Source organism: Misgurnus anguillicaudatus, chromosome 6 (assembly GCF_027580225.2).
Source record: "Misgurnus anguillicaudatus chromosome 6, ASM2758022v2, whole genome shotgun sequence".
NCBI lineage: Eukaryota > Metazoa > Chordata > Actinopteri > Cypriniformes > Cobitidae > Misgurnus > Misgurnus anguillicaudatus.
In genome coordinates this window covers 2438659-2582837 of record NC_073342.2, presented here as the reverse complement: position 1 = coordinate 2582837, position 144179 = coordinate 2438659, and the positions used below count along the sequence as shown (strand labels likewise).

General features: G+C 39.5%; 2 protein-coding genes and 3 long non-coding RNA genes across 6 annotated transcripts; 2 read left to right on the top strand and 3 right to left on the bottom strand.

Moving 5' to 3' along the window:
- The first annotated feature begins 43007 nt into the window (after nt 1-43007).
- On the top strand, nt 43008-45804 carry LOC141364123 (E3 SUMO-protein ligase ZBED1-like). The gene is made up of 2 exons (XM_073868218.1): nt 43008-44090; nt 44756-45804. The coding sequence occupies exons 1-2, from the start codon at nt 43018-43020 to the stop codon at nt 45414-45416; spliced, it is 1734 nt and encodes a 577-aa protein (XP_073724319.1). The 5' UTR covers nt 43008-43017; the 3' UTR covers nt 45417-45804.
- Nucleotides 45805-46471: 667 nt separating this feature from the next.
- On the bottom strand, nt 46472-50908 carry LOC129437860 (uncharacterized). Of its 2 annotated transcripts, XR_012369890.1 has the most exons (7): nt 50780-50908; nt 50595-50663; nt 49858-49912; nt 49516-49584; nt 49338-49375; nt 47262-47315; nt 46472-46944 (listed from the first exon to the last, which is right to left on the bottom strand). It is a non-coding gene; the product is annotated as an uncharacterized lncRNA (long non-coding RNA). The 2 variants fall into 2 exon arrangements; XR_012369891.1 differs by lacking the exon at nt 50595-50663.
- Nucleotides 50909-56180: 5272 nt separating this feature from the next.
- Nucleotides 56181-57627, top strand: LOC141364122 (uncharacterized). The gene is made up of 3 exons (XR_012369800.1): nt 56181-56222; nt 56367-56537; nt 57512-57627. It is a non-coding gene; the product is annotated as an uncharacterized lncRNA (long non-coding RNA).
- A 1964-nt stretch (nt 57628-59591) lies between these two features.
- LOC141364121 (uncharacterized) lies at nt 59592-60940 on the bottom strand. The gene is made up of 2 exons (XR_012369799.1): nt 60416-60940; nt 59592-59899 (listed from the first exon to the last, which is right to left on the bottom strand). It is a non-coding gene; the product is annotated as an uncharacterized lncRNA (long non-coding RNA).
- A 14640-nt stretch (nt 60941-75580) lies between these two features.
- On the bottom strand, nt 75581-110253 carry LOC129433917 (SE-cephalotoxin). Its single transcript, XM_055192639.2, has 5 exons — nt 110148-110253; nt 90681-93311; nt 77646-77782; nt 76505-76620; nt 75581-75940 (listed from the first exon to the last, which is right to left on the bottom strand). Exons 2-5 carry the CDS (start codon nt 93298-93300, stop codon nt 75814-75816), a joined length of 3000 nt encoding a protein of 999 aa, XP_055048614.2. The 5' UTR covers nt 93301-93311; nt 110148-110253; the 3' UTR covers nt 75581-75813.
- Nucleotides 110254-144179: the final 33926 nt, after the last annotated feature.

The window sequence follows — 144179 nt, the reverse complement described above, 5'->3', positions numbered from 1 at the left end:
GTGGTCAACATGATGCTGAGTCATTGTAGATGATAAATTGCGAAGGGATTTTTGATATCTCGAATGTTGTTCCTATGGCAACGCAACAAATTTTACTTTCATTTTAAAGGCATATTTAAGCCTTAAAGTTGCATGCAGTGAACTTTGAAATACTCCTCCAAGGATTTTCATGCGATTGGCACCAAAAGTGGTCAACATGATGCTGAGACATTGTAGATGCTAAATTGCGAAGGGATTTTTGATACCTCGAACGCTGTTCCCATGGCAACGCCCCAAACTTTACTTTTATTTCAGGCATATTTAGGGCTCTTGGCATGCTTAGATTAACCTAAAAGTTGGCACACACATCAGAGTTGTCGGCTGTTAAGTGTTGACAAAAAGGTCAGATAAAGGCGTGTCTCTTAAGTGGCTCACTAGCGCCCCGTTTGTCTAAAATGTGGGGTTTCTTTTACCTACAGTCCCCAAATGGGTCAGTGACAACATAAAATAGTCCACTGATATTTACCCAATTGATGCACTTGCCCACCGTGCATCGTTTTCTCGGACGCACCGTGTAGCGGTAAATAAACGTGCGAGGGCCCGCCATTGCTGCTTGCAGCTATATTTAGGGCCCGAGCACCGAGGAGCAGGCCAGAATGGCCTGCACCGAAAGGTGCGAAGCCCTATTGTTTTTGCTCGGATTATTCTTTTTATTTTATTAGGGCCCGAGCACCGAGGAGCAGGCCAGAATGGCCTGCACCGAAAGGTGCGAAGCCCTATTGTTTTTGCTCGAATTTATTATTTTTTTTTTTATTTTTATTTTTTTTTTATTTTTATTTTTTTTAACACTTTTGGGCATTTTGGGTGCCTTAACATACTCGAAAACTCTTGAAATTTGGCACAGACGTTAGAGTCATCCGTCATTGCGAACAGACAAAGGCTGGAACACGGGCGTGGCACGGGGGCTCTGTAGCGCCCCCTGTAATGAAAAAAAAAAACATTGATGCACAGATCGTGCAAACATGTACGCACATATACGAGAGTTGGTACGCATATAGATCTCATCGACCCGAACAACTTTCGCCCTCTAACATTTTAGCTCCGCCCAACAGGAAGTCGGCTATTTTGGATTGTTTAAAAAATGCATACGGTGAACTTTTAAATACTCCTCCCAGGGGATTCATGGGATTGACACCAAACGTGGTGATCATGATGTCGAGACATTGGACTTGCTAAATTGCGAAGGGATTTTTGATATCTCGAACGGTTCTGCCATGGCGAGGCGACAAAGTTGTGGCGAAATCAGAGAAACAGGAAGTGTCTAATATCTAAGGCAAAAAATGTCTTATTGTAATGACACGCGGGGTGTTTGTTCGTCTGAAGATTCCGATCGCATCGATGTGCCTATTGTGACTCCCGGGTATAGCGCCACCACCAGGCGCCAGGAAGTGTGTCAGTCACAAAGCTGGATTTTTTTTAAAGTTCCATGCAATGTTCTTTTAAATACTCCTTCTAGGATTTTCATGCGATTGACACCAAAAGTGGTCAACATGATGCCGAGACATTGTAGATGATAAATTGCGAAGGGATTTTTGATATCTCAAACGCTGTTCCCATGGCAACCTGTCAAACTTTACTTTCATTTTAAAGGCATATTTAAGCCTTTCAGTTTCATGCAGTTAACTTTTAAAGACTCCTTCTAGGATTTTCATGCAATTGACATGAGAAGTGGTCAACATGATGCCGAGACATTGTAGATGATAAATTGCGAAGGTTTTTGATATCTCAAACGTTGTTCCCATGACAACGCGTCAAACTTTACTTTCATTTTAAAGGCATATTTAAGCCCATGCAGTGAACTTTTCAATGCTCCTTCTAGGATATTCATGCGATTGACACCAAACGTGGTCAACATGATGCCGAGACATTGGAGATGATAAATAGTGAAGGGATTTTTGATATCTCAAACGCTGTTCCCATGGCAACGCGTTAAACTTTTTACTTTCATTTTAAAGGCTTATTTAAGCCTGACAGTCGCATGCAATGTTCTTTTTAATACTCCTTCTAGGGAAATAATGCAATTCACACCAGAAGTTGTCAACATGATGCTGAGACATTGTAGACGCTAAATTGCGAAGGAATTTTTGACATCTCTAACGCTGTTCCCATGGCAACGTGTCAAACTTTACTTTTATGTCAGGCATATTTAAGGCTCTTGGTGTGCTTAGATTAACTTTAAATTTGGCACACACATCAGATTTGTCGGCTGTTAAGTGTTGACAAAAACGTCAGATAAAGGCGTGTCTATTTAGTGGCTCACTAGCGCCCCCGTTTGTCTAAAATGTGGGGTTTCTTTTACCTACAGTACCTAAATGGGTCAGTAGCAGCATGATATTTACCCACTTGATGCACTTGCCCACCGTGCATCGTTTTCTCGGAGGCACCGTGTAGCGGTAAACAAACGTGCGAGGGCCCGCCATCGCTGCTTGCAGCTATATTTTTTTTTATTTTTTATTTTTTTCAACACTTTTGGACATTTTGGGGGCCTTAACATACTCGAAAACTCTTGAAATTTGGCACAGACATCAGAGTCGTCCGTGATCGCCGAAAGCCAAAGGCTGGAACACGGGCGTGGCACGGGGGCTCTGTAGCGCCCCCTGTAATGCAAAAACAAACAGGAGTGCACAGATCGGGCAAACATGTACGCATATTTACGAAAGTTGGTACGCATATAGATCTCATCGACCCGAACAACTTTCGCCCTCTAACATTTTAGCTCCGCCCAACAGGAAGTCCGCCAATTTGGATTGTTTAAAAAATGCATGCGGTGAACTTTTGAATACTCCTCCTAGGGGATTCATGCAAATGACACCAAATGTGGTGATCATGATGTCAAGACATTGGACTTGCTAAATTGCGAAGGGATTTTTGATATCTCGAACGGTGTTGCCATGGCGAAGCGGCAAAGTCATGGTGAAATCAGAGAAACAGGAAGTGTCTAATATCTAAGGCAAAAAATGTCTTATAGTGATGACACGCGGGGTGTTTGTTCGTCTGAAGATTCCGATCGCATCGATGTGCCTATTGTAAGTCTCGGGTATAGCGCCACCACCAGGCGCCAGGAAGTGTTGCAGTCACAAAGGTTGATTTTTTTGACAGTTCCATGTGATGTTCTTTTAAATACTCGTCCTAGAATGTTTATGCGATTGACACCAAAAGTGGTCAACATGATGCCGAGACATAGTAGATGATAAATTGCGAAGGGATTTTTGATATCTCAAACGTTGTTCCCATGACAACGCGTCAAACTTTACTTTCATTTTAAAGGCATATTTAAGCCCATGCAGTGAACTTTTCAATACTCCTTCTAGGATATTCATGCGATTGACACCAAACGTGGTCAACATGATGCCGAGACATTGGAGATGATAAAAAAGTGAAGGGATTTTTGATATCTCAAACGCTGTTCCCATGGCAACGCGTCAAACTTTTTACTTTCATTTTAAAGGCTTATTTAAGCCTGACAGTCGCATGCAATGTTCTTTTTAATACTCCTTCTAGGGAAATAATGCAATTCACACCAGAAGTTGTCAACATGATGCTGAGACATTGTAGACGCTAAATTGCGAAGGAATTTTTGACATCTCTAACGCTGTTCCCATGGCAACGTGTCAAACTTTACTTTTATTTCAGGCATATTTAAGGCTCTTGGTGTGCTTAGATTAACTTTAAATTTGGCACACACATCAGATTTGTCGGCTGTTAAGTGTTGACAAAAACGTCAGATAAAGGCGTGTCTATTTAGTGGCTCACTAGCGCCCCCGTTTGTCTAAAATGTGGGGTTTCTTTTACCTACAGTACCTAAATGGGTCAGTAGCAGCATGATATTTACCCACTTGATGCACTTGCCCACCGTGCATCGTTTTCTCGGAGGCACCGTGTAGCGGTAAACAAACGTGCGAGGGCCCGCCATCGCTGCTTGCAGCTATATTTAGGGCCCGAGCACCGAGGAGCAGGCCAGAATGGCCTGCACCGAAAGGTGCGAAGCCCTATTGTTTTTGCTCGGATTTATTCTTTTTTTTTTTTTTTTTTTTTTATTATTTTTATTTTTTTTAACACTTTTGGGCATTTTGGGTGCCTTAACATACTCGAAAACTCTTGAAATTTGGCACAGACGTCAGAGTCGTCCGTCATTGCGAACGGGCAAAGGCTGGAATACGGGCGTGGCACGGGGGCTCTGTAGCGCCCCCTGTAATGCAAAAACAAACAGGAGTGCGCAGATCGGGCAAACATGTACGCACATTTACGAAAGTTGGTACACATATAGATCTCATCGACCCGAACAACTTTCGCCCTCTAACATTTTAGCTCCGCCCAACAGGAAGTCCGCCATTTTGGATTGTTTAAAAAATGCATGCCGTGAACTTTTGAATACTCCTCCTAGAGGATTCATGCAAATGACACCAAACGTGGTGATCATGATGTCAAGACATTGGACTTGCTAAATTGCGAAGGGATTTTTGATATCTCGAACCGTGTTGCCATGGCGAAGCGGCAAAGTCATGGTGAAATCAGAGAAACAGGAAGTGTCTAATATCTATGGCAAAAAATATCTTATTGTGATGACACATGGGGTGTTTGTTCGTCTGAAGATTCCGATCGCATCGATGCGCCTATTGTGACTCCCGGGTATAGCGCCACCACCAGGCGGCAGGAAGTGTGTCATTTACAAAGCTGGATTTTTTTGACAGTTCCAGGCAATGTTCTTTTAAGTACTCCTTCTAGAAAAATCATGCAATTGACACCAAAAGTGGTCAACATGATGCTGAGGCATAGTAGATGATAAATTGCGAAGGGATTTTTGATATCTCGAACGCTGTTCCCATGGCAACCTGTCAAACTTTACTTTCATTTTAAAGGCATATTTAAGCCTTACAGTTTCATGCAGTGAACTTTTAAATACTCCTTCTAGGATATTCATGCGATTGACACCAAAAGTGGTCAACATGATGCTGAGACATTGTAGATGATAAATTGCGAAGGGATTTTTGATATCTCGAATGTTGTTCCTATGGCAACGCGACAAATTTTACTTTCATTTTAAATGCTTATTTAAGCATTACAGTTGCATGCGATGTTTTTTTAAATACTCTTTCTAGGTAAATAATGTTATTGACACCAGAAGTGGTCAACATGATGCTGAGACATTGTAGATGCTAAATTGCGAAGGATTTTTGACATCTCGAACGCTGTTCCCATGGCAACACGTCAAACTTTACTTTTATTTCAGGCATATTTAAGGCTCTTGGCGTGCTTAGATTTAATTTAAATTTGGCACACACATCAGAGTTGTCGGCTGTTAAGTGTTGACAAAAAGGTCAGATAAAGGTGTATCTATTTAGTGTCTCACTAGCGCCCCTGTTTGTCTAAAATGTGGGGTTTCTTTTACCTACAGTACCTAAATGGATCAGTAGCAACATGAAATAGTCCACTGATATTAACCCACTTGATGCCCTTGCCCACCGTGCATCGTTTTTTCGGAGGCACCGTGTAGCGGTAAAAAAACGTGCGAGGGCCCGCCATCGCTGCTTGCAGCTATATTTAGGGCCCGAGCACCGAGGAGCAGGCCAGAATGGCCTGCACCGAAAGGTGCGAAGCCCTATTGTTTTTGCTCGGATTATTCTTTTTATTTTTATTTTTTTTTTTTTTTTTTCAACACTTTTGGACATTTTGGGGGCCTTAACATACTCGAAAACTCTTGAAATTTGGCACAGACATCAGAGTCGTCCGTGATCGCCGAAAGCCAAAGGCTGGAACACGGGCGTGGCACGGGGGCTCTGTAGCGCCCCCTGTAATGCAAAAACAAACAGGAGTGCACAGATCGGGCAAACATGTACGCATATTTACGAAAGTTGGTACGCATATAGATCTCATCGACCCGAACAACTTTCGCCCTCTAACATTTTAGCTCCGCCCAACAGGAAGTCTGCCATTTTGGATTGTTTAAAAAATGCATGCGGTGAACTTTTGAATACTCCTCCTAAGGGATTTTATGCAAATGACACCAAATGTGGTGATCATGATGTCAAGACATTGGACTTGCTAAATTGCGAAGGGATTTTTGATATCTCGAACGGTGTTGCCATGGCGAAGCGGCAAAGTCATGGTGAAATCAGAGAAACAGGAAGTGTCTAATATCTAAGGCAAAAAATGTCTTATAGTGATGACACGCGGGGTGTTTGTTCGTCTGAAGATTCCGATCGCATCGATGTGCCTATTGTAAGTCTCGGGTATAGCGCCACCACCAGGCGCCAGGAAGTGTTGCAGTCACAAAGGTTGATTTTTTTGACAGTTCCATGTGATGTTCTTTTAAATACTCGTCCTAGAATGTTTATGCGATTGACACCAAAAGTGGTCAACATGATGCCAAGACATAGTAGATGATAAATTGCGAAGGGATTTTTGATATCTCAAACGTTGTTCCCATGACAACGCGTCAAACTTTACTTTCATTTTAAAGGCATATTTAAGCCCATGCAGTGAACTTTTCAATACTCCTTCTAGGATATTCATGCGATTGACACCAAACGTGGTCAACATGATGCCGAGACATTGGAGATGATAAAAAAGTGAAGGGATTTTTGATATCTCAAACGCTGTTCCCATGGCAACGCGTCAAACTTTTTACTTTCATTTTAAAGGCTTATTTAAGCCTGACAGTCGCATGCAATGTTCTTTTTAATACTCCTTCTAGGGAAATAATGCAATTCACACCAGAAGTTGTCAACATGATGCTGAGACATTGTAGACGCTAAATTGCGAAGGAATTTTTGACATCTCTAACGCTGTTCCCATGGCAACGTGTCAAACTTTACTTTTATGTCAGGCATATTTAAGGCTCTTGGTGTGCTTAGATTAACTTTAAATTTGGCACACACATCAGATTTGTCGGCTGTTAAGTGTTGACAAAAACGTCAGATAAAGGCGTGTCTATTTAGTGGCTCACTAGTGCCCCCGTTTGTCTAAAATGTGGGGTTTCTTTTACCTACAGTACCTAAATGGGTCAGTAGCAGCATGATATTTACCCACTTGATGCACTTGCCCACCGTGCATCGTTTTCTCGGAGGCACCGTGTAGCGGTAAACAAACGTGCGAGGGCCCGCCATCGCTGCTTGCAGCTATATTTTTTATTATTATTATTATTTTTTTAACACTTTTGGGCACTTTGGGTGCCTAAACATACTCGAAAAGTCTTGAAATTTGGCACAGACGTCAGAGTCGTCGGCCATCAGGTCCGGGCAAAGGCTGGACCACGGGCGTGGCAAGGGAGCTCTGTAGCGCCCCCTGTAATGCAAAAACAAACATTGGGGCACAGATCGGGCAAAAATGTACGCACATGTACGAGAGTTGGTACGCATATAGATCTCATCGACCCGAACAACTTTCGCCCTCTAACATTTAAGCTCCGCCCAACAGGAAGTCAGCTATTTTGGATTGTTTAAAAAATGCATGCATTGAACTTTTGAATACTCCTCCTAGAGGATGCATGCGATTGACACCAAAAGTGGTGATCATGATGTCGAGACATTGGACTTGCTAAATTGCGAAGGGATTTTTGATATCTCAAACGGTTCTGCCATGGCGAAGCGACAAATTTATGGCGAAATCAGGGAAACAGGAAGTGTCTAATATCTAAGGCAAAAAATGTCTTATTGTGATGCCATGCGGGGTGTTTGTTCGTCTGAAGATTCTGATCGCATCGATGTGCCTATTGTGACTCCCGGGTATAGCGCCACCACCAGGCGCCAGGAAGTGTGTCAGTCACAAAGCTGGATTTTTTTTAGGGTTCCATCCAATGTTCTTTTAAATACTCCTTCTAGAATATTCATGCAAGTGACACCAAAAGTGGTCAACATGATGCTGAGACATTGTAGATGATAAATTGCGAAGGGATTTTTGATATCTCGAACGCTGTTCCCATGGCAACACGTCAAACTTTACTTTCATTTTAAAGGCATATTTAAGCCTTTCAGTTGCATGCAGTGAACTTTTAAATACTCCTTCTAGGGAAATAATGTGATTGACACCAGAAGTGGTCAACATGATGCTGAGATATTGTAGATGCTAAATTGCGAAGGGATTTTTGATATCTCAAACTGTGTTGCCATGGCAACGTGTCAAACTTTACTTTCATTTTTACACATATTTAAGACTGACATTTACATGCTGTGAACCTTTAAATACTCCTCGTATAGGATCCATGCGATTGACACCAGAAGTGGTCAACATGATGCTGAGACATTGTGGACGCTAAATTGCGAAGGAATTTTTGACATCTCGAACGCTATTCCCATGGCAACGCGTCAAACTTTACTTTTATTTCTGGCATAAGGCTCTTGGCGTGGGTAGATTAACTTTAAATTTGTCACTCACATCAGAGTTGTCGGCTGTTAAGTGTTGACAAAAACGTCAGATAAAGGCGTGTCTATTTAGTGGCTCACTAGCGCCCGCGTTTGTCTAAAATGTGGGGTTTCTTTTACGTACAGTACCTAAATGGGTCAGTAACAACATGAAATAGTCCACTGATATTTACCCACTGGATACACATGCCCACCGTGCATCGTTTTCTCGGAGCCACTGTGTAGCGGTAAAAAAACGTGCGAGGGCCCGCCATCGCTGCTTGCAGCTATATTTATTATTATTATTATTATTTATTCTTCTTCTTCTCCAAAGTGAATCGCATTTTTGAGGGGTGAAACATGCTCGAAAACTCATGAAATTTTGCGAACATGTCAGAAGTGGCGAAAATTTACATGTGGCATAGGCGCCAGAAGTGGGCGTGTAGAAATGGCTCGATAGCGCCACCTGCAAAATTTCAAGAGAACAGCCCCCCCACTACAAAAAACGTACAGATAAGAAATTTGGTAGGATCATCTATCAACCCAAGACCTACAAAAAAGTCTTTTGGAGCGAAGCTCTAAACCCCACAGGAAGTCGGCCATTTTGAATTTTCACTGTGATTTCTGAGCAAATTTTGCCATTTCCAGGCTTCGTACTTTAACGAACTCCCCCTACAGATTTAATCCGATCATCATCATATTTGGTCAGTCTTATCTAAAGGCCTTTGCAATGTTAAATTGCGGAGATCTTGACTTTTCGTTGGAGGGTGTGTCCGTGGCAGCCTGCCAAATTTCGTCGTTTTCGCCATGAAACAGGAAGTGGCTCTAACTCAGTCATACAATGTCCAATCTGCCCCACACTTCACATGTTTGATAAGGGTCTTGACCTGAACACATTTCAATGCCAATATTCACCTTCAGTCATAGCGCCACCTAGAGGTAGCAGGAATTGCCATGTTTTACGCTGTGAATTACTGCTCTTAGAGATTTAATCAAATCATCATCATATTTGGTCAGACTGATGTTAAGCCCTTTGCGGTGATAAATTACGAAGATCTTGACTTTTCGTTGAAGGGCGTGTCCGTGGCGGCCTGACAAAGTGTGATGTTTTGACATGAAACAGGAAGCTGTTGTCATTCAGGCATACATTGTTCGATCTGCCCCAGACTTCACACCTTTGTTAAGGGTCCCGGGCTGAACACGTCAATATAACAATAATCAGGTACAGTCATAGCGCCACCTACTGCACACAGGCGTTGTGGCACATCAATTTTCCTTTGAATATCCACCTATATTTACCCACTTTAATTCATATCCCCCTGGTTCACTGCTTTTCTAATGCCATAGGGTAGCGGTGCACATGCGTGCGAGGGCCCTTCCATCGCTGCTTGCAGCTTTAATTAGGGCCCGAGCACCAAGGAGCAGGCCAGAATGGCCTGCACCGAAAGGTGCGAAGCCCTATTGTTTTTGCTCGAATTTATTATTATTAGGGCCCGAGCACCGAGGAGCAGGCCAGAATGGCCTGCACCGTAGGTGCGAAGCCCTATTGTTTTTGCTCGGATTTTTTTTTTTTTTTTTTTTTTTTTTTTTTTTTACGTTTCAGGGCAATTTGGGGGCCTTAACATACTCAAAAACTCTTGAAAATTGGCAGAGATGTCAGAGTCGTCGGCCATTAGGACCCGGCAAAGGCTGGAACTCGGGCGTGGCAAGGGAGCTCTGTAGCGCCCCCTGTAATGCAAAAACAAACATTGGGGCACAGATCGGGCAAAAATGTACGCACATGTACGAGAGTTGGTATGCATATAGATCTCATCGACCCGAACAACTTTCACCCTCTAACATTTTAGCTCCGCCCAACAGGAAGTCGGCTATTTTGGATTGTTTAAAAAATGCATATGGTGAACTTTTAAATACTCCTCCCAGGGGATTCATGGGATTGACACCAAACGTGGTGATCATGATGTCGAGACATTGGACTTGCTAAATTGCGAAGGGATTTTTGATATCTCGAACGGTTCTGCCATGGCGAGGCGACAAAGTTGTGGCGAAATCAGAGAAACAGGAAGTGTCTAATATCTAAGGCAAAAAATGTCTTATTGTAATGACACGCGGGGTGTTTGTTCGTCTGAAGATTCCGATCGCATCGATGTGCCTATTGTGACTCCCGGGTATAGCGCCACCACCAGGCGCCAGGAAGTGTGTCAGTCACAAAGCTGGATTTTTTTTAAAGTTCCATGCAATGTTCTTTTAAATACTCCTCCTAGGATTTTCATGTGATTGACACCAAAAGTGGTCAACATGATGCCGAGACATTGTAGATGATAAATTGCGAAGGGATTTTTGATATCTCAAACGCTGTTCCCATGGCAACGCGTCAAACTTTACTTTCATTTTAAAGGCATATTTAAGCCTTTCAGTTTCATGCAGTTAACTTTTAAATACTCCTTCTAGGATTTCATGCGATTGACACGAGAAGTGGTCAACATGATACCGAGACATTGTAGATGATAAATTGCGAAGGGATTTTTGATATCTCAAACGCTGTTCCCATGGCAACCTGTCAAACTTTACTTTCATTTTTACGGCATATTTAAACCTTACTGCTGCATGCGGTAAACTTTTAAATACTCCTCCTGAGGAAATAATATGATTGACACCAGAAGTGGTCAACATGATGCCGAGACATTGTAGATGATAAATTGCGGAGGAATTTTTGACATCTCGAACGCTGTTCCCATGGCAACAAGTCAAACTTTACTTTAATTTCAGGCATGTTTAAGGCTCTTGGCGTGCTTAGTTGAACTTTAAATTTGGCACACACATCAGAGATTTCGGCTGTAAAGTGTTGACAAAAACTACAGTGTAGCGGTAAAAAAACGTGCGAGGGCCCACCATCGCTGCTTGCAGCTATATTTATTAGGGCCCGAGCACCGAGGAGCAGGCCAGAATGGCCTGCACTGAAAGGTGCGAAGCCCTATTGTTTTTGCTCGGATTATTATTAGGGCCCGAGCACCGAGGAGCAGGCCAGAATGGCCTGCACCGAAAGGTGCGAAGCCCTATTGTTTTTGCTCGGATTATTATTAGGGCCCGAGCACCGAGGAGCAGGCCAGAATGGCCTGCACCGAAAGGTGCGAAGCCCTATTGTTTTTCTTAGGATTTATTATTAGGGCCCGAGCACCGAGGAGCAGGCCAGAATGGCCTGCACCGAAAGGTGCGAAGCCCTATTGTTTTTGCTCGAATTTATTATTTTTTTTTATTTATTTTTTTTTATTTTTTAGGGCCCGAGCACCGAGGAGCAGGCCAGAATGGCCTGCACCGAAAGGTGCGAAGCCCTATTGTTTTTGCTCGAATTTATTATTATTTTTTTTTTTATTATTATTTTTATTTTTTTTAACACTTTTGGGCATTTTGGGTGCCTAAACATACTCGAAAACTCTTGAAATTTGGCACAGACGTCAAAGTCGTCCGTCATTGCGAACGGGCAAAGGCTGGAACACGGGCGTGGCACGGGGGCTCTGTAGCGCCCCCTGTAATGCAAAAAAAACCATTGGTGCACAGATCGGGCAAACATGTACGCACATGTACGAGAGTTGGTACGCATATAGATCTCATCGACCCGAACAACTGTCGCCCTCTAACATTTTAGCTCCGCCCAACAGGAAGTCGGCCATTTTGGATTGTTCAAAAAATGCATGCGGTGAACTTTTAAATACTCCTTCTAGGGGATTCATGGGATTGACACCAAACGTGGTGATCATGATGTCAAGACATTGTACTTGCTAAATTGCGAAGGGATTTTTGATATCTCGAACGGTTCTGCCATGGCGAGGCGACAAAGTCATGGCGAATTTAGAGAAACAGGAAGTGTCTAATATCTAAGCCAAAAAATGTCTTATTGTGATGCCACGCGGGGTGTTTGTTCGTCTGAAGATTCCGATCGCATCGATGTGCCTATTGTGACTCCCGGGTTTAGCGCCACCACCAGGGGCCAGGAAGTGTGTTTGTCATGAACTTTTAAATACTTCTCCTAGGGAATTCATACGATTGACACCAAACGTGGTGAAGATGATGCTGAGACATTGGATTTGCTAATTTGCGAACAGAATTTTTGATATCTCAAACGCTGTTTCCATGGTGAGGCGAAAATTTATGGCGAAATCAGAGAAACAGGAAGTGTCTAATATCTAAAGCAAAAAATGTCTTATTGGGATGAAACGCAGTGTGTATGTTCGGCCAACGATTCCGATCGCATCGATGTGCCTATTGTGAGTTTCGGGTATAGCGCCACCAACAGGCAACAGGAAGTGTGGCAGTCACAAAAGGTGGATTTTTTGACAGTTGCATGCGGTAAACTTTTAAATACTCCTCCTAGGATTTTCATGCGATTGACACCAAAAGTGGTCAACATGATGCTGAGGCATTGTAGATGATAAATTGCGAAGGGATTTTTGATATCTCGAATGCTGCTCCCATGGCAACACGTCAAACTTTACTTTCATTTTCAGGCATATTTAAGCACTTGGCATGCACTTTGGGTGCCTTTACATGCTCGAAAACACCGGGAATTTGGCACAGACCTCAAAGTCGTCGGCCATTAGGAGTGGGCAAACACTGGAACACGGGCGTGGCAGTAGGGCTCTGTAGCGCCCCCTGTAATGCAAAAAAAATATTGGTGCACAAATCGGGCAAACATGTACGCACATGTACGAGAGTTCGTACGTATATAGATCTCATCGACCCGAACAACTTTCACAATCAAACCTATTAACTCCGCCCAACAGGAAGTCGGCCATTTTGGATGGTTTCAAAAATGCATACGATGAACTTTTGAATACTCCTTCTAGGGGATTCATGCAAATGACACCAAACGTGGTGATCATGATGTCAAGACAGTGGACTTGCTAAATTGCGAAGGGATTTTTGATATCTCGAACGGTTCTGCCATGGCGAAGCGACAAATTCATGGCAAAATCAAAGAAACAGGAAGTGTGTAATATCTTAGCCAAAGAATGTCTTATTGTGATGACATGTGGGTTGTTTGTTCGTCTGAAGATTCCGATCGCATCGATGTGCCTATTGTGAGTCTCGGGTATAGCGCCACCACCAGGCACCAGGAAGTGTGTCAGTCACAAAGGTGGATTTTTTTGACAGTTCCATGCGATGTTCTTTTAAATACTCCTCCTAGGATTTTCATGCGATTGACACCAAAAGTGGTCAACATGATGCTGAGGCATGGTAGATGATAAATTGCGAAGGAATTTTTGACATCTCGAACGCTGTTGCCATGGCAACGCTTCAAACTTTACTTTAATTTCAGGCATGTTTAAGGCTCTTTGCATGCTTAGATTAACTTTAAATTTGGCACACACATGAGAGTTGTCGGCTGTTAAGTGTTGACAAAAAGGTCAGATAAAGGCGTGTCTATTTAGTGGCTCACTAGCGCCCCCGTTTGTCTAAAATGTGGGGTTTCTTTTACCTACAGTACCCAAATTGGTCAGTAGCAACATGAAATAGTCCACTGATATTAACCCACTTGATGCACGTGCCCACTTTGCATCGTTTTCTCGGAGGCACCGTGTAGCGGTAAAAAAAAACGTGCGAGGGCCCGCCATTGCTGCTTGCAGCTATATTTAGGGCCCGAGCACCGAGGAGCAGGCCAGAATGGCCTGCACCGAAAGGTGCGAAGCCCTATTGTTTTTGCTCGGATTATTCTTTTTATTTTTATTTATTTTTTTTATTTTTTTTTCAACACTTTTGGACATTTTGGGGGCCTTAACATACTCGAAAACTCTTGAAATTTGGCACAGACATCAGAGTCGTCCGTGATCGCCGAAAGCCAAAGGCTGGAACACGGGCGTGGCACGGGGGCTCTGTAGCGCCCCCTGTAATGCAAAAACAAACAGGAGTGCACAGATCGGGCAAACAGTTGGTACGCATATAGATCTCATCGACCCGAACAACTTTCGCCCTCTAACATTTTAGCTCCGCCCAACAGGAAGTCCGCCATTTTGGATTGTTTAAAAAATGCATGCGGTGAACTTTTGAATACTCCTCCTAGGGGATTCATGCAAATGACACCAAATGTGGTGATCATGATGTCAAGACATTGGACTTGCTAAATTGCGAAGGGATTTTTGATATCTCGAACGGTGTTGCCATGGCGAAGCGGCAAAGTCATGGTGAAATCAGAGAAACAGGAAGTGTCTAATATCTAAGGCAAAAAATGTCTTATAGTGATGACACGCGGGGTGTTTGTTCGTCTGAAGATTCCGATCGCATCGATGTGCCTATTGTAAGTCTCGGGTAGAGCGCCACCACCAGGCGCCAGGAAGTGTTGCAGTCACAAAGGTTGATTTTTTTGACAGTTCCATGTGATGTTCTTTTAAATACTCGTCCTAGAATGTTTATGCGATTGACACCAAAAGTGGTCAACATGATGCCAAGACATAGTAGATGATAAATTGCGAAGGGATTTTTGATATCTCAAACGTTGTTCCCCCGACAACGCGTCAAACTTTACTTTCATTTTAAAGGCATATTTAAGCCCATGCAGTGAACTTTTCAATACTCCTTCTAGGATATTCATGCGATTGACACCAAACGTGGTCAACATGATGCCGAGACATTGGAGATGATAAAAAAGTGAAGGGATTTTTGATATCTCAAATGCTGTTCCCATGGCAACGCGTCAAACTTTTTACTTTCATTTTAAAGGCTTATTTAAGCCTGACAGTCGCATGCAATGTTCTTTTTAATACTCCTTCTAGGGAAATAATGCAATTCACACCAGAAGTTGTCAACATGATGCTGAGACATTGTAGACGCTAAATTGCGAAGGAATTTTTGACATCTCTAACGCTGTTCCCATGGCAACGTGTCAAACTTTACTTTTATGTCAGGCATATTTAAGGCTCTTGGTGTGCTTAGATTAACTTTAAATTTGGCACACACATCAGATTTGTCGGCTGTTAAGTGTTGACAAAAACGTCAGATAAAGGCGTGTCTATTTAGTGGCTCACTAGCGCCCCCGTTTGTCTAAAATGTGGGGTTTCTTTTACCTACAGTACCTAAATGGTTCAGTAGCAGCATGATATTTACCCACTTGATGCACTTGCCCACCGTGCATCGTTTTCTCGGAGACACCGTGTAGCGGTAAACAAACGTGCGAGGGCCCGCCATCGCTGCTTGCAGCTATATTTTTTTATTATTTTTATTTTTTTTAACACTTTTGGGCATTTTGGGTGCCTTAACATACTCGAAAACTCTTGAAATTTGGCACAGACGTTAGAGTCGTCCGTCATTGCGAACAGACAAAGGCTGGAACACGGGCGTGGCACGGGGGCTCTGTAGCGCCCCCTGTAATGCAAAAACAAACAGTAGTGCACAGATCGGGCAAACATGTACGCACATTTACGAAAGTCGGAACCAATATAGATCTCATCGACCCGAACAACTTTCGCCCTCTAACATTTTAGCTCCGCCCAACAGGAAGTCCACCATTTTGGATTGTTTAAAAAATGCATGCGGTGAACTTTTGAATACTCCTCCTAGGGGATTCAAGCAAATGACACCAAACGTGGGGATCATGATGTCAAGACCTTGGACTTGCTAAATTGCGAAGGGATTTTTGATATCTCGAACGGTTTTGCCATGGCGAGCCGACAAAGTTGTGGCGAAATCAGAGAAACAGGAAGTGTCTAATATCTAAGGCAAAAAATGTCTTATTGTAATGACACGCGGGGTGTTGGTTCGTCTGAAGATTCCGATCGCATCGATGTGCCTATTGTGACTCCCGGGTATAGCGCCACCAGCAGGCGCCAGGAAGTGTGTCAGTCACAAAGCTGGATTTTTTTGAAAGTTCCATGCAATGTTCTTTTAAATACTCCTCCTAGGATTTTCATGCGATTGACACCAAAAGTGGTCACGATGATGCCGAGACATTGTAGATGATAAATTGCGAAGGGATTTTTGATATCTCAAACGCTGTTCCCATGGCAACGCGTCAAACTTTACTTTCATTTTAAAGGCATATTTAAGCCTTTCAGTTCCATACAGTTAACTTTTAAATACTCCTTCTAGGATTTTCATGCGATTTACACGAGAAGTGGTCAACATGATGCCGAGACATTGTAGATGATAAATTGCGAAGGGATTTTTGATATCTCGAACCCTGTTGCCATGGCAATGCATCAAAATTTACTTTCATTTTTACACATATTTAAGGCTGACAGTTACATGCTGTGAACCTTTAAATACTCCTCGTATGGGATTCATGCGATTTGACACCAGAAGTGGTCAACATGATGCCGTGACATTGTAGATGATAAATTGCGAAGAAATTTTTGACATCTCGAACGCCGTTCCCATGGCAACGCATCAAACTTTACTTTAATTTCAGGCATGTTTAAGGCTCTTGGCGTGCTTAGTTGAACTTTAAATTTGGCACACACATCAGAGTTTTCAGCTGTTAAGTGTTGAAAAAAAAGGTCAGATATAGGTGGTCTCTTAAGTGGATCACTAGTGCCCCTGTTTGTCTAAAATGTGGGGTTTCTTTTGCCTACAGTCCCCAAATGGCTCAGAAACAACATTAAATAGCCCACTGATATTTACCCACTTGATGCACTTGCCCACCGTGCATCGTTTTCTCGGAGGCACCGTGTAGCGGTAAATAAACGTGCGAGGGCCCGCCATCGCTGCTTGCAGCTATATTTATTTTTTTTTTTTTATTATTATTTTTATTTTTTTTAACACTTTTGGCCATTTTGGGTGCCTAAACATACTCGAAAACTCTTGAAATTTGGCACAGACGTCAAAGTCGTCCGTCATTGCGAACGGGCAAAGGCTGGAACACGGGCGTGGCACAGGGGCTCTGTAGCGCCCCCTGTAATGCAAAAAAAAACATTGGTGCACAGATCGGGAAAACATGTACGCACATGTACGAGAGTTGGTAAGCATATAGATCTCATGAACCCGAACAACTTTCGCCCTCTAACATTTTTGCTCCGCCCAACAGGAAGTCTGCCATTTTGGATTGTTTAAAAAATGCATGCGGTGAACTTTTAAATACTCATTCTAGGGGATTCATGGGATTGACACCAAACGTGGTGATCATGATGTCAAGACATTGTACTTGCTAAATTGCGAAGGGATTTTTGATATCTCGAACGGTTCTGCCATGGCGAGGTGACAAAGTCATGGCGAATTTAGAGAAACAGGAAGTGTCTAATATCTAAGCCAAAAAATGTCTTATTGTGATGCCATGCGGGGTGTTTGTTCGTCTGATGATTCCGATCGCATCGATGTGCCTATTGTGACTCCCGGGTATAGCGCCACCACCAGGCGCCAGGAAGTGTGTCAGTCATGAACTTTTAAATACTTCTCCTAGGGAATTCATACGATTGACACCAAACGTGGTGAAGATGATGCTGAGACATTGGACTTGTTAAATTGCGAAGGGATTTTTGATATCTCGAACGGTGTTGCCATGGGGAGGCGACAAATTTATGGCGAATTCAGAGAAACAGGAAGTGTCTAATATCTAAAGCAAAAAATGTCTTATTGGGATGAAACGCAGTGTGTATGTTCGGCCAAGGATTCCGATCGCATCGATGTGCCTATTGTAAGTCTCGGGTATAGCGCCACCACCAGGCGCCAGGAAGTGTGACAGTCACAAAAGGTGGATTTTTTGACAGTTGCATGCGGTGAACTTTTAAATACTCCTCCTAGGATTTTCATGCGATTGACACCAAAAGTGGTCAACATAATGCTGAGACATTGTAGATGATAAATTGCGAAGGGATTTTTGATATCTCGAATGCTGCTCCATTGGCAACACGTCAAATTTTACTTTCATTTTCAGGCATATTAAAGCACTTGGCATGCACTTTGGGTGCCTTAACATGCTCAAAAACACCGGGAATTTGGCAAAGACCTCAAAGTCGTCGGCCATTAGGACCGGGCAAACGCTGGAACACGGGCGTGGCAGTAGGGCTCTGTAGCGCCCCCTATAATGCAAAAAAATTATTGGTGCACAAATCGGGCAAACATGTACGCACATGTACGAGAGTTGGTACGTATATAGATCCCATCGACACGAACAACTTTCACAATCAAACCTATTAGCTCTGCCCAACAGGAAGTCGGACATTTTGGATGGTTTCAAAAATGCATACGGTGAACTTTTGAATACTCCTTCTAGGGGATTCATGGGATTGACACCAAACGTGGTGAACATGATGTCGAAACATTGTTCTTGCTAAATTGTGAAGGGATTTTTAATATCTCGAACGGTTCTGTCATGGCGAGGCGACAAATTCATGGCGAAATCAGAGAAACAGGAAGTGTCTAATATCTAAGGTAAAAAATATTTTATTGTGATTCCATGCGGGGTGTTTGTTCGTCTGAAGATTCTGATCGCATCGATGTGCCTATTGTGAGTCTCGGGTATAGCGCCACCACCAGGCGCCAGGAAGTGTTGCAGTCACAAAGGTTGATTTTTTTGACAGTTCCATGTGATATTCTTTTAAATACTCCTCCTAGAATGTTTATGCGATTGACACTAAAAGTGGTCAACATGATGCAGAGACATTGTAGATGCTAAATTGCGAAGGAATTTTTGACATCTCAAACGCTGTTGCCATGGCAACGCTTCAAACTTTACTCTAATTTCAGGCATATTTAAGGCTCTTGGCGTGCTTAGATTAACTTTAAATTTGGCAAACACATGAGAGTTGTCGGCTGTTAAGTGTGGACAAAAGGTCAGACATAGGCGTGTCTCTTAAGTGGCTCACTAGCGCCCCCGTTTGTTTAAAATGTGGGGTTTCTTTAACCTACAGTCCCCAAATGGGTCAGTAACAACATAAAATAGTCCACTAATATTTACCCACTTGATGCACTTGCCCACCGTGCATCGTTTTCTCTGAGGCACTGTGTAGCGGTAAATTAAAGTGCGATGGCCCGCCATCGCTGCTTGCAGCTATATATTTTTTTTTTTAATTTTTTTTTTTTTTTCAACACTTTTGGACATTTTGGGGGCCTTAACATACTCGAAAACTCTTGAAATTTGGCACAGACATCAGAGTCGTCCGTGATCGCCGAAAGCCAAAGGCTGGAACACGGGCGTGGCACGGGGGCTCTGTAGCGCCCCCTGTAATGCAAAAACCTATAGATGTGCCTATTGTAAGTCTCGGGTATAGCGCCACCACCAGGCGCCAGGAAGTGTTGCAGTCACAAAGGTTGATTTTTTTCACAGTTCCATGTGATGTTCTTTTAAATACTCGTCCTAGAATGTTTATGCGATTGACACCAAAAGTGGTCAACATGATGCCAAGACATAGTAGACGATAAATTGCGAAGGGATTTTTGATATTTCAAACGTTGTTCCCATGACAACGCGTCAAACTTTACTTTCATTTTAAAGGCATATTTAAGCCCTTCAGTTGCATGCAGTGAACTTTTCAATACTCCTTCTAGGATATTCATGCGATTGACACCAAACGTGGTCAACATGATGCTGAGACATTGGAGATGATAAATTGCGAAGGGATTTTTGACATCTCGAACGCTGTTGCCATGGCAACGCATCAAAATTTACTATTATTTCAGGAATATTTAAGCCTCTTGGCATGCTTAGATTAACTTCAAATTTGGCACACACATCAGCGTTGTCAACTGTTAAGTGTTGACAAACAGGTCAGACATAGGTGTGCCTCTTAAGTCGCTCACTAGCGCCCCCCGTTTGTCCAAAATGTGGGGTTTCTTTTACCTACAGTCCCCAATTGGGTCAGTAACAACATAAATAGTCCACCGATATTTACCCACTTGATGCACTTGCCCACCGTGCATCGTTTTCTCTGAGGCACCGTGTAGCGGTAAAATTACGTGCGAGGGCCCGCCATTGCTGCTTGCAGCTATATATATATATTTTTTTTTTTTTTACGTTTCGGGGCAATTTGGGGGCCTTAACATACTCAAAAACTCTTGAAATTTTGCACAGACGTCAGAGTCATCGGCCATCAGGTCCGGGCAAAGGCCGGACCACGGGTGTGGCAAGGGAGCTCTGTAGCGCCCCCTGTAATTCAAAAACAAACATTGGGGCACAGATCGGGCAAAAATGTATCCACATGTACGAGAGTTGGTACACATATAGAACTCATCGACCCGAACAACTTTCGCACTTAAACCTATTAGCTCCGCCCAACAGGAAGTCGGCCATTTTTGATTGTTTCAAAAACGCATGTGATGAACTTTTAAATACTCCTCCTAGGGGATTTATGCGATTGACACCAAACACGGTGAACATGATGTCGAGACATTGTACTTGCTAAATTGTGAAGGGATTTTTGATATCTCGAACGGTTCTGCCATGGCGAAGCGACAAATTCATGGCGAAATCAGAGAAACAGGAAGTGTCTAATATCTAAGGCAAAAAATGTCTTATTGTAATGATACGCAGGACTTTTGTTCGTCTGAAGATTCCTAACGCATCGATGTGCCTATTGTGAGTCTCAGGTATAGCGCCACCACCAGGCGCCAGGAAGTGTGTCAGTCACAAAGGTAGATTTTTTTGACAGTTCCATGCAAAGTTCTTTTAAATACTCCTCCTAGGATTTTCATGCGATTGACACCAAAAGTGGTCAACATGATGTTGAGGCATTGTAGATGATAAATTGCGAAGGGATTTTTGATATCTCAAATGCTGCTCCCATGGTAACACGTCAAACTTTACATTCATTGTCAGGCATATTTAAGCACTTGGCATGCACTTTGGGTGCCTTAACAGGCTCGAAAACACCGGGAATTTGGCACAGACCTCAAAATCGTCGGCCATTAGGACCGGGCAAATGCTGGAACACGGGCGTGGCAGTAGGGCTCTGTAGCGCCCCCTGTAATGCAAAATTTTTTATTGGTGCACAAATCAGGCAAACATGTACGCACATGTACGAGAGTTGGTACGTATATAGATCCCATCGACCCGAACAACTTTCACAATCAAACCTATTAGCTCCGCCCAACAGGAAGTCGGCCATTTTGGATTGTTTAAAAAATGCATGCAGTGAACTTTTAAATACTCCTCCTAGTGGATTAATGGGATTGACACCAAACGTGGTGATCATGATGTCGAGACATTGTACTTCCTAAATATTGAAGGGATTTTGTGATATCTTTAACTGTTATGCCATGGCAAGTCGACAAATTCATGGCGAATTCAGATAAACAGGAAGTGTCTAATATCTAATGTAAAAAATGTCTTATTGTGATGACACACCGGGTGTTTGTTCGTCTGAAGATTCTGAATGCATCGATGTGCCTATTGTGAGTCTCGGGTATAGCGCCACCACCAGGCGCCAGGAAGTGTTGCAGTCACAAAGGTTGATTTTTTTGACAGTTCCATGTGATGTTCTTTTAAATACTCCTCCTAGAATGTTAATGCGATTGACACCAGAAGTGGTCAAGATGATGCCGAGACATTGTAGATGATAAATTGCGAAGGAATTTTTGACATCTCGAACGCTGTTCCCATGGCAATGCGTCAAACTTTACTTTAATTTCAGGCATGTTTAAGGCTCTTGGCGTGGTTAGTTGAACTTTAAATTTGGCACACACATCAGAGTTTTCGGCTGTTAAGTGTTGACAAAAAGGTCAGACATAGGCGTGTCTCTTAAGTGGCTCACTAGTGCCCCTGTTTGTCTAAAATGTGGGGTTTCTTTTACCTACAGTCCCCAAATGGCTCAGAAACAACATTAAATAGCCCACTGATATTTTACCCACTTGATGCCCTTGCACGCCGTGCATCGTTTTCTCGGACGCACCGTGTAGCGGTAAAAAAACGTGCGAGGGCCCGCCATTGCTGCTTGCAGCTATATTTTATAATTTTTTAACACTTTTGGGCATTTTGGGTGCCTAAACATACTCGAAAACTCTTGAAATTTGGCACAGACGTCAAAGTCGTCCGTCATTGCAAACCGGTAAAGGCTGGAACATGGGGGGTGCCAGGGAGCTCTGCAGCGCCCCCTGTAATGCAAAATAAAACATTGGTGCACAGATCGGGCAAACATGTAGGCTCATGTACGAAAGTTGGTACACATATAGATCTTATCGACCCGAACAACTTTCGCGCTCTAAACTATTAGCTCCGCCCAACAGGAAGTCGGCCATTTTGGATTGTTTAAAAAATGCATGCGGAGAACTTTTAAATACTCCTCCTAGGGGATTCATGCGATTGACACCAAACGTGGTGATCATGATGCCGAGACATTGGACTTGCTAAATTGCGAAGGGATTTCTGATATCTCGAACGGTTCTGCCATGGCGAGGCGACAAATTCATGGCCAATTCAGAAAAACAGGAAGTGTCTAATATCTAAAGCAAAAAATGTCATATTGGGATGAAACGCAGTGTGTATGTTCGCCCAAGGATTCTGATCGCATAGATGTGCCTATTGTAAGTCTCGGGTATTGCGCCACCAACAGGCACCAGGAAGTGTGGCAGTCACAAAAGGTGGATTTTTTGACAGTTCCATCCAATGTTCTTTTAAATACTCCTTCTAGAATATTCATGCAAGTGACACCAAAAGTGCGCAACATGATGCTGAGGCATTGTAGATGATAAATTGCGAAGGGATTTTTGATATCTCGATTGCTGCTCCCATGGCAACACGTCAAACTTTACTTTCATTTTCAGACATATTTAAGCACTTTGCATGCACTTTGGGTGCCTTAACATGCTCGAAAACACCGGGAATTTTGCACAGACCTCAAAGTTGTCGGCCATTAGGCCCGTGAAAATGCTGGAACACGGGCGTGGCAGTAGGGCTCTGTAGCGCCCCCTGTAATGCAAAAAAAATATTGGTGCACAAATCGGGCAAACATGTACGCACATGTATGAGAGTTGGTACGTATATAGATCCCATCGACCCGAACAACTTTCACAATCAAACCTATTAGCTCCGCCCAACAGGAAGTTGGCCATTTTGGATGGTTTCAAAAATGCATACATGGAACTTTTGAATACTCCTTCTAGGGGATTCATGCGATTGACACCAAAAGTGGTCAGCATGATGCTGAGACATTGTTGATGCTAAATTGCGAAGGAATTTTTGATATCTCGAATGCTTGTTGCCATGGCAACACTTCAAACTTTACTTTAATTTCAGGCATATTTAAAGCTCTTTGCGTGCTTAGATTGACTTTAAATTTGGCACACACATCAGAGTTGTTGGTTGTTAAGTGTTGATAAAAAGGTCAGATAAAGGCGTGTCTATTAAGTGGCTCACTAGCGCCCCGTTTGTCTAAAATATGGGGTTTCTTTTATCTACAGTACCCAAATTGGTCAGTAGCAACATGAAATAGTCCACTGATGTTAACCAACTTGATGCACGTGCCCACTTTGCATCATTTTCTCGGACGCACCGTGTAGCGGTAAAATAACGTGCGAGGGCCCGCCATTGCTGCTTGCAGCTATATTATTAGGGCCCGAGCACCGAGGAGCAGGCCAGAATGGCCTGCACCGAAAGGTGCGAAGCCCTATTGTTTTTGCTCGAATTTATTATTTTTTTTTATTTTATTTTTTTCAACACTTGTGCTAATTTGGGAGCCTTAACATACTCAAAAAGTCTTGAAATTTGGCACACACGTCAGAGTCGCGTGCCACTAGGCTCATGCAAAGGCTGGAATACGGGCGTGGCAAGGGAGCTCTGTAGCGCCCCCTGTAATTCAAAAACAAACATTGGGGCACAGATCGGGCAAAAATGTACGCACATGTACGAGAGTTGGTACACATATAGATCTCATCGACCCGAACAACTTTCGCCCTCTAACATTTAAGCTCCGCCCAACAGGAAGTCGGCTATTTCGGATTGTTTAAAAAATGCATGCGGTGAACTTTTGAATACTCCTTCTAGGGGATTCATGGGATTGACACCAAACGTGGTGATCATGATGTCGAGACATTGTACTTGCTAAATTGCGAAGGGATTTTTGATATCTCGAACGGTTCTGCCATGGCGAAGCGACAAAGTCATGGCGAAATCAGAGAAACAGGAAGTGTCTAATATCTAAGGCAAAAAATGTCTTATTGTGATGACACGTGGGGCGTTTGTTCGTCTGAAGATTCCGATCGCATTGATGTGCCTATTGTGAGTCTCGGGTATAGCGCCACCACCAGGCGCCAGGAAGTGTGTCAGTCACAAAGGTGGATTTTTTTGACAGTTCCATCCGATGTTCTTTTAAATACTCCTTCTAGGATATTCATTCGATTGACACCAAAAGTGGTCAACATGATGCTGAGACATTGTAGATGATAAATTGCGAAGGGATTTTTGATATCTCGAATGCTGTTCCCATGGCAACGTGTCAAACTTTACTTTTATTTAAGACTTTTTTAAGGCTCTTGGCGTGTTTGGATTAACTTTAAATTTGGCACACACATCAGAGTTGTTGGCAGTTAAGTGTTGACAAAAAGGTCAGATAAAGGCGTGTCTATTTAGTGGCTGACTAGCCCCCCCCCCCCCGTTTGTCTAAAATGTGGGGTTTCTTTTACCTACAGTCCCCAAATGGGTCAGTAACAACATTAAATAGCCCACTGATATTTACCCACTTGAGGCCCTTGCCCACCGTGCATCGTTTTCTCGGACGCACCGTGTAGCGGAAAAATAACGTGCGAGGGCCCGCCATCGCTGCTTGCAGCTATATTTATTATTATTATTTTTCTTTTTCTTCTCCGACTTCAGCAGGACTTTAGAGGGCCTAAACAAACTCGAAAACTCATAAAATTTTGCACAGATGTCAAGAGTGATGAAAATTTACATGTGGTGTAGGCTTTAGAATTAGGCGTGGGAAAATGGCTCTATAGCGCCACCTACAAATTTTCAACAAAGCAGCCCTCGGACTGTGTTTGACGTACAATTATGAAATTCGGTACACTTCTGTAGTATGACAAGACCTACAAAAAAGTCTCTTGGAGCGAAGCCGTAAACCAAACAGGAAGTCAGCTATTCTGAGTTATTTTTGTGATTTGGGCGCAGTTTTTGTCATTTCCAGGCGTCATACTTTAACTAACTCCTCCTACAGTTTTCGTCGGATCATCTTCATATTTGGTAAGTGTCATCTTAAGGCCTTTGTGATGCTAAATTGCGAAGGACTTGACTCTACGTAAAAATTTGTGTCGGTTCTGGCCCGACAAAGTTTGATGTTTTCCAATGAAACAGGAAGTTGCTGGAACTCATGCACACAATGTCCGATCTGTCCCAAATTTCACATGATTGCTAAGAGTCCTGACCTGAACACATCTACATAACAATTTTCATTTATAGCCATAGCACCACCAGCTGGCAACCTGAAGGAACATGTTTTAGCGCCACTTTCAAATATTGAATGAAGCAGCCCTTGGACTGTGTTTAACTTACATGTACGGATTTCGGTATGCTCATGTATTATTACAAGCCCTACAAAAAAGTCTCTTGGAGCAACGCCCTACACCAAACAGGAAGTCAGCTATTTTGAATTATTTCTCAGATTTTGGTTCAGTTTTTCTCATTTCCAGCAGTCATACTTTAACTAACTCCTCCTACAGTTTTCGTCGGATCATCATCATATTTGGCGAGTCTCATCTTAAGGCCTTTGTACGGAGCCCTTCTGGTCACCCCCTGGAAAAAAGAAAACAATCCGTGATCACGGTTTTGTAATTCGTCCCCTCAGTTTATAAACCGTACTCACGGATTATTAAACTGTTCCCTCAGTTTTACAAACCGTGCACTCGGATTAATAAACCGTACGCACGAGTTAACAATCCGTGCTCTTAGATTTGTAAACCGTACCATCAGTTTTTGCAATCCGTACCCACGAATTTATAAACCGTGCGCACGCTTGTGCAATCTGTTCTCACAGTTTTGCTAACTGGATTTGTAGCCCCTCCCTCATTTTAGAAATCGCTATTCATTCTTATTCATTCTTTCCAAGTTTCCTATTAATGTTTGATATTTTCAGAAATTAATAAAGTTTAAACCGTGTTAAGCTGTTTTATATGTTCCTAACTGGAAACGTGCTTTAATATTTACGAAATATTTTAATCGGATGCTACAGTAAACAGATATCTTTGTGTAAAATTAACATGTTATTTAGATTTATTCATCAAATAAAATAAGTATTTAACTAACAAATGATTTCTACATATCCTATATATTTTAATCAATATACTTAGGCTTGCTATATATTTTTATTTTTAATTGCTCATTTCAAATTCATATTTTATGTATTTAACATCAACTTATTAGGTAAGATTAAAAGATTATTAAGAGCTGCACAATTATAAACATATAAGTTTTATATACCTATAATTCTTAATTATTGTAAATCAATATTATTTGCATTTAACATCAATTTCATGCCAAACTTTTATTATGATTTACTTAATTTTTGGTGAAACATTTTTACATTATGTTTATTATCTGAGCTAATGTAAGCAAAAAAGTAGTTAGAAATTAAGTAGATCACATGTTAATTTAAGGATCAATGAGAAAATAATCATCAAAGGAAACTTCTGGGATGACAAACATCTGAGAAACTCTTTAAAAAATCCAGATAAATTTGGAGTTTATTAATATTTAAACTTAAAATTTGTACTTTGTTAATTAAATATTGTCTTTGTCCTTGCGTAAAGTTTTTTATCTGAATACTTGAAGTTATACTGTTATATTAACTGGGTAACAGCTTTCTGTGCAAATACTGCTAGAATAATCGTGACTATTTGTATTGTACGTATTTATTTAGGTCACCAAAGTGTTAAAATAGCTGTGCTCTTTGAAATGTGTGTAAAAGAATCAATTTCTGGTCATATTTTTAATGCACAATGAGCGGGTATATGAGCCACACTCTGTAAAACATTTACTATGATTTATTCAAGTTTTGGTAAAACATTTTATACTTACAAATACTGAGTAAATTTGAAAGCTTTAAATCTGGTATTAACAATAATTAAATTGATTTCCTATTAAAAATAAAATTGAGTAAAAATGAGTAATTGCAAATGTTAAGTAGATGTAGCTGTTTTTTATTAATTTTATTTAAATAAAAAATGAGTTGAATTTACTTAATGTAAAGTGAATTTATTTCATACCATCCTTTATGAACGATGAACAAAGCAATTGTACACAATTATTTTATTGAACATTTATTTACACATGACATAACTCTACAGTCATCATGAAACTCCAAAAATGCCAAACAGTACATGTTACAAATACAATGAGCTGAATAAACTCTGAGAGGTTGCAGAATCATTTCTTAATTCCAGACAGGTGGATCAGCAGAATCCTGCACCTATATTGTAAATGTAATTACTCATACTCCACACTTACCAGGATTTTTGAGGAGATTCGGAGATGTTCATTGTCTGCAAAAGACGCAATTTCATCTGCTGCTGAATAAAACCCGTTTGCTTTGTTGATTTTTAAATTAACACGTGATCTACTTTGTTTGCCTATATTTACTCAAATAATAGGCTACAATGTAAAAATGTTTGATTGTCGATGTTATGTTGATGTTAAATACATAAAATATGAATTTTAAATGAGCAATTATTATTATAAGTTTTAAAACGTGTAAATATTTAAGTTTGAAATTCTCAAATATATTGATAATCAGATATAATAATATTGATTTACAATAATTAAGAATTAAATTTATATAAAATGTATATGTATATAATTGTGCAGCTCTTAATAATTTTTTAATCTTACCTAATAAGCTGATGTTAAATACATAAAATATGAATTTGAAATGAGCAATTAAAAACGAAAATATATAGCAAGCCTAAGTGTGGCATTCTCAAATATATTGATTAAAATATTAAGGATATGTAGAAATCATTTGTTAGTTAAATATTTATTTTATTTGATGAATAAATCTAAATAACATATGTTAATTTTACACAAAGATATCTGTTTACTGTAGCATCCGATTAAAATATTTCGTAAATATTAAAGCACGTTTCCAGTTAGGAATGTATAAAACAGCTTAACACGGTTTAAACTTTATTAATTTCCGAAAATATCAAACATTAATAGCAAACTTGGAAAGAATGAATAAGAATGAATAACGATTTCTAAAATGAGGGAGGGGCTACAAATCCAGTTAGCAAAACTGTGAGAACAGATTGCAAAAGCGTGCGCACGGTTTATAAATTCGTGGGTACGGATTGCAAAAACTGAGGGTACGGATTACAAATCTAAGAGCACGGATTGTTAACTCGTGCGTACGGTTTATTAATCCGAGCGCACGGTTTGTAAAACTGAGGGAACAGTTTAATAATCCGTGAGTACGGTTTATAAACTGAGGGGACGAATTACAAAACCGTGATCACGGATTGTTTTCTTTTATCCAGGGGGTGACCAGAGGGGCTCCGTACCTTTGTGATGCTAAGTTGCGAAGAATTTGATTCTATATTAAAATTTGTGTCTGTTTCGGCCAGCCAAAGTTTGATGTTTCACTATGAAACAAGTTGCTGGAACTCAGGCATACAGTGTCCGATCTGTCCCAAACTTCACATGATTGCTAAGAGTCCTGACCTGAACACATCTACATGTCAATAGTCACTTATGGTTATAGCGCCACCAGCTGGCAACAGGAAGTGACATGTTTACAATGATTATGCAATGTCTGATCTGTCCCAAACTTCACATGATTAATAAGAGTCCTGAACTGAACACATCTACATGTCAATAGTCACTTATGGTTATAGCGCCACCAGCTGGCAACAGGAAGTGACATGTTTACACTGATTATGCAATGTCCGATCTTTCCCTATCTTCACATGATTAATAAGAGTCCTGGACAGAACACATCTACATGTCAATAGTCACTTATGGTTATAGCGCCACCAGCTCGCAACAGGAAGTGACATGTTTACAATGATTTTGCAATGTCTGATCTTTCCCAAACTTCACATGATTAATAAGAGTCCTGGACTGAACACATCTACATGTCAATAGTCACTTATGGTCATAGCGCCACCAGCTGGCAACAGGAAGTGACATGTTTACAATGATTATGTTATGTCTGATCTGTCCCTAACTTCACATGATTAATACGAGTCCTGGACTGAACACATCTACATGTCAAAAGTCACCAGTGTTGGGCAAGTTACTGAAAATTAGTTATTAGTTACAGTTACTAGTTACTTCTTTTAAAAGTAACTGAATTACTCTACCAGTTACTGTATATCAAAAGTAATTAGTTACTTATAAAAGTAACTTTTAAGTTACTTTTATGTCTGCTTTATAAATGTAAATATGAACAGTACTGAACAGTCAAACAGTAAAATGATATGGATGGGCTATTTTACACGTAAGACTCTAATATATCACATACTGTAGGAGCCTATTTTGCTTTAGATTCAACCTTTGAATATTTTTGTTAGAAATTATCTTAATATGTAAACTTAGTTTATTTATGCATATCATTTAGACCATTTAGACAAATGTTCTGCATGTTTTCAAAAATATATAATGTGTTAAAATTGTGTAGTGTCTCTTTAAAAATTTGGAGACAATTGTGTCAACATGTCATATTTTCTAAATTAAATTATACTTTTTCTGATTTCATATTTATTTTAATAAGTTACAAACGTCTCCGCTGTGTCCTGCTGACAGGCGCGATGCGCGTGCAGCAGTTGAGGGAAATTATGGGTCTTCCGAAGGTTAGACCGTCTCATTTCAGTTCTCTTCGCGAACTTCTGAGCGCCTCGAAAGGCCGAGTGCTCACCTTTTATCGCATGCTTAGTAGGGTGCAGCCCTTGAATTGGAACACAGCTTGTGAAGCTTGCCGCAGGGACTGCACTTTTTGGTCATATATTGTTTGTTTTCTGTTGGATTTAAATGATACACAGGATTAAAGGAAGATATTTAATCAGAAAACGGAGTAGGCTCCGTGGATTGTTTTGTCGGACGGACACAGAGCGCGTGGATTGTTTTGTCAGACGGACACAGAGCGAGTGGATTGTTTGTTCGGATACGGAGAGACTGAAACTAAAACTAAAAGCGAGCTCATACATACTATGGAGTTTTAACACGGGTGTACAGCGCAGTGTGAATATTTTATTGGAAACAACAATCGCGGATCGTTCTCTTCCATGAAGCTGATGTAAACATCTAAGAATATATGAACATTTCTTAGATTTATTACCTTTGTGGACTACAAATGCAAGTTGATGTCATACTGCGATTGCTTGGTGAAGATAATTTACAAACATGAGACCGGATGGATTATGACTTGCGCACAATTTTTAAACAAAGGTATGCTGTCCCGTTTAGATTTTTCATGTTCATTCTATATGCACTGTCAGCTATGATGAAGTGTAATGAATCATTGCGCCGCCAACTACAGTCCTGCGACGTCAGATATGTCTTGTCTATTTTTTACAAAATAGAGTAACGCGAGTAAAGAACTCATTTAAATTTCAGTAATTGTAATTGCGTTACTTGATTAACAAAATACTTCGTTACATGCTCGCTACTGCTAAAAGTAGTGGAGTTACAGTAACGCGTTACTGATAGTCACTGATGGTCATAGCGCCACCAGCTGGTAACAGGAAGTAACATGTTTACAATGATAATGCAATGTCGGATTTGTCCCAAACTTCAAATGATTGATAAGAGTCCTGGACTGAACACATCTACGTGCCAATATTTACATGTAGTCACTCATACTCACACACACTCGCTCTCTCACTCTCTCTCTCTCTCTCTCTCTCTCTCTCTCTCTCTCTCTCTCTCTCTCTCTCTCTCTCATGCTATCTTACACGATGCTACCAATGGTTCACCTATGTTTACATGCTTAAATGCCTATTTACTACTGTTCCCTTTAATTCTTATGCCACGGCGTGGCGGTGTCATGTGTGCGAGGGCCCTTCCATCACTGCTTGCAGTTTTAATTGATAAAATATTGCGTTTGAGACGTTACCTTGCGGGCTCCGTCTGTAAACCGTTGAGCAATAGTTCCCAAAGTCTGCTGAGGACAGCTTCCGAAATCTTCACGGGGAAGAGAACGAGAATGACGAAATGGCAGGTAGTTGCGGTTTATATTCAGGGAGGCGGGACTCCCTGATCGCTGCAGCGGTTGGTCTGCTACGTTTGGCAGACGTGGTGTTATTGGTGCTTCCGCGATCGGCCACGCCTGAGGCAGTCCCATAGTGAGATACCGAACAAAATGTTTGAAAGAGAACCATATTAAAGTTGAAATAATTGTATCTCAAAACATATGCCATCTCGATCAAAAATTCTGTCAGGGGAATAATGTCACCCCGTGTGGAGAGAAAATGTTTCAAGGCATTGAGTCCTCCCTCATGTGAAATGTTCGTATACAAACTGGTAATGTCTAAAGTTAATAATAAAGACATGTGCGGTAGATCATGTATCTCAGAGATCTTATTGATGAAATCAGTAGAGTCCCTAATGTAAGCAGGTAAAGCCTGTACATAGGGTTTAATGAAAAAATCAACATATTGAGATAAAGGTGCTAATAAGGAATTTGTCTGGGGGATCTACTAGTCTTTTATGGATCTTCGGCAGAGTATAAAACACAGGTCTAATATTTGTACTTAAAACAAGAGAAAAATACTAATATGAAAGTCATTTTTGCAGTGTTTCTTATTCAATTAATTGAACAATTTCTGTAGCCTAAATCTAATTTTCAAAAAAAAAAATTTATACAATGCACAGAGACATACCTCAACAAAAATGACTTCTAAGGTACTACTTCAGCTGATTTCATAGCATTGCAAACATGAAGAACAGAAGGAATAATGCAATGGTAAACATATTTAGCCTACACAAAACAAATGCTCAGTACCATACTGTGATCAGTTCACTTCTTTGGTTTATTACTTTAGTTTAACATAAGTAGTAAGTACCTTAACCCAGTGGTTTTCAAACTGGGGGCCGGGGCCCCCAGGGGGGCCGCAAGATGGTGCCAGGGGGGCCCCAGTTTTATGACATTTTATACAATACATTCATTTATCATGAATTCTGTGTAATTAAACCTAAAAAAATAAGGCTACTAACCAAAAGCACTACTTTTTTGTATAATTTAATTGTTTTTTTATTAAAATGTTGAGTTTAAGAACAGTTTTTTGTCACAAATTTTCTTTGGGGGGATGCGAAGGAATGCACCGTACTCAAGGGGGGCCGCACGCTGAAAAAGTTTGGGAACCACTGCCTTAACCCACGATAGCTTTAACTGTTTTCATATCTTATGATAACTTGATTGATGATAATGACGCTTTCTCATGTGTCTCATAGTAAATTCTTCATTGCTAAATCAGTGGCGCGCACAAGTAATCAGTAGCTCGCGGCCCCCTCTGCTGGTGAAAATAATCATTACATGATTGCTCCGGTCTGGTACTACAAACGCTATGTTGATCGGATTTTTCAGTGTATTTGCTGGTTGTTTTGGACGTGCTGTAAAACGGGGACATTTCCGGGGACAGCTCCAGTCGGGGACAGAACACCAAAAACGGGACTCTCCCCGGAAAACGGGGACGTCTGGTCACCTTATTGTATTAATCACAGCATCTGGTGTCAGTGGTGTTAGGATATGTTGCTGCTCTTAGGGCAGGAAAACTGTGCTGTATTATTCTCAACGTCTGGTGTCGTTGGTGTTAGGTTATTTTGTTGCTCTTAGGGCAGGAAAACTGTGCTGTATTAATCTGAATGTCTGGTGTCAGTGGCGTTAGGTTATGTTGCTGCTCTTAGGGCAGGAAAACTGTGCTGTATTAATTTGAATGTCTGGTGTCGGTGGCGTTAGGTTATGTTGCTGCTCTTAGGGCAGGAAAACTGTGCTGTATTAATCTGAATGTCTGGTGTTGGTGGCGTTAGGTTATGTTTCTGCTCTTAGGGCAGGGAAACTGTGCTGTATTAATCTGAATGTCTGGTGTCAGTGGCGTTAGGTTATATTGCTGCTCTTAGGGCAGAAAAACTGTGCTGTATTAATCTCAACATCTGGTGTCGGTGGTGTTAGGTTATGTTGCTGCTCTTAGGGCAGGAAAACTGTGCTGTATTAATCTCAAGGTCTGGTGTCAGTGGCGTTAGATTATGTTGCTGCTCTTAGGGCAGGAAACATCTGGTGTTGGTGGTGTTAGGTTATGTTGCTGCTCTTAGGGCAGGAAATGTCTGGTGTCGGTGGCGTTAGATTATGTTGCTGCTCTTAGGGCAGGAAACGTCTGGTGTCGGTGGCGTTAGGTTATGTTGCTGCTCTTATGGCAGGAAACATCTGGTGTCAGTGGTGTTTGGTTATGTTGCTGCTCTTAGGGCAGGAAACGTCTCGGTTACCGACGAATTGGGAACCCGCTTAGAGAGACCAATCTGCTTTGTTTACTACTAAAATGCCCATGAACTTGGCATTGAGGTATTTGCATAATGCCGGTGCCGCCCCGCCAGGTGCGTATATAAGCCGCACGTGCAAATAGGGAAATTAGCTTCATTTCGCTGAGAAAGCCGGAAAGTGTGACCGGCCGTAAACAGCAGGGAGCAGCACCTGTGGCGACGGGACGTCTCCGTTCCCTTCCTTCAGGGAACGAGGGTTACATCCGTAACCGTGACGTTCCTTTCAGTCGAAAGTGAAAGCCGACAATATCTGCTACTGAGAAGCTACTCTCTGCTCTTCTGGGAATGGTTGCTGAAGTTGGTTTGACAAGCAGTACCACAGCGGACGCCGCAGCTCCACTGCTCTTCTTTATTATTTTGAGTTTCAATGTGTGCGCTGCCTCTCCCTGTGCGCATCATCAGCTGAGCACCTATAGAGTGATTTCCCTGAAAGATACCTCAATGCCAAGTTCATTGGCGTTTTAGTAGTAAACGAAGCAGATTGGTCTCTGTAAGCGAGTTCCCAATTCGTCGGTCACGACCAGTGTTGGGTGTAACTAGTTACTAAGTAATTAGTTACTGTAATGTAATTACTTTTCTCTTGAAAAAGTAAAGTAAGGGATAATTACTTTTTCTTGTAATCTCAGTGTTTCCCACAGATCTGAAATTTACTTGTGGTGGTAGCTCACGAAAAGGGCAATCATTATATCCACCGACAAAAAAAGGTCTACTATACATGTGACAAAGAACTAATAATGTGTGACACAACACAATAATTTGATTTATTAAACATTAATATTAATTTCACATTATAGTTCATTAATCTAACCACCCCAAACTTTCTTTGCCATAAACAAAGCTGACACTGTTTGTTAAAGCACCACGAAAACACTTTATGTTTTTGCACTGATATATGAAGCAATTTGATGACCCCTTTTATCAAACTCAATTATATACAATACTATGTACAGTATATTAATAGTGTCACGGTCTTGTCAGACATCTGTGCTACATGTAGGTCTGAGTGCATCTGACAGGACCGTGGCAGTATCATGTTCTGTGTGGGGACAGGTGGGATCACATTCTGTGTGTGGCTTCCACATGTTCCCGGTGTCTTGTTGTTGTCATGGTCTTGCCTGACCTTGGTTATTATCCAGAGGGCAAGACCAGGGCAGCATTGTGTTTACGTGGGAATACGTGTGGGTTTCACATCACGTATGTGTGACACGTGTTCCCAGTGTCTTGTCACTTTTACCCTTCTCCCTTATGTACTCGTGTCTTACGTGATTAATTATGTTCACCTGTTCCCCATTGATGTGCTGTCTATATAATGCCCTCTCGTCCTCTGTTGTGTGCGCGATCGTTGTTGTATATTCCATGTTCCTGTGCTTCATTTTGAGACTTGTTCCTGTTGTTCCTGTTTTAGTTTGTGTTTGATCACAGTGTTTTGTTATCCTCCGTTTTACCCCCACGTGGGTGTTTTTGTTCAGTTTAAATAAATTCAGAGTTTATTTTTGTATTTCTAGTCTGCGTTTGGGTTCTTATTTCGTTTTCCATTTTCGGTGTATATGCACCGTGACAGAACGATCGCGCCAAACAGAACCCAGCGGACTTGAAATATGAAGTGTGCATCCGACCCAGAGTGGTGGTCATCGATTGCCGACCAGACGCTCTCAGGAAGTGGTCCGTTCCCACCGCAGAGGGGTCTTCCCCTCAGGGAGTATGCCCGGGCGGTGGAAAAGAGTAGGGGGTGTTACCCGGAGGTTCTCGCCAGCGCTTACCTGGTGGCTGGGATGGACGAGCCTCCGCCGTTTCAGGAGCGAGAGAAATTAATCCAGCTGCCCTATTGGGACTTGGTGGACTGTCTCGGCCACCGACAGCAGTCCCAGCGGCCAACCGAGACGGCCGAACCCCGTTCACCCGCCTCCAAGCTGGAGGGCTTTCTCTCGGGAGCAATCAAGCTGGGTAAGCCGGCTCCCGTTTCCCCTGCGCTGGAGACTACTTCCACGGCCAGTCTCCGTCCGGCACTCCCTGCCTCTAGTCGAAGGAAGAAGAGGACAAAGAGGGCTTCGGAACCGGTGCAGCCGGAGACTCGTCACCCGCCGGTGCAGCCGGAGACACGTCACCCGCCGGTGCAACCAGGGACACGTCAGCCGCCGGCGCAGCCACCTGCGCAGTCGCATGCGCAGCCCGATCCCGGACCGCGTCATCCCTCAGTAGTTCAGCAGAACTTTGGGACTCATTTTCCTTATCTTGGACATTTTGTTTCCCCTATTATTGCCCCACCACCCCTTCATCATGTTTTATTTTTGTTAAACCATCCTAACCCGTTTATTACTTATGTTTGTCTCCCATTAATGTTTGTTGTTGTGATTTCGTGGTTGTCTTCTGTTGTGCAGTCTTTCGTTCCTCGTGTTTAATGTTTTTGTTTGTTGTTGTTTGTGACGTCTTGTATCCGTCTTTTAAGAGGGGGGTACTGTCACGGTCTTGTCAGACATCTGTGCTAGATGTAGGTCTGAGTGCATCTGACAGGACCGTGGCAGTATCATGTTCTGTGTGGGGACAGGTGGGATCACATTCTGTGTGTGGCTTCCACATGTTCCCGGTGTCTTGTTGTTGTCATGGTCTTGCCTGACCTTGGTTATTATCCAGAGGGCAAGACCAGGGCAGCATTGTGTTTACGTGGGAATACGTGTGGGTTTCACATCACGTATGTGTGACACGTGTTCCCAGTGTCTTGTCACTTTTACCCTACTCCCTTATGTACTCGTGTCTTACGTGATTAATTATGTTAACCTGTTCCCCATTGATGTGCTGTCTATATAATGCCCTCTCGTCCTCTGTTGTGTGCGCGATCGTTGTTGTATATTCCATGTTCCTGTGCTTCATGTTGAGACTTGTTCCTGTTGTTCCTGTTTTAGTTTGTGTTTGATCACAGTGTTTTGTTATCCTCCGTTTTACCCCCACGTGGGTGTTTTTGTTCAGTTTAAATAAATTCAGAGTTTATTTTTGTATTTCTAGTCTGCGTTTGGGTTCTTATTTAGTTTTCCATTTTCGGTGTATATGCACCGTGACAAATAGACAGTGCAGGTCTATAGATTATAAATGTGACTGATGTTATAATGTTAATAATTTCTATTAGTTAGGCACTTTTACTGCTTCTGCTTTCTATTTCTCTTTTGCCGATTAAAAAAGCTTAATCCACTCATTATTTCAGATTTAAAAGTCTACTTGCTGTCCCGATGACAGACTTTACATTACAGCTTTGCGTTTTTTATATCCTGAGTCAGCTAGAGCTTTGCTCATTCAGTATTAGCACTGCTTTTTGCTACAATCTCTGTGCAAACTGTTTAGATTTTAGTAAAGATATGGTCTATTAATTGTAAGATTATAAAAAAATGGGATAAAAAAAAAATGAAGCGGCGCGTGGTCGTGACAAGAGCCAGCTGTTATCGCCAAAGAAACCGGAGGCACGCTGAAACAGCACTCGAGCTTTGCGCTAGCGGCCGTTCTCCGATCGACTCTGGTTTTACACACAATATTAATCAGACTTGGGACCCGAAGTAATGAACTAGGACCGACCCGGACCCGACTGACCATTTAAAATATAAACCCGGAACCGTACGGGTCCCGCGTCCTCAGTGAAGAAAGACCTCTAATGGTAAAACTCTGCTCAAGTTCAGAAACATGAAAGGATACAATGTGACACTGAGGTTGCTTCGCGTCGCACCCAATTCATTGAGAAACGGAGAGCACGTGAACGGACACTCAATGGGAGAGACACAACGTGCTTGCACGCAAAATGAAGCCAACTTGGATGCTATAAACACATATGCACATAAGCATATGCGACCATTTTGGTCGCAGTGTAGTTCCCTGGCTGCTCAGTTACCTCAGTATGTGCTGCAGTTGTTCCAGTTTGCCGCACTGGATGATGAGTTTAAGACGCGTGCATCATCTTCACGGTCACCCGGCCCCCACCTTTCTATCTCTCTCTCTCTCTCTCTCTCTCTCTCTCTCTCCAAAACACGGGTCATCCAGTCGAGTTCAGAAAATACGGAAATTCATAAAGTGATTTTTTTTTACCTGGGTGGGTCGCAATTTACCTGGGCGCACCACCCAAGTAGAGCCTATGTATGGGAAACACTGAATCTAATTACAGTTACTTCTGATGTAACTAAATACTATAATACAATAGTGGATTTAACATGGTTTTAGTTCTCATTATAAACTGGTTGATTATTAGCATTGATATTAATGAGATGTTGGCTGTTTATTAATACTTAATATCACATATTAATGCCTAACCTTATTCTACATCCTTAACCCTCCCCATTTCTACCAGTTCTTAAAATTAACAACTTCTTTATTTATAATAAGCAGTAGTTGGAGTATACTGAGGCAAAAGTAGTTAAAAGTTAGTTAACAGAGAGAATTGGACCCTAAAGTGGGACCAGAATAATTGATGTACTTTTATATATAATTTTTTCGAGCCATTTCAATTCTTGTATCATGTACTAATAGGATTTAGAAAGTAATTAGTAAGTAATTAAATACTTTTTGGAGAGAGTAATTTGTAAAGTAATCTAATTACATGATTGAAGATGTAATTAGTAACTAGTAATTAATTACTTTTTTTGAGTAACTTACCCAACACTGGTCACGACGTGACGTCGTAGTGACCGACTGAAAGGGAACGTCTGGTGTCGGTGGTGTTAGATTATGTTGCTGCTCTTAGGGCAGGAAAACTGTGCTGTATTAATCTCAGTGTGTGGTGTCGGTGGCGTTAGGTTATGTTGCTGCTCTTAGGGCAGGAAAACTGTGTTGTATAAATCTAGCAGTAGCAAAGTACATGAAGCACTCAGGGTTCATCGGAGTTGGAGTGAACCCTGAACAAAGTCAGTCTAAACATTTTATACAGTTTGAAATCTGTTTCCCCACCCCTAATGCTAATGCTGTACCCTTTGAGATGTAAAGCAAGAATACCCATGTAAATGGCCACCCTCACTCTTTGTACTCATTTCCAAATGCTGCACCCTATGACATATGAATACAGATGCAAATGGCTCAATTCCTTACAGTTACCATGGAGTACTTGATCAAATGGTCAAATTGATCTGATTAGGTTACAGTGCTCACCCAAGGGATTGAATGATGTGTAAACAGATGTTTCTAATTATCATAGATCCACCTTTGACCTGTGTTGGTTCTCGAAGTCTCACTTTTGCTCCCATACTATAATTAACCCTTAAGAGTTCCTAGGGACATTTTGTGGCATTTTGATTTTTAAACCATCTTGACTGTGATGATTGAATATTGCCCACACTTGCTAAAGGATAATCATTTTTGATACATTTTAGAATTTTGGTTTCAGTTTTTTAAATAAGCTTAAAATGGCTAAGCTACGCAAAAACCGACTAATGTGTTCCTAATGACAAAAAAAATGCCCCATTGAAAACCATTATAACTACCATTTTTGACCCCCCATTTATCTTAAACTAATACATACCTTTATGTCAATACATCATTTTGAACAACTGGCCTTGAAGTTTTAATTTTTATACTTGTCCACCAGGTGGCGCTACTTTTTACCATTTCATGCATTCATCAAAATGTAACAATTTTTGCTGTTTTCTGCGGACCGCATAGCTGCTGAAAAAATAAACCTTTAATGTTGAAAATTGGTGTGTGTAAAAAAGTGTGTCTGAGTGGTAAGGGGGTGGGGGTGATGTCGGGGTGGAGTCGGTGTTGAGTGGGGCAGGGGGGCATATTCAACATATCCAAATTCTTCTCTCTTTGAAGGGCACATTCTGCGTTATAAACTAATTCAGTAATAAAAACGATGAGAGGCCAGAACCGAAACAAAATCAATGTTCATTTTGTTTCTCGCTCATGTTGTTTATGCAAGTACACTGCTATAAGTATGAACAGTATAGCAGAAGTAGTAAAAATGGCAAGGCATTACAGCACACATAAGGCTCCTGAAATAATCATGCACTTCAATAGCGAGGATGGCTCCTCATCTTCCTTCGAGGATTCTGAGGTCGACACGGAGGCCTCAGAGGTAGAGGTAGACCAGCTGGAGTCTAATTCATTAGAGGGATCTTCAGAAGACTTTTCAGAAGGTGAGAGCGGAGAGGAGATGGATGAAGTGGCGGCAGGATGGACGTCAAATATTGAAAAATCTTCTGGTCTCCCACAAACATGGAGACGCTCCGCTACTTCCCAGCAGTCAGAGATTTGATCCCACACACTATGCCACTGCCCGAATCATTGCCCTGCACTTCAAGCTTTTCACTGATGCTGATGCATGAAATCCTGCAGCATATTGGGGCCATGACAAACCTACATGGAAGACAGTCACAGACTGGAGAAATTTTGAGACAGAGAAACTGCAGGCTTATGTGGGGCTGCTCATTCTGACCGTTGTTTACAGATAAAAAATGAATCAGCCCTCAGTCTCTGGAGTGAGAAATCAGGACAGGTCACTATCCGGGATATGATGTCCCACAAAAGGTTTCACGACATCATCAGAACACTGTGGTTCGATTAATGTTAACATATTGGCATTTAAAGGGTTAAAATTAGTTGACATGTATGTTTCAGTAAGAAGTAGTAAAAGTAAAAGACTGAATCGTTCAAAGTGTAAAAAAATATTGACATATGATATTTTTAGAGCAATTTTAAGTAAGGTGTCATTTTGTGGCCTTAGGAACACTTAAGTTTTTTATAAAATCTGACCTTGTTCAAAAAATAACAATGCATGAAAATCAATGTTGCTAGCAATCTTTGACCCATCTCAGGGTATAATAATAATAATAATCACATGGTGGTTCAAATGTGTTTTTTAGAAAATATTTAGTTGTTAATGTAAACAAACATGCATATAAAGGGTTAAAATTTCCACAAATTATATTAATATTTAGTATGTATGTTTCAGGCAGAAGTAGTTCTAAAAGACTGTATTGTTTAAAATGAAAAAAAAAAAATACATTGACGTATGATATTTTTAGAGCAGTTTTTGGGAAGGTGTCATTTTGTGGCCTTAGGAACACTTAAGGAAGTTTTTTAAAGGAACTCTTGAGGGTTAAGATAATATACATTTAGGTTATATTATCAGTGTATTGCTTGGACTGAGATACCTCTATAATAATCAAGCCTTTGAGGAGGATGAGCTTGTTTTAGCACCAAAGCTAGAGTGGAATCTGTTTAGAGGCAGTCTGTAATTCTTACAGTGGCACTAGGTTATGTTGCTGCTCTTAGGGCAGAAAAACTGTGCTGTATTAATCTCAACGTCTGATGTGGTGTTATGTTATTGCTCTTAGCTGCCAAAGACAAACTTCTGTAATTGTTAATTAGCAATGTACAAATTATAGTACAAACTTTTAACACCTGTGTTACAGTTTTTTACGATTGCTTAAGCACAATTTTGTAAACAGGGCCCGGTTTGTCAAAACACTACACACAATTAACACAACCCTACACCAAAGTAGCACAACATTTCAGATCATTTGCAAAATGGAACACTTTTGTCAAAACTATACACGACTTTCTAAAAACAATATTTTGTTACCATAAGAAACACACACATTTCATAAGACTTCAATCTTTTTGAGCCAGTTACACACTGCTGTTGCTAACCTAAAACACTTTTAGCAAGTCTATGTTTGGTAGTCAGCAAACCAGTTTTGGAGTGGAGCTACACAATGAAAGCTCACGTTGTGCCATACTACAACATACCGGTTTCTTTGGTCTACATCATTCATACACTCTGATGGTATGAGAATGTTGTGGAGTCTTTCTAGAAATGTGAGAATATGGGCTGTGTTGTATCAAGGTTGGCATGACGGTGGAGGACACCATCCATATTGGAGATGGCAGCACACATTGTGATCTTCCCACCACGTTAGCCAGGAACATCTATAATGGCTCTGTGGCCAATGACGTTCTTGTGGTCTTTTCTAGTGCTTACATCCTGATTGAAGTGTTAACAATTTACCATTCAGGTGTTTGGGCAGGTTGCACATATATTGGCCATTTAGCTCGTGTAGTGTCATTTTGAATGGTAGTGTTTTGAAAAGGCAAACATGTGACTTTATGTCAGATTGTTGTGTCTTGTGCAGAGAACCGTGTTCAGTGCATTTAAAAAGTGCCATTGTGAATTGCAAAATGTGTGTAAAGCAGGAAATGTGTTTAGACTTTTGGAGACTTGAGAAGAGGTGTTGCTCTCTGTTTCAGTTTAAATAGTTGTGCTTTTCATGTCATTTTAGTGTGTTAACAATTGGAAAAAACTGTAATGTCCCAGGGCAAAGTGAAAGTATTTCACAGCATGCGGTTCTCCTCCATCATGCCAAAATGGGCCCTTAGAACACACCTCACATTCTCTCATTTTTGGACCCATTGCAATATGGGAATGCTGGTGGTCAGCACCAAAACCCAATTTGCTGGTATGCTGGTTTTCCAGCAGGGATGACCGTAGTATTTTCTTTACAATATTGTCAGTTTTTTAGATTATGTTTGTTGTTGTTGTTATTTACTGTAATTGTAACATGTACTCTATACAGTATTTTATATTTGTCTGTTGTTTGCTGAGCTAACAGTGTTATGCACACTACTGTAGTAGCATGAAAACTGGGACATGTTTTGTTGTGATTCTCCATGTTGACTGATTTGGGTATGGAGAGAAATCAATTATATTTATAGTTGCACTTTGTCTTTGTACTTCATTTGTAGTACTCTAATCAATAAGAATTAGACTTGCTAAAAGTGTTTTAGGTTAGCAGCAGCAGTGTGTAACTGGTTCAAAAAAAATTAATTCTTGTGAAATGTGTGTGTTTCTTATGGTAACAAAATATTGTTTTTATAAAGTTGTGTATAGTTTTGACAAAAGTGTTCCATTTTGCAAATGATCTGAAATGTTGTGCTACTTTGGTGAAGGGTTGTGTTAATTGTGTGTAGTGTTTTGACAAACCGGGTCCTGTTTTCAAAATTGTGCTTAAGCAATCGTAAAAAACTGTAAGTAATTAAAACACCGTTTTCAATTGATCTTAAAACAGGCAGTTGTTGATTTTATAAACACATTTATTCAAATTAAACAATGAAAACTTTCATTTATTTATCTTTAAATATATTTTTACTAGGGCTGTCAAAAATAGCGCGTTAACGACGTTAATTAGTTGTTTGTTGTTAATTACGTCAATTTTTTTAACGCATTTCACGCATGCGCAGTGTGACAAATTATTCAGGTCAGGAAAGTCATGGAAGTAGTTGGGAGCTAGAGGCGAGATGGAGCAAGGTGAGCAAAGTGGGCCTATTGACGGATTCAAATATAAAAAGAATGATGATGGTACAGTTAACAAGTACAAGGTTATTTGCAAGATTTGTAACAAGGAGTTTCAATTTCACCGGAGCTGTTCAAGCTTGAAGTACCATGTCAACGCCAAACATGCATTTGCTGGGCCGTCAGGTTCAGCAAGTGGTTTGCGCCAGACCACGCTGAATGTTCGCAGGCCATTAACAAAATCAACCTCAGTTAATTTGACCAACACAATAGCAAAATGGATTGCAAAGGATTGTAGACCCATTAGCATTGTAGAAGACGCAGGTTTCCTTGAGGTTTTGCAAGTGGCGTCTCAAGACTCATACTATAAGCCACCGTCAAGAGCCACAGTTATGACGAAAATCCACGAGCTCTATGAAAATGAGAAAGAAAAAAGGAAAGCGGTCTTGGCTCAAGTAAATCATATCGCCCTGACAGGAGACCATTGGACATCAGTAAGTAACAACAACTACCTCGGAGTAACTGCACATTTCATCAGTGACACGTGGGAACTGAAGTCTTTTGCGCTGACTATATTAAAAACTGAGGAGCGTTATTTTGCGGAGGCTTGTAAAGAACAGTTCCTGTCTGTTGCACGTAAGTGGGACATCGAGGGCAAGACGACAACCATTGGGACTGACAGTGCACGTAACATGGTTGCCGCAATTCGACTTACACGCTATGAACACATGAGCTGTGTCGCTCACATGGTGCAGAGAAGTGTCACAGTGAGTCTTGCTGACAGCGGCTTTGTAAATGCTTTGGCCAAGGCTCGCAAAGTTGTCGGTCATTTTAAGCAAAGCCCAGCAAATGCTACGGAGCTTCAAGCACAACAAGTCAGCCTGGGAAAGAAGCAAGAGCCATTGATCCAGGACGTTCCAACACGTTGGAATTCGACGCTGGAAATGGTCAAGCGCTTGAGCAGAAATAAAGAGGCTGTCATCGCAGCCCTGGACAATCAGGAGCATAAACTCGTTTTGCCGACCGCAGCAGAGTGGGATAAACTGCAGAGGCTGGAGGCACTTCTAGAGCCATGCAGGTAAATCAGTCACTTATCAAATAACACTGCTGTGATTATTTTCTGGAATGAATTAAACCAAGTCAAATATCAATAACATGTATGCATGTATGTAGTGTTCATTTCGTCAGAAATATGTTCGAAAAAGACGAGACGAAAATGTTTTGCATAAAATAAAAACTAAGATAAAATCTCTCTTAATTTTCGTCTACAATCGTCTCTGCTTTTTCATCAGCTGTTGCACTTTTAAAATATTCAGAACGAGTTCGGATCCCGCTTATTACATTGCTACCTACCAAATAAATCAATAATTTGACACAAAATTATGATTTAAAAAGGAGTTTATTGATTTAAAACGATTGTATTGCTTCCGCTTAAGAAAATAGTGCGCTCCGTCTCTACGGTTAGAATTCTGTGTGTTCATGGCAACGCTCTGTTTTTCATGGCGACGGTGTGTTATAGTTAGCAGCGGTCTGTTATCAAGAAACTAACAAAAAAAGATATGTAAATGACTAAATATGACTAAAACTAACAAGGACATTTGGCACAAGACTAAGACTTAATTAAAAATAGGTGGTGAAATTAACACTATGTGGGTAAAAATAATAATAATAATAATAATAATGATGATATGTTGATAACCACTGTTCTAATAATACACTGTCTCTGTGTGCATGTGTGTGTAGGTATGTAACTGAGCTCCTGGGTGGAGAGGCCTATGTCTCCTGTTCTGTGGTACTACCTTCTCTCTGCCACTTGCGTCTCAAGATGGAAGCCTGTGAGGAGGACCCTGCATATGTGGTGAGATTCAAGACCAAGTTCAAGGAGGACCTAGCATCCCGCCAAGAACAGCTCAACAATGCATGGCTCCAGATTGCTACAGTTTTGGATCCTCGTTTCAAAGACTTGAAATGCCTGCCCAAGACAGACAGGGAAGCGGTGTGGACCACACTTGAAGGGATGCTGCAACAAGAATCACCCAGAAAGTCTTCACAGACACATGATGATGGGCCACCCAGGAAGAAAATCAGCCTTCTGCAAATGTGCTCAGATTCAGAATCAGAAGATGAAGAGGTCCAACCTGCCATACAGAGGTACAGAGCAGAGCCCACCATTACATTGGAGGGCTGCCCCTTGAAGTGGTGGGCATCTCATTCAGGAGCCCATGAGAAGCTGGCCTCACTAGCTCACAAATATCTAGCCACTCCTGCAACCACCGTTCCCTGTGAACGACTTTTCTCAGTTGCAGGTCACATTGTGAACAAGAAAAGGTCAGCTTTACTTTCAGAAAATGTGAAAAAGTTAGTTTGCCTCAGCAACTGGCTGAAAGATGATAAAGCTCAGTAGATTTGAAAGGTGATGTTCAAACAAGAAGACCAGTTTCAGTGTAACATGTTATAGTAGTTAGCAACTGGATTTTTGAGCAACTGGTTTAAAGAATGGAGGAAAAGGTAAAAGATTGTTCTTTGGTTTGATTTAAAAGTTTTATTGAACATGTTTTGTTCCACATAAAAACGCAACAGATGACTCAAATTGTGCAAAAATGTTGTAGGCCACTGTTATGTGGTTATGTGTTAGGCTACATTTATTGCTTTCTGTTCAATTGAATACTGTAAATTGTACATCCTGGTAAATAGGAATGCCAAAGAGGAAGCGATGGGACATTACAAAGACAAATATTATGGTGTGTAGTATGTTTCAGCTTGATTTAAACCACCATTATTTGGCTGTGTTAATAAACTGACATAATATGAGAATTTTGTATGTGTGTCCTGTTATTTATCTTTTGGTGCATTTTAGAAAAAATGGTTATGATTCAGGTGTAATTGCAAATAGTGATTAATCCTGATTAATCCACTGAAAATTCTGATTAATTTGATTAAAAATTTTAATCATTTGACAGCCCTAATTTTTACATGACAATATGCGAAAACAACAACATATAAACATAACATATTTAAAATAATCAAAACCTTTCCGCGTCTGCTTTATTAATCTCCATTCTAAAATAAAACATTTCAAAAAATTATCAGGAAATAATCGTGAAAGGCTGTTCTTTCTTTATAGCTTTAATTAGGATCTAGAAGATAAAATTACCCGAAAGTGTTGTCATTGTTAAATAGTAAATTACGGATGTGCGTCTTTACTTCAAGGTCGTGATTCTACATAACAACATCCGTTTGACCTCGCAACGCCAAGAAGAAGAAAGGCGTGGAACACATGCTTATAAGGTATGTAGTAATAATGCATTTAAATAATAAACTGTTTGGTGTGGGATCATTTAAATAATGATTTAAATAGTCTTGTGTAAGATTCTAGAAAGATATAGTGGCTTACTTTTTTAAAACGATCAGTTTTATGGTTGATATTTGTATTGCACTTTTTTAAAAAAAATGTTGCCCCCATTTTTCATTTCATGAGCTGAACTTAAATATTTTCTATGTCCCCAAAAGGCCTATTTCTTTCAAATATTATTCACAAATCTGTCTAAATCTGTGCTAGTGTTGCGTTTATAATTGTGGTTAGTGTGTGTGTAAGGCTCTGCCTATGAAAACATATCTAAAGTCTTTTTTGTGATTTACTGTTTTCTACATAAAATCATCCTAAACAATGAAAAGAACATTTTGTAAAAATATCTTATCTTTAATATTGGCTGAGTAAGATTCTTTGTATAAACCCTCAGTCTGTTAATTTTGTCTCCAGCCTGTCAAGATCTTCAGCAGATGTTTGAGAAAAAAGATCATCCTCTTCGTCACTCTTCATCCGTATTTGGGGTAACAAACACCTGCTTCCCACAAGAGACTGTACCGCTGAAGTCAGGTGGTTAGTCTTTATTTGCATTCATCCTAGAACCGTCAAGACTGCCTTTTTGCAGCTGCAATAGCAAAGATAAATGAATTAGGAGTGTAGCTTTTAAAATGCTTTTACTATTAAATGCATTATTTTGATTTATTTAAACTTAAGAATCAAATAGGTGTGTAGTTTAGGTAAAATTCTTATAACTGCATTTGTCTGTTTTACAACAGATGTAACTAAGTATAAATTTACTGTTTTTTTTTATGTTGGATGGATCATCAGACCTGCACCTTGAACATGTTGGTAAGGTAACACTTCATCTGAGTAAATGATGATGCTTTTTTATAAGAACTTTTTATAAATAAATATTATTATTGTTTTTTTTAGGTAACTTACTCTGTATTTGTTCACGGTGGTCACCCCAGGGTCTCAGGACTCAAAACGAGTGCTCTATGGATTGAACAGAAAATGGAGTATAAACAAGTGTTAAGTTATGTCTTCAAATGCCACTAATAATGTGTTTCTGTTTTCTTTCTCATTATGCTAACACACGCTCTTTTACCCCTCATGTTAGGTGGATCAACACTCCAACCATCTGCATTAGGGACTGAATAAAGGATGCCCTCTGTAGATGGGAATGTTAGATCAGGTAATTTGCATTTGATATATTTTTAAAGACACACACTAATGCAGCTTGTACACCGCCAGCGACTAGCAACACAATCGCGTTCATTCCAATGGAAGCTTTGCCCCATTCAGCAACATGAGCAACTGTGACCATCGACAACAGGAAGTGGGCATGTCCAGCTATGCCACAACGTTGAGGAAAGTTCAACTTGATGAAGGACTTTTGGGAGCAACTACCAATGAGAGTGAAGCAGTGAAGTTCATGTCATCACTCTTTTGTCATTTACTGAGAGGATTGTTACTCATTTGTTTGTAGTTTTTACTAGGACAACCAGAATTGGGAACGCCTTCTGATAAACTCATTAAAAGAAATGGCTGACACACAGTGACTAGGTTGTTGGCGGTGTGAATGCAGCATAAGGCCTTAAACTGTCTGTGGCAAATATTTTAGCACCCAAAATAAATAGGGGTGCTGCTTTTAAAGGAAAACACCACAGTTTTTCAATATTTTACTATGTTCTTACCTCAACTTAGATAAATTAATGCATCCCTATCTTTTATCAATGCATGCACTTAATATTTGTACAGCGCGTCGTGAATGTGTTAGCATTTAGCCTAGCCCCATTCATTCCTCAGAGCGCAGTAACATCATCACTCCTGACTACTTCCCCTCTTTTGAGTTTGAGGGAGAGGTGGAGTATTCAGGAGTGATGATGTTACTGTGCGCCGAGGTCGAAGTGCTGCAAACTTAGTGCTCTTTTGCCATACAATATAGTTTTCATTTTTAACCGCGGAAAAATTGCCACGTTTTATTTTGTGCCACCATACTTACTCGTGTAACTACTTATGTAACAGTCTTTAAATAGGGAAAACATGAAAGGGTTTGGTGGCTTCTAAATTCATCCCTGTTTGGATCCTAAGGAATTCACAACGCACTGTACAAAGATTAAGTGCACGCATTGAAAAAAGATGGGTATGTATTAATTCGTCCAAGGTAAAAACATAGTAACATCTTGGAAAGCGGTGGTGTTTTCCATTTAAAGGGATAGTTCACGCAAAAATGAAAATAATGTAATTAATGACTCACCCTCATGTTGTTCCAAACCTGTAAGACCTCCGTTCAACCTCGGAACACAGGGTAAGACGTTCTAGATTCAGTCCGAGAGCTCTCCGACCCTCCAAAAAATGCATGCGCTGTACACCGTCCAATTTCCAGAAAGTCAATTAAAACATCATCAAAGTAGTTCATGTGACATCAGTGGCTCAGTTAGAATTTGTTGAAGCTTCATTAATACATTTTGGTCCAAAAATAACGATTTATTCAGCATTGTCTTCTCTTCCGGGTCTGTTGCGAATGCGCGTGCACAGTGGCGCTGCTGAAGTGTTATCCTCAGAAATGTTTGCGAAGATTATTTTGTTTACAGCGTCTCCCTCAGACTGTAAACGAAAAAAAAAGCTTGGGTGCACCAGATAACACGCCAGCAGCGTCGTACGGCAGCAGTGTCATGCACACGGTTCACAACAGACCTGAAAGAGAAGACAATGCCGAATAAAGTAGTTATTTTTGGACCTAAATGTATTTTTGATGCTTCAACAAATTCTAACTGACCCACTGATCTCACATGAACTACTTTGATGATGTTTTTATTACCTAACTGGACATGAACAGCACACCGCACGTACATCTCTAACGGAGGGTCAGCAAGCTCTCAGACCACATCCAAAACATCCCAAACTGTGTTTCCGAAGATGAACGGAGGACTTTAGGGTATTATTTAAATCAACTAAAAGAAAAACAATCCTTAAATGGTTACTAAAATTGAGGTCAGATTTTTGAAAACTTACTGTCTTGATGGTCATCCAAAGTTCTCGGTACAGAAAATCTGTTTTGTATGGATCAGAGTTAGACATTGTCATGTATTATATAACAATGTAATAGCAAGTGTTATGTTGTTTTTGAAAATGCTGTGAAAATGAAAAAAAGCTATTTGTTTATCCACTATGCTATCAAATGCTCTTTTACCTTGCATGTTAGGCGGATCAACATTCCATCCATCTGCATTAGGATCTACCTTAGAGACACTCACTGGAGCTGTAAAGGGAAGCAGGTAAGTTGCACAACCCATCAAGCCTTTGTGGGGAACAAGGTTTCTTGTAGAATTCTTAGACTAGCAATTTTTGTGTGAGAACTTTAACATGATAGAAATTGTTAAACTACAAATATGGTCAACCATGAAGCCATCTGAGTCTATATTGTCTGAGAGAAATTCTTACTCAAGAATCTGCATATTGCTATAGATATGCAGAGTACTTATCTTGAAACAGTCGTAAAATATTAATGTTTTTTGTTTTGTAGGTCACTTACTTTGCATTCGTCCTTGGTGGTCACCCCAGGGTCTCTAGAGTGAAAATTACTCAATCTATGGATTAAACAGAAAATGTAGTTTTATGAGTGGTATGTTGTCTTTAAATGCCATTAAAAATGTGTTTCTGTTTTCTGTCTCATATAAAAAAATACTCTTTAACCTGCCCACTGGACCCTTGATTTTTTACATTTACAAATAAACACACTAAGTCCTAGGCTTGGACCTGCCTTAGGTTTTAGCATCCAAATTAACTAGGGGTGCTGATTTTTAAAGGAACACGCCCACATTTTGGGAATTTAGCTTATTCACAGTATCCCCCAGAGTTAGATAAGTCCATACATACCATTCTCATATCCGTGCATGCTGTAACTCTGTCTGATGCAGCCCCCGCTAGCTTAGCTTAGAACAAAAGACTGGTAGTGAATTTGACTATACAAATCACAAAACATAATAGGAAAATGTTTGCGTTATTTTGTCATGTTTGGAAGCCGTATGCTAGATGGAGCCATTCACTTCCAGTCTTTGTGCTAAGCTAAGCTAGCAGGGGGCGGCATCAGACAGAGTTACAGCATGCACAGGGATGAGAAAGGTATGTATGGACTAATCTAACTCTGGGGGATACGGTGAATAAGCTAAATTCCCAAAATGTGGGCGTGTTCTTTAAGGATTTAGGGGTATTTTTGAAGTTAAATGAAGCCGTTTTACCTTTTAAACTGTCTCTTTTATAAGGACTTACTGAATTTCTTTTTTCAGCAATTTGGGACATTCTTCCAGTTGTCGGCAACTTTGTGAAAAAGGCTGGAAACTAAAATGCAGGTACTGTTTCATTCTTTTGTTTTTTACAGCTATGAAAAATAATGTGTTATTAATTGTACTGTCTATTAATTAATGATTTTATACAGTGTAACTGATTCTGCTTACCTGACTCATGCAGAATTCTGGCCTGGTGTTTGGTCCGTGCTGTCTTTGGCTCTTGCATCTCCATCATCCTGACCCTCTTTAGCAGCCTGTCCATGTATTTATTTTGGAGGCCACCATGAGCACCCATCTGCATAATATGACTTTGTTACTCAGTTGTCCATGCTCCTACAAATTCTACATTTTTTGTAAAGCTGCAACAAGTTGAAACCCTATAATTATTAACATTTGATTTTGAATTGTGTAATTCAAATACATGAATAAGTAACAAAAGCAGAAATATATTAAGACATTACCTTTTTGTGGCTTGTTTACTGATCTATAAATCTTTTTGCATTCTCATAATTGATCATCATAACTTGGTATACAGTGGATGTGTGGCTGTAGATAACTTTCTGAAGTCAATTTAAAAAGGCAAAAGTTAATAAATGCTAAATTGGTCAAATATACATTGTTGTATTTTCACCATTTTGAGCTTATTTAGGCATTTCATAACTTGAGGGAAATTTATGTATACTGATGTTTCAAATCAAATATTAATTTATTAATGAAAGCTAATCATTTTATAAAAATTTTTATAACAATATTTATTTATATAATATAAATTTAATACATTTATTTCGTTACACCTACATCACTGAGCGCAAGGGAGTGCAGCCAACAAATACATTAAGGTGTGTTTGACTTAACACCGAGATGCGCAGACAGCACGTGGTATGACATCAAAGTACCGCGAGAGTTTGGGAAAGCCCCGGAAAAGGTTTGAACTCGCGGTACTTGATGTCACGATCGGTTTGTGTGTAGATCAGCATGAAGTCAAACACATCTGAGAGATGTGTAGGCTGCCTGCACTCAACGTTGCGATCATTCAATAGAGTGTAACCTCAATCGGTTTTTGCAGCTTCTGGGTGTCGTGTAGAACGATCACAGAATGATTTTTTGTTATTTTCCAACTCGATTTTTAACTCCGTAAACTAGTAGGATGTTCCAACGGGTGAAGCAACAGTGCTGACGGCAGTTTCAGTGTCATGGTAAGTTAATATGTTATGCATGCATGTAAGTTAGTCGATCTACAGAATTATCGTCTTATATTAATGTTCTATACGCGATTAAAAGCTTATTAACGTTTATCAATGCAATGCTATTCAGGCCGCTGCAAAGTCCCGAAGCCACGTTGTAACGTTTACTTACATGTTACGCACTGGTGGGGATAAACCTGGAATGACAAGCGCTATATACTTAGCAAGATTTTGACGATCAAACTGACAGAAAAACTAACTTAAAGCCGACTATTAAACCAAAAACATACTATTACAACGTGAAGAGTAACGTAATGTGTGCAAATTTTATTATTTACAGGTTATAAATAATGTTATTTGCGACAAAAAAGTTGAGGGTACTCGAGCAAATAACGGTCTTCTGGTAAATATTGTGGTCACGTGATGGCCTTGCGACATATAAGTCGTTTCCGGTCGTTTCTCAAACGCACAGCTGCGTCCTTTTAAATTATTTTTTATATATATATTTTTTTAAACAATAAGAAATACAAGTTCAGTCAGGGGGCACACCATACACATACAAAACAAAAACAAATAAGGCTGCGTCCTAGAATGCTGCATGTCTCGGCTGCCACGTGTTGGACTTTAAGGCGTCCAATGCATGTTCATAATTTGAGAAAGACACAAATATCTAAATTGAATATTTATTGATCAGATATGAAAAAGTTACAGCATGCTGAGCCGTCTCAAGCCATAACAGCAGGATTCGACGGACTACCCGCTCAGGACAAAAACATGAGTATTTATCGTCATTCTTTCTTCTTAGAATCTCCACCCACAAAGGCCGTTCCCCTCGTCAATCTGACTCCATCACCACACCCAGTTTTAGCCTGTAGGCGAAGATAAACACACACAGACAAAAAAAAAACTGTTCTCCACTCAACCCTGAGATCCATGCAGTCCGTCACCTCCTCCCTAGTACTCCTCCACTTCACATATGATTGACCTCACATAGCATATTATAATGCTTTCTTAAAAACAAATCATTAATAAAACATTCATTTATTCATACAAAAAACATAAGCTGTAAAATGAAAGTGATTATTATGTAAAACACATTTCAATATCATGACATCATTTCATTATTCGTAAAATTGGTTATATGAATAAGGCACACATTAACTTCTTTAGATAGATAAACACATATTACATCTTTTACTGCAATACTACTTCTAAGCAAACACTTTAATCATTATTAAAACCATCTGTTAGGGAAGAATACACACACAAAGGACAAGTACCAGAGATTCTGTCCTTCAAGGTTGAGCTACCATGCCCCCATTAGGTTATTCTGTATGCAACCTTCATTTCATTGGTTAATACTCATTTATCAAAGACAACATCTTATATTTATTACATCAATTATTCACTGATTAATACTGATTAAGTAAGAAATACATTGCATATTTTATCCTGTGAATATTAAAGCATTAGTTAATACATGGTTGTCTGTTTGCTTTTCCTCCTCTGGTCTCTTTCTTATCTTGACAATTTCCAGACAAACATTCCTAGCTAATCCTTCTTGCAGTTTTACACACACACCCAAGCTGGTAGCTTTCCACTCTCAAACTCAAACACCTCATTTTTACGTAATAACTCAATGCATATATGAAACACACAGTGTTTGTAGAATAAAATGATTAATTAAAGAAATATAAAATGGAACAAAATCAATTTCCACAGTCCTTATTTGGACATCTTTGTAACTTTAACACTTTTAGCAATCATCATGAAATGTAGGCAGTAGAGATGCGCGGTTGGCGGTTACAGCCGCGGACTCCGCGGATAAACCGCGGATCGGGCGGATGACGTGACGAAAAATAATATTTTAATTAAATTCGGGCGGGTGGCGGATCGACTGCTTGTTATTAGCTGTGTCCTTCAAAGCATGCGACTTTAAAAGATGAGCACTCTGTCTTTCAAGGTGGCAGGCTCAGAAGTTCGCGAAGAGAACTGAAATGAGACGGTCTAGCCTTCTGAGGACCCATAATTTGGGTCACCTGTTGCACGCGCCCCCAGTAGCGCCCATCGCGCCTGTCAGCAATAAACAGCGGAGACATTTCTGACTTATTAAAATAAATATGTAATCAGAAAAATATGAATTTATTTTAGAAAATATGACACATTGATGTAGATTAAACTATTCAACAACACTATATCAAATAATCAACCTTAGAAATATACGCAACATAAACCGAATAATATTAACACAAAAAATAACTTATTATACTAAAAGAGTGACAAGAAAAAGTTTTCTAAATACACTTTTATTTAATAAAGGTTTTAATTGTTTGGGATAGCCTCTGCTGTTAAGGATCCATTCGTTCTATCATTAACAGCGCGGAGAAATGAGGACACATTTTGACACAGCTCTTATCAACGCCGGCGAAGGAGGTACGTGGCAAACTCAAAAAAAATGAGAATTAAAAACAAAGGAAATAAAAGTTCAGAAAAGGGTTGCCTGGAATAAGTTTTACAAAGTGGTAAATCAGGATGATACCAGTGCAGACTATGTAATTTGTGCGTTTAATTTAGGCTATTTATTTATTTATTTTTGTCCCATGTCATGTGCGCCGATCGGAGACTGGTCTTTATGATTTAAAAAGAAAGCATTCAAGTGAACAGTACTAAACGAACTTGAAGCAAAAATAAATTTCGGCAAATGCAAACTTCAATCAAACATAGTAAGAGGTGAAGTATAGCTTTAGCCTACAGAAATGCTTATTGCATTAATTTTTAAATGTTTGCGAGGTCCGTGCACGTCCTCCGCTAGCAACACAGAAATTGCTGAAATAAAGTTTATTGTTTTTATTAATTTATATTCACAAAACTTATCAACAAAACATCGATTAAAATTAAGAGACAAATTATCTGAAACGAAATTCATTTTAAAGTAGAAAACAAAACTTAAATTAAACTCGAAAATAATGTCTGACCCATTACAATTCTCCCTTCATATTGGCCTTTACAACGCCCTATATGGCGTTTAAAATTACAGTCTATCTTTCGTAATAAGCTAACTAAATTTAAACAAAACATAAACACATTACAGCAATATTCAAACCCAACAATACTCAAACATAAATATAAAATAGACATTATATATGATGATACATGTTAAAACAATCCGATATAGCGTGTATAATAGCTGGTTGGTAGATGTTTACTATTTTTGTCAAAACCTCCGTTGCAAACCTCCATTTACCTGAATAAAATAATTTTTACTTTGAAAATGATGCGCTGTCACGTTAACATCAGCTGTTCGTTTACATAAGACTCCATCTACATTTACACTCAGCGCAACGTCTGAGTTCTCAAACTAAAACAGGGTCTGCAGCGTTGATGAACAAATCCGTTTATGAGGGTCGAAAACGGTGATGTAGTGTAGATGAAAGGCGTAAACGTAGCAAAAGTAATGCATTTTAGAGGATAAACGCATTAATGTAAACATAGCCTGAGTTCACTGCTTATATTCTAGGGCTTTCTAGTCTCGCGGCTGTCATCCAACCAGTCATCAGCAGCGGCTGTCATCAGCAGCGCCTTGCATCGCCCAGTCAGCGGATGGCGGGCGGGTGCGGTTTTGAAAACTGGTCAGAAACTTTGGTGCGGATGGATGGCGGACGGATGATGAGTTTTGTGATGCGGTTGCGGATGAAATAATAGCCCATCCGCGCATCTCTAGTAGGCAGTAAATATGTAAAACATAATTATTCAACAACACAACAATACTCCATTGTTCATGAATTGGTTAAATGCATTCATTAGTTAAACATACTAATTTTCACTTTCTCTAAATATAACATAGTTATAAAGCAAACAACTTGTTTATTGAAACCATCTGTTCTGTGTGTTTTCCCTTCAGGGCTTTTTCTATAGCCCCCCGGCTCCCACACACACACATCAGCCACCCCCTCCTTGGTAACTTTCCACACACACAGACAACTTTCTTGTACTCAGCACAGAAATCACAATACACATGAATTAAGATTATAAACAGCACGATTAGTAAAACAAAATCAAATCCCACACACGTCATCACGCATCGCCGAAGGACTTCTCAATCTGCTTGTTTTCTCTTTTGTTGTTTGAATTAAATTACAAAAGGTTCAACTGTCCATGTTGTAAAGACCGTTGATACATGACTTTTATTCACTGTACTACAGTATTGGATTTTTTTGGTGATGCATTGCTAATTTTCAACTTCTCTCTTTAAAGTTTTCATGCCATGACCACTGGGGCGGAAACCATTATGACATTGCCTTGGACATCAAACTAAACCATCTCATTCTGGCTTTTGAGGTGGACTCACCTCGAAATCTCAGAAGGACAGGTCTAAGATGGACGCAGCAGGAGAAAGTCATGGGTTCTGCTGCTAAGGTTGTCATAAAGTATGCTTTTTTCCATTTGTTGCATTTGGCAATATTATCAAAAGACATAAATTCTGAAAGAAATAAGATAATTTTCAAAGCATTAACATGAATATGAAAGCATTAAGTCATTAATGACCATCTTTTATTATTGTTTATTTACAGCGTCTTTTATTCTGCTTACCTGACTCATGCAGAATTCTGGCTTGATGTTTGGTCCACCTGTTAGCTGGCTCTGGTGCTTGGTAGTCTTCTCAAACCTCTGAATCAAGACCACCATGAGAGGCCTTCTGAAGACCATCATTACGCTTCAGATCCAGTTGTCTTTACTATGAGGTAAATCTTTTTTAACTGCAGCATTGAGCGTTATGTGCGCTGTTAATGGCACTGAACGCCTTGCATTTTTGCCCCCTACTGCAACATGCGTTTTTGAAGGAGCGCTAAGAGCAGAAAAGCACCTTTACGTCATTTGTGTCTTTCCATTGTCCAATTGAATATGGGGAGAGGCAGGCCTTCCGTTGTAGGACCGATGTTTACAGTTATTTGAAACAAACATACTTCAGTTACTTACCGTCTCCTGTGTGTTTATGCACCTCTCACCTTCGATCAAAGTCAGTGCAAGCATCCTCTTTTTAAAGTTTCTGCTTATATGACAGTTGAGAGCAAAAGAGCGCTCACGCTTCAACATTTGATTGACAGGACAGCTGCCTCGGTGGTTGCCTAGCAATATAAAAAGCTGCGCTGCACTGCACTGCTTTTTATAAAGTGACTAAATAAAGGTGCACCTTGTGTTTCCACGTCTTTAAAACGCATTTGGTGTGATTGGCCCCCAACAAGGTTTTTTTCTGCCACATTTTATTTTTTAAGCTTTTGCCTTGATATTGTATTTTACATTGGTAAATGCCTATGGACATTGGCTACTAGCGTTCTGCATGTGTAAAGGCACATCGATGCGAACAACGACGCAATTGTGTAAATGAAAAGTGGCGCATAGCCTACTGTGTAGAGGCATTGGGGTAGGTCTGACAAAATCAGTCTTAATGACAACTGCATCAGTCTTCAATGATGGTTTAACTTTTACACAGATAAACACTCACTTTGTCTATCCAGACCTCAAGGTTAGAGTTCGGACAGATTCAGATAGGTGGTTTTGTTCATTTTCTAAGTGTTTTGTTGATATTTTAGTCCTAATTGATTATGACAGATTTGTTACAGCCTTATCTGTCAAAATGACAGCCAATAAGAAAATTTAATTCAACCTCTGGCTGTAAAGCAGATTTTGAACCAGTCTTTGTCAATTGTGTCACTAGCCTACCACAATCCCTGTGCACCAGCTATGGAAAGTGCAGACCAAACTTCTACCTCCACCTGTGAGTCTCTTCCCACATGTAGTAAAGTAATGAATGCGGTCTCACAAATGAAAGGTTTTTTAGGGTACATTGTTTTAATTACCAAATGATTTCTCGGATGAATTGGATAAAAATACATTATTTTATTTTTCATTTATGAAAACTGGTTGCTGCATGAACTCAAGCACATTTATTTCAAACACATCAACGCAACGTCATTGCTATAAACCAATGCAGCTATTTTGGATAAAAGATAATGCGCCTCAGGTCACACAAATCAAACACGAAGAGTTGTCATACACAGTGTGTACAGTCAGTCATTCAAATTGGATATACACAAAAATCAGACTTAAACTGACAGTGTAAACATAGTCTATGAGATAAAACAAAAATGTTTAAATGTAAGCCTTGCTAAATACCTTATTACCCATAGTTATCCTCTTTATACTATGGTCACTTGCTTTTGTTTATTTTGCAGTACAAAATAGGACAGGACAGATAAGAAAAAAACATTATTTGTATTAATTATTTTATCTAGGGGTCAATAGATCTAGTTCAATCAACACCCTCACCATGCTCTCCCAGCTTTAGGTGCTTAGACCTGTTTTTCTAATCAAACAATACAAGGGCAGATGTTTCGGCGTTATTGCCTTCATGGCATGAAAGATTAAAATCTGCATTTAAACCCAAAGGGGATATGATCTTTAAATAAAATTGCATTGTCATTTTCTTGATTACAACCATAATACTGAACAACAACATTTAAGGTCCCGTTTTTCCTGTGTTTTTGAAGATTTGATTGTGTTTACAGTGCGCAATATGTGTACATGTTTCACATGCGGTATTTTTCACACAATCTACTTATCTATACGGTGCTTTCACTGTCCTAAAAACGGGCTGATGTCTTCTTTGTCCTATGAAGTCCCTCCTTCAGAAATACGTAACGAGTTCTGATTGTGTAGCTTGTTTAGTGTGTTGTGATTCAATAGCAGCTTATCTTAGCCAGGACGGAGTTTAGTCAAACACACTTGCTTTGACGTCATTCAACCGGGAAGTAGAGGGCTGTAGTACAAACCGGCCGTTCGCTGTATTGAAAAGGGGAATTCTGTTAAAGAAAATACATCGCCTGGCTGGCAGTGAACTTTGAGCTTTATCATTTACAGGTATTATTTATGCTATTACAGCAACATTAAACACTAACTAAAGTTTGAAAAATGGGATCAAGAAAAACGTGACCTTTAATGTTTAAGTATTGAGAAAGAATGAATTCTTACTGTGGTGGAGATATTGAAAACTCTTAAAAAGAGGGGCATTTTGGGTGTTTTATTAACTTCCATTATTATTATTTAGGGTGTTTTCACACCTAGTTCATTTGAGCCCTCCAAACGCTCTCAGATCAGTTTAGGGTGTATATGTGAACAAACCAAGTGATCTCAGACCCCCTTAAAAGGACCCATAAGTGAACCGAACTCAGACCACGTCAGGAGGTGGTCTGAGTACGGTTCGCTTTTGGGTTCTTTTGTGGTTCGATTTCTTTTTGATATGTGAAATCAATGAGGTCCCGGTCCGCTTTGCGTGTCGTTTGGACATTGTATCAAAATCAACTGCTGCACAGAAAGCTGGGGTCTGATTTCTTATGAAGTTGTGATGTGAACAAGAAAAGGTCTGAGATCACTTCAGTTCTGAAGAGGACCAAAAAAAGAACTGGGTCCTCTTTTGAGTCCACTATATTGTGAACACCAAAAGGACTGAGGCCACATTCAGCTAGTTCCTTTTCTGGTTCACTTTAAGTGAACTGGGTTTGGTTCTTTTAAAATGAACTATATGTGAAAACACCCTTACATAACCTAACCTAAACATAATTTAGGTTAAGGTGTGTTGCACCGTAATGATGCAACAACAGTTTGGCCAAATTAATAATTAACAATGACAATGATTTAGAAAAAATATACCATAAAATATTTGGTATTGCAAATAAACTTATATTTACTTTACATTATGAAATATTATGAAAATAAAATGACTCCACTGAAAGAGAACAAATGTGTTTTACACCATTAAAAAATGTATATTTAAAAATATTTTAGTGGGTCTAGAATAGATTACACTTGTCTAATAGGTTTTGAAATGAGAAGTTTGGAAACCCCAGCTTTACACAATACTAGTCTCAATTAAAGTTAATGTTAAGTTGTAATATAACTGAAATAAATAGCATTTGCAATTGACAGACATTAAATTAAACTGATGGCAGATGAGGTGTGGGGATGATGCTGGGCCAGAGTTGAATCTGTGCATCTTAGTAGATCAGGTTGGTTCATCCTTAAGTGCTGCATTAAAAAGAGAAAGGATCTAAAAAGAAAAGAAATTAAATATTTCTCCCAAATCAACATTGGACTATCAACACCAAATTAATAATAATAATGCAATTACATGCAAAGAAACCTGTCAACCGTCAATCTATAACAGATACTACACACCTGTGTCCAATACATCAAGATTCTCACAACATTTTAGGACTAGCTTATTACCACAGTTCTGGCTATTCTTCATATTCTGTGTGGTGGTTAGTTTGCAACAGTGACAAAAATGAACTTTTCATTAACATTACCATTTGTTCACTTAAGCTGACTTCCAAGAGCACAGTTATCTAACACAATCTACTGTAAGTGTTTTTTAACATTAAATATAGATTAATTTTTTTGACAGAGATACAAAGGACAAATGTCTCTGCTTGCTGCCTTCATCCGTGTGACCAATCAATGGTTGTGTTAAAAACATGATAATCAGGTGGTGACAATTAGGTGAAATATTGTGCAGTGTTACAGACAACTCGGATTTCTGATGTTATGTCATTAAATATCCTACCTCCGACCTCAATGCATTCCAGTCAATCACGTATCACATTTGCGTGTTTACCACATAATGAGACGCCAGGAGAAGTTTGTGCTCTTGTGCCAATGGTTACTGAATAATTTAACATTCATGTTCATCTATATTACGTGCTGTTTAAAGTTTGTTTGCGGTTCATGTAAGGCTGTGAAAGGCTAGCCACCACCTTGTCTGCAATGTCAAATCATGCATCTCGTTGAGGTCGGTGTTGATCGATCTGCTCCAAGTTGAGAGGTTGGATACTCCACTTTGTTTCCTGTTCCAGACTTCTTACGGGTTTAAGGTCAATAATATCCAACATCCAAGTTGTCTCGAACACAGCATTAGTTCACAGACTCCAGTTCAGTTCTATCTGTAACAAAAGAACACAATGAGAACATCATCACATCAGACAAAGTATTTCATTTATATAAATTGCACCCAAAGAAAAACCAAAATATTAAAAACATGAAAGATCAAAATCTTCATTTAAACCCAAAGGGGACTAGCCTGGTAATACCATTCTCTGCTACTTTGATTGAGCGAAGTACAAAGTCTGATGTAGTCAGGCTAAAAGGGGACATGGTCTTTAATCATAAATATAGATTTTTATTCGTATTCGCAGGTGCAAGAACTGGGCGATGTTTCATTCAAAGCTAACCTGACTGACATATTCTAACCTATCAATCTGTCAACATGTAACGGGGTGTCTTAGGTGAGGATTGAACCCGGGTCTCCTATACTCAAAGTGACTGTTCTTACTCACAGAGCTAACTCCCCACTGGTGAATCCAAGAGCAGAGATAGCAAAACAGCACAGAGACCTGGATCTTGATTAAACTGATAATTTTACTGAATGAAAAAGTACAACAAAATAAAGGAAGCCGTGCTTCCAAAAAACAGGGAAAAGAAAACAGACACAAGTGTCAAAAACATAAGCTTACAAGAGTAGCATACAGACTGGCAACTGGTAACAAAAACTCAAGACTGAACAAAGAAGGCATGGCAAAACTTCACTTATATAGAACAAAAACAGGTGTAACACATCAGGCATAATTACTAAGTGTCATAGAAAAGTGCCATCTGCTGGCCAGGAGGAAGCTAACAGTCCAAAGATGAGAATCTTACAGAAGCCCCCCTTCTAAGAACGGCTCCTGACGTTCCCTTGAAGGCCTTGGTGGGTACGGTGAAAAGTTGAAATGAGTGTTGGGTCCAGAATGTCTTTAGCAGGTACCCATGAGCGCTCTTCTGGGCCATAGCCCTCCCAGTCAACCAGGTACTGTACTCTTCCCCGTACTGTGCGAGAGTCCATCAGCCGACGGACAGTATAGGCTGGTTTTCCATTGATGATTTGAGCAGCTGGGGCAGGTTTGCAAGCTGGGGACAGAGAAGAACAAACAAAAGGCTTTAACCGAGAGACATGAAATGTTGGATGGATTCTCATTGATCTGGGCAGAAGCAACCGGTAAGATACTGGGTTTATCTTCCTGAGGATCTTAAAAGGACCAATATAGCGTGGAGCCAGCTTGCGAGATTCCACCCGCAGGGGGAGATCTTTGGTTGCCAGCCACACCCTTTGGCCAGGACGAAGCATAGGCCCCAACCTCCGGTGTCGGTTTGCCTGCCTCTGTTGTTGAGAGGCCTTCTGTAAAGCTGTCCGGGCCTTCTGCCAAACCCGACGACATCGACGAACCAATTGAGCAGCGGCAGGAACACACACCTCCGGCTCCTGTCCAGGGAACAACAGCGGAGGGAAGCCGTACTGGCATTCAAAAGGGGACATGCCTAGGGAAGAGTGGTAGAGAGTATTATGTGCAAATTCAGCCCAGACTAATCGAGAGCTCCAGGTGGTCTGATTTTCTGCCACTAAACATCTAAGAGTCTTCTCTATCTCCTGATTCACTCTCTCTGTCTGCCCATTAGACTGGGGGTGAAAACCAGAAGAGAGGCTGATGTCAGACCCAATGAGACGGCCAAATGCCTTCCAGAACCGGGATGTAAATTGAGACCCTCTATCAGAGACCATATCTTGTGGGAAGCCATGTATCCTGAACACATGATGCATAAGGTGCTCTGCAGTCTGGCTTGCTGTGGGAAGTTTGGGTAAAGGCAAGAGGTGACATGCTTTTGAAAATCTGTCCACCACCACCAGAATTACTGTATTACCTTGTGATTTGGGCAAACCTGTTACAAAGTCCATAGATATGTGCGACCAGGGATGTTTGGGGATAGGCAAAGGGTGCAGTAGTCCTAGGGGGTGGGCTCTGGGTTCCTTGTTCTGGGCGCATATAGTACAAGCGGCAACAAAATCCCGAACATCTCTTTGCAACTTGGGCCACCAAAATCTCCTTTGGATGAGTCTGCAAGTTCTGGTGGCCCCAGGATGACCAGAGGGGAGGGAAGCATGTGCCCACTGCAATACATCAGAACGTAATCGGTTAGGTACAAAGAGACGTCCTGGTGGACCATTACCTGGATCTGGCTGCTGCCGATGGGCCTTTTTGATGGCAGCTTCAATGCCCCACTGGATAGCTGCTACTATTCTGGAGGTGTGTAGTATGGGTTCCGGTCTGGACTCCTGCTCTGGGATATCAAATTGCCTTGAAAGTGCATCTGGTTTCAAATTCTTGGAACCTGGGCGGTAAGAAAGAACAAAGTCAAACCGATTAAAAAACAGAGCCCAGCGAGCTTGGCGGGAATTTAATCTCTTGGCTTCCCGAATGTAAGTAAGGTTTCTGTGGTCTGTCCAGATGAGGAAAGGATGCTTGGCCCCCTCCAACCAATGCCTCCACTCCTCCAGTGCAACCTTAACTGCCAACAGCTCCCGATTTCCGATATCATAATTCCTCTCTGCTGCAGACAGTCGACGAGACAGAAAAGCACATGGGTGAAGTTTGTTGTCAGACCTGGCTCTCTGGGACAAGACTGCTCCTACCCCTATGTCAGAAGCATCCACCTCAACCACAAATGGCAACTCTGGGTCTGGGAGAGTTAAGATGGGAGCAGATTTAAAGAGTTGTTTCAACTTGTTGAAAACCTGGTTGGCCTCTTCTGTCCATCTGAATGGCTGAGCAGACTTCTTGGTGAGAGCGGAGAGAGGTTCTGCAACAGAGCTGAAATTTCTAATGAACTTTCTATAAAAATTGGCAAAGCCAAGAAAGCGTTGTACCTGCTTTACAGAGCTGGGCTGAGACCATTCCCGTACTGCCTTGACCTTGCCAGGATCCATCTGAAGATTCCCCTTGGACACAATGAAGCCGAGAAATGGGACTGAGGAAACATGAAACTCACTTTTCTCCAACTTGACGAAGAGGCTGTGTTTAAGTAGCTGGGACAAGACCTGTCGAACATGTTGAACGTGTTCCTGGTAGTTTTTAGAGAAAATAAGGATATCGTCAAGATAGACAAAAACAAACTTGTCCAGCATCTCTCGTAGTACATCATTGATTAGAGCCTGGAAAACAGCCAAAGGGCATTACCTTGTACTCATAGTGACCAGTGGGAGTGTTGAATGCGGTCTTCCATTCGTCACCCTCTCTTACTCTGACCAGATGGTAAGCGTTTTGCAGATCCAATTTAGTGAAAATTGTGGCACCTTGTAGAAGCTCGAAAGCAGTGGTCAACAGAGGCAGAGGGTAGCGATTTTTGATTGTGATGCGGTTAAGACCCCTGTAGTCAATGCAGGGCCTGAGGTCGCCATCTTTTTTCTCAACAAAAAAAACCCTGCCCCAGCTGGTGAGGTTAAAGGACGAATGAAACCATTATCCAAAGTCTCCTTAAGATACTTCTCCATAGCAACCCTCTCAGGAGCAGAGAGGGAGTACAGCCTACCCCTTGGAGGGCATGCCCCTGGGACCAAGTCTATAACACAATCAAATGGTCTGTGAGGAGGAAGGGAGGTAGCTCGGGACTTGCTGAAGACCTCTCTGAGATCAGCATATTCAGGAGGAACTTGGGACACTTCAGGGAGGGACCCAGAGGGTGCACTTATAGTCTTTACGATAAGAACCTTGGGTGTTTCCGCTGTCTGAAGGACTAGAGATGACTTGAGGGGAAAACTTTGAGACTTAGCATTATCAGACTTGACCTGAGATACAGGTAGTCCTTGAGTAAAAGGTATGTTATGGTTGAGGGAGGCAGGCCACCTGGAGAGTGTTGACAAAGGTCCTGGAAATGCCTTCAGAAACTCGGGAGAATGACAAAAGGAGAAATTAGAGACACAACAATTAATTCCCCAGCTCTTAACAATACCCCTGGCCCAATCTATATGTGGATTGTGACAGGATAGCCATGGAAATCCAAGAACTAGGGGAAGCTCTGGTGATTGGATCAGAAAAAATTGCATTAACTCCTTATGGCCCCCAATTTCAAACTGAAGAAAAGGAGTACAGTGACTAACCTGACCTGAGCCAAGTGGTCTGCCATCAAGAGCAGTGATGGTTAGAGTCTTCTGGAGAACCAAGGATGGAATACCCAAACGTCTGGATACGTCTAGATCCAAAAAATTCCCAGCAGCCCCAGAATTAATGAATGCTCCCAGCTGATGATGTTGATTGTCTCTGAGGATGGTGGCTTGGATAGTAACTCCAGAGGTAGCAGGATGGGGATGACTTCTATTCTCGTTCCAGCTCCCCCTTTCCTGGACGAGAGCTGGCTTTTCCCGACAATTCAGGACAGCTGGATCGGAAATGGCCAGACTTGCCACAGTACAGACAGCGTCGCTCCCTCATTCGTCGATCTCTTTCCGTCTGGGTTAATCTAGTTCTACCCAGCTGCATGGGTTCTTCCAAATCACAGGGCCTACAAAGTGGTTCAACAGTATTGGAGAATTCTGGAGGGTGACGTGGCCCAGGATCTCGGCATCGTTCTGGCCGACGATCTCGGAGACGATGATCTACTCGGATTGCCATATCGATCAGGGATTCCAAGTCCGGTGCCGGGTCCCTAAATGCCAGCTCATCCTTAAGTTGTGGAGACAAAGCTTGGTGGAATGCTGCCCTCAAAGCACGTTGGTCCCATCCACTTTCAGACGCAAGAGTACGAAACTCTATGGTGAACTCAGCCACACTCCGATTGCCCTGACAGAGTTGAAGTAAACGATAATCCACATCACCTATGCTGGCAGGGTGGTGGAAAACCCTCTTCATTTCAACAATGAAATCTCTGCTGTTGGCTGAAAGTGGAGACTGTTGGTCCCACAGAGCTGAGGCCCAGTCTAAGGCCTTGCCGGTGAGAAGTGTAATCATGTAGGCCACTTTGCTGCGCTCTGTAGGAAAGCTTCCAGGTTGTAGTTCAAATACTAGGGTGCACTGTGTAATAAACCCACGGCACTTTTGGGGATTCCCATCAAATCGTTCTGGTGCTGGCAATTTGGGTTCTGACAGGGGAGATAACACTGCTCGAGGGGGATCTTCAGGTGGCTGAGGGTCTTGGGGTGGAGGAACAGAAGGCTGAAGACTTAAACGTTGAAGAATTTCAGAAAGGATCTGCTCATGTTCCTGGATGGCTGCAGCTTGCCCAGAGAGGGCAGAGAGAATGCGGTCCACATTTGAAGATGGTGGAGTCTCCTCTGCTGGATTCATGTTGATGGTTCAGTCTTGCTGTAACGGGGTGTCTTAGGTGAGGATTGAACCCGGGTCTCCTATACTCAAAGTGACTGTTCTTACTCACAGAGCTAGAGATAGCAAAACAGCACAGAGACCTGGATCTTGATTAAACTGATAATTTTACTGAATGAAAAAGTACAACAAAATAAAGGAAGCTGTGCTTCCAAAAAACAGGGAAAAGAAAACAGACACAAGGGTCAAAAACATAAGCTTACAAGAGTAGCATACAGACTGGCAACTGGTAACAAAAACTCAAGACTGAACAAAGAAGGCATGGCAAAACTTCACTTATATAGAACAAAAACAGGTGTAACACATCAGGCTTAATTACTAAGTGTCATAGAAAAGTGCCATCTGCTGGCCAGGAGGAAGCTAACAGTCCAAAGATGAGAATCTTACACAACAACAGAGACAGAGAAGCACGCAAATGACTAAACTTCTGGTAGATTTTACAGTTAACCAACTTATCATTCATGATGATATCATCACCTTTAACTTACAATTAACTGCTAATTAATATTTAGTAAAGTAGTTATTATGTTTAAGTATTGGTAGGAATTGGGTAGAATTAAGGGGTTGTGTACACCAAAACTTTTGAACGCTGCTGAAAACGCCTGGACAACGCCGAATGCCAGCTGTTTTTCAGCTGAGTGCCAGCTTTCTTCAGCTAAGCGCTTTGGTAGCACTGATACGTCAGCTGTGAGACGGTTGGTTGCTGTGATACTTGTCACGCCCCTCCTCCACTGTGATTGGACAGCCGCGTGAGAACTGACATTGACGAGCTGAGCTTTTCTTCCAAAGTTGAAAATTTTCAACTCTCGGTGCTCAGCGCTGAGCGCGGAAAAACCGCTGGGCGCCGGTTTTCAGCGTGAAGAAAACCGCTAGCTGCTGGCTTATTTGAAAAACGCCAAGCTTCCATTGGAAACTTTTGAAAACATGCGCCGGCCGCAGGCGTAAAAGCGTTGGTGTGCACGCCCCCTAAGGATGTAGAATAAGGTTTTGCAAAATCATGCATTAAAGGCGGAGTCCAGGATGTTTGAAAAACGCGTTGGAAAAGGAGACGGGCCGACTACCAAAACACACTTATAGCCAATCAAATCAAATCAAATGCCGGGTTGCGTATGTGTGGGGCGGGTCTATCAACAGAAGGTCCAGATTCTATTGGGGTAGGGGCGTGTTTGTTTAGGTGATTTCAAATATCAACATTGGCTTTCAAACATCATGGACTTCGCCTTTAATATGTGTTTTAAGTAAAAGTCAATATCTGAGTAATATTAATGTTAATAAACAACTAATTGCCATCATTTTTATTAACCTTACAAATTATTTAAACTGATACAAACTTATACATAAAAAAATTATTTTAAATTCCACTATTATTAAATCTACTATAACATCAGAAGTAACTGTAATTAAATTAGTAGCAAAATAAGAGTAATCCCTTACTTTACGTTTTCAAGGGAAATATAATTAAATTAGAGTAACTTATTATTTGGTTATTAGTTACACCAATACTGATTATAACACAATTACTATTAGATCAAGCAGATTAAGATCTTAACAGAATTTTCGGTAACTCTTTATTTTACGGTGTCTTTATTACACATGTTACAAGTAATTATTATAGTAATAACAGTTAATTATGCATAATTACATGCAACTAATCCTAAACCAAACCCTATCCCTAACCCTACAGTAAGTACATGTTGTTGATGATTATTACTTGGTACTTAAATATATAATTACAATGTAACAGTGACGCCTTAAAATAAAGTGTAACCGAATTTTCTTATATCAAGAGTAGGGTGGGGGGGTTACAGAGGTGAGATGTGGTTATGTTTATGGCTGTGTACACACAAACTATCAACAAAAACTGCAAAAGAATTTTTTTAAAACTACCTGAACTTGTTTAAGGTTTTAACAAAAGAGTAAAGGATTTTCCAAATTAATTTAGGGAAATTGGAATTTGGTTCAGAGTACAGGGTAAGTATTTCTGCAAATTACAATCTTAGAACGAATGTGTTAAAAACAACACATTAGTGTTGATTGTGGGACGACACACTAAATGCGTTGTCCCAGAATTCACCCATCACTGTGTTAATATTGAAACAACACATTTTGTGTTACTTTTAACACAACATGTGTTATATTTTAACACAAAATCAACACAAAATGACACATGTGTTAAAATTACACATAATGTGTTAAAAGCTTAACGCACAAAGATGTGTAAAAAGCTATTTCTAAAAAAAATAGTTATCTTGTTTTGAAACCAAACTCTTCAGATATTCTTTTTTTTGTAGATTGACAACTCTGTCGAAGATGTCATGGGAGTTGAACAAATGACAGAAGATGTCCTGAAACTTGATGAAGTTCTTCAGACTGCTTACACACACTCATCGGGTGCAAAACAAAATGAAAAGTAACAAACAGAAAACACAGAAATTTAAATTCTCTGTGGGTGACAGGGTATGGAGGTTCAATGTTCGAAGTCAGCAGAGAAAATTGGATCCAAATTTTTTAGGTCCATATACAATTAAAAACATTGAAGGGAAGAGTGCTGATGTTGTAGATGAGACAGGGGTAATTTTCCCAAAAATAAACATTGATCACCTGAGATTGCATACTGAGAAGACACCACGCATTCCTCATAAGAGTGTGTCTGGAAAGTACACAGCTGCAACTGCATCACAAAACACCTGTTCAACTGGTGTATCACAAGCCATTGCATCTGTGCCACAATCACCCACCATTTCTAAAGTGGCTGCACCATACCTGTCAAGTTTTAGATTTGAAAATAAGGGACATTTTCCAGCACCCACCGCCAGCAGTCCTACCAACCCAACAAGCTCCAGTATCCCTTACATTTTAAGACTGGTGCTATAGCCTAAATGACAACACAAAATGGTATATATCAGGGGTGTAAAACTCATTTTACGCTGACTGAGGGCCGGATAGTAAATAACGCCACAATGTGAGGGCCGGATAATATTTATTAAACCTTAGTGTGCTGAAATTGTGTAAAAATTAACTAGACAAACTAATTTAATAGCAAGAAAACTAGTGAAACACACAGCTCTGTGAAAACTACATTTCAAAAGCTACACTCATACTGTACATACTATACACACAAATTTGCATCTGTACAAAACTCATTGGCCTTAGGTTGAAAAGCCTAAATTTAACTTCTTTTGCGTTATACCTTAATGCCAAATTTATTTATAACCCATTCACTTTTCTTTGTAATGAGAACAGTCATTTAAAAAATGAAAATGCTAGATTGGGCAGTGTCCCACACCAAAAAGGGCACTAAGGTGGGTGGTACTATTAGTATGGTTTTAATAAAGTATTATAAATATGATGTGTTATATTACTAGCATCAACTTAGACAAGTAATTATAATGGGAAATATAACAACAAGAATTAAAGTGTGACAATAAATATTCAATATGATTTACCTGCTGGCTTGATGGAGCTTTGAATCCATGTTTGCAATGTTGAACTGCCTTTAGAAGCAGCCTCCCTTTCCGTTCTCTGTCTTTATTTTGTGAAGGCATTTTTTGTTTTTTGTATTTTTGCCTACAAAGTGTGCCAACAACAGCAAATTTATAGGCCTAATTTGTTTTTACATATTTATAAGATTAAAACCCTACTCTTAACCTAAAAAATCATGACAAACTATATATCACTGGAAAGCTCTCAGAATGTAGTTTTCATATTACAAGGTCATCTGTTGATATTAAAATAATAGTGACAGTTTTCGTGTTACATGCTCCCCCATAGGAATGCATATTAATTATTATATATTCATAAAACTATATCCTATTATAAATCTTCAAACATGTTGACAAACTATATATTGTTGGAAAGCTCTAGTAATGTAGTTTTCATATTTCAAAACCTTTTTGCAGTAATAATAATGCAGTGATAGTAATTGAATAATTTGTGACAAGTGTATGCTGCAAACTGTTGACACCTAGTGGCCGTTGTTGGTAAAACCACTAAAAGTGTGACACACACCTCATTTTTTGTGATTTTAACTTGAAATTTGGATCAGAACTACTTGAGACTTATGGCTTCATGTTTGCATTATTACTTTTGTGAAACATTTACATTTTTATACTTTTATTTATAAAAATAATATGTTATGGAATTATTTTTATTTATTAAAACAAATGTAAACTGCTATACAATTTAATTATTTAATATGTTATATGTTTAAGTGTCTTCTTTAAAGTAAGACCACGATTAGGCTTCTAGACCAAAAAATGCCAGAGTTATATTAATTTGAAGATATATATCACAATTTTACCCCCCCCCACTCTAAAGGTATTTGCGCCACCTAAGGGGTTAAATGATAAATGAAACTTATTTGTTTTCGTGTCTTTATCTGACACTTTAAAATGCTTTTACCAACATGTTTGCTGCATTTGTACGCCTCTCACTCTGCACTATTACTATTTGATTGCGTAAAGTCCTCATTGTTCAGTAAAATTTATTAAGCATTTTCCCTTTTTTTGTTGCTATTTTCGGCCGAATATTTTCAGTGGCCAAATATATTTTCAGTTGCCGAACATTCAGTGCATCCCTAGCTATAACAATGCATTTTATCATGAAATGATCAGCCCTATGCCCTAAAAATCCCTTCAAAGACTTATTATCTGCTGTAAAAGCTTTGTAAAGCTGTTCTGTATATCATCTAATTTTTAAATCTGACATTACATCAGAAAAGCCAATTGCTTAATAAAAACATGCAAGTCCTCGTACTTTGGCAGCATGGAAAAATCTTAAGCTTATGAAAGCGTATTTTTGTGCATCTGTTCATATAGTTTTATTTACATTATTGCAATTGAGATCTATAGGATGTAATATTTAACACCGTTATCCTGACTGAGAAAGATCAGAAATATTTGTGTGGCATTATTATATTATGTATAGACCATTTCAAGAGACGTAAACAACACTGGTCCAGAAGCACTTCCTGTTTCCGTTTTTTTAACACTAGATAAACGTTGGGATAAAATAAACCAACAGAACATATAAACCTGAATTAACTGAAGTTAAACAAACATCTTAAAGATAATAATACATGTGAAATAAAAAAATAACTGTCACAAACTGTAACCGGAAGTGTTTCTGGACCAGTGTTGTTTACATCATTTGAACTGGTCTATACATGATTAAATTGACATTTGGATTACTTGATTAATTGTTTAACAGCGAGTTTCACTTTCATAGCTAGACAAGCTTCTGTAATGGCAAAAAAATACACTGGACACAAATGTTTTGGGTCTTTTTCACTTTAATAACATTTATATAACATTACATTCAAATGATTCTGGTTTGTTTTATTGCAAAAATATTCTCGGTTTGCTTAAAAAATAATAATAATCAGCAGTATTACACTGTAAAAAGTAATACCTAGATCTAACTTATAAAAATTAAGGCAAGTGGCTGCATTTGATGTTTTAAGTTGAGTCAACTTGTAGTCTTTTTAGTATAATAAACACTGTAATATTACTTTATACAAACGCAACAAAATTAAGTTGAGTTAACTAATAGTTCTAGTATTACTTAGTTTAATTTACTTTTCTTGGTACAGGTAACTTTATTATGGTTTGTTGTTGTTTCCATAAACATTGATTTAGACTTTACCTTTCTGTGAGATGAGGGCACGAATTGTTTATTCAATCAACTGGCCCACCCAGTTTAGTTTTGGGCAGCTGTAAAGCGTGACATACTTCAGTATGCAGTCTATGCACAAGCACCAGTCTTCTGAACAATGGTAACTACAAAACTCAAAGATGAAACAAAAACTCTTCTAAATATCGAAGATAAATTAACATTAAACACATAAAAAGTCTTTCTTTTTAGTTAAAAACACAAAATACCGTTTAAATTAAATTTTCACTGTCCAAATGCAGTCCCATGCAAAGCATGCTGGGAACTACAAGTCTACTGCCTAGTTAGCTATGTTTATTAAAATCATTCGTGTAGTTTCAACACAAAATTATTAAGTTCATTTCCTTCTTAATTTAAGTGGATTATACATGATAAAATGAAGCTGAATTTACTCAATGTGTTCATTTAGAATGACTCAACTTATTCATCTTTTTATGTTATTTTAACTCAAATTTTGATTAAAAAACAAGAATTTTTAATACAGTTTACTCGTTTTATCTTTGTTAAATCTACTAAGGCACCGGAACACTTTTTACAGTATATGAGAATGAAACTTTTATGTACTTTTGGAGACGTTTCCATCCACTTTGGGGTGCTTTTAGTCTTAATTTGGCCACAACTTTCTCAGTGTTTCAGCAAATGGAATGATTTTTGGTGACAAATCTTATATTGACACATATTTTGGGAATATGCTTTTAAAAACTTAACAATGCACCGTAGGCAAATTCATTACCCTTTCATGTTTTTCGGAAGTAAAACATCAACTAACTTAAACTTTTGTAAAAATGTATCAAATAAATATTTTTTCAAATGTTTTTGCATAAATTTGTTAATAAACCTCAGCACTGATTAAAACTACCAAATTCTTACAAAAAGAACTCTTAATTGCCAAGTTCATGTCACTGATTTGGGGGGGAAAAAATCTGTTTTTGCCCCATTGACTTCAATTATAACAACATTTTTTTTTTAATTGCAAAGCCATGACACCATATAATCATGCATTCTTGATTGTTGGTGGTTTTCCCTATTGGGTAGAGGTAAAATGTGTCATTTTTACTGTTGATCACCAGGTGGCACCATTAATCCTTTAGATTTTTTTATTGGATTAGCCTACTAAAAACTTACTGATTACTGCTTTTTGAGACCTTGTTTTGTTTTTGTACTTTGTCTTTTTAGCATTTTGAAATTGTTGCTAAAGTATCTGTAGGTATGGTCTCAATGTCCATTATTTCATGTTTCAAAGTGAAATGCTTGCTGTGCCACAAAAAGCTGATATACAGCAATAATACTTCTTCCATGCTCCTTTTTACCACCAGTCCCATAAGCACTACACAGCACTAAATCTATATTTTTATACAAACTTAAACAAAAAAGTAACTATTCTCATCCCACCCCAGACTACTTTCCCATACACACTGTACTAAACAAAGTCTTACTTTTTTTTAGTTCATACTGTCATTCTTCAAACTGTGTGTCAATAAATTATAATTAATGAATTAATTGTAGACACGTCAAGAAAATTTGCATGGAAAAATAGGCATTTTTTTATTTAATAACCAGACAATTAAATAATTCTGCTTAGGTCATTGCATAAAATATTTTTATTTAGTTGCTATTTCTTTTAACAGTAGCTAGGTGTCACTAGGGAGCAACGCTAAATAAAGCTTTGGGTGACGCAATGGGCTGCGAAGTGTCAGTTCCTGCTCGTTTTCAGTTTTAAGGGTTTGGAGTTGCGGGATGTAAAGAGAGTGTTCAAGTAGGATTTAAGTTGCTTGTAAAAAATAAAAAGTAAAGCTTTGAACCCTGACATTTACATTAATGTAAGAAATAAAATAAAAAAACTTGTGCGAAAATCTGCATACAAAAATACAGAAATCCTTCCAGAACAGATTTGTAGAAGAGCATTCTCCAGAAGAGATGAGAAGTAGATTCATCTTCAGCACAACAAAAACATAAAGAATCAATATTAGGAAACATTCTTCCATGGACTATTAACAAATTAGCCAGTAGTACACAATGTAAGGAAGAGATGCAAATAACAGTTTAATTATCCTGTTCCTACCAGAAGAGTTGAATTTAAAAAAAAAAAACTGATAATGATTGTATCAAAAGGATGAGCAACTTACACAGAAATTTGGGATTTAGCTCAGTCTCTGAGAATTGCTTAATAAGGAATGATATCCATCACTATAGCCTACTGCCCTACAAAGCCAAAGCGCATTTGACACATTTGGTCAAAATTGAGTTAAGGGTTGAAATGGACTGGTGTAAAAGACTTTAAGGGCATTTTCTCGGTTTCAGTGTTTGAGTAGTTACTGCACTTAGCCTTTGTAGGGCAGTATATCAAAATCTCGTGGAGAGACAGGAATGTTATATTTGTTCAGAATATGAATACAAATGTCAATCAGCATTGATTAATTGAGAGACCAACATAAAATGATTACTCACCCAATCTGGGAAAAACAATTACTTTTTTTATAAAGAATATCACAATTATCCCAAATGAAGTACTGGTGAAGACTAAAATTGTGTTTATAAATTAGGTGCCAGGTCAAAAGTGCTTATTTATGAAAATTATTTTTAAGGGGCAATTTATTTATGTTGTAATTACATAACAATAAGAAAGGGAGGCCTCCCACTTTATGTATTGCTGTTTCTTGTGTTGCTCTACTTGCTTTTATTGTTACCTCATTTGTAAGTCGCTTTAGACAAAAAGGTCTGCTAAATGACTAAACTGTAAATTAAAAGTTTGACAGCCGTCTATCCTTCGATAGTCATGTTTACAACGTCTACCACATTACATTCTTTCATCTTAGAAATATCTCAAAAATACGCCATATGCTTTCTGCATCAGATGCGTCCATAGAATTACCATTAGAATACAATCCTTTTGCTACTTACCCCCCAAGCTCTGGAATGATTTACCCAATCAATTTAAGTCTAAACTAAAGAAAAGAAGAAATATTTCTTTAACAAAGCATTCACATAATTTGTTTGGTAAATCTACTTATCCTGCAATAGTTAGCTTGTCCGGAACCAAGCACACATTCATCCACTACTGTATACTGTATGACACTTGCATTATATGTGAGTGGCCCCTACGCTAGTAGGATTTTGTTTCTCTTTCCCTCGACCCCAAGGTTACCTGAGACTAACAGACCCAGTTCCTGCTTCCGTGAAGCTCCTCAACTTATGTCCTCCCATCTGCTAGTGATCTGCTGGTGCCCAGCCGATGTGTGACCAGTGACCACCGACCGCTTCTTTTCAACTTTAATATAATTATTATAAATGTAATTCCCATAAAGTTTTTATAATACAGTATTCAATATTTATTTACATTTGTTGCTCAGAAACTGCTTAGCTGCGCACAAGTTCAAGATTATTTGCGATTTATAAATTCCACATCTTTAAGAAAGGGGTATACGTGCGTTTTCTGCGCGTAGGTTCAGTTTATGAATCACACGTAGGCATTTTTTTATAAATGATCGTAAGATCAAATATAGGATGGTTTCTACAAAGCATTTTATAAATGAGGCCCTTGGACTGAAATTTTGATCCAGTCCTTTTTTAATCATAAGTAATAATCTGTGATAGGATTGTCTGTCCTATAGAGTCAACTTGATGTTTTCCGTTAAGCAGTGTTTCCATTTCATGAGTTTAAGAGAACACAACAATTGTTGCTTCCAGGAAAGCTGACATCAATTGAAATGAAAGTTGTAGCTCCTGGGGACACAGCTGTGGCTCCTTTATTTAGTTTATTATATTACTTGTGGTTTATAGCACAAACACGGGAATGTTTTCATTATCTCTGTGTTTTCTTTATTGACAGAAGATGTTGATCTGGGTTATGCGTCAATGAAGGCTAGTTATTGAAATCATTTTAATGCATCTTTAATTTTTGAATGAACAGAGTTACATTTAAAAACATTTCAGATGTGTACATAGTTTTTTTTTTTTTTGCATTTTTATCATTTGCTATAACATATAACAACTAATGACTGATGGATTTTAATACAGCGACACATACAACATCACCAATTCAAAGCTTAAGCATTTAAATGGATTTCTTCACTCAGATTTTACATGCTGGCTACATTGCAAGGTATCTTCAGACACATGGTTGTGGAACCAAGGAGTAAAAATGTTTATCTCTGGAAGATCCGCTTCTGGGAACGTGGCAGAGAAAGCCTTCTCGTGTGTTGAAAAGTTTCCCTACAACGCCACCGCTCTTCGTACTAATGGATGATAAAAAAAATCACAACATTTACCATATCTTCCATCTCAATACCTTCATTTCTAAATTTATTTGTATGTTATTTGAGATCAAATCATATTTTCTGTTCCATATTAAAGGCTAATTTTAATATGAATTATACCACAGGTCTGTTGCATGCTGCATTCTGATTGGCTGAGAAATGTTCTATGGGTGTTGATTATTTTTCTGTAAATTGCACACCTAACTTTTCAAATGTCTTAAAAATAGGCACCAGAGCAATGTTTGTGGTAACCGTGGTATAAGAGGAATAATTGACTCCGGTCCTTTGAATTATTTGAAAATAATTCGCGTCGTGCCGCATTACCACCTTGGTGTGCATTATTTTCTTATAATTCAATGGCCCGTCGTCAATTATTCCTTACATAATGTTAATATCCTTGGATTCCCTTTTTTCACGTTTTGCATACCCCATACCAAAGAGCACCTAACTATTTTTTTCTAAATTAATTTCTTCAGCTATTTCTGAGCACTTTGGATTTTTTCTGATTTCTGTTTTTTATTTAATTAAAGTTTTAGCCCTTACCTGCATACATAGTAATTGACTCCCGGAAACCTCTTCGACTGATCATACGAAACCATGTTTGATTGAGCCCCGTCTACCCATTTCCAACCACGTCCTTGACAGGGATCAATCAGAACCTGCATTAACAAAATACATTGTTTATTATATTTATTTTTCACATATTAGCCTTTAAGTAAACTCATCAAAACTATTAAATAACTAATAAATGTCAGAGATGGCAGTTCACATTCTGGACTCTTATTGGCTGATTTTTTTCTCATAAATTATTCCACGCTATTCAAAACATTTTGGTAACACTTTACAATGAGACTGTTTTTGTTAACAGAAAGTTTATGCATTAACTAACATGAACGAACAATGTGTTTTTCAGAATTTATTAATTCTTGTTAATTAGTTAGTTGAATACAGTTATTCATGTTAGTTCATGATGCATTAACTAATGTTAAGCATATATCAGTAAATGCTAAAACTAACTTGAATTAAGATTAATAAATGCTGTAGTATTGTTCATTGTAAAGCAGTGGTTCTCAAACTGGGGTCCGGGGCCCCCAGGGGGGCCGCGAGATGGTGCCAGGGGGCCCCAGTTTTATGACATTTTATAAAATACATTAATATCATGAATTCTGTGTAATTAAACCTAAGAAAAATAAGGCTACTAACCAGCAGCACTACTTTGTATAACTACATATGTTTTGTTTAATTAAAAAATAAATTTTAGAACAGTTTTTGTCATAAATTTTCTTTGGGGGGCCACGAAGGAATGCAACGTACACAAGGGGGGCCGAATGCGGAAAAAGTTTGAGAACCACTGTTGTAAAGTATTGTTCATTAGTAGTTCTTGTTAGATAATGCATTAACTTTCTGTTGACAAAAACAATCTTATTTTGAAGTGTTAACTTTTTTTGACAAATCCATGAAAAAGTTTTTGTTTTTAGCACATGTTGCTTATAAAACTGACTCAGATGGAGAGGTTTTTTATATTATGGAAAGCATTCCTCTCAAGTGACCCTAAACCTATGACAAATATTATGTGTTAGGGTTAATATGTGTAAGGGTACTATATGTTTTTTTCTTTTTTTATTATGTATTGTTTATTATTTACACGTTATATGCATTGGTTTAATGTATTGTAATGAGTTACCTGATAGCTGATAGCCCAATTAACTCTCCAGTCATACTCAAACATGCAGTATTGATCCTTTACATATCCACTGTGCCATCCTCCATCAGGTCCAATGGCTTTGCACACAGCTAACTGGGTAACAGAACGAACAGCATCTGTAAACCAATGGAATAAACAAATCTATTGGTTTGACAGAATTCTCATCTGAGCATTTAATGATGTGTAATGAAAAAATACAGCGAGGAAAAGAAGTATTTGAACACCCTGCTATTTTGCAAGTTCTTCCACTTAGAAATCATGGAGGGGTCTGAAATTGTCATCGTAGGTGCATGTCCACTGTAAAGCTATGTTTATGCTCGCCGCGTCCGCACGAGCGCATTGGTGCGCGCAGCAAAAATGACATCAACGCGGAGCGGGCGGTCGCACGCGTTGGGTGCGCGAGACCCCATTTCGCTTGGCTCTGTGCACTGCATTTTTTGTAACTTTCCGCGCGGCTCCGTATCCGAAAATGACCGAACTCGAGGCGATTCTGTCCGAGCAGGCAAGCCTGTGACGTATCTCTTTGATCAATCCAAGCAAAACAATGTATATATTTATCTGACACTCTGGAAGTAAAGTATGAAAACTTTGCAGTTTAAAACACAAATTATTTTACATGATTCAGAATGTTTGGCTTATATTTGTATTGAATGAACCACTGGACAAGGAATAAAATACAAATCTTAAGATGTCTGTACTGTTTGTTTAATAAAAACTTTAATGAAATGATAATGTTTAATAAAGACATATTTAAAAGATTGTTGTTTTATTCATGTTGTCATATTTATATATATCAAACTCTAATGTTAAAAGCACCAGCGTTGTTCCAGCTGACGACTTCTTCTATCCTCTTCTTTGTGTCTGTTTTTGACTTTATTGCTCGTGTCGCCCCCTGGTGGTTAAAAAAATAGTGCAACAGCGAGCGCGTCAACTATAAACGCCTCGTCCGTTTGGTGAGACGCGCGCGCGATCCGCGGAGGCTTGCGTTGCAGACCAAAGCGCGACCATAAACAAGGCTTAAGAGACATAATCTAAATAAAAAAATCAAGAAATCACAATGTATGATTTTTTAACAATTTATTTGTATGATACAGCTTCAAATAAGTATTTGAACACCTGAGAAAATCAATGTGAGCACACTCTCTAAAATGGCCCAGATCCTTCAACATCGGACCGAGACCGAGACCATGGATGAAAAATGGCAGAGCATTAAAGAGGCAATTACATCAACATGTCAGGAAGTGCTAGGTAACAAGAAGCAGGGGCAAAAAGAATGGATCTCAGTGGGGACCTTAGAAAAGATCCAGGAGAGGACAAGGAAGAAGGCTGAAATAAACAACAGCTGTACACGTACTAGAAAAGCCAAGGCCCAAGAGCAGTATTCAGAAGTAAATAGAATAATTAAGCGGAGTATAAGGGCAGACAAGAGAAATTACATGGAGACACTGGCAGTAGAGGCAGAAGATGCGGCTCAAAATGGTAACATGAGAGAGCTGTATACCAACATCAAAAAGCTCTCAGGTAAATTCAGCCAACCAGAGAGGCCAGTTAGGGACATAGAAGGAAAAGCTATTCCAGGAATAGAACAACAAAAGCATAGATGGGCAGAGCATTTCGAGGATCTCTTGAACAGACCTTCTCCATCGAGCCCAGTAAATATCCAGCCAGCCAGATGTGACCTTCCTATCGTTTGTGATGTTCCATCAAAGGAAGAAAGGTATAAGGCCATCAAGCAATTGAGAAACGGGAAGTCAGCTGGCCCAGACACCATTCCTGCAGAAGTTTTTAAAGTGGACGAAGTGACCACTGTGGAAATGCTCTATCCTCTATCCCAAAACATCTGGGAAGAGGAAGACATCCCAAAAGAGTGGAAGGAGGGCTATCTAATCAAGCTCCCAAAGAAGGGTGACCTTAGTTCCTGCTCAAACTACAGGGGGACAACACTGCTGTCAACCACAGGCAAGATATTTAATAGATATTTAAAAGATGCGGTTGACCCACATCTCCGAGACCAACAAGCTGACTTCAGGAAAAGTAGATCCTGCACTGACCAGATAAAAACCCGGCGGATTATCCTGGAACAGTCCTTAGAGTGGAACTCACCTCTCTATGTCAATTTTTTTGAGAAAGCATTTGACAGTGTGGATAGGGAGACCATCTGGAGTCTGTTGAGACACTATGGGATACCAGCAAAGATCACTAACATCATCAGGGACTCATATGAAGGAATGACATGCAGAGTGGTACATGGCCAGCAGCTTACCGATGCCTTCCAAGTGCGAACAGGGGTTAGACAAGGATGCCTGTTGTCGACCTTCCTTTTCCTGTTGGCAATAGATTGGATAATGAAGACCTCAACTGCCCAGAGGAGGAATGGCATCCAATGGACACCGTGGACACAATTGGATGACCTCGACTTTGCTGATGACCTGGCACTCCTTTCCCACACCCAGCAACAAATGCATGAGAAGACAAATATCATTGCAACTCATTCAGCAAGCCTTGGACTCATTATACACAAAGGGAAGAGCAAGATCCTTAAAGTAAACAACAACAACAACATGGCCCCCATTAGGAGAAGCACTAGAGCAGGGGTGGGCATTAAGGGCCACAGTCCTGCAGAGTTTAGCTTCAACCTTAATCAAACACACCTGAATGTCATTTCCAAACAGTCCTGAAGACTTCAATTAGATTTTTCAGCTGTGTTTGATTAGGATTGGAGCCAAACTCTGCAGCACTGCGGCCCTCAGGACCACGAATTGCCCACCCTGCACTAGAGGAAGTGGAAAGCTTCACCTATCTTGGCAGCGTTGTCGACAAGCTGGGAGGGACAGATGCGGATATGAAGGTGCGGATTGGAAAGGCAAGGGCAGCTTTCCACCAACTGATGCCTATGCCCAAAGTTGGGTGGTAGGCGTAAGTAAGTTTGTAAAATAATATGAATATTTCTACCACAACCGCATAGATTACCCTTAAAAGGCCTTTATTTATACCCCTGAAGCTGTTTGGTTTACTTTTGTGAGGGAAGGATGCACAATCTTTGGCTTTGAAGGAGATGGACTCCATATTCATACATTTTAAAAATTAGAAAGTCTAAGACATTTTCTAAAAAAAGATTTTCTAAAACACAAATGAGATTGTCTGAAAAAGAATGGAAAGATGCATCCAACGTAAATCTCTTTTCTTAGACTACAAAAAACACACAGATTGTAAGCAACAGTTTACTTCATGGGATTGGTGATGTAGAGAAGACTGACATTATCATAATTCCTCCCGCTTCGGACTCAGCCTGTAAATTAACTCCTGTTAGCATTGCATTGTGAATCTTTCAAACATGCTAAGGAGGGTCACATTTCCGGCTGACGTCAGAGGTATTCGGGCCAATAACGATGATTTAACAGGATGAAATATAAATTAACCATATGTGCTTACACATGGCTTTATTTTAATGTGTTTGTGTGTATTTCAATCTGCCCAGATGATAGAATTGAGTATGAATAATGCCATTACGTAAGAACATAAAATATTTTCATATTTTTTGAATCAGTTCTTTGAAACAAACTGTCCAAAGAACCAGTTCATGGAAATAAATCAGACTTCCTATCTAAGCTAACTGTAAATAATACTTAATAGAAACAAAAGCTGATCATGGCTGAGCATAATTAAAGTAAGGAAAAATGTAATGTAAATGGTTTAGAATCATGGCAGAAAAATGTAATGTAAATGGTTTAGAATCATGGCATTTACACTCACCTAAAGGATTATTAGGAACATCCATTCAATTTCTCATTAATGTCCATTAATTATCTAATCAACCAATCACATGGCAGTTGCTTCAATACATTTAGGGGTGTGGTCCCGGTCAAGACAATCTTCTGAACTCCAAACTGAATGTCAGAATGGGAAAGAAAGGTGATTTAAGCAATATTGAGCGTGGCATGGTTGTTGGTGCCAGAGGGGCCGGTCTAAGTATTTCACAATCTGCTCAGTTTCTGGGATTTTCATGCACAACCATTTCTAGGGTTTACAAAGAATAGTGTGAAAAGTGAAAAACATCCAGTATGCGGCAGTCCTGTGGGCGAAAATGCCTTGTTGATGCTAGAGGTCAGAGGAGAATGAGCCGACTGATTCAAGCTGATAGAAGAGCAACTTTGACTGAAATACCAACTCATTACAACGGAGGTATGCAGCAAAGCATTTGTGAAGCCACAACACGCACAACCTTAAGGCGGATGGGCTACAACAGCAGAAGACCCCACTGGGCACCACTCATCTCCACTACAAATAGAAAAAAGAGGCTACAATTTGCACAAGCTCACCAAAATTGGACAGTTGAAGACTGGAAAAATGTTGCCTGGTCGATGAGTCTTGATTTCTGTTGAGACATACAGATGGTATGACTGCCTACCTGAGCATTGTTTCTGACAATGTCCATCGCTTTATGACCACTATGTAACCATCCTATGATGGCTACGTCCAGCAGGATAATGCAGCTATCACAAAGCTCGAATCATTTCAAATTGGTTTCTTGAACATGAAAATGATTTCACTGTACTAAAATGGCCCCCACAGTCACCAGATCTCAACCCAATAGAGCATCTTTGGGATGTGGTGGAACAGGAGCTTCGTGCCCTGGATCTGCATCCCACAAATCTCCATCAACTGCAAGATGCTGTCCTATCAATATGGGCCAATATTTCTAAAGAAAGCTTTCAGCACCTTGTTGAATCAATGTCACGTAGAATTAAGGCAGTTCTGAAGGCGAAAGGGGGTCAAACACAGTATTAGCATGATGTTCCTAATAATACTTTTGGTGAGTGTATATTTATGTCACGGCCAGGGGCTGAACAGAGCTAAAGCCAGCAGCCTCTTTGTCTTCTCTCAACGAAGTGCGTGAAGGCGGGGGTTAATCTGACAAGACACACAGCAATACACCGCAACCCACAGCAATATACAACACCACGTCAAAAATAAAGGTTTCCACAGCACAAAGACTCACCCACCACTCCAAGTGTACGAAAAAGACGCCCGTCTTCCTTCACTTCGCTTAGTTCAGATTTGGCGATGGAAATATGCGGCCCAGCTAGTGGTGTCGTTGTTGTGTCTGCTTCGGTAAGTATTTCCTTGGCTCACCCACCACGCTCTGTTGGGGGTAGGGCCGTCCTACTTCTCCTGGAGGGAGTTAAAATAAGCCAGGTTAATACCCAGGATACTTTCAGCTAGATCTAGGTACTCACAGCGATGCCGTCTTAAATCCCCTTTTTTCACTTCGTCTCAATCCGTCATGTGTTCGTTCTCCTCACAACCTTTAAGGTTCGCAATGACTTCACAATCAACAGTTCCAGCCCAAAAGGTCTGGTGCAGTGCTCCTTTAACTCTCTCTCACAGCTCCGTCCTCTTTTGCCTCTCTTGGCTGCCGTACTCTCTCCTCTCGCTCTAAGCGCTCTGTGGATCAACGGCGCCCTCCGGCTCCTCCGAGGACGGAGCGTGTGATTTGGGTCTGCCCTAGGCAGTAGGGGAGCTCGTGCCCGAAACAACTCTCCTCCTGTGTGCTGCTACAGCTCCATTTATGTGGCCCGTCCTCATCTCTTCCTCTAATCAGAGCTGCTACATAAATTGGCTGCACCTGTGGCTCGTTTCTTCCTGATTTGTGTTGCCAGGGAGACTGGGAAGTGAAAGGTGCTTTTAAAAATTCTGTCCGGGCGGAACCTCTCCTCTCCCTTTTTGGTTCCGCCCTAAGTCACCCTGTGACATTTACAGTGTAAATCATACACGCCCATGAGTTGGTTCTCATCTTAAGCAAATGCTCTACTCTTCAGCACAAGGTGACTTTTACAACAACAACAAAACAGAAACTTTTTCAAATACGAACAGAGCAAAAAATACTAAACATAAGTAAGTCTCCCTCTTTTCTCATCTTGATTAAAAGTGCATAAAATAACACTTTACTTCAACTCATTATTCAGTATTATCTAAAAGCATGCTGGGAACCATGCCTGTCAACATTTGGATTTAAAAATAAGGGAAATTTCCCAAACCCTAACAATCCCCCCATTTTCATTACTACGCAAGGGAATGGTAGACTGCAAAAATGACTTTCTTACTTAGTATTTTTGTCTTGTTTTGAGTACAAATATATAACAATTCTTAAATCAAGATTTTTTATGATGAGCAAAATGATCTAAGAAAATAAGTCTAGATTTTAGACAAAAATATAAAATTTAAGTAAATTGGTGCTTAAAGCAAGAAAAAAATGCCAACGGGGTATGAAAAAAGACCCCACTTCCCCAGTCTTCATACGCCATTGGCAGACTATTTTGCTTGTTTTAATCTTAAAACCATGCCAATCAAACCTTTTTTAAACTGACTATCATTCATTCAAACAAATTTGTTTTTTAACACATGTGATATGCTAGATACCACTTACCATATTTTCCAGACTTAAGTTGCTCCGAAGTATAAGTCACATCAATCAAAAATGCGTTATGAAGACGAAAAAAACATATATACACATTGCATTTATTTAGAAAATGATTTCACAAAATCCAAACCAAAGAACAGACATTTAATCTGGAAAGGCAAGCTATTCAACTAAACAATGGCACACAGAACAGCAGGCTGAATAGATGTCCGTATGTTAACGTAACATTATTGTCACAGGTCGGAGCGGACCACAGATGTCGTGAGTCACGCCCCTTCCTAGTTTCCACCTCGAGGAGGTCCCAAGAACACCCCAATGACCAGACACACGAGAGAAAGTAAGTAAATATTAAAACAAGCTTTATTAAATTATTTAAAAAGGGTATAGGGGAAGGGGGAAAGGGAGGCTAAAATCCAACTCTCCGAGCGGAGGGTAGCAGTCCCGAGTCGCTATGGACTCCGTCGCGGGAGATCTCAGGTGGGACCTTCACTCTCCTTTACTCTGGTGATGCGACGACAATCAGCTCATTCACACTATGTCCCTTTGTTCTGTCTTACAGGGAGACTAATCCAGGGCCCTCGCCGTTCCTGGACATAAAGGACACAGATGGTAAGTGTCAAGAAGTTTAGTGCAAGATGGATACCTGCTGTTACTCGTGGTGAGCTCCGAGGCGGCCACGCGGGTTGAACTCCTGTCCGTCCAGATGCAGGTGGAGCTGCACGATGGCTGTCAGGCTCAGACTGAAACCGTACTGGTAAGTGTACGGAGGGTGTCTGCTGTTCTTGTATCCTGAGTGACAAGTCGACTTGCAGATAGACACTTCACAGGGATCCGCTCAATCTGCACGAGAACATACAGGTAAATATAACAGGACTGGGCACGGATGGTAGACGGAGGGGCCACGGGATCTTCACTTGGGGCACAGGTAGGTATGCAATACGGTAAGTATATAGGGAAGGCAACTGGGGCTCCTTCGGGCATACAAGCAGGTGTACAACACAATGTGCTAACTTTAGCTTCGGGCGTGAGGTAAGTTCATCCAAGATAACTGGGGCTTCACTTGGGCATACAGGCAGGTGTACAACACAATATGCTGGCTTTAACTTCGGACATAAGGTAAGTAGATCAAAGGTAACTGGGCTTCACTTGGGCCTACAGGCGGGTGGACAACACAATCTGCTGGCTTTAGCTTTGGGCATAAGGTATGTACATCAAAGGTAACTGGGGCTTTACTTGGGCATACAGGCGGGTGTACAACACAATATGCTGGCTTTAGGTTCGGGCTTAAGGTAAGTACATCAAAGGTAACTGGGGCTTCACTTGGGCATACAGGCGGGTGTGCAACACAAAACAGGCTAACTTTTGGCGGTGGGCTTACGGTGAATATACAAGGAAACAGGAAGTGGATGTAACTCACAGACCTTTGAGGAAATGGACGTCAGGCGTTCTTTTTCTGAGGCTTCAACAAACTGCTGATAGAGATGCGGATCGAAAGCTGCTGCTGCGTTGGGCCGAACACGGCCTCCGCTGGTGTCACACACAGGTAGTTCAGGTAAGATGTTTCGCCCGGAGTGTGCTACACTGGGTGGATCGAACGCTTCCCTCTCCTCTCTTCCAACCGACAGGGCAAGAGATCTAGACAGGGGAGAACCTTTGAAGATACTCCACAGCAGGTAATAATACACACACAGCTGATTTCCTCCTACAGCAGCCAACTTCTCACCGTTAATGTTTCCCACTATATCCACACTGTTCTTACTTGGAGTTGTTTCCCACCACCGTCACGTGGGGAAGAAGGGTCAGGATGTCACCAACGGCATATAATTGGGGATGTTCTCTTCGCCAGCCTCAGTACTCACTTCCTTCGCAGGATTTCGCCTGGCCTGAAAGGTGGTTGTTGATGACACAGACACAGCACAACACTGCAATTTTCAAGTGTATACACTCACAGCAAAGGACAAAGACTCACCCACTGCACTCCACACACTCTTGGTGGATTTAGGGTCGAAACCCCGTCTGACTGGGGACTCGTCCTGGAAATCGTGGAGACACTGATGCATCGAATAATCAGATTTAAACGTCGCCGCCACGACACCCCAACGTCTTCTCTCGCTCACTGGTCCCGGCTCACCCACAATCCTCCTCCACAGTGGGGCCGCTCACATACTATGCCACAAACTCACAAAAGGGCTTACAGATAGTTCACTCTAGATGATTATACTGCTGTACAATGGTTTAGGGTACTCACACCGTTACTAAGACGAGGTCTCTTTTCCCTCTTCTTTCCAGCTCCTGGATAATTCCCCTGCTGCCACGTGACTTATCAAAACGGCCTCCTTCGGCAGTACTTCCGGTGAGTCTTCCTTTTTTATTAACCACTCAGAATTTGTTACACATGTCCATAGAGTGTTTCACAGTTAAATAGAGATCTCAATATACTCAGCCCAGTCTCCGTTTCTGACAAAATCCTTAGTCTTTCTTCGCCCAGCCAACAATATCCTCCGCCTTCTGTCCACTGCACTCGCCCAAACACTCCACTCGCCGTATCGGCTAGAATAAACTGCCCCATCCGAAGTTTCTAAGGCTCTCTTTATACTCCTCCTCCTCTTCACACTGCCCAATCCGCGATCGCCATGCTCATCTATCCACCTGCGATCAATGAAGCCCTGATTTCCTTTCCCGGAGTTCCCGGAAGTAACCGGTGTTTGGGGATTACGGTCCGGGTGGAACCAATCTCCGTCACTTTTAGTTCCGCCCTTAAAAAGTCACTCTGTGACATTATCAGTTATTTACACAATAACATACTGAACATACCTGAAAGCAGTGTTGTGCCTGAACGAGTTCACTGAATGAAAGTTCATGAACTCGTTCATATTTTGGGCGAACGTGAACTGAACGTACTGTATTAATGCCTGATGAACATTACTGTGAACTCGTTCATTCCGGTGTTTGTGAACGGCACGCTCTCAGTTTAACGTCGTTCATTAGGGTGCCAGATTTCTATAGAGTCTTCCAGGCAAAAACCCGGCTAAAACACACTGTAAACAGGCCTTAATGTGTAACGGAAAAAACACCCAATCTGGCAACACCAGCGTTTCACGGCTGCATGCGTCATCAAAGCAAAAAGCAGCATGGAGGTGACTGACTCTGGACGCTGCTAAAATCCCTGCCACTCACATAGTTTAACATTAAATAACATCATATTTGTCCCAAATTGTTAACGATTAACATAGGCTGCTAACGCATATTCTGGATCTTAAAATAGACTCATACTTAGCTCACTTTATTTAATGTGCATGTGCAGTGTGCTATACCTGTGAGTTTTCCTACCCAAGACGCCGCGCAGCGCTTCTCGCCTGGTGTGCGAGCCCCTTGAAGTACCCGGCTAGCCTTTCAAGGTATGTGCAAACGAGTACAAAAATTAAAAAACAGTCAATGCTAATGTAAACCCGTGTCGGATAAGGATTTAAAGTTGGATATGAAATTGAAATCTGACGCATTTAGCTTCAGTGTTAAAACAGCCGCATCGAATCTCTGCTGTAAAATACACGTATGATGTGAAAACAAACCCATCGAGCGAAATACCAGAGTTAACATGGCTATGAACGACTTTTGCAGATTATGTAAAGTAAATCGGGCCAAAGCTAGTTGAACACTATCCTTACGATGGCTTTCCACTTACGTCTAATGGGAGGAAAGCCCCTCTCTCCTCTCAAACTCTTCCACCAGACAACCATAACCATATGTAAATTAAATCTTCCTACCTTATTTTCTGGTTAATCAGGAATGTCACGTTTGCCCACGCGTCCTCCACCATTAACTGTGAACAATATAATGCCCTTCCATGATTTCTCGATCGTTGTGCACGTCAAGCTGTGCTGCACACAGTTTCTCGCTGACGATCGGTAAAGTTGATAAATTTAACTTTTCCAAAAACTTGTCGGGAGTAGGGCAACAACATAATCTCCATTCAAAATGTTTAACAAACACTTTTCTTGTTCGGGTTTAAGTTGGCAAGTGCCGGTTCTCCACAACAGAGCAAATAGCTTTCTGTATCTCCATGTCCACAACAAACTACAACCGTGATTCGGCGTTTAGCGTCTACGTCACGGCTCTCAGCCCGCCCTCTGTTCGTTGATTGGACGGTCGTTTTGAGACCGGTGGAAAACGGTTTGAATGGGAGGTATCTCAGACTGAGTACAGAAGCGTAATGAAATTTAGCGGAAGTACGAAGTCTGACGTAGTCAGGCTAATGGCAAGGTTAAATAAATACAAATCTTACAGACATACATGATTTGTATACATTTTATTTCTGTGGTAAGAAGACTTGAAATGACTCGAAACTAATATGGTAGGACCAGAGCCGGCCTTAAGCATCTGGTGGCCCGTTTCAATAACTAATACGGGGCCCTAAACATAAGCATAATAGAGCAAAAAGCAAGGATTCCTGTTGGTTTGCATCAATGGTATATTATTTTATAACGTGCACTTTCAGCTTCAAGAACAGGCAGCTCAACAGAAATGATCTTATTTAATTAACTATACAATTATATTTGGAATAAGCCTCGCCCTTACCTTTCATGGACGCTAACTTCTTTGCTTAATTGATTTGCGCAGTATATTTTCAGCTGTCTGGGGTGACTTAAAAAAAAAAAAACATCTCAAACATCCCCTCAACTTGAATTATTTAACAAAAGCAAAGAAGAAAAAGTGTCTGACTGACACTGAACCGAACTTATAAATAACGATGGGCTCCGCGTTTTTTCAGTGTTTTCTGTGTTTGAGTGCTAAGAAAGCCCTGATAAGTTCATCTTTGTCCAGCGATTTTGTCACCTCGTGCTCAATTGAAATCTGAACGAGAGCTGACGGCATATGTTCAATAGGCAGTTTACATACTGTGATGCGGGAGCAAAACAAAAAAAGATTTCCAAGCCACAGTAAAAAAATCAACCTCGTTTATCTAAAGTTCTTGGTCATTATGTTCATTTAATGGAACATTGTGTGGATGTTGCGTTAGAGGAAAATGCAGTCATGCACAAAATATATTAAAGGCAGTCAGTAAATGCAAACAGATATGTTATACACATATTTTTAATACAATTAAATACTGCATTAAGGTTAGTATAAAATCTAATAATATTATTAAAGAAAAAAACATTGAAATCAGCCCCTAAAATAATGTATTATTAAAAACCTTGAATCGCACTTGCACAGCCAAGCCTGAGAGAGAGCATGGTCGAATTCAAAACTGTGTTTTTGCGCCCTTGAAGGGCACTTCGGGAAAGGAACGCCGCCTAAACTCACTCCAGATAAAATGAAAATGACGTTGCTTTCATTGCTCTATTCTCCAAAGGCTATTTTAGCGGTCACAGTCACACAATGAGACACAATTGCGCAACTCTCTGCACAGCTCTGATCTTCGAAGGGAATTAAAAGGGCATAGGGATGAGTACTTCCAATTGGTATTCTCTCCATTTGTGACGGAAAATTTGTCGGAATGAATGCGCACGGGCTAACTACGACAGGTAACACATTTAAGAAATGTCGGTTTTCACAAAAATAAGGCTATTAAGCTCTCGTCTAGTGATCCCGATGCTAAAGAATAATTAAACCTCTAGAATTATCCACATGTGCACGTTTTCTGATAGTTTTTATGAAGCACTGTGATGCTGCTGTAAACGATTCTACATTGATTTATAATAATGAAAGAATTTACTTTTAAAAATAATTTAAATAACATATAATAAATATTAATGCAGTTCTACAGTTTTATTGTAGACTAAATAAAATACATTCATTTCATATTAATAATCCGATTTCTATCGTAGGCTAAAACGCGTATGAACGTCCGACAAAACAAAGAGCAGAAACTAATTGTTTTAAAATGAAAGATGTGATTGCTTAACATCCACTGGCACTGACACTGTGACCTCCCCTATGCTGGAATCATAGCCCCCGTTCAAACATTCTTGCGCCGGGCTGGCCGGGGCCCTCCTTGGAGGGTGGGGCCCGTTTCAATTGAAACGGTTGAAACATAGCTAAGGCCGCCTCTGGGTAGGACTTGGACTCGACTTGAGACTCGTTGGCTTTGACTTGTGACTCGACTTGGGACTTGCCTCATCTTTGACTCGACTTGACTCGGGATTCGGGTGCAAAGACTTGAGACTTACTTGTGACTTGCATAACAATGACTTTGTCCCACCTCTGCAATTAACTGTATAGCAATAATCATGCATCAATTGTTTTTGGAGTGATATGCAATATTTACTTTTTACTTTCGGTACTTAAGTACGTTTTAAATTGAATACTTTTGTACTTTTACTAAAGTGATGTTTGAAGGGAGGACTTTTTACTTTTACTGGAGTAATTTTTTTATTTAGATATATATATAGTTTTACTCGAGTATAACTTTTGAGTACTTTTACCACCCCTGACCTTTAAGGTGATTTGTGTGATTTTCAATCCGTGGGGGATAGGGATTTTACCATAAAAATTACTGCTTAAAGATGTAATGATCAGAGATCATACTTTTATGAAATAATGCCACATTATAGAATCAGCCTAATGTAAAAATAGTGAAAGCGTTTGCTTACTGTTGGGTACTCCTGATGTCAGAGTCCACTGGAGATCCTGGTTCCTGCAGCCCTGGTATGGGTCACCTTTCCATGGGCTCACACAGGTACAGCTCCTTGCATGATTGGCCGAGGAGCATTTGGCATTTACTCCGCAGGGTCTAACCAGGCATGCGTCACGACATGTGCCAAGAGTGCAAACGCAGACCTCATTGTGCTTACAAACTCTGTCTGCTGTGCAGCTGTTACAATGGGGCGGTGTGAATGATGGACAGGGAAGCTTCGAGCATCTGTAGTCAGAGGACAGACGGGGAGATTGGAAGCCCCATCCAGGAAAGCAGGAGACCTTGCAGACAGTGGCTCCATTTTCAGTTTTGCACTCGACTCGCCCGTTCCCTGGCTCAGTGTAGCACACAGGCAGGTCACTCCACCGCCTTCCAGAGCAAAGCACAGTCGATGGGAAAGGCTTGTAGTTTCCATGACACTTAAGTTTCATCTTCTGCTGGTGCGTGCTGTGATACGGCTTCTTGCAGTAGTTGTTCTGAAGTTCCACAGCCTGCAACTGGCCGCATCCGTTGTTGTTGTAGAGACTCCACTGGTCAAATACAAATTCCTGGAATGAAGCCTCCACAAAATCAACGTTTTCTGACTTCTCAGTGATTAGTAAATATCTTGACCAAGCCAAAACGGCTTCCTTTTCCATGGCAAACATAAAGCGCACAAAATAATCAATCCGGTCAATGTAGTCTTTTGAACATTGTACTGAATCACCAGACTGGGTTGTTGAATCCTGGTCGAGGGATTTACGAAAAACATCCAAAATGTTGTATTTATCTCCAAATCCAGTGCCCATCATCATGTGATTAAACTCTGTGAGATAAAATATGAATGTGTTTCCTCCTGTGAAATGAGCTCCAACTTCAGATTCGTATTGACGTTGAGTGATGGTGCTGTTCCGAAGTCGAGAATGAAGCCTGTTAATGTAACGAAACTTCTGAATTATATTGCTATATTTCACAAATATGTTTGTCCACTGAATATCATGTCGGACAGACTCAACAATTTCTTTTGTGTACTCCTTCAATTCCTTAACACTAAAGTAAATTGCTGTCAGATCGGGGACTGGTTTAAAGATGATACCGTTCATTTGATTTTCGATTGCTGTGTAGTCAATAAAATATTGGATGCTTTCCTCACAACCTGGACCGCTGAACATCTTATGGCACTTACAGAATCCCTGTGTGGTGTCCTTGATGGATTTACATTCTCCATGGACACATGTAACCTTTGAGCATGTAAGCGTCCCTGCAGTACCCCTACTCTTGAGGAAGATATTAAAATTTCTTAGGTGAGGTATATGTAGACAACTCAGCTCTATGTCTGGCACATATGTCTGTACATAATCTGATGTTTTTTTAACAGCATGAAGAAACTGTATGTTGTCCACTACTTTAGCACCAAACCTTTGGAGCATCTCTTCTTTCAAAATGGCACACAGAGGGGGAGATATTTTTTTTAATTCGGTCTCTATACTAGATTTGATCTGCTCTTTAAGTCTTTTACCAACAGAAGAGCCCTTTTCTTGGTAAATGACATGAACTACTGCCTTCTCTTGCACAGGGAGGTCAATGGACTTTCCAAAGGTAAACTCATTTTCAGCATCCTTTGAGTGGGCGATCACTATCCATCTGTACCAGTGGAACTTCTGCTCCAAATGATCTTTAATATCTGAGATTAGCGTTTTAGTATCAGAGAATCTTTCGGTCGTGAATTTTACAACATCATTTTGAGCCCATTTCTCAAAGTCATCAACACACTCGATCAGGGCATCCTTTATGGCTGCTAAAACATCAGACAGCTGTTCGACTGCTTCTTTCGCCTTTGCTTCAGCATCATAGCCTTTTAATATGTAGTAATATATATTTAACTGTAGTCCTGAAACCATCAGACTGGTGTAGTAGCTGGAGTATTGCACCAGAGTATTAAAATCGCCATTTGATTTTTCGATGACTAGCTGCAACAGATTCTTATTCAGACTGACAGGACTGTTCTCAGTGATATATCTGTATAAATTAGCAACACTGCTTTCAGTGCTTGTGTGTTCATAAAAACTAGTAAAGCGCTCAGCCAGCCTGGTCTTCTGCTCCTGTGTGGAAGCTGTGGGAACTTTTTCAATCAATTCTTTCAGCTTGGCCCAGGAGTTTCTGATTGCATTCTCATCCTTACTGTAGGTGCTTGCATAGTCTGTCCATTTCATTTCTGTTTGAAGGGTAGAAATTTGAAGGGAGACTGAATCAAGTTTGCGGTTGACTTCAGCAAATTGTTCTTTCATGAAAATAAGCGTTGGATCTTGTTTTGGAATGAATGCAAATATGAAACTAATTAATGCTCCAATAAAACCAAAACTTGCAGCAAATTTTCCAACAGCATCAAAAACTTTGAGGACTTTCTGGATGGTATCTGTTGCCGCCTTTGTCTCTGTGAGTGCTTTAGCTGCTTTATCAAGACCACTGAGAGCTTCTTTAGACAATGTTATGCCACGCTCCACTTGATTGACTTGTTTTAGGCTGATGTCAGCTGTGCTGAAACATCCGTATAAAAGGAGGTAAAGAATAGTAATGAGAGTCTTTACAGTAGCCATGACAGCTTAACCTAGTAAAAGAGAAAACATAGAATGCATTAAAGGAAAACAGTGATGTTGATAAATGTACATGTGTTCCCATGTGTAACTTAATATGCTCATGGCTTGTGCAGTTCAGCCTACATACAGTAAGCAACATCAGCAGACTGCACGCTTCGGATTGAAAAACTTTTGCATTGTTTACAAACGGACGCGATCTCACGTAATGGCGGATTTCACTGTTGCATGCTGTAACAGTGTTAAACACAGTTATTCACTTATATCCTTCATGGCAACTTTCAGTAAGCCTGAACTGCTGTATCTTTTAAGTGTGTGCTGTAATATGATTCCATGTTTACATGCTTATTTACAAACAAATCCGCGTGACCTCCCGTAGCCTAATGGCAGATATCTGTTACATGATGTACAGTGTTAGACACAGTTATTCACTTTCGTATCCTTCATGGCAACTTTGAGTAATGCTGCACTGCGGGATTTGCGTTAAAATGATTCCATATTGTTTACATGCAAGGTAATTCCATACATTGCACTTTGCACGCGACACCATTTGAATGAGCACTGCACTACACGGAGACGCGAGCTCGCGCACATGCGATTTGTTTTTAAAGTTCATACGCGCTTACAGAAAACCGTTTAACAGAAGCTAGACGATAAGGGGATGGGCATCTGAAAACAGTCATCTGAAACAGCTTTTTATATAACTAATTGCTGCAGATGTTTATCTGAGATTAAGTTTATGTACAAGATAGTTTATATGAATGTAGTATCAGTGATATTTACCCATCAGTTATATATGTAAGGGTATTTCTGTGGACAATCTATGCTAACAGCTGTTTATAACTCTCTTAGAGGTCTGCATCTCTCTCATCAGTACAAAACTATGAATTGGAAAAACACTTTTTGGACATAAAGTAAAGTTATATGGTAACATGAGCCACATGAAGTTTACAGCTCTGTTGTGTATCAGTTTCTTAGTTTATACAACGTTTTTGAATAGGGTTTGTTTCCATTTCTATTTGATTATATTGTTAACTTAATAAACCTCAAACAAACATGTATACATTTGTCCTCACATTCTTTACTGTAGTTCACTCTCAGATTCCTGCCTAAAGGCTCATTATGCAGCTCATTATGCGAGCCTTTGTTTGCTAGCTGTCAATCAATCCTTCTCGCATACGGCCCCTCTAAACAAAAACTGTCTTACAATTTCTAAATCTATACATTGTTTTATGTGAATAAGTAGGCAGGGTGATTTTCACATCATTTTAAAGAAAAAACTCTAAACTACTAGATTATGTTTAGGAAAGTCTTGTTAAAACATGTTTAGTATGGGTTTTGTGGACTTATATCATTGACTTAAAAATTTTGCTTTTTTAAAAACCACGCATAAACCTTTTTCTCTCAAAAATACAAACATGTACAGTATTGTTCAAAATAATAGCAGTACAATGTGACTAACCAGAATAATCAAGGTTTTTAGTATATTTTTTATTGCTACGTGGCAAACAAGTTACCAGTAGGTTCAGTAGATTCTCAGAAAACAAATGAGACCCAGCATTCATGATATGCACGCTCTTAAGGCTGTGCAATTGGGCAATTAGTTGAATTAGTTGAAAGGGGTGTGTTAGAAAAAATAGCAGTGTGGCATTCAATCACTGAGGTCATCAATTTTGTGAAGAAACAGGTGTGAATCAGGTGGCCCCTATTTAAGGATGAAGCCAACACTTGTTGAACATGCATTTGAAAGCTGAGGAAAATGGGTCGTTCAAGACATTGTTCAGAAGAACAGCGTACTTTGATTAAAAAGTTGATTGGAGAGGGGAAAACCTATAAAGAGGTGCAAAAAATGATAGGCTGTTCAGCTAAAATGATCTCCAATGCCTTAAAATGGAGAGCAAAACCAGAGAGACGTGGACGAAAACGGAAGACAACCATCAAAATGGATAGAAGAACAACCAGAATGGCAAAGGCTCAGCCAATGATCACCTCCAGGATAATCAAAGACAGTCTGGAGTTACCTGTAAGTACTGTGACAGTTAGAAGACGTCTGTGTGAAGCTAATCTATTTTCAAGAATCCCCCGCAAAGTCCCTCTGTTAAAAAAAAGGCATGTGCAGAAGAGGTTACAATTTGCCAAAGAACACATCGACTGGCCTAAAGAGAAATGGAGGAACATTTTGTGGACTGATGAGAGTAAAATTGTTCTTTTTGGGTCCAAGGGCCACAGGCAGTTTGTGAGACGACCCCCAAACTCTGAATTCAAGCCACAGTACACAGTGAAGACAGTGAAGCATGGAGGTGCAAGCATCATGATATGGGCATGTTTCTCCTACTATGGTGTTGGGCCTATTTATCGCATACCAGGGATCATGGATCAGTTTGCATGTGTTAAAATACTTGAAGAGGTCATGTTGCCCTATGCTGAAGAGGACATGCCCTTGAAATGGTTGTTTCAACAAGACAATGACCCAAAACACACTAGTAAATGGGCAAAGTCTTGGTTCCAAACCAACAAAATTAATGTTATGGAGTGGCCAGCCCAATCTCCAGACCTTAATCCAATTGAGAACTTGTGGGGTGATATCAAAAATGCTGTTTCTGAAGCAAAACCAAGAAATGTGAATGAATTGTGGAATGTTGTTAAAGAATCATGGAGTGGAATAACAGCTGAGAGGTGCCACAAGTTGGTTGACTCCATGCCACACAGATGTCAAGCAGTTTTAAAAAACTGTGGTCATACAACTAAATATTAGTTTAGTGATTCACAGGATTGCTAAATCCCAGAAAAAAAATGTTTGTACAAAATAGTTTTGAGTTTGTACTGTCAAAGGTAGACACTGCTATTTTTTTGAACACACCCTTTTCAACTAATTGCCCAATTGCACAGCCTTAAGAGCGTGCATATCATGAATGCTGGGTCTCATTTGTTTTCTGAGAATCTACTGAACCTACTGGTAACTTGTTTGCCACGTAGCAATAAAAAATATACTAAAAACCTTGATTATTCTGGTTAGTCACATTGTACTGCTATTATTTTGAACAAGACTGTACATACATGTAGCTCATATAATATTTTAGCCTAGTTTGTGCTGAATTCAGTGGTATGAGACACTTGCCATTATTATGTTTTAAAGCAACTGAAAAAAGACCAAATGTAAGAGCATGTCAGAACCTCTGAGAGTGTCCCAAAATGGTCAGATCCCAGAGGGTTAAAAGTCACATAATCTTGTTCAACCAATGTACAAAAGGTTTCTAATGAATGATTTCGATTTTTAGGTGGAATAAATGTAGATTTAGCATGGAAGGCTCGAGAGTTAGTTGATGGGTTACTTGGACAAATATCAGAAAGTAAATGCGTAAAAAAATTTCATCACAGACTCCAACTGAATATTACTCATACATTTTTTTTAAGTCGTTACGTCCTAAACAATTTTTGAAAATCAACATAAATCATTACAATATGTAGTAGAAACAAGATAAACCTTTTTCTAGGGCTTATGCACAGTCAGATGTTAAATATTTACTAGAAATGTTCACCACATTATTACAATTCAGTGATTGAGGAGTTTGTGACGAGTTCCATATTGGTGATCTCTTCTTACACCGTTTGCAGTCTTTCTTTTTCCACATTTTCTGGAATTTTGAACGAGAATTTTATTGAACTGTCTTTAAAAAAAGACAATGAAGAAGAGCCCAGACAGCGTTGTTTAAAATCACTATTATTACTGGATGTAAGAGGTTCTGAGTCAACTCTTCTAAGGACAGCAATAACCACAAGCAAAAACATACAAATCAGACTATAGAGCAACATTCAGCTGTACAGGGAAAGCAAACAGGTTGAGAAAGAGATTTAGGCCTAGTCCACACGGACACGGGTATTTTTATAAACGTGAGTTTTTTCACGCGGTTCGTCCACACGAAACCGCAGTATCAGGGCACTGAAACCGAGCATATTTGAAAACCCCGGCCGTGGTGAGCTTTTTATGAAACTCCGGTTACAGTGGTGTCGTGTAGAGAGTAAAACCGGGGGTTTTGCCTTGCGACGTCAGAGTGTGCGCCGTTATCCACTGTGTTTGACGTCAAGATTGTGCGCTGCTGACTGCTTTGTTGATGATTCTGTGCAATGGCGGTCGTATCTTGCTAATAATAACTGTTCTAACATGTATACAGATAGATGCTCAGTTATCTCACTAAATTGCGGAACACGATTTGGGTTATATCCCCGCCTGCTGGTGTGGCATGCTCTTGACAGCACTCAGCACTTGATAGCGTGCTTTTGCTTTATGGTGTGGATGGATATTTAATTTAAACCGAGCATGTGTGGACGGGATTTTTTTTTAGGGAAAACTCGTATACCCGTGTCCGTTTGGACTAGGCCTTAGAATCACATTTAGATCAGTGCAACAGATGAACAGTTTAAACAATGACAAACAAAACGTAAAGTTTTTTTTTAGATTCAAAGACTTTACCGCATGTTTGGATGATAAACTTTATACATGTGTCTGGACATTGAGGAAGAGAAGCTTTTACCTTTAACACTAACGTTACCTAAGAAGAAGAACAATGGAAAACGCACTGGAGGAGGATATATTCTTGAAGGATATGAAGAGTTTGGTTCCAAAACGCAATAAATCCTTTTTGACAAATTTCGGTAAAAACGTGTTTTCTATACCAAGAAAGGGACAAGATGAAAACCACTATTTTCTGTTAAAAACTTTCACATAGCATCTTTTGGTTATAAAAACATAAAAAATTCAAATCCATAACTTGATTTTCAAAGATTTATTATAAAAATGAATTCTTTTTTCCACAAAATGCAATAAATCCATGACAAGTTTTTTTTCCAAAATGCTAATTCAAAAATCTATTCAATCATTGTATAAATCTGCATTCATCTTTGTCATTTTATATTCATTTAGTTGACTAGTGCTATACACTGATTAAAAAAATAAACATTAATGGCATTAATCAAAAAACGTACTTTGTCATATCAAGATCACTGTCATTGCTGTGGTTATACTTGATGTCGCCGCTTAACATTTTTCACAGCGATCAGCTGTAAAATGTTTTGGTCCTGCTCGATTTTCATTGACTTTGAGTAAAATAATGGAAAGTTTTTTATAAGATCCCCTATAGGGTCAATGTTTGTTAGCATCACAGAAACTTGATGCTGTCCGGAGAACAAGCACCCGTCTCCGGAGTGCCTCTCGCGTAATTATTAGATGTTGATGGCTTACATTTATTTCCCATCACAGAAAACCATCACACGTTTATCAATGCCATTAAAGTATTGTTTTGTTTTTGTTTGTTTGTTTGTTGTTTACTCAACGCGCCGCCATTGTTGTTTTCATTGTGTGAAATGGTGCGCTGTAATTTGTGGAGCGGATTTATTGCATTCTGTAGAAAAGGAGGAGTGGCGTTTATCGCGTTTTGGGATGACAAAATAACACGGCGGATATTAAGAATTAAAATTAAGTAAAATTAAGAATTTAGTTTTAAATACTGACCTGATATAATACTGATTTTTGCAGTAACAATTTTTTTTTTCAAAAATGCTGTTTATCGCGTTTTGGAATCAAACTCTTCATATATTCTTTATATTTGCTATCATGTAATATGCTTATGGCTTGTGCAGTTCAGCATACATAAGCGATCTCAGCAGACTGCAATGCTTCGGATTGAGAAACTTTCCCATTGTTTACAAACGAGGACGCGTGAACTCAAGTAATGGCGGATAACTGTTACATGCCGTACAGTGTTAAACACAGTAATTCACTTTCGTATTGTTCATGGCAACTTTCAGTAAGGCACCACTGCAGGATCTTTTAAGTGTGTGCTGTTATATGATTCCATATATTGTTTTACAAACGAAGACATGTGACTTACGTAATGGCGGATAACTGTTACATGCCGCACAGTGTTAGACACAGTTATTTACTTTCGTATCCTTCATGGCAACTTTCAGTAAGGCTGCACTGCAGGATCTTTTAAGTGTGTGCTGTAATATGATTTCATATATTGTTTACATGCAATGCAATTCCATACTTTGCGCTTTACACGCGACATCGTTTTTTAGGAGAGCCACGTTGTTTTCGCAGAGACGCGAGTACTCGCGCACATTGACGACATATGCAATGTGTTTTTAAAGTTCATACGTGCTTACAGAAACGCGTTAAAAACAGAAACAAGACGATCAGTCGATGGGCATTTGAAAACCGCTTTTGATATAACTAATTACTGCAGATGTTTATCTAAGATGTTCTGAATTTAGTTTATGTACGTGATAGTTTATCTGAATGTAGTGCAATCAGTAATATTTACCCATCAGTTATGCATGTAAGATTATGTGGTATTTCTGTGGACAATTGACGCTAACAGCTGTTTATAACTCTCTTACAGGTCTGCATCCCTCTAATCAGTACAAAACTATGAAGTGGAAAAACATATTCACACTTTTTGGATATAAAGTTATATGGTAACATGAGCTGCATGAAGTTTACAGCTCATAGTAGAGCTCTGTTGTGTATCAACTTAGAATAAGTTGACGTAGTTCTAAAAATACTTCCAGTCAGTTAAGGATTATCACAATAAAGTGTTAGTAGAAAATAAACCAGACAGTCTATCAATACTCTAATGACTGACAAGAAGTTACAAAGTTACTTGCAGTTAGTAAAATGCAGGGGTGGCGCTGTGGCGGGGCTTCCCGAGCCTATTGCCCCATCAAAAATTTGCATAGCAGATGCACAGCACCCTCAAGGATTTCCTAGTGATTTTCCAGTTATTCGTTATTTGCCAGGATCACTCTCAGCGCCACAAAAAAAAAAATCATCAAAATATAAAGAATATTAATACAGTTAAAATGTAACACATACGTATTAAGTGTTCAAGTGGGAAGGGTCACAGGTATGGTGCCACAGTAAAGGCGCATGCATCAGTGTTTATATTAAGTTGATCATCAATGACAACCTAATGTATGGAGCGCTGTTTAATAGTAAAAAAAGGTTACGGGCTTCAAGGTCCGGGTATCATTCGTTCATTTGTTTTTGCTTTCACATTTAAAAACGAAAAAACGAGAAAACAACTCCTTTTTTCTTTTTTTCGTTTTTTTAGAAAAACGAAAAAACAAAATTATGACTTGATTTTTAGTTTTCCCGTTCTTGCACGGACATCAGAAAAACCACTTGATATTTCGATTGTGTCCAGTGGGTGGTGCTAAATCTGATTGGCAGGATATGCGTTCATTATTTTTCAAAAGTTTTTCCAACAATGTATTTGTTAGCTTGTAAAATTATTGTCTATATATGCATGCTATTTGTCAACCAATTATTTGGCTTCACTGATTAAAAAAAAAATATTAAAATAGCCCAAATGTAAACATGTTCATGCTTAGTTGTTATCATAAAAATTTAAATGATACATTTATTCTTTATTTTAGATTTTTATTTACTTAAATTCTTATGAATAATATAGATTTTATAGTGTCTTTTTGTTATTTATGGACTGTATGCACATACAGGATTTAGGGGACAGGACTATGGAGGATGGGGGCTTAAGTTTATGCTTGGGCCATACTTACACTACAAACATCATGATGGAGTAGCACAAATTACACAAAATGTTAGTATTTAAATATGATTACTAGAACAAGTAATATGCAACATGCCTTTAGTCAAAGTTTGGTGGTAGGCTAATACATCGTCATTATAATGCAATATAATTCAGAATGTGCTCACTCGGTTAAGAGAAGATCAAAACTCTAATAAAGTCAAGACAAAAACTATATATATATATATATATATATATATATATATATATATATATATATATATATATATATTTAATTGTCATAGCTATCTGTCCTCTTATGTCAGATTCTTAAATTTGGTCAACAAATTTAATCAGAATGTAAAGACACGGTGTATGGCTATTATGACCAAATAAAAGGAAGTCAGTATCAATAAAATAAATTTTTGGATTGACACAGGCTGTATAGATATGGCATGCGGATTTACACAGCAAATTATAATTGCATAAATTATGTTAAGAGATGAATGTTTTAATGTAAAAATTTAAATGTAGAAATATAAAAAGATTGGGAAAAAAGTATACTTTTTACTCTGAAACTAACACCGTCAGTAGGTGGCGGAAAACCTCTCTTATCTAAACACCTACTGAAATGGACTGTAGCCGACTGTGGGTAGCCTCCTGGAACCATTTGATTGATTGATTGATTGATTGATTCTTTATTTGTCATTCTCATGTTGTACATAAAAACGAAATTGTGTTTCACACATCCACCGTTCAATAATAATTCAGTGCATTAATAACTAATAAAAGAGCACACTTTAAATATAAATATCCTAAAATACACTAAAAGAAGGCTAAATAAATAAATAATCTATTTTCAGTTCAAATCACATTCTCTGGTTAAGCAGTCTAATGGCTGTGGGAAAAAAAACTGTTTAGTAGCCTGCTGGTTCTTGCTCTGATACTTCTGTATCTTTTACCAGACTGAAGGAGTATGAACATGTCATGTGAAAAGTGAGTGAAGTCTTTAATAATGCTGTTTGCTCTCATTTTACAGCGTTCTGTGTAGATATCTTCTATACGTGGCAGTGGAGCACCAATGATTTTTTCAGCAGTTCTCACAATCCTGTTCAGTTTATGTCTTTCTTCTCCCGTACTGTTTCCGAACCAGCAACAGATGCAATATGTGAGAATGCTCTCTTTGGTGCCTCTATAGAACATGGTCAAGGCTGGAATAGGGAGATCCACCTTCTTCAGTCTACGGAGAGAATGAAGATGCTGTTGTGCCCTCTTGACTATAGCTGTTGTATTTTCACTGGAGGTTAACTCATCAGTCAGAAGCCCAGGAACTTGACACTGTGTACTATGTCCACCTCAGAACCACTGATGTTCAATGGGAGATGGTGCCGATTACTAGTCTTCCTAAAGTCAACAACCATCTCCTTCGTTTTTTCAGTATTCAGGATGAGGTTATGTGTTTTACACCATACTGTCAACTGCTCCCCCTTCTCTCTATAAGCCGACTCATCATTGTCAGTAATGAGGCCAACAACTGTGGTGTCGTCAGCGAATTTTAAAATGTGATTGGTGGTAAAACTAGCAGAACAGTCATGTGTCAACAACGTAAACAGTAAAGGGCTAAGTACACACCCTTGTGGTGATCCTGTGCTCACTGTGGTTGTCTTGGATATTTTATTACCTATTCTGACTGTCTGCCGTCTCTCCGTCAAAAAGTCCAAAATCCATCTGCACATGCCAAGATCCACTCCAAGTGATAACAACTTTTCAATAAGTTGTTGTGGCAAAATTGTATTAAAAGCGGAGCTAAAATCAATGAATAAAATTCTTGCGTAAGTGTTCCTGTTTTCCAGATGTGTCAAACTGACGCCGGTTTCACACCGCATGCGTGAGCAGCGCGTATGCGTAGCATCAGCAGCGCGTGAAGAGCGTTGCTGCGCGTGGCCATTGTGCTTTCATACCGGCTGCGTTTGCAGCGCATACTGTGCAGTTTAATAACAGTATAAAAATCTCAAAATCTCTTCACATTACTTTATTGTACATGCATTAATGAGCAAAACCTCTTCAAGACGTTTTTTGACGGTCATTGTTATTTATAAAACTGTGATTTGTTAAACCCACATTGTTTTCGTGCTGTTCTGGTCCGTGTAATGACAGATATAGACACAATACATAATTATAGACATAAAAAGCCCATGGCACATTATTAAATCTGTTTCTCTGAAGTTTTACAATAAAATAAAAAAATCACTCAGTGATTGACAGCATAAAGCAGTCGATCGTGTTTCCCTTCAACAGTTTAAGCATAGATTTATAGATGTATGTCTCTATTTCTCTGAAGATCATAGATGAGGAGTCATTTAGTGCTGGGCAGACAGTGAATGACAGCGCAGTCTTCTGGTGTTTTTAAATATTTCATTGCTTTCTTTTAAATTGCTCAAAGTCATGACTGTTTTAAACACACTTGGCGTCACATTTATTATTTTATGGTTAAATTACACTTTTTCGCGTCAATCCACGACCATTTAAAGCATAAACAATGCACTGTCACTTTAATTGAGCGTGAGCAGCGCAGCAAAAATAGACCCGACGCCGAAATGATCACAGCACTGCTGCTTCAGCGACGCTCCTGCCACGCGAGCACGCGCTGCTCACGCGTGCGGTGTACATGCTTTAACTTGTTAATATGGGCACCGAAAAAAAACACGCGCCGCTTACGCGCTGCTCACGCTTGCGGTGTGAAACCGGCGTGAGGTGAAGCAGTGTAGATAGAGCATTTCTGATTTACTCTTCTGATTCTGTCAAAACGCAGCGGATCTGCAGTTTATTCTGTTTTCTTGGACAGAGCAAAATCAGAATGTAGCCTTTAAACGTTACTCAGTAACTTTATTGAACTGTTGTATAAAATGTGCACTTTTGCTGGTGTGATAATTTGCATATCATAGGCTCTTGTTATAAATATATAAAACTGGAACTCATTAGGTCTAAATGTTTTTTTTTTTCATTTTGATGACATGTATGCCTATTCCTATTTAACGGAGAGTATGGAGATAGTGCTTAAAACTCTCTCGAGAGCACATAATTTAGTGAACAAATTTATAGAAATGATCATTCTCTGTAAAGCAATGAGACACGATAATATGAAAAATTAAGACTTTTCTAAATGTCTGTTTTTTTTTACTTAAAGCTTAATTGAAGCGGTTTAAAGTAGCCGATCGCAATGGAGTTAATGGATCAGCACACGTGCTTTCTTTGAGAAGTAAAGATAAATATCAGGTTGAAAATAAAACATAATAAAATAATAAAAAATAAAATTGTCGTAAATAAGTGTGCACTGTACGTATGCTCTCCACTGTGCACGCACTCTTTTTGAGCGAAGTGAAAGAACACAAACTCTGTTCTTGTTTTTATACACATTTTGTTTCAATATTCCTGTTTCATTCATGAAGATCAGCACTCAGATTGCATCTAGGAGTTGCATCTGCCTATGAGTAGCAAATATTTAACAGATGAAAAGAATTGAAAAGACGAAGCCTCTACAGTGAATGGAGTGCCATCTGTCATGAGCGTGTCTGCGTGTTTGAAACACAAAGCTATAAAGAACTATATGAATAAGTATTTTCTTCACTTAACAAAGACTTAAGGCTAAATTTTTATGTAGGCTATTTAAGGAATGATAAGAAGTTTATTAGTCTTTATCATCTAATCATAGACAAACTGTAAAAATATAATAGTTCTAATTTTATTAGGCCAAATGACAAAAACAAACCCGAGTACCGATAGCCTTTATAACCTGTAAGATGACAAAAAAATAATGTGATGTACCAGGACATTAAATAACGTAGCCCATTTAAAGTTTAGCCTAATATAAAGAGACGTTCTTACAATGCGGGTTTATATAAGAAAAATGGGTTGGAAAAACACTAACAAGTATTTAAACTCATTGGTTTTTATATTCTGGTTTCATCTGCTTACCTGTAAATATGCTTTTTTTAAGGTTTGTACTGAACTTTCCGTTTGTACTGAACTTTTGTTTTTTTTTTATATCTTAATGCCTTATGGCTGCGCCGCGTAATACATCATTGCCTTTATGTTTTATTATGCGAAACACTTAAAGGCAGGGTAGGCAGGAATTATCTAAAAAACTTTTTTACAAATTTGTTTAAACTGTCTTTATATACAAATACATAATTAAAATGTAAGTACTCTGAAAAAGAGAGTATAAAACTCAAGTGTCTGTAGACCTCTCACAGCTAATTATTTCCATTCGGGACGAAACAAATGATTAGCTTGCGCGAATATCACTCTCTCTCGCTACCATGGCACCACCCGTTGCTATGGGATCTGCCCAGACATGCGCACACCCGATTGATTTGAATGTGCACGAGGCACTCTAGAAAGAGCACAAGCATGGCAGAGAAAGTGAATTCAGAACTCACAGAAAGTGAATTCAGAAGTCACAGTACCTGCATATCCAGTCAGCGAAGGCAAACAAGGCAAAAAGGGAATAAACGAAGCAATCAAACGAGAGTAAATATCACGTGGGTTTTCCAAGAGTCGACGATGCGACGTAGCGGTATTGTCTGCGGAGTGTAGTCCTCATTAGAGTCAACAATGCTTTCATCACGGAAACTCTTCCATGCAAAACACTGGCTTAATAGTGAGTACTAGAAGGCATCCTATCTGTTTATATTCCTAGTGATAAAGTTGGGTGTATTATTACATGTTACATTGTGACATGATGTTATTACATGCACCGCGCTCCTTCCTCTCCGCTTGTCTTAGGTAAATCCTTCTCCCAGCAAAGCTGTCGGTGTCGCGCGTTCATGTGTTTTGGGGGCGTGGCTTTGGAAGAAACCCAGAAGGGAGGGGGTGGAGTGAATGGAAAATGAGTTGTGTTTAAAACAGTGGTGAGAGGTCTACAGACACTCTCTTTTTCAGAGTACTTACATTTTACTTATGTATTGATATATAAAGACAGTTTAAACTAATTTGTAAAAAAGTTTTTTTTAGATAATTCCTGCCTATCCTGCCTTTAACGCGAAACTTTTATATGCTGGGCTAGTCTACTTGCCAACAGCAACATATTCTCTATAAGGTATGTAATATTGCAGTCTTAAGGCCGGGGTATACCTTTTTTCCGCGTCCGGCTCGCGCGCGCACGCGTCCGCAGCTTTTCGAGTATACTCCCCGCGGCTACACGCGGATGGCCGCGTTCGACACTATACGCAATACAAATGATTTCTTATTCAAATTATTAGTCTAACAGGCTGTTAGGGCAGCACTGATTTGGCGACATTTACAGTACATTAAAACATTAGGATAGGTGAAGAAAAGTAACTGATCCACCATTGCAAACACAGTTTAGAACAAACAACAAGACAACAAAGAACAGGAATCAAACAAACATGCTCCAGGGCTTTCTGTTCTTGGAAGAAGTAAAAGTTAAAGAAGAAAAACGATAGTGTGTGTGCAAATGCTGTCTATTTCCTTTGTATAATTGTTTATAGTGGAGTGCCCTGTCTAAATATTTTCACGCGCATGCGCTGTTGTATGCGGACTGTATGCGCACTGTCCGCGCGGTCTCAAATTTTGGTCTTGATGACGAAAATGACGTCATGCGGACGGCGCGTGTACGGGGACGTCCCTAGTATACTTTCGGCTTTAAGAACCTTTGAAGAACCATTTTTCTTAAGAGTGTACTCCACTTTCATAAAACAAAAATCTGAATAATTTACTCACCCCTATGTAATCCAAGATGTTTATGTCTTTCTTTGTTCAGTTGAGAAGAACTTAAGTTTTTTGAGAAAAACATTCCAGGATTTTTCTTACGTTTATCTAGTGGCGGATCCAGAATTTTTTTGTTGGGAGTACTAAAGGGGGGCTTAAAAGTTCAGAGGAGGGGCTAAAAATATAATTAAATAGCTTTAGTTTTGAATGCCAAGGCAGCTGCAGGTATCAAAACAATATGCTGTTTTATCAGTTGTATTAAACATGTCTTATTTGTATTAGTCAGATAACTTTTTTAATGCCAGTTATGATACTGCTAGATCTATTGATTGTCATTCATAAACTCATAAACAGAAAAGAAAAAGTGCAGGTTACATCTATTTACTCGATGGTAATGGTTCTATATAGAACCATAGCTTACCGAATAACCCTTTTTTTTTGCTGAAATGGTTCTTTGTCTTGACAAAAAGGTTCTTCAGTTCCCGCCTTTTTTATTTTAAATTTAGTCAGTTATTTTCAGGCTGATTATTTTCACCTGTAAAAGCCCTGAATCATCAGTCCTGCTGAACCACCTACAGACTAACAACACAAACAGGTAAAAGAGTAAAATAATCATAATTTACTGTTAAAAACATTTTAAAAACTAAAGTTATGTGTGATCTTATTAGGGCCCGAGCACACCGGGGTGTGAGGACCCTATTGTTCTTCAACGAGTTATTATTATTTTTCTTATTTTTCTTCTCCGATTTAAGCGGGACTTTAGAGGGCCTAAACATGTTCGAAAACTCATGAAATTTTGCACAGATGTCAAGAGTGATGAAAATGTACATGTGGTGTAGGCTTTGGAATTAGGCGTGGGAAAATGGCTCTATAGCGCCACCTAAAAATTTTCAACAAAGCAGCCCTCGGATTGTGTTTAACATACAATTACGAAATTAGGTACGCTTCTGTAGCATGACAATACCTACAAAAAAGTCCAAACAGGAAGTCAGGTATTCAGAGTTTTTTTTTTGTGATTTGGGCGCAGTTTTTGTCATTTCCAGGCGTCATACTTTAACTAACTCCTCCTACAGTTTTCGTCGGATCATCTTCATATTTGCCGAGTGTCATCTTAAGGCCTTTGTGATGCTAAATTACGAAGGATTTGACTCTACGTAAAAATTTGTGTCGGTTCTGGCCTGACAAATTTTTATGTTTTCCCATGAAACAGGAAGTTGCTGGAACTCATGCATACAATGTCCGATCTGTCCCAAATTTCACATGATTGCTAAGAGTCCTGACCTGAACACATCTACATACCCATTTTCATTTATAGTCATAGCGCCACCAGCTGACAACCTGAAGGGACATGTTTTAGCGCCACTTTCAAATATTCAATGAAGCAGCCCTTAGACTGTGTAATACCTCGCTGTCATTTGTAATTAGCAGGAAATATGGCACATTATATTACACTTTTAAATGGTTCCCCTATGTTTACATGCTTAAATGCCTATTAACTAATGTTCCCTTTAATTCTTATGCCACGGCGTGGCAGTGTCATGTGTGCGAGGGCCCTTCCATCACTGCTTGGAGTTTTAATTGTACTTTATTTCTTTTATAACAGGTGAGCTTTATACTGTTAGCTTCATTCCCTTTATAGCAGGTAAGCTTCATACTGTTTTAAATTATGGGTCTCTGCTTTAACAATGACTTAGGATAATTATTAAAGGGTTAAAAAGCATATACATGTATACTGTACATTACGTTTATGAAAAGAATGTGGTACAACATGTGTTTAGTTTTTTTTTTATTGATATTTCAGAGTTTTCCTATGTGAGGTAATCTTGTTGGGAATGAAGGCAGTGCGTATGACCACTTGATATTACGTTCTGTTTTAAATGTATGCATGTTATTTTGATGTATGCATGTTATTTTGATGTATGCATGTTTTTTTCAATGCTGACATTAAAATAATAGTTATTTACTGTTTAAACATTTTGGAGAATGTGTGTGTGAGATCTTGTGGCACATTTACTTGTAATAGCAGAATTACTTATTTTTGTTAAGACTATCTGTTGTAGGTGGATCATGAGTGAAGCTCTGCACGTCCGCCATTGACTTTATAACAGTGGTTTATGTGAATTCAATTTATAAATAAATCTCTCGCCAACCATTCACCTATTTACAGACAAACAGGTAGCTTGACCAGAACTATATTAAAACTTCTGTTAAATCATGTTTTACATACAGTATGTAAGCAAACTCCAGGCTATTAACTTGTTTTGTCTCTATGTCTTATCCACATCTCCAACAGATCCAAATCTTGTTCGGCCTGATGCTCAACCTTGTATGATGATAACCACTACAAGGTAATGGAAATCTGTGATTATCACAGCATGGGTCTTAAGGTCAACATGACAATAGCAGACCATCTCTTATCTTACTCTTATCTGACTAAATGTTCAACTTCATTGCCACAAAACAAAGAACATTGGATGGAGTATTGGATTATGTACAATGATTCAGCAAACTAAATAATATGGACTTTTTTTGGCGAGATTCTACAAAGATTGACACAATCCTATTGACTTATTGTATTATTAAGATACCATTCATTTGTATTCTATGCCATCTATCTGTTTGTGCTAAAATGTATATATCTAAATGTAATGTCATAAAATGTTAATATTCAGTATTTATTATCATTTGCATGTTTTGATGTTGCATGTGTCATGATTTTATTGATTTCATGTAACTGTTGTCTATTTAGAATGATTGTCTTTGCCAAATTTATTGTTTAATTATTTAATACTGAACAAGTTATTTAACATCCATATCTTATTTGAGTAGTGATTTGTTATATTTGCATAATAATTCATATATCTATTTTGATGTATAATTTTAATGCACATATTTATTATTGTGTAATGAAAAAGTGAAAATAAAAAGTATTTTCTGATGTCTTGCAGTTCTGTTTTTAAACTGTTAAACCTTATAAAGTGCTATAAATAAAAAACAAAACAAAAATATAAACAAAAATAATCCTCCTGAGTGCTGTTAAATTAATGGTTCTTTATAGCACCACTGAAGTTCTATGTAGCACTTTTCAAGGCAAGGTTCTATACAGAACCATCTAAAAAAGGGTCTATATAGTACCAAAAAGGTGCCGCTATTGTTACAAGCTGAAGAACCCTTATTTAGTACTATATAGAACCATTTTTCTTAAGAGTGTATGTAAACATATGACCTCAACTGGTATAAAATGTTCAAAGTACATTATGTATATTAGCAATATTAACAAAAAAATAACTATAGGATGACTGAATCAATGACACATCAATTTAAGCCATTTTAAGAAATGAATGAAGTCATAACTGTTAAAGCACCTAAACATAGTGTTATGCAGCTGAAGGAGTATTTGGTCTAGTGAATATATTACATGTTCTAATATATACAACACAATAGTATTGAAAATCTGATTAATTCGAAACTTTGACCTAGTTTACAAAAACACTGGTCTGTCGTGTCTTTTGTTCACTGTTATACAAAGAAAAATAATTAATAAATACAGTAGTAGGAACAAATAAAACTCACCATGAAAGAGGATCATACAGCAGATGAAGAAGAGAGCACACAGCAGGTCTTTTATACTGCAGCCAATAAATCACATGACCACAGGAGGGACCACACAACAGGAAGGGTTTAAGAAAAAAAACTTCATAAAAGGACATACTGTACATGTTCTCTCCGAAAAAAATACCACAAAATTCACCACCATTGAAATGTATAAAATTTACCATTTAATCCAGGGAGTTAAAAAGTACACATATGTACCTAAAGAGTCTCCCTAAATATATATATATTGGTATAAAATGCATGCATGTGTACATATTAGGATCATATTAGGAAAGGGGTCTGCCCCAGTAACAGATATTTTCTTTTCATTTTGAGAGTATGCAAAAATCAAACAAAAAAAGACCCTTTAGTTAATGCACTATAGGGTTTAAAGTGACACACAAAAAAATGTATTCCATTTTTATTTCTAAAAAATTAACTTCCTGTTACAACATCTACATTAACTGTTTTTGTTAAAGGGAAAGAAATTACTTAAGATTACGAATACTACTGAATTCAGTTAACCAAAAATACCAAGGTTTTACTAATGCTTAACTATTAACAGGGCCAAATGGAATCTGCTGCCTTTTTTACTTTATCCATAGACATTTTTTGAAAAAGTCTGCAGAATGATTTTAAATGTTTAAAAAGGTCTTAGAGAATATAAGCTGTAAATATTACAAAAGTGAATTTAAAATAGTAACTTTTTTAAGACTTACAATAAAAGTAAATACACCAAACCAATGAGTCCAATGAATTAAACTGAGCAAACATGAACATAGAATAGAAGTTTATAGTGTTAAATATTATAATAGAATAAAAAACTAGCGTTAATACATTTTTATTATGAATTGAGCACTTATAAAGATAATTTTGATCATTGTTGCAACGCAATGTAAACTTACCAGTCACTGTATCTAAACAAGTTTAAAGTCTGGGTTTTTTTTGATGGTACTCTTTCATTTAAAGCACACATAAATAGTGTTGTTCGCTCTGCTTATTTTCATTTACGTAATATCAATCGTCTACGTCCAGCTCTTTCAGTAAAAAGGACAGCGATGCCTTAGTAACATCTAGTATTGATTTTTGTAATAGTCTCTTGTATGGTTTGCCTTCAAAATTACTTAACAAATTACAATTAGTTCAGAATTTAGCTGCTTGAATCATTAGCAGAACTCCCCTAGCTGAACATATCACACCTATACTACAGCACTTGCACTGGCTCCCGGTAAATTATCGTATTCAGTTTAAAATTCTTCTTTTTACTTATAAAGCACTTAATAACCTTGCTCCGACATACTTATCTGACCTTTTTCATATTTATACACCTTCACGGACTCTAAGATCATCATCGTCACTTACACTCGCTCTCCCTAGAACTTGCACTACTTCTATGGGGTCCCGGGCTTTTAGTAATGCAGCTCCTTACCTACAGGAAGTGTTCAGTAAGCCTCATGCTGCTTCTCTTCCTCCGCATCGTCCCTATGACTGTGCTATAGAGTTAATGTCAGGTAAGTCTCTATAAGTTATATCCGCTTTTTGCTCCAAAAAGGGAGGCTATGGAAAAATATATATCTGATTCTCTAGCAACAGGGTTCATCTACCGTTCCGGGGGCTGGGTTCTTTTTTGTGGGGAAGAAGGATGGATCTCTGTGACCTTGTATTGCTTACCGGGGACTGAACAGCATCATGGTAAAGAATACTTATCCTTTGCCGCTGATGTCTTCAGCTTTCGAGAGGTTGCAGGAAGCGTCAGTCTTCACGAAATTGGACATAAATGCTTATCATTTGGTCCGCATCAGGGAGGGGGATGAATGGAAAACTGCTTTTAACATCCCTAGATGGCATTTTGAATATTTGATCATGCCGTTCGGATTATCTAACTCGCCAGCAGTTTTCCAGGCACTAGTCAATGATGTGCTGCAGTTCATATATGTCTACCTGTATGACATATTGATTTTTTCTTCATCTCTCCAGGAAAATGTGCAGCACGTCAGACGAATACTTCAGAGGTTGCTAGAGAATGGGCTTTTTGTCAAGGTGGAGAAATGCACTTTCCACGCACAGTCTGTTCCTTTTTTGGGGTAGACAGAGGGAGTGCGTATGGATCCTAAGAGGGTTAAGGCTGTGGTAAATTGGCCAAGTCCAGATTCCTGTAAGGCCCTACAGAGGTTTCTGGGATTCGCCAATTTTTACCAAAGTTTTTTTTGCAATTTCAGCCAACTGGCTGTGCCCCTGAACGCCTTGACCTCCCCCCCGAACCACGTTCAGGTGGTCAGACACAGGCGAGGCTGTGTTTGCCAAACTGAAAGGTTGCTTTGTTTTAGCCCCCATCTTGATTGCCTCTGATTCATCACGTCATTTCGTGGTGGAGGTCGATGCGTCAGAGGTGGGGGTAGGTGCAGTGTTATCGCAACTTTCTCTTTCAGTTGATAAGATGCCCCCTTACGCGTTTTTGTCACATCGTTTATCTCTCACTGAACGTAATTATGATATTGGTAATAGAGAGTTATTGGCTGTCAAGTTAGCACTGGAGGAATGGGGCCACCGGTTGGAAGGATCAGGGGTACCTTTTATCGTCTGGACCGATCACAAGAACTTGGAATATATTAGAACTGCTAAAAAGACTGAACTCCAGGCAGACTCGGTGAGCCCTTTTTTCGGTCGTTTTGATTTTACTCTCTTGTATGGTCCGGGTTACAAAAACATCATTTTCTTTATCACACATTTTTGGTTGTTCCGAACGCCCATCTACTCCCAAGTGCATTTTACAGGAGAATTTATTTATCTCCACACTCACATGGGAGGTCGAATCGAAGGTCAAAACGGCCTTTGAAGGGGTAACGCCTCAGCAGGATTGCCCACCGAATCGGTTATTTGTGCCAGAGGGATTACGGTCCAGCGCCATCCAGTGGGGTCATTGTTCCAATGTGGCTTGTCATCTCGGAGTAAGTCGAACCAAATTTTTGGTCAAGCAACAATTTTGGTGGCCGCTTATGACTCGTGACACTCACAGTTTTGTTTTGGCTTGCTCGGTTTGTGCCACTGGTAAAACTTCCAATCGACCACCCGATGGGTAACTTCAACCGCTGCCTGTCCCTTCAAGACCCTGGTCCCACATTGCGCTAGATTTTATTACCGCCCTCCCAGGGCAACATGGTATTCTTAATCGTGGTGGACCGATTCTCGAAGGCGGCTCATTTTATTCCTTAGCCCAAATTACCTTCAGCCAAGGAGACAGCGTTGACCGTCGTTGACCCCGTATTTTGCTTACATGGCCTCCCGACAGATGTGGTTTCCAACAGGTGACCCCAATTTGTGTCCAAATTTTGGCGAGAGTTTTGTAGATTATTGGGGGCGACTGTCAGTCTGTCCTTAGGGTTTCACCCCCGGAGCAATGGCCAAACCGAGAGAGACAACCAAGAGAGTGTTGCAATGCCTGGTTTCCAAGAAACCTTCAACCTGGAGCCACCAACTCTATATGGTGGAGTGTGCCCAAAATACATTACCAGTGTCATCTACGGGCCTATCTCCGTTTTAGTGTAGTATAGGTTACCAGCCTCCAATTTTTCCCAGTGTGGAATCCAAAGTCGCAGTCCCCTCAGCTCACGCCTTCGTCCAGAGGTGTCACCTCACATGGACTAGAGCTTGTGAGACTGTGCCCACCCCTCCCTTACAAAACAAAAATATATTGCAGTATATTGGAAAATATAATTTAATATATTAGGCAACATATTCCCATATATGGGATTTAATATTTATATTTTCCAATATATTGTATATGCATAAAGCATACATGTAGGCTATATGTGATACAATATATATTGCAATTAAGAACAAAAAGGCGCAATATTTTTACATGTAATAGTTTGTCTTTATATGCTTTAATATATTGCAATATATGCATAGGCCGTGTGTGTGTGCCTGGTAATTATTAGGAATATTTAGGAGTATTTTTGTGACCTTGTGGGGACATTTTGACGTCCCCATGAGGAAAGAAGCTTATAAATCAAACAGAATGATGTTTCTTGAAAATGTGAAGTAGCAGAAAGTTCTCTGTGATGGTTGGGGTTAGGGAATGGGTTAGGGGAAGGGAATAGAATATACAGTTTGTACAGTATAAAAACCATTACGTCTATGGAATGTCCCCACAAAACATGGAAACCAGTGTGTGTGTGTGTGTGTGTGTGTGTGTGTGTGTGTGTGTGTTTTATACTTTCCGAATAAACAATCATAGCATATGCATGAACATGCATGGCATAGAAAATAAAGAAAATAGTGAAGACAGAATTACACAAATAACAGTTTTATTGAGTTGCAGAGACCTTCCTTTTCAATCAGAATCTGTCCATTTCTACTTTTGTGAGTACTCTACTCATCACCGACTGCTTCAACCAGAATACGCGCGAGGAGATGACAGGATGCGTAAGAGACACCAGCAAGAAGGAGGCTGACCTATGATCCTGACCCACACTCCTAATCAGTAGGTGGCGGTAATGCACCTAAAAGTTGTAGAATCTGTGAGCTAAGACACCAGGTGAAGTGCAAAAGCATGGTTATATAAGTCATTTAAATCAGTGAAGAACCAAGATGGACTCCAGAATAACGGACTGTTCTTTTGGCAATTTATTTCTTTGCTTTTTCACGGTTCCCAAATGTCCTTGAAAGTTTGTTTATTATTTATTTATTAATTATTGTCTGTGCATTTTGTTTATAGATATTGTCTTTATATTGTATAACACCACTGCTGAAAGTTTGAAATAGACATTGGTAATTTAAATTGCTTTAATTAATATTTTGTATATTTTTGTTTAATGGCACCTTTTAAAGTGTAATTTATGTAAATGAATGCAACACATTTATGTAATGTTATCTAAAGCCAATCACATTTCCTTTGTCTGACCATATGCAAAACTTGTGTAGCTCTGTACCTCAAATTGGGTTTAGTATCTGTGCCTGATTAAAAGAAAATAAAGGTGGCTTTTAATAGATTACCCATTAGTATGTGTTAATATATGATGTAAATGTTTGAATATTGCAGGTTGCATATTTAAGTATTCATATATTTTAGATGTAACATGGACATATACTGTATATATATGTTCATGCATTGTATGTGCATGTTCTCATATATGTACACATATTGTGCATACATTTACAATATATATGTACATAATAGGGATGTCCCGATCCGATCACGTGATCGGAAATCGGCCCCGATCACATGGTTTCAGACTCGATCGGAATCGGACGTTACCTTCCGATCAGGACTCGGATACATATGCAGTGTTTAAATTGGGCCAGGACCTCCGGGGCTAACATGCCGAGGGCTCGCTCTGCGCCAGTGTACGCGCTGCGCTGGTGCGTGTGAATTGACGCAAATAATGAATTGTTTTCATTCATAGGCTTCACACACTCGTGCATGCGGTGCATCCACGACAAAACCGTGTTTTTACCGCACATTTAAACGACGCGTCGATCGTTTTTGTCACTATGTGCTCAGTTATTTTTACATAAGTATGCAGCTCCGTGTCTCACTAAGAACCTCAAGAACGCGCATGAGGATCACATTGTAGAGATGAGAGATAGAGGTAAGAATGGTGCACACGTCGAAAAAACTTAGAAGTCTAGAAAAAAAGTATTAAAGTATGTTTAGCCATGTCAATCATCTTATTACAATATGTTAACTAGATAACTGGATACAACTTTCTGTATAGTTTAATAAAATAATGTATTTTGATTATACAAATCAATTACGACCTAACTATAGTGATTGTTTAACTAGCTGCTGACCAGCTTAGGGAATCTTTATGGCTAATTTATAAAACATAGCCTATTGCTGAATCAGTATGTTGTTTTTCATGTTAATTGACTCTTTTTGGGTAGCTTATCTTATGCCTAGAATTAGTCAAGGAGGTTGAGTCTTATAACTTCCTTCAAAGTTTGATCAATAGTGCCTAATGTGCACTAGTGGTGTGTCGTTCATGAACGATTTGTTCATTTCGAACGAATCTTTAATATGACTCGGGACTACCGGGTTGTCTCAGAGAGTGATTCGTTCATTTTGTGTTGACAGCACATGCGCATTGCGCAACATATGGGTTCTGAATCTGAAACAGAAATTATTAGTTCATCATTCTCTTGAGTCTCGAGTTTGGGACAGGTTTGAGTCTTTTGTTCTTCCTGTCAGTCCCATAGAGGCTATGCTACAAGTACCGGAAAGAGAAATGATTAGTTCACCGTTCGAGTTCGGTCGGGTCCGAGTCTTTCGTTCTTCAATAAGATGGAACTTTTATTTTTCAAATAATGTTTTTGCACATATTTTGTATTTTAATTACTAAATATAAAACAATATAGGATACATTCAGACGCAATCAATAATACGAATCTAATGTTGTATTTAATGCGATATACCAGCGGTCACGTGACATAAGGTCTCGGACCCGGCCGAACCCGAACTCAAGACTTGAATGAACTAATCATTTATTTTTCCGGTACTGACAGCATAGCCTCTATGGGACTGACAGGAAGAACAAAAGACTCGGAACCGAAAGATGAACTAATCATTTATCTTTCCGGTCCTGAAAGCATAGCCTCTATGAGGCTGACAGGAAGAACGAAAGACTCGAACCCGTCCCGAACTCGAGAGAGAATTATGAACTAATCATTTCTCTTTCCGGCCCGAATATATCACACGGCACAGCATGGACGAACACAAAGAGTCAGTAAGACAGTGACGAGTTGACAACTAACATCTGTAGACACGAGAGGAGGCGTACAAATGTGATAAATATGAAGTTCAGTTTCTTATAATTTGGCTTTGGCTGCATTACCCTGACTTGTACACGAGGACTGACTTAGGAGGTAAGCTAATCATTTATATCTCTTGTGCAGGTTTCAGAGCTTGTGTCAAATAATGAAATAAGGATTTTTATTTCTCATAACTTGTTAGAAATGTCATAATTGTTTGCATAAGTGGTTATTTTGGGGTAATTTGTGAAATTATAGGTAATCATATTTTAATTGAACGAAAAGAACGAAATGACTCAAAAAAAGATTTGTTCATTTTGATGAACGAGATTCAAAGATCCGAATCAGAAAAATGATCCGAACTTCCCATCACTAATGTGCACCAAATGCATATAGGGTGTCAGACTCATAGATGTGCATAATTTAAAGTTCAGGTTTTAAAGTTTGGGTCAACCTGTGGCACAGCTTTAAGCTGAAAGTTATAAAATCCTTTCAGAGGTACAAAATGTCATTGAAAGACACCAGTGGCTTTGCTGTCATCAGGATTAAACATGTTACCCCTCAAACCCTCCCTCCTAACAGAGCATCCCCACAAAACAAACCCCAATTTAAAGGGCGTTTTGCAGGTAAAATTTTTCAACGAATTTGTGCAATTTGCTTGTTGATAATAAACATTTAAACTGTTATCCATTGTATTTTATGTTGTTGGGTATCACAAAACCCGAAAAAGTATGAAAAAGTACAGCAATTTGCAATGATTCTCCTTTCCCTCACAACGCACTGTATGACGTCACGGTGGGGAGAGAATTGACCAAAGCCGCCTTGAGAGCATTGAGAATGACTATAGAAAGACGAGTAAAGTACAGTTCTGATAGCGCAGATTATAGATAGATAGATAGATAGATAGATAGATAGATAGATAGATAGATAGATAGATAGATAGATAGATAGATAGATAGATAGATAGATAGACAGACAGATAGACAGACAGATAGATAGATAGATAGATAGATAGACAGATAGACAGACAGATAGATAGACAGACAGATGGATAGGCTCGTATAGAGAGATAGGAAGACAGACAGACAGACAGATAGCATAAAGTTAGCATAACTTCGTGTAGAAAGTAAACAAAAATTAACATACTCGTGCATGCTGGCTTGAGGAGGTCCATGATCCTGCCTGAAATGGGTGTAACTTTATGCGATCTTCAGCACAAACGGTTTTGGCAGCATGTCTCTAATCCTGGAAGGTGAGTGAAGCACGTCACGTCTGTTCGCGGGGACCAGCGACCCAAACGCACTCACTTTCTTACAGCCAGTAGCGGAATGGCAATCGAGAGAGTCGGGACTTTCCCGGGCCGATCTGATAATAGTTATACATTTCGAGTTATATTAGCAACACCGTCTGGCGGCGTGATGTGCGCCGGTTCCCGCAGCCCGCTGGTCAAACTGTGCAGGCAGCCTCTCTGCTCAATAAAGTATATAAAAGTGCTCAACCTGTTCGGCAGGTCCAAACATGTACAGGATTTATAAAAATACGGTGATCAATGAGCGGTTCCTCCTCAAATGGCTTAGCCTGTCGTGATGTAAAAAGCCGCCGAACGCCTGTTTATTACAGTATGTATGCGGTCGGATCTGAGTGTGCTGCAGCTGCTGACTGCTGCTGCGTAAATGATCGTGTGATTTGTTATAAACGCATAAACAATATAACAAAGCATTCTTTTATTTCACAAAACAATATATTTGAGATATTATTTGATAGACTAGTAAGTGTGGATTAAGGATGTTTAAAAATCTCTAGCCTGGTGGTCAGGACATGAATGGATCAAATCAGCAGATTTGCGAAGTTTTATTTATCTCCACATATATCATAAATAATAATTAGCAAGGTAACTTTGCAGTATAACACATTATATATTTCCTACGATGTATATATGATTTCCAAATTATATAAATAAGTATTAATCAGCAATAAATGTCTCATCTATCTCTATTGCTCTGGCTGAGTCTTTCTCGACTTCTCCCCAACGTGACGTCATCGCAGAATTGCGTTAAAAAAAACGTTAATACCAAAAACGTAAAAAAAGTGGTCTTTAAGACCATTTTTGAGACATTTTAAAAATTATACACATATCTTGAGTGATTTATGTACCCATTAATCGACAGTGGTGGTTAACCTGCAACATACACTTTAAAGGCGGAGTCCACGATGTTTGAAAAACGCGTTGGAAAAGCAGACGGGCCGACTACCAAAACACACTTATAGCCAATCAAATCAAATCAAATGCCGGTTTGCGTATGTGTGGGGCGGGTCTATCAACAGAAGGTCCAGATTCTATTGGGGTAGGGGCGTGTTTGTTTAGGTGATTTCAAATATCAACATTGGCTTTCAAACATCATGGACTCCGCCTTTAACCTCTGAACATATATACTATATCCTCATTATTTTTTTAGCATCTATAGTTATGCACTGGCACAGAGCTAGACCTTTTTGACTCCACACAGAAACAGCAACGCATGCGGCATGACATAAGGAACATCCGGAATCTGTTTTTTCGCTCTTAATTCTTTTTTTATGTATTATAGAAGGATCGGATCGGGACTCGGTATCGGCAGATACTCAAAATCAAATGACTCGGACTCAAGGGCAAAAAAACCTGATCGGGACATCCCTAGTACATATATTTCCCTATAATTTTACATATATTTAAAATGTATTCCACAATATCAAACACATAACTAAACATATTTCATGTATATATTTCCATATATTTTTTACATGTATTTGAAATATATTCCTTAGCCACGCACAACACTTATTAGAATCCAAAAACACTATCTTACACTTAGTCATCTCTTTGACTTAGGCAGTTTTTTGATACAAACAAAATTGCAGAATGTGGGGGAACAGGGGGCGATTCATCATTTTACTGTTTGCATTTCTACGCTCACATAGAAACCTTAGATAAGGATTTTTTGACAAAATAAAATAAACTTTTAACCAGAAAATAACATAATGTGTGTGTTAACATAGGACAGGACAGGGTTTGGATTAAGCCAGGACTAGGCCTTAGTTATATCAGGATGTTTATGTGGTTTTTACAAGTATACTTTAAAAAATATATTATTGCTGAAGCCCCCCTATAATAGGCCTAGTTACGCCCCTGTGGGGGAAGACAGATGTCCAGAAGTGATGTTTTAGCTCTTCTGTTTGTTTCGTTTACATCTGGTAAGAGTTTTATATTTCTTAAATTTTTTGGACACTAAATGTAATTTCAGTCAATCAAAGGGATTATAAACTGGCAAGATATGAGAACAATAGCATGATGATACAACTGTGATAGGCCTCATTAGCAACAACGAGGACTCCTATTCACCTTATTTTTCACGAGAACAAGGGCGGCGCCATTGCGCTCATTTTGTCAACATACTTCCGGCCGCATAGATGATGAGCAGCTGAGGCAGTGGCTGAAGGCGACGCGTTAAATTTAAAAAGCTCACTCAAGCGCCTTTATGTTTGTTTCTTACCAATTTTAACGGATGGGAAGCCAACTGAGGAACACCCGTATCCAAAGTTATGGTTCGACTACGATGTTCCGGTAACTTTAAACCACGCCGGGTGGTGAAAAGGTGGCCAGTTTCAGGTAAGCTATCTTAGCTAAATGTGGTCATTCGCCTAACGTTTTGTGAAGTCCGTTCTACGAATACACTTAAGATCAGTAACGTTAGTTTATAAAATGCAACTATTTTTAATGATTTGAATTGCCCACCTATATTTTTATTTTTACGATACTACAACGAGATATTATAGTACATTACATTTTTACAGTAGCTCACGTGATTCCTACAAGTTACTGAGATTTCAGATGTTAGGAAGTCAGTTCATTTCTCATTCAGATATTGAAAATGAAATTGAATTGAATTGAATGACCTATTAAACGACAAATTATTTAATACTAAAGTTAAAGGTTGTGTGTATAATGTTACTGTCTCTTTTTAATGCATCTCTCTCTTACACACTGTTCTGTTTAAGTATGGGTGCCATTTATATATTAATTCTCATGATGCAAGTTTATTTTAATACTAACATAAAAATGTTTATGCTTATATTGTTTTCACAGATGCATTGATGTGTAGTGATGCAGTGGACAACTGTGAGGATGTTACAATCAACATGTTCCTAAACTGTGATGCAGAAACACAATGGGAGGATCCATCCGTCTCTGACCACAACTACACTTTAAAATCACAACTCAACCTGAAGCAACCTACATCTGATATAGGAAAACAATGGTGCAGTTTCCCTGACAGGGCTTATGCTGGTCCCAGGCTAAAATGCATATTTGAGCTACAATAATTTAAAAACACCTTTTACTGACATACCTCAACATATGAGTGCCATTGTTTTGTCACAAGATGTGCACCAGTCTTGTTTTTTTGTAGGGTTTGTTTTTAAAAACTAAAATGTCCTAATATAATTAAGGCCTAGTCCTGTAAACCCTGTCCGAGAAACTGCTTCAATGTGTTGAGCTGGCACAAATGTACATATCTCTGCTGAGAAACAACCATCTTTGTCAGCTTTACAGAGGGTTGGTATTGCATCCATTACACAGCCACCAAGCACTTTATGACTCTGATAAAGCTGCGTCTTAATTTATTGCAGGGTGGTCTTGCTAAAAAGTTAGCTGTTTCTTAGTCCATAGTTATTTTTAAAAACATTTACAATGTGGCCTAATGTTACCTGTTGTAAAGTTACATAAGTTACAAACCTTCATATCGTCGCTGCCTGATGAAACTCACGTATGTCCAAAACGGTAACTTTTCAGAAAGTGAAAAAAACACCGTATATCAAAAGCAGTTGAATGTAGCGTTGTCATACTTGGTACGGCATCTTTACATGTAACCATATTCTTGGCAGTGTAATGATATAATCCACATTTGACCAAAATTGAGTTTAAATGGACATGCGTGCATATTTTACAGTAACTTTGATCGATACGCGTTCTTCCGATCATTAATTAGAATGGCCAAAGTCACGTTTCGTATTGACAGATGAATACGCTCAGTTTATTAAATAGCCTACGTCTTGGTTAAATACGCTTACTTTATTTAATATTAATTATAAGTGTATTAAATGTCTCTTGCAAACCATTAAGGGACAATGAATCAATACACTGACATGGTAATGCTACACAACAGGGGCGTCAGTTTGTGTTGAAAAGTGGTGGGGACAAAAGATCTTATAAAAACATTACTGCAGGACGGGAAAAATATTGAATAACGCGCATCAAAAATGGGCATAGCGTAGGCCAGTCAACAACAAGAAAATACTCAGCATAAATTTATAAACCCTCAACAATGTCGAATGCACACATCACACATGTAACAGTCCCTGCAACACCAGCTCAACCGAACAATGGCAAAGCACCATACCGTAGAAAACAGCAGCGCGTTTAATAAATGATTACAATGAATTTCATTACATATGTACAAGAAAACACACCATAAGCATACAACACAACATATGTGACACTAGACCACAAAACCAGTCTTAAGCATCGCTCGATTTTTCAGAACATTTTAACCAAATGCTTTCAAAAAGTGGTGGGGACATCCCCAGCGTAAATATCACCAATGCTAGACAGATACTTTGTTTGCACAGTCCTACCGTAATTAAGTAACTCCTAGATGTTAGTCTGGCGTCCGGGGGAAACGTTTAAGTTACCTCGAAGGAAAGTCATTGTCATGTTTATTCGGCTATATCCAGTGCTGAGGTTCGATGAAACTTTACGAGACCGGCGAGATGCTTCACAGGCGGAAGATATGCGGCGTGATTGACAGCTTTGACACCAAACGGGTACGTGAAAATCAGATGACATGATTTCACAAGTTTTCATTGGCTATTTAGGTATGTGACGCATACTGTATATGGAAATGAACCTGGACATTCAATCTGTCGAAAAATCTCAAAATCGGCAAAATGAACATACGTGAGTTTCATCGGACAGCGACGATATGTGATCAGATGTCATGCAGTGATATTAAACCTTTACAATGTGATCAGATGTTGTGCAATTTTATTAAACATTTTGGGCTCTATCTTACACCCGGCGCAATGCGGCGCAATGCGGCGCAATGCAGCGCAATGCGCGACGCTAGTGCCTTTCGCTAGTTTCCACCCTAATTTTCACGTTTAGCACCGCGTTGTTTAATTAGCAAATGGATTTGCGCCCCCTTTTGCGGCTATGGGCGTTCTGGTCTGAAAATGAGGTGTGTTCAGGCGCATTGTTGGCGCGTTGCTATTTTGAGGCAACTAAAGTCTAAAGTCAATGGCGCAATGTGTTTTATGTTATTTAAAGAGCGCATTAGTAAAATGCGCCTATAAACGGGAGGACAACGCGGGTTTGCTTATCACAAAGTACATGAATGCGCAGCAGCACAAAAATGCTTTTAAATATGAAAGATTAAAGGATTGAATGTAAAAGATTATTATTGAGTCTCTTGGACATAAATGAGGACTGATTATGAGACGTTAGAAGGCGCAAAGAGCCGCTTCACCTGCATCCTGTTAAGTAAATAAATGCTTTGCTTTGAACAAATGCGTCTGTTTTTAAATGGTTTTTTTATGCTACCTCACGGATTTATTGTATATGATGTACCTGTGGATATGGTGAGATGAGAAACATTTTTAAGTAATGCTTACAAAAACTCTTTGCTAAAAAAACGCTGTCCAAAGTGCTGAAACGTGGGGAGAGCCGTTTGTAAATTCTTTATCTCCTGTTTTTTACAAATAAAGTATTTTTAGAGTACAAACCTTATCTTAGATACTTGTAAATTATGTTTTGATGATATTGGATAGCCATACATTTAAAGCAATTACAAGCCGGCTTTTTACTTCCATGACTAAAAGAAAACGGGTTTTAAAGGTTTTAATAAAAAAATAACAATTTCAATACAAGTGAAAAACAACACAATTATTTAACATTAACCTTAAACTTCTACCTCCGCTTAGTTTTTCAGTTTACAAAGTCCGTCATCTAAATAGGGATTAGACATAGCGCCAGCGCAACTTGCTTTTAAAGGGAATGAGAGCTGTGACTCTCATTGGTTTACTGCACGTTACGCCCAAAATACTCCCATTACAATAGGACCTACCCTTTTCGACCATGCGCTCGGCGCAAAAACCATTTTTCCGTCGTTAAATTAGCAAAAGTGGATTCGGACACGCCCATTTAGACGTTGCGCTGTGCGCTTTAGACAATGCGCTTAGATCGTTAAACTAGGGCCCTTTCAGTGTGATCAGATGTCATGCAGTTATATTAAACATGTACTATGTGATCAGATGTTGTGCAGTTATATTGAACATTTACAGTGTGATCAGATGTCATGCAGTTATATTAAACATTTACAATGTGATCAGATGTTGTGCAGTTGTATTAAACATTTACAATGTGATCAGATGTTACCGGCCATATGCAGCTAAACCTTTACAATGATCAGATATTATCTGTAAGGGATTTCTTAGGCTATGTTTACATTAATGCGTTTATCCTTTAAAACGCGTTACTTTTGCTATGTTTACGCCTTTCATCTACACTACATCACCGTTTTCGACCCTCATAAACGGATTTGTTCGCAAACGCTGCAGATCCTGTTTTAGTTTGAGAACCCAGACGTTGCTCTGAGTGTAAATGAACGTAGACGGAGTCTTATGTAAATGAACAGCTGATGTTAACGTGACAGCGCATCATTTTCAAAGTAAAAATTATTTTATTCAGGTAAATGGAGGTTTGCAACGGAGGTTTTACCAAAAATAGTAAACATCTACCAACCAGCTATTATAAACGCTATTGTATCCTTATATAGATAATGTCTATTTTATATTTATGTTTGAGTATTTTTGGGTTTGAATATTGTTGTAATGTGTTTATGTTTTGTTTAAATTTAGTTAGCTTATTACGAAAGATAGACTGTAATTTACAAGCCATATAGGGCGTTGTAAAGGCCAATATGAAGGGAGAATTGTAATGGGTCAGACATTATTTTCGAGTTTAATTTAAGTTTTGTTTTGTACTTTAAAATGAATTTCGTTTCATATAATTTGTCTCTTAATTGTAATCGATGTTTTGTTGATAAGTTTTGTGAATATAAATTAATAAAAACAATAAACTCAACGTCATTAATATTTAATGCTCGTTTAGCCGCTTGCGCTTTTAGCTATTTCTGTGTTGCTAGCGGAGGACGTGCACAGACCTCGCACACTTTTAAAAACTAATGCAATAAGCATTTCTGTAGGCTAAAGCTATACTTCACCTCTTACTATGTTTGATTGAAGTTTGCATTTGCTTAATTTTATTTTTGCTTCAAGTTCGTTTAGTACTGTTCACTTGAATGCTTACTTTTGCTTTTTAAATCATAAAACCTTTCTGTTTAGTTATAAAATAATCATATTAATATGTTGTAGGGGGGAGCTAGAACTGTAAGATTTCCCAAACACATTTTTATAAGTTCAAAAATAGTGTCTGTTGTAGTTGCCAGCAAAGGACCCAGGTATGATTTTTTGTCAATATCACACACCCCTAGCCTGCATAAATGCGCAAAGGTAAGCTATTATTAGAGTAATAAGTTATTTTACACTTTTATGCGCATGCCCAGTTACGTGATTGGTCATGTTTCATGCGTTTATGGTGGTGTATAGTGTGGATGAAGATTCTTTTTAAAATGCCAGTATAAACGAGGATCGTTTTTATTGTATTTTAAAATTCCGTTTTAAAACGCAAATGCTGTAATATAAACAGGGCCTTAAACCATAGCTTTGTAGATTCCGCTTAAAAGGATTTAAGTCTCCTGATTTTTACATGAAATAGTTATTGGACTGGTTAAGGTGCACATTTGCTTTAAAAAAAGACGAAATCACTGTGTAAATATTGGTAGGCATAAGTAGTTTAATTATATTCATTGCTGCTCCATCAACTCCTTCTGACAAGACGAGGTAATTAAATATGTCCCATAGGTTACTTGCCACGTCCGCTTCATATCATCTAACCACATGACGATTGATGGGACATTATAAGACTATTCGAGCGTCGTATGAAGTTTTAACCGTGCTCCTAATTTAAAACATTTACAGCAGTAGCGATATTTGTCATTTCGCTAAAGTTATAGTGAACAACAAACAATCTTTTACCATCAAACTAGCTACAGAATGCACTGTGCCATATTAGCAGCGGAAGTCGGTTGACAAAATGTGGAAGAGCGAAGAATTAAAAAGGGGCGTGGCGGTGAATTGGCAGAAGGTGAGAGACCTGACTGCATGGTGTCACTATAACAACCTTTTCCTGAATGTCAACAAAACTAAGGAGATCATCATTGATTTCAGGAAGAATTTGTGCATTCATAAACCACTCTGCTTGGATGACTTACCTGTTGAGATATTTGACAATTTCGGTTACTGTGCATACAGATCACTTTCTCTTTATCATGGTCTCTTAATACAACCTGCATCCTCAAGAAAGCCCAGCAGAGACTATTCTTTTGAGGAGACTCAAAAGCTTTGGGGTGGGTACAACACCTCTCATGAACTTTTATAGATGCACCATTGAAAGCATACGGACTACAGTATGGTTAGGCAATCTGTCCAACCGTGATCTCAAACTCTTATCAAGGACAGTTCGGTCAGCTTCCAAAATTATTGGGGCTGACCTTCCTCTACTAAAAAAACATTTACCCTGTACGTTACAAGAGCAGAACAGAGTCTATCATTAAGTGCAAATAGATTTGTTTTAGAAATTAAACATTTTGACTAGACATAAGAAGTATTTGGTAAGATTTAGATTTGTTTGGGTAACACTTTAAAATAAGGTTCATTAGTTAACTACATTAATGAACATTAACTAATAATGAACTGCACTTATACAGCATTTGTTTATCTTAGTTAATTTAAATTTTCACATTTAGTAATACTTTATTAAAATCTTGTTAATATTAGTTGATGCACTGTGAACTAACGTGAACAAACAATGAACAGCTTTATTTCTATTAAGTAACATTTACAAATATTAATAAATACTGTCACAAATGTATTACCCATTGTAAGTTCATGTTAGTTAATACATAAACTAATTTTTTATAAATTAACCTTATTGTAAAGTGTTACTTTTTTGCAGTGAACATATGAACGGTGTTAAAATATTCAACAGCACTTTATGTTCTGCTGTATTGTCAGGAAATTAAGTGGAGTTAGAGGATTTAGATGAGAGTAGACCTGAGAAAGAAGGTAATGATGTAGACATGGGGCAACAGATAGAAGAGGAAACAGCCAGTAAAGCCTCCAGAGCTGAATCAGATCCTGATTTATCGTCAAATAGTGAAATTGATGACACTGTATTGGATGAGGACTATAGACCAAAAAAAAGATTACAGCCCAGATAATGATAGTGATACAGACACAGCTCAACACAGTGCAGGAGATGCAGGAGCTGTACTTGAAAGTGCTGCTGTTCAATATCATAGGCACCCAAGGCCAGATACGTGGAAGCGAGAGGTGATAAAAGAGAAGCGTCTTAAGGGGGAGAGTTGCAAGAATAAAATGGGACAGGAAAGACCACCAAAGATCATGGGCCCACCCTGCACATCACAGCACTGCGCAAAGTCGGAGAGACGAAGTTGTGATATATTTGGTTGTATTTAGGAGAGTAAAACAACTTTTGTTATGTTATTAGGGGTCAAGCCCAGAATGGGCGAGACCCCTATTGGGATTGTTAGTTTTCTTCTTATTATTATTATCTATTATTCCTCTTCTTCCGCCATTGCGTCTATGGCAAGTGTCTATGTCAAACCCAATAGCGCCACCAACAGTCCAAATTTTCACTTACATTTTTGGTTATAACTGCGGATCCGTACGTCATAGAAACGCAATGTTTCTTCTGATTCCTTGGCTCATGCCGATTCGATTGCACCATATGTCTTCATTACCGTTATGCTAATTATTTCGATATTTTGAATTGTTTGTAAAACCTACTTTTTCGAACTCGTCCTAGAGCTTTTGTCCAATTTGCGTAAAGAATGAGTGTGTAGCATCTAGAGACACTCATGGCAAAAAGTTATGGAATTCGTGTTGATTCGCCAATCCGTTTCCGTATACCGCGTCAATGAGTTTTACGTAGAGCGCGAAAAAATGGATTTGAGGCTGTATCTTCGCCAAAGTTAAGCGTATTCACACGACACTTGGTAGTTTTGATGGCAGTCACGACCTGAGGGTGCGTGCACAGTTTCGTCACAGCACCACCTAGTGTTCACGAGATTTGAAAAATGGCTATTTTTGCTTATAACTACTGCAAACTTGAGTTTAAAATTATATAAGTGCTATTGTTAGATTCCTTGAGGCATGCCAAGTCAAACGATACCAAAAGGTTTTCGGTCGGCCATTTTGGTGGTCGGCCATTTTGAATTTAAACTTTTTTTGTAGGAAAGTTATGAAATTTGGCACACTCAAAGAGGACATTCCAAATAGTCCCCACACCAAAATTGGAGTGTCTATGTCAAACCCGATAGCGCCACCAACCGTCCAAATTTTTACTTACATTTTTGGTTATAACTGCTGACCATAGACTGTAAAAAAGATGGACGACGCGACGTCGCCTCCCACCATTGTAATGAATTGAAGCCAAAAATGTCCGAACACGGCCGTCGCCATGTTACGTAAAAACGTCAGTTTGGAGCCAAGGCATACGCAGAAGGAATCGTCCGTGAAGCCAGAGGCGGAGCCGCGGTATCAAACTCGCGCGGCCAATTCAACCACTCCAATCATAACGACACGCCCCGTTTCTATAGCATTAAATTACAAGCTAGAATGAAACTTATCACAAAAATGAACACTTGAACATATATCAGCGTGATAACAACTACTTGAAAGGACCAAAACCATCTTTCGAAAACTTTTATTGGAAGTGTAAATATTTTTTTTATTTAGAGCATAGTCCCATTCATTTGAATGGAGAGGGCGGGGTTATGACTTGTACTGCAGCCAGCCACCAGGGGGCGATCAAAGAGCCAGAGGCTTCACTTTTCAAGGCTTATGAGGCACACCCGCTGCTGACCTGTACATCATAGAAATACAATTCTTGTTTCTTCTGATTCCTTGGCTCATGCCAATTCAATTGCACCATATGACATCATTTCTGTCATGCTAATTATTTTATAAAATAAAATATTTTGAATTGTTTGTAAAACCTACTTTTTCGAACTCGTCCTGGACCTTTTGTCCAATTTGCGTAAATAATTGGTGTGTAGCATCTAGAGACACTCATGGCAAAAAGTTATGGAATTTGTGTCGATTCGCCAATCCGTTTCCCTATACTGCGTCAATGAATTTTACGCAGAGTGCGAACAAACGAATTCGAGGCTGTATCTTTGGCAAAGTTAAACATATTCACACAAGATTTTGTAGTTTTGATTGCAGTTATGACCTGAGGGTGCGTGCACAGTTTCGGTACAGTGCCACCTAGTGTGAGCACGCTGATGAGCACGCCGAAATGGATTTGAGGCTATATCTTCGCAAAAGTTTTGCATATTGGCAGTGGTTCAGGGGTTAGTGTAGGTTGTCTACAAATATGAAGGTTGGTGGTTCAAACCCCAGCTCCACCTGACCATGTGTCAAGATGTCCATGAGCAAGACACCTATTCCCAGCTGTTATATGTCATAACAGTCATTAACTGATGGTGCATGGAACGGTTTGTCATAGGGCCACCTTGTGGTCACAAGATTTGAAAAGTGACTTTTTTTTTGCTTATAACTACTGCAAAATTCATGAAAGTGCTGTTGTTAGATTCCTTGAGGCATGCCGAGTCAAACGATATCAAAACGTTTTCAGTCGGCCATTTTCAATAACAAAGCATACCAACTTTTTCAAAACTCCTCCTACAGCGTTCGTTTGATTGGCTTGGATTTGGTACACACAATCTAGACTCTAGACAAAAAGTTATTGTCAGTTGTTGTATAGCACATCAACAAATATGTTTTGTGTGTGTGTGTTGGTAGTGGTTCAGTGGTTAGTGTAGGTTGTCTCCAGATCGGAAGGTTGGTGGTTCAAACCCCAACTCCACCTGACCAAGTGTTGAGGTGTCCATGAGTGAAACATCCAACCCCAAATGCTCCCGATGAGCTGGATGGCTCTTTTGTGGCTGACAATGTATGAATAGGTGAATGTTTCACAACTTGTAAATGGCTGAATCCCAAACCGCCTACTTCCATACTATATAGTATGTAAAAAGCGCTACTTTGCGTACTATATAGTATGGAAGTAGGCGGTTTGGGATTCAGCCTATGTCATGAACTGAGGGTGTATGGAATGTTTTGTTATAGCGCCACCTAGTTCATCATGACATTTTTTGAAAGCCCTTGTAAACTTTTCAGTGACCCCTAGTGGTTAAGAGTTTTGAGGCTTTATCTCCAGATTGCTTTATCGTATGTACACCAAATTTGGATTTGTCATCACAATCATGACCTGAGGCACCATCTATTGTTTCGGTGCAGTGCCCCTAGTGGTCAAGTCATTTGAGGCTATATTTCAACATTGCTTAAACATATGTATATCAAATTTGGTGGGTGTCATCACAATCATGACCCGAGGCATCATCTATTGTTTCGGTGCAGTGCCACCTAGTGGTCAAGTCATTTGAGGCCATATCTCCACATCGCTTAATCGTATGTACACCAAATTTGGTGGGTGTCATCACAATCATGACCTGAGGCACCATCTATTGTTTCAGTGCAGTGCCCCCTAGTGATCAAGTCATTTGAGGCTATATCTCAACATTGCTTAATCGTATTTGTATATCAAATTTGGTGGGTGTCATCACAATCATGACCTGAGGCATCATCTATTGTTTCGGTGCAGTGCCATCTAGTGGTTAAGTCATTTGAGGCCATATCTCCACATCGCTTAATCGTATGTACACCAAATTTGGTGGGTGTCATCACAATCATGACCTGAGGCACCATCTATTGTTTCGGTGCAGTGCCCCCAGTGGTCAAGTCATTTGAGACTATATCTCAACATTGCTTAATTGTATGTATATCAAATTTGGTGGGTGTCATCACAATCATGACCTGAGGCACCATCTATTGTTTCGGTGCAGTGCCCCCTAGTGGTCAAGTAATTTGAGGCTATATCTCAACATTGCTTAATCATATGTATATCAAATTTGGTGGGTGTCATCACAATCATGACCCGAGGCGCCATCTATTGTTTCAGTGCAGTGCCCCCTAGTGGTCAAGTCATTTGAGGCTATAATGCTTAATCGTACATACACCAAATTTGGTGGGTGTCTTCACAAACGTGACCTGAGGCACCATCTATTGTTTCAGTGCAGTGCCCCCTAGTGGTCAAGTCATTTGAGGCTATATCTCAACATTGCTTAATCATATGTATATCAAATGTGGTGGGTGTCATCACAAACATGACCTGAGGCAAAACCCATTGTTTCTGCACAGCACTCAAGATTTGAAAAATGGCTATTTTTGCCTTAATCTACTGAAAACTTCTTAAATCTTAAATCATGACGGTCATCACCAATACTTCATTCTGTGCCCTTTTTAGCTTGACCCCGGCATCGCTGCTTTGCAGCTATTTTGTTTGCATTTATATTTAAGTCATGGCATATTCTGCCTAAGTCACTTTTTATATTCTAGGCAATTGATGATGGATCTTTTTCTTTTTGCATACTTGTTCCCACATCTGGTTGAATGTACTGTTATAATATCAATAAAAAATAACAATGTGATATCTAAATATTGTGTTTTTTCGTGTTTTCCAAAAACATTGAAATATGACTTCATATATGAAATACGAGTCATATATGAATTATGCTATGAGGCTAACGATATATTTCATTCCATATATTTTTTTACATATATTTGAAATATATTCTACCATATAGTAAACATACATGTGACACTATTTCTGTACTGTACATATATTGTTAATACATTTTTGCATATAAATCGGAATACAATATTGCAGATATTTATAAATATAAGTGACCAGTCACAGAAAGTAGTGACACAAGTCGGATCTGGGGCATTTTGAGTTATTCACAGATTCTGAAAGTGGAGTTTCTAATGTACTATGATTTGGAGAAGTTGTGGCCATTTGAAACATTCAAAAAAGAGAACGCCGATGTCATGGTCTTGTCAGACATCTGTGTTAGATTTAGGTCTGGATGCGTCTGACGGGACCATGGCAGTATTATGTTTTGTGTGGGGGCATGTGGATTCACATTGTATGTGTGTGTGGCTTCCACATGTTCCCAGTGTCCTGTTGCTGTCGTGATCTTGCCAGACCTTAGTATAGGTTCAAGTCTATGTTCTGAGGGCAAGGTCAGGGCAGCATTGTGGTTTGTGTGGGAACACATGTTTTTCACATTATGTATCTGTGTCACGTGTTCCCAGTGTCTCGTCACTGAAGACTACTCCCGGGGCCAGTCTCGGTCCTGCACTCCCGGCGTCTAAACGGAGGAGGAGGAGGACGAAGAGGACCTCGGAACCGGCGCAACCGGAGACACGTCACACGCCGGTGCAGCCGGAGACACGTCACACGCCGGTGCAGCCGGAGACACGTCACACGCCGGTGCAGCCGGAGACACGTCACACGCCGGTGCAGCCGGAGACACGTCACACGCCGGTGCAGCCGGAGACACGTCACACGCCGGTGCAGCCGGAGACACGTCACACGCCGGTGCAGCCGGAGACACGTCACAAGCCGGTGCAGCCGGAGACACGTCACACGCCGGTGCAGCCGGAGACACGTCACACGCCGGCGCAGCCGCCTGCGCAACCGCGGACACGTCAGCCGCCGGCGCAGCCGCATGCACAGCCGCATGCGCAGCCGCAGGCGCAACCAGGACCACGTCACCCCTCTGCATCTTTTCCTTTGAACTTTGGGACTCAGTTGGACATTTCGTTCCCCCTATTATTGCCCCACCACCCCTTCATGATGTTCTGTTTTTGTTAAACCACCCCAACCCATTTGTCACCTATGTTTGTCTCCCATTGTTGTTTATTGTAATGTTGTCATGGGTGTTGTCTATTGTACAGTCTTTCGTTCCTCGTGTTTGATGTGTTTTTGTTTTCATGGCGTCTAGTATCCGCCTTTTAAGACGGGGGTACTGTCATGGTCTTGTCAGACATCTGTGTTAGATTTAGGTCTGGATGCGTCTGACGGGACCATGGCAGTATTATGTTTTGTGTGGGGGCATGTGGATTCACATTGTATGTGTGTGTGGCTTCCACATGTTCCCAGTGTCCTGTTGCTGTCATGATCTTGCCAGACCTTAGTATAGGTTCAAATCTATGTTCTGAGGGCAAGGTCAGGGCAGCATTGTGGTTTGTGTGGGAACACGTGTTTTTCACATTATGTATCTGTGTCACGTGTTCCCAGTGTCTCGTCACTTTTACCCTGCTCCCTTATGTACTCGTGTCTTACGTAATTAATTATGTTCACCTGTTCCCCATTGATGTGGTGTCTTTATTATGCCCTCGTGTTCTCTGTGTTGTGCGCGTTCGTTGTGAAAACTCAGTGTTCATGTGCTTCGTGTGTTTTGATACCTGTTCTTGTTACTCCCGTGTTCCTGTTTGTGTTTCATCACAGTTTTCAGTTTATCCTTTGTTTTACCCCCACGTGGGTGTTTCTGTTTTGTTGTTAATAAATACATAGTTATATTTTTGTACATCCTTGCGTTTGGGTTCGTCTTTTAGTTTTCCAGTATTCTGTGTAATCCCGCCGTGACAGCCGAGAAAATAGAGAAAGAAAGATATACTTTTCCCTGCCGGGAGAGACAGTAGGGCTCATTTACATCTCATTTAGCTAAGCCATACTCCCTGTAAAGCCGTTTTGAGATACAGATGTTCTAGCATCATATTTAGTATTTTGTGAAAGAAGTCCGGGTGACAACATTCAAAAATAAACAGGACTTTTTACCTTTGTGGGGATCACAAGTCAAATCCAGTCTGTTTCAGATGTGTTAATCATCCAATGACCATTTTTGTCCAAAAATGCGTATTATCCAGGAAATATAGATATATAGTCTATTGTTTACATCGGATTTCGCATGACCGTCTGGTAATAGAATATAATATACAATCTGAGGACTATTTACATCGTAACATGTAAGGGTATATGAGATTACACTCCTGTAATTTACGTTCCGTTAAACACATGAACCCGTCTTCAAAGTTTGTATTTAAAATAGGGCGGTAGTAAAATAGGTAATCCAAACAGCGCTGTCTAAAATGTGAAGTCCTTTAGAGATGTTACTAATAGCTCACTCGTTCCTCCATCAGCCAATGACTTCATTGAAAATATTGATAGACAAAACATGTAGCCAATTATATAAAGAATTCAATGATCTCTGTGTAACTTATATGTGTTTGACTTCATGCTGCGCTACAAGAGATGACAGACAGATGACGTCAAAGTACTTTGACGTCATCCGACTGCGGCACCGCATAAAGTCAGTAGGTGTGTTCGAGATCATCCGGCTCTGCGCAGACCGATCGGCGAGGTTTGCCGCTTGCAGTCGAGGGAGGATCTGAAGACGAAGCCGTGTTTCCTTGTTTTTAATCGTGAATGAAGTGAATTAGATGCTGAATTTGATAAAAACAAATCTTTTAATAAAAAGTTGCAACCAGAAACATTTTATATTGAATATTTTAATTGCTGCTTATACTGTATACCTGAAAATAACGGAAAACAAGCCTATATTATTAAAATACCAATACAGTTTGTTATTTTCATTTTTATTTTATTACACGACACAATATAACATATTTATGCATATTAACGTGTTTTTTTCCTGTTTTAAAACATGAATTTATAATGTTTATTAGTGGAACTTAAAGGTTGGATTAAACTAGAAACGCACGTGATCGTTGTCATCGGTAAGGGGACCAATCATGTAAAGCTGTGTCATCATCACAACTCCGTGCAGCCGCTCTGGAGAAGCTGCACCGGCTGAGCTAGCCGGCTACTCTCGAAACGCTCTCGCGGTACTTAAAAACCATATGACACAGTCACGTGCCTGCAGTGCCAGCTGAAGTGGGAAAAATTACTAACCGGAATGCACTGCTTCAAGTCAGGTTGGTCTGAACACACCTAGTGACACGAATGACGTACGACGCGGCTGACTGTTATCTGTTCCGCCCCTCCAGCTTCTTTTATTTTTCTTTTGTGCACCCGAGCTTCATTTACAGTCTGGGGAGACGCACGCAATAAAAAAAAAAAAACTAGCAAACATGTCTGAGGAACAGGAGCGTCACTACAGTCATGCGGTTCACAACAAAACTGAAAGAGAAGACCGAATAAAGTCATAATTCTTGCTATTTTTGGACCAAAATGTATTTTCGATGCTTCAACACATTCAAGCTGACCCACTGATGTCACATGGACTACTTTAATGATGTTTTTATTACCTTTCTGGAAATGGAAACTGTACATAGATTTTCAATGGAGGAGACATAAAGCTCTCGGACTAAATCTAACATTAAAACATCTTAAACTGTCTTCCGAAGATGAACGGAGGTCTTCTTCGGTTTAGAACGACATACGGGTGAGTTATTAATGACATTATTTTCATTTTTGGGTGACCTATCCCTTTTCAGGAGCAACGCTGTTCCCTTTGGGGGTGGGGGCGAAAACACAAGCCACTTATACAGTATTTAAATACACACAGACAATGACGCCCCCTAGCCTGGTCCAAACAGACTCTCGTACATTAGGCTCGTACATTAGGCTTGTTAGACTCCATGCGGCACCGCAAAAACCCACAGCCGGATGACCCCAAAGCACCGCGAGAACGATTCAAGAAATCATATTTCGTCTCGCTCCCACGATACCTTGACGTCATCTGGCTGTCGATTCTTGCGGCGCCGCATGAAGCCGAACAAGCCCATTCATTTCATTTATACAGAAGAGTCTGGCCACGCTCCATTGCAAAGCGTTACTTCCGTTAAGGAGGGTCCTCTGTTGAAGTTTAAAACTATTGGATCTGCCCAGAGTCACTCAGGATCTGCCATAGGTGATCGCTTACGTGTGGTCGTGATGTATGTCATGCGCCGAAACCAGCCGGAAACAACAAGTCCGAATAATCAGACCAACAAAACTTAGCAAACCTGGTTCTTGCTCCGGCTTTAACTTCTGTATATTCGGCAGTTTTGCAACAAGGGACCAAATAGCTTTTCTCACGTCTTTCTCCGCTGCCATTACTGAACTACAACTCAAACTGATGCACGACCTCAACGTCATCGTTCTTAGCCACCCCCATTTTTGCAGGTGAAAACGAAACTCTACACAGCAGTCCCAGACGTAGTACTGAAGTGAAATGAAAATTAAGCGGAAGCACGTAGGAGGGAGGAGCCAGGCTAGACGCCCCCCGCTGCACGCAAGAATCTCCGGAAAAACAAGTTGATTTCAACCACAAAATGTACAAAAACTGCTATCTCAAACATGGAGAGGCTTCTTTGTGATCTCAACTAACAGATTCTGCAATAAAACGAAAATCACAAATTTTGAAAAAAAAAACTTGTGACGGTCACATATTGCATATATATTTTTAGATATATAAACACATATATTATATTCATGTGCAATATATTGAAAGCGGCAATAATTTCTATATTTTGCTATATACTACATAAATATAGAATATATGTACCATCAATATATTATTCTATGTATTGCCAATATATAATATATGTAAAAATGGAAAGGAAAATAATATATTACAATATATTTTCCTTTCGTAAGGGCTGATTAATTGCCAACACAAGTAACAAAGTAACAAGATACATCGTAACTGAACTCATGTATTAATGAGCAAGAGAAAATACAGTAGATGATTAAAAAGAGGAAGAAGGTTACATTTCAACACAGTATCATTTTTGTGTGGTTATCTAGCTAGATATCGTTTGTGAACTATCAGCATGACTTGCTTTGCATTGCAACACAGACTTTGTGCACGGATAAGGCATAACACAAACACTGAAAAGTGTTTTTTCTAATTAAAGTAGTGTACACCAACATACGGACTACCGGCACATCCGGGAACTTGACTGTAAATTTCGTCACCGCCCCTTTTCGGGGGATAAAAAAGCAGCGCTTCCATTGGCTTCCATTTAAAATAGCGGAACAAAGCAACGCAGGCAGGCGTAAATAACTTATGAAATCACTCAGAATAAACATGTCGAGTATTTATCTGTCCATCCTGCCTGCCATAGAGCCCGAAAGATACATTAACACATTTAATTTGGTAAATATAAAAACATGTCCCTTTCATTCTCACAGCGTCAAATTTTGTGTAACAACGCCATCCAGTGATTGCTGGAAATATCGCTAAGCCAGTTAGTTGTATGGCTGGACGGAAAAGTGCACTCATTACTCTAAATATAAAGACATAATAAATAAATACGAAGTAACTTTAAAATACGAAGTAAAATCATTCACTTGCTTCCCTGTTGACTCGATGAGGTACGAGTAAATGTCCAGGTAAGACCCCTCTGGCCAATAGGGAGCGTTGTTACACAAATTTGATGCTGGGAGAATGAGGGAGACATGTTTTTGTGTTGACCGGATTGAATGTGTTGATTTGTCTTTCGCGCTCTATGGCAGGCAGGGGTGAAAGGATGGTTACTCGGCATGTTTGGTCTGAGTGATTTCATGCGTTGTTTGCGCCTGCCGGCTGTGTACGAAGGTTGCTTTGTTCCGCTGTTTTGAATGGAAGCCAATGGAACGTCTTGTGTGATTTCCCCCAAAAGTGGGCGTGAACCTGTTCAGAGACATTCTATGATGTTGCGCCGGTTGTGCGTATACCTCCAGTCTGGCTTACACATCTACACTGAAAAAGTTGGATTATTTAAAATAAGCCAATGAACCCAATGAGTTTCAATGGTCATGAATATTGATGTGATTCACACCTGAGGAGATAAAGACCCAACCCCTAATGGCTCAATGAGGAATGTTGTGCTAGGAGAATGAATTTGAGAGAAAAGGTTTTGCTAGTAGTTTAATAACAACATGGTTTACAATATAATCAAAATATAAATAATAAGTAGCCTGCACAATTTTTGTACACAATTTAACAGATAGCCTAACTTTGTGCTATTTTGGAAAACAATTCCTGAACAATTGTACACACTCCAAGTGTATACTTTGTCCCGAGAGTTTACAAACTCAATATGATGACAACAGACACAAGTAAACGTTGCCCAGCCTAAGTGTATTATACAAGACAAAAGTTTACAGTAATATTAACAGCAATACGAAATAAATATCATGAATAATGTTTATGATGTGCGTGAAAGTTTAAAGGCAACCTGATCTCACAAAATACGTGAAATAGTCACGCATTATTTTGCTCAGTTTTGCGTAACATTGTCACGTATTTCCACCATATTACGTTCCCCTGACAAGACTTTCTTTTCCGTGACAGTTTCACGTATTGGTTACTCAACTGTTTTTCCTATTTTTTTACAATTGTCACTTCGGTTTGGGGTTAGAACAATTTTCTGTTACATAAAATGACATCCTTACCCAAACCCAACTCTAACCCTAACTTCAGGCGACGATTGTTTAAAAAGCATACGAAAATTTTTTATAAACCAGTACATTAAGTGACATCCTAACATAAACAGTAAATCTAACCCCAAACCGAAGCGACAACTGTTTAAAAATAGGAAAAACAGCTGAGCAACCAACACGCGAAACCGTCACGGAAAAGAAAGTCATGTCAGGCGCACGTAATATGGTGGAAATACGTGACAATGTCACGCAAAACTGAGCAAAATAATGCGTGACTATTTCACGGAATTTTGTGAGATCAGGTAGCAACAAGTCTATTTACAAGTTCAGGAGCAGTATCCAAAAGTTGGTGTGTATATCCTCTAATGTAAATAATCCATATTAAAGCTGCAAGCAACGATTAAAGGGCCCCGTACCCATGGCCACAGTCAGCCGATGGCCACAGGAAAGCAGCGAACAGGAATATGGCAATGGTATTTTGATGTGCCACACCTGCTGTTGGCAGCAGGTGGCGTAATATCTAAAACTAAAAAGTGCACATAAATTCCTTCAGTCCTAAAGTCTTAATAAACATTAATTAAAGCACAGATTAAACACTGTGGGCCGTTTTCCCATACAGGGATTAGACTAAACAAAAAAAAACTTGCACTGACATATCTTAAAATACATCAGTACTCTTCGTTTTACCTCAAAATGCACAGAAGTAATGTTTTTAGTAAGGCGTGTTTGTTAAAATGAGTTATATTTCCTACTTTTTGTCATTTGGCTGTTTTTTTGTGAGAACTTGAAGGTGCAACATAGTAAAAAAAAATTAATGAGCATGCATCTCTTTTAGCTCCAGTTTTCCTGACTTCACTTTGAGATATGGGCAGTCAACATAGCTTTTAACATTCGGGCATTTCATCTCAATCAGCCAAAACTCCTTAGCTCATACCAGTTAGTACATGAACATTGGTCTCTGTTAGCACATTCAAATTTGTACGCTCTGTGCCAGGTGACCTCCAGGCTCCTATGGTGTAGCCGTTGTGGTTCAGTACAGACAAACATGAAATTGGATAGTTTATTTGGAATTTTTATTGTTTATTTTTATTATTCATATATTGTTCATTTATACTTGTATTTGTCATTTGCTATTTTACTCTAAAGTGTTTTAATGATTGCTTAACTGTAACTGTAACTGTCTACTCTAGTAAACATCCTGTGCCTCTGTAAAATAGCAAGTGCATAAAAAAGTGCATACCCAGGTCAGCAGAAGTCCAAGAGAGCAGTAAAATGTCAGTTTTTTTGGGTGTTCACAAAGGAGCAAGTATGTGTGTTTACAAAAGAAGAAGTATGTGTGTTTACAAAAGAGGAACTATGTGAGTTCACACAAGAAGAAGTATGAAATGTTCTGCAGAGAGAGTTGACTTTTTCACCTTTAAATACTGAGACAACCTACAAGGGCTTTGGGCAGGGCATGATTTGAGCCAGAACACGCCGGAACATGTTTCGGCACTTCTGACGTTGGATCCGGTAGGCCTACCTTTTTTTATTGATCTGGTACCTCCTATGTCACTATGGAAAATGGTGTTCGTACCCGTGATAGGGCGAACTTACGCTCTATATATGAGCCACGCAATGCTTGTGCCGTTATTTTAGGAAACCATGGTTAAGTGAGTAACCTAAACGTTCCCTTTCAATACGGTTCACTTCGCATTGCATCAGTTGCTGACGCTATGGGGGAACATCATCCCATCACGCCGTGCTTATACAACGGTTTAAAGTGCCCTACTGAAGAGACGCCGAAAGGGGGCCGATTATCAGTCTATACACGGCTTCATGCTGAAGCCAGTGTAAACGCACCATAATGACACTTATACAGGTAAAGCCTTTGATGCACAGCTGCATCATGTGGTAATATACAAGCCAGCGAGTTCCCAGATGTGTGTACATGTAAATAGAAAGTATGACGGTGAGTTTCAATAAGGGGGGGCGTACGCCAGAGAGAAAACCGTGACAATACATCTAGATTGCCACTGTTTAGTAACTGGCATATCTAGTGAGTGATCTGCGACGTTCATGAACAGCTTATCTGACTACTATATGTGGCAGAACGGTTCATGTAACGTGAGAGTATACAGATAACATATAGTGTGCACCCAGGTGAGCCCTCGAGCGCACCGGGGATGCATATAGATAACATGATAGTGCACAGGCCGGCGAGCTTCTTGAGCGAACTGTAAATGTGTACTGATAATAAAATTGCGTGTACACAGGTTAACCCTCGAGTGCCCCATGAATGCATATAGATAAATCGCAGTGCATAGTTTCTAGACAACACAATAGTGTGCACACAGGTGAGCCCTCGAGGGCACCGGGGGCGCGTATAGATAACACATGGTGCACAGGCCGGCGAGTTTCTTGAGCACGCCATAAATGTGTACTGATAATAAAATTGCGTGTACACGGGTGAACCCTTGAGTGCACCGTGAACAGTGTTGGCAACGTTACTTTAAAAAGTAATTAGTTATAGTTACTAGTTACTTCTCAAAAATAGTAACTGAGTTAGTAATTGCGTTACATCATTAAAAAAGTAACTAGTTACCAGGGAATGTAACTATTGCATTACTTTAAAAAGATCAAATATTTCAAAAAACTTGGATGCCCCAAATATTAAATTTGTTAAATTAATGACTTGGACACTAAAGAGAAACCACTAATTGTGTTGCAGCATGTGATGATGTGAGGTGCTTTATCAGAATTACAGACGTGGAGAGACTCTTTCTTACTCGGCATAAGTTGCACGTTACATAAACATTCTTGCCTTTCTAACATAACATTCTTGAATAAAAGTAGTGCTTATTATACTTTGTGTTTGCGACCAATACCTTTGAGCTCGTTGTACTTGCCGTCGCTCTGTCGTTTCGGGTGTGTGGGACTTGGGCGGTTGCATGCGAGGACCGGGCTGCCTGTGAGTGGCTAGCAGCAACATCCACTGCTCGTCGAGAAAAGAGAGCGATACATGCTCCCGCATCAGTCTCCAGCCACTCACAGGCAGCCTGGTCCTCGCATGCAGTCCGTGGATGGCAAGGACCAGCCGGCCGTGTCACAAATGTCTAAAAATGAAAACCTCAAAGCCCATGCCCATGGTAAAGCTGTTCCACACGTAGTGTAGGCTTTAAACCCGAGTGAGCATCGCTTGTTAAGGGAGGTGATAACTTCAACGACCCATAGATAGCCTGATAGGCATGCTTAGTGAGTGATCTGCAAAGCTTAGTAACAGGTGATCTGCCTTGATATATGGCAGAACGGTTTGTGTAAACTCACAGAGCTCTGACGGGGCAGAGTGTTTTTTTTTTTTCTTTTTTAATGATGGTTGTCCGCCGTCCGCCAAAGAGAGGGCGAGAGAATCTGCCATTTGTATTTTGTGCGGCAGTGCTTGGACAGGTCCCATCGGGACTGAGCGCTGTGCTTTGGGCACCGTCGGCATCTGAGAGATGACAGGTTTGTGTTTTTAACAGAATGGCCGGCTATAAAAGCGTGATTCGCTGTTATCGCCGCCACATAGATTTTTAGCGTAGAGGGCGAGAGCCGCCGTGCATCGAGCTCTTATAGTGAGTAGAAATGTGCTCTACGCCACAATTCGCGGGGTCTAGACTTTTCGTCGTAAACCACACATAGATAAACTATTTTTGTGCATAAGGGCACTTTGTGTCGGGGTTCTAGCTGCAGCGTCTTTCGGATCCACTGATATAAACCAGTCATCTGGCCGAAAAACGTCATAATCCGCTTGGCTGTTAGCCTTTTGAATGGCCGTCCGCAGAGAGCGCTCTTCAAAATGCTTGGAACTATGAATGGTCTGAGGCTGCCGTCTTTCTTAAGAAGAGAAAATAACGACCGTAACACCCTGCTCGCTTACACTGTCAGTACCGTCTCCATCGTGCTTATTGATAATATGAGCGTACCTCGTCTCTGAACATGATCATCTGACACCCTGGTGTAGAAATGCGGTAAAACTGGGGTGATGTGCGTGCCAATTTCAGTGAGAAACTGTCTGAATTATTGTTTAGAATCCAATCCGGTGTCCCGGGGATGGATTGCCAAACATGGGTTTGACGGCAAGCGTCGATACAATTATGGATGGCGGGCCGTGTGTGCGTATATTGACCGCTTTGCCGGTAAGGCATAAATGCATTTTAAGACACAGCCATGGGGTGTCAATTCACGCTAAGGTATAGTGAGCACGGGAATTGCTCTTTGAGAGGAATTCAAAACGGTTCGCCATTACAGTGAGGTCGCATAACCGACAATATTAACGTGTATGATCCTGGGTAAACAGAGCACACAAAAATACTTCAGGGTAGTCCAGCCGAGGCGCAACTTAACCCTGTTTCTCCCAGACAGTCTGTTCTCTGCTGCCGCCGCGGCAAATGAGGCCAGAGGCATCACTTATACCTGCACAGCTGGCCATGGCATGGGCAGCCGTTTAGGCTGTGATCTGACTGTCAGCTAGATGGCGTATTATATAGGGCTGAGCCCCACCTCTATTTTCCATATTACAGTTTTTTTTACAGATGCTAGGACACATTTCTCCATTCTTAGGTCACTTTTGCAAAACTCTTCACACAGTGAGCACAACAGAAGTCTTTGTGGGATAAACTGAGGATCAATTATCATTGCTTGGCATAAAATGCATTCAATGACTACATCTCTCAAATTTCATGAATTCTTTTTTTCACTCAGATACAACAACTGCCAAAACTCTTTATACATACAGGCCAATTTGCACATGCTTACCTGTACATACTGTTTTCAAAACTGTTAAACTTATGTTCAAAACAATAACATAATACAAAACTGAATAAGACAGCAATTTGCTACATTTCTACAGTAATATTTTAATGAAATATATTTTAAATCTGAAAAATAAATTCTATAAAACAATTGGCCAAATGGAGAAGACCGAGTAGATTAGCATTACTATTGTATCTGTATCATTGGATGGTGTGTATACAAATTCTTGTATTTTAAAATTACTCGGTGCAAAAATAAAAATAAACAACGTAAAATATTGAAGAATTCTGCATCATGTCTGATTCATTCCAGTAACATATATTGCAGTGAATTATAAACAGAGAAAACATTGTATAATGCTACATGTTGTTAGTGTTTTTAGGTCATTGTTTTGTGAGTGACAAAGTGTGTTTGTCGACTGTCAACCTTTGCTAGTGTTTTGGAAGAATGAGTTGATTTGAGGCCTGAATAAAGTGTTTTGGTAGTTCTAGTGCATTTTGAATATGAAATGAACTGCTTTGCCAAGTTAAAATTTGGTTAGGAACACTGTGTGAAGAGTTTTGCAAAAGTGACCTAAGTATTGAGAAATGTGTCCTAGCATCTGTAAAAAACTGTAAAGGCTATTTGCCATTGCAGTTATGAAATCCAATGGCATTATTCAAAAAGGCGTTGGGATTCTGGTAAGAGTTTTCTCCACAGCATTCACTACTGATGCAAAGTTTACGATATCATAACTGCAGATGTTTTTTTCTGCATCTAATTCACTTCTAACAGATTTGATAGATAATGTTAGGTTGTTAATGCCTAGCGAATGCTTGCTTATCTATTCAAATTTGGCAGTGTTTTTGGCTTGTATTAGTCATCATTTGTAAAAGTGATTGCTTTATTTATATGGCTAGTTTGTTTGCTCACAA

Bases quoted from the DNA above. Each gene is read 5' to 3' on its own strand.
- LOC141364123 (XM_073868218.1), top strand. From the start codon at position 43,018: ATGGAGCAAGGTGAGCAAAGTGGGCCTATTGACGGATTCAAATATAAA. The intron at 44,091-44,755 runs GTAAATCAGTCA...ATGTGTGTGTAG, and splicing joins GCACTTCTAGAGCCATGCAG to GTATGTAACTGAGCTCCTGG.
- LOC129433917 (XM_055192639.2), bottom strand. From the start codon at position 93,300: ATGGCTACTGTAAAGACTCTCATTACTATTCTTTACCTCCTTTTATAC. The intron at 76,621-77,645 runs GTAACTCATTAC...TTGTTAATGCAG, and splicing joins ATTGGGCTATCAGCTATCAG to GTTCTGATTGATCCCTGTCA. The intron at 75,941-76,504 runs GTAAGGGCTAAA...ATCATCCATTAG, and splicing joins GTCAATTACTATGTATGCAG to TACGAAGAGCGGTGGCGTTG.